General features: G+C 40.0%; 6 protein-coding genes across 17 annotated transcripts; 2 read left to right on the top strand and 4 right to left on the bottom strand.

The window, feature by feature from the left end:
- Positions 1 to 9,141: 9,141 nt before the first annotated feature.
- mrpl46 (mitochondrial ribosomal protein L46) lies at positions 9,142 to 15,516 on the bottom strand. Of its 2 annotated transcripts, none has more exons than XM_042420015.1 (4): positions 15,214 to 15,516; positions 11,583 to 11,784; positions 10,845 to 11,015; positions 9,142 to 9,537 (listed from the first exon to the last, which is right to left on the bottom strand). In XM_042420015.1, exons 1-4 carry the CDS (start codon positions 15,472 to 15,474, stop codon positions 9,290 to 9,292), a joined length of 882 nt encoding a protein of 293 aa, XP_042275949.1. In that variant the 5' UTR covers positions 15,475 to 15,516; the 3' UTR covers positions 9,142 to 9,289. The 2 variants fall into 2 exon arrangements, with proteins under 2 accessions (XP_042275949.1, XP_042275950.1); XM_042420016.1 differs by lacking the exon at positions 15,214 to 15,516 and adding an exon at positions 13,019 to 13,081.
- A 462-nt stretch (positions 15,517 to 15,978) lies between these two features.
- mrps11 (mitochondrial ribosomal protein S11) lies at positions 15,979 to 19,488 on the top strand. Its single transcript, XM_042420017.1, has 6 exons — positions 15,979 to 16,163; positions 16,318 to 16,386; positions 17,213 to 17,311; positions 18,303 to 18,432; positions 18,883 to 18,948; positions 19,305 to 19,488. The coding sequence occupies exons 1-6, from the start codon at positions 16,075 to 16,077 to the stop codon at positions 19,410 to 19,412; spliced, it is 561 nt and encodes a 186-aa protein (XP_042275951.1). The 5' UTR covers positions 15,979 to 16,074; the 3' UTR covers positions 19,413 to 19,488.
- Positions 19,489 to 19,837: 349 nt separating this feature from the next.
- On the bottom strand, positions 19,838 to 34,474 carry pdpr (pyruvate dehydrogenase phosphatase regulatory subunit). Its single transcript, XM_042414827.1, has 18 exons — positions 34,355 to 34,474; positions 33,405 to 33,678; positions 32,916 to 33,049; positions 31,781 to 31,862; positions 31,008 to 31,171; positions 30,672 to 30,793; positions 30,187 to 30,304; positions 29,431 to 29,580; positions 27,572 to 27,764; positions 27,133 to 27,257; positions 26,376 to 26,531; positions 26,063 to 26,196; positions 25,647 to 25,795; positions 25,442 to 25,554; positions 24,701 to 24,795; positions 24,327 to 24,416; positions 24,027 to 24,209; positions 19,838 to 23,470 (listed from the first exon to the last, which is right to left on the bottom strand). The coding sequence occupies exons 2-18, from the start codon at positions 33,665 to 33,667 to the stop codon at positions 23,063 to 23,065; spliced, it is 2,679 nt and encodes an 892-aa protein (XP_042270761.1). The 5' UTR covers positions 33,668 to 33,678; positions 34,355 to 34,474; the 3' UTR covers positions 19,838 to 23,062.
- Positions 34,475 to 36,078: 1,604 nt separating this feature from the next.
- On the bottom strand, positions 36,079 to 47,933 carry pnoca (prepronociceptin a). 6 transcript variants are annotated; one of them, XM_042413636.1, is made up of 4 exons: positions 47,853 to 47,933; positions 47,495 to 47,628; positions 39,577 to 39,710; positions 36,079 to 37,874 (listed from the first exon to the last, which is right to left on the bottom strand). In XM_042413636.1, exons 3-4 carry the CDS (start codon positions 39,694 to 39,696, stop codon positions 37,257 to 37,259), a joined length of 738 nt encoding a protein of 245 aa, XP_042269570.1. In that variant the 5' UTR covers positions 39,697 to 39,710; positions 47,495 to 47,628; positions 47,853 to 47,933; the 3' UTR covers positions 36,079 to 37,256. The 6 variants fall into 6 exon arrangements, with proteins under 6 accessions (XP_042269570.1, XP_042269584.1, XP_042269593.1 ...); XM_042413650.1 differs by having other exon boundaries at positions 47,834 to 47,883; XM_042413659.1 differs by lacking the exon at positions 47,495 to 47,628 and having other exon boundaries at positions 47,853 to 47,916.
- A 31,694-nt stretch (positions 47,934 to 79,627) lies between these two features.
- kif13ba (kinesin family member 13Ba) lies at positions 79,628 to 127,924 on the top strand. 3 transcript variants are annotated; one of them, XM_042422122.1, is made up of 40 exons: positions 79,628 to 79,704; positions 80,412 to 80,582; positions 80,806 to 81,141; positions 87,563 to 87,656; positions 98,469 to 98,481; positions 99,056 to 99,116; positions 99,376 to 99,468; positions 99,643 to 99,823; positions 100,673 to 100,760; positions 101,158 to 101,292; positions 107,371 to 107,483; positions 107,933 to 108,044; positions 108,198 to 108,410; positions 108,494 to 108,604; positions 108,820 to 108,954; positions 109,230 to 109,360; positions 109,487 to 109,573; positions 109,878 to 110,068; positions 110,160 to 110,439; positions 110,568 to 110,730; positions 110,827 to 110,982; positions 111,072 to 111,221; positions 111,659 to 111,781; positions 112,161 to 112,334; positions 112,437 to 112,594; positions 112,752 to 112,884; positions 113,087 to 113,242; positions 113,328 to 113,427; positions 113,638 to 113,764; positions 113,898 to 113,953; positions 114,186 to 114,310; positions 114,414 to 114,689; positions 114,794 to 114,946; positions 115,110 to 115,187; positions 115,295 to 115,345; positions 115,594 to 115,750; positions 116,529 to 116,626; positions 116,830 to 116,889; positions 117,489 to 118,086; positions 119,167 to 127,924. In XM_042422122.1, the coding sequence occupies exons 3-40, from the start codon at positions 81,072 to 81,074 to the stop codon at positions 119,370 to 119,372; spliced, it is 5,406 nt and encodes a 1,801-aa protein (XP_042278056.1). In that variant the 5' UTR covers positions 79,628 to 79,704; positions 80,412 to 80,582; positions 80,806 to 81,071; the 3' UTR covers positions 119,373 to 127,924. The 3 variants fall into 3 exon arrangements, with proteins under 3 accessions (XP_042278056.1, XP_042278041.1, XP_042278050.1); XM_042422107.1 differs by having other exon boundaries at positions 116,496 to 116,626; XM_042422116.1 differs by lacking the exon at positions 79,628 to 79,704 and adding an exon at positions 79,711 to 80,202 and having other exon boundaries at positions 116,496 to 116,626.
- On the bottom strand, positions 126,415 to 143,105 carry LOC121904397 (homeobox-containing protein 1-like). Of its 4 annotated transcripts, XR_006098219.1 has the most exons (11): positions 142,925 to 143,105; positions 136,517 to 137,020; positions 135,796 to 135,881; positions 135,586 to 135,696; positions 134,605 to 134,761; positions 134,407 to 134,489; positions 133,663 to 133,758; positions 132,756 to 132,850; positions 132,333 to 132,416; positions 131,820 to 132,194; positions 126,415 to 127,215 (listed from the first exon to the last, which is right to left on the bottom strand). XR_006098219.1 is itself a non-coding variant. In XM_042422128.1 (10 exons), the coding sequence occupies exons 2-10, from the start codon at positions 137,017 to 137,019 to the stop codon at positions 131,871 to 131,873; spliced, it is 1,539 nt and encodes a 512-aa protein (XP_042278062.1). In that variant the 5' UTR covers position 137,020; positions 142,925 to 143,105; the 3' UTR covers positions 126,415 to 131,870. The 4 variants fall into 4 exon arrangements, 3 of the variants coding, with proteins under 3 accessions (XP_042278062.1, XP_042278074.1, XP_042278084.1); XM_042422128.1 differs by having other exon boundaries at positions 126,415 to 132,194; XM_042422140.1 differs by having other exon boundaries at positions 126,415 to 132,194; positions 132,756 to 132,847.
- Positions 143,106 to 144,179: the final 1,074 nt, after the last annotated feature.

Below are 144,179 nucleotides of genomic sequence, written 5' to 3'. Positions count from 1 at the left end.
ATGCGTGCAGATTCACTAGAGCTGGAGCTACACAAAGAGGGAATGGCCAGAAGTGAAATATGAAACATTTAGTTTGATGATTTAATGTGTTGCCTCAACAAAAAGATAGACATCACAGTACTCTAACTCCGCACCTATAAATTCACATTAATAGACGTTCACATTCTTGTAAATTCACATTTACATGTAAATTCACAAATTTACATTTTTGAAAATTAAGCTTAACCAGTGGAAACAAATGTGCACTCAAGGTTAAGGAATATGGTCCAGAAAGAAAAAAAAACACTTATCACTGATCTCGGCGCTTATATGATTTATACATTTATTCATTTTACAGATGCTTTTGTCCAAAGTGACATATCGCACAGGATCATAACAGTGCTCCTTACATAGCCTACTGTTAAAGAGTCAGTTCACCCAAATTACAAAAAATACAGCATTTTATCACTCAACTAAAATGCTGTCTAGTCTTGTAGATTTCAGTTTTATGAGCTGAGATATATGCCTCTGAAACTTCTACCTTTACCCCAGAACAATGAAGGTAAACTGAATGTCATTTGTGCTGTGCTCAAAACACTGAAAAAACATACATTTTAAAAATGAGGCAAAGTGTGTATCTACAGAAAAAACACCCTGGTTATGCTGGACAATCCACACACCTTGCTGTAAACTGCTTTTTATAGGGACTAAAGAAATTGTTGTTTATTTAGTTTATCCAGAGTAGCTTGAAAATTGTTTCTAGTAGACAGGTTGCTGTTGAATTTTTTATGTAATTTTTACTTTACTACTACTTTCATTTACTTACATTATACTGGGGTGAGGGCAAACATCTCAGAAGCAAATATGTGAAAACTTGGTCAAATAAAACCAAAACAATCTCCATGACTAGATAAGTGGAAATTTAATTTTTTTTATAATTTGGTTGAACTGGTGTAAGAAAAAAAGTGTAAATTAAGATTCAATTAATGATATGCAAAATTTGACCAACATATCGTCCCTTGAATGTGATGATAAGTAGAGTATGTAAAATATACAATATATTATGATTCATTGGAGTTCTGAATGATTGAGGGGAGTAAGAAGAAAATACTCTGCACTTGAATTTAGAGGAACAGCTGCTGGCTGGTAGCACCCAAAAGGATTATAAGAGATTTAATATTAAGGCAACAAGTAAAGCCCAGTTCTTTCCTTTTTTTGGTGTTGTTTTAATAAATATATCTAATAATAATAATAATAACCTTATTGATACAGCACTTTTCAAAAACAAGTTAAAAAGTGCTTCACAAGGACATAAAAACAAAACAAATTACCAGATGAATAATAAATGAAAGTAGAATTGATACAGTAATAATAACAAATTAGGTATGAACTATTAAAACACAGAGTAAAAACAAAAGAATAACTGATTAAAGAGAAAGCAAATTTGTAAAAATGCATTTTTAAGAGAGATTTAACAGAGCTAGTCTGCCTGATCTCCTCCGGCAGGTTGTTTCAGAGTCGTGGAGTCCTGACTCCAAATGCTCGGTCTCTTCTGGTTTTTAGCCTTGACCTAGGAATGACTGACAGACCTCTGCCAGAGGATCTCAGGCTGCATTCAGGCTCATAAGTCAGTGATATAATCAGAGGCCAAGCCCTAAAATGATTTAAAAGTAATAAATAATATATACCTTTTTAATAGCAGGAAAATGTTTTTAAGCACCTGTACAAATACTCTACATTTTCAGTTTTTTATATCATTAACAGTAAGACTTTTCTCAAATGGATATGTAGTATATTTTTATTGTAGAATAGGGATGCTTCATACCAGAGTAGCTTAAAATGAATTAAAATTATACAGGCCTGTTTTGAGAATGAAACCTGTGAGTTGCCTCTCTATACCATTTCTGCCACACTGCCCCCCCCCCCCCCCGAATGACACCACAGCTTGAACATCCTGGAAAACTGCTCCACTTTGACTGTGTGCTTGTGATTGGAGATGAATATGTTCACCCAGCCAGTGGAGAGACAGAAATCACATCTCTGTGAAGGACAGGCCTTAGCAAGAGCAATGGGTTGCCGCAAAATCCCTTTTTTTTTTCATTGTTTTTCTCTGTTTGCATGCCCCTGTTGGTGCCTCTCTGCTGTGATGGGTGGTAGACTATAGGTTCAGATGGCTCACATCACCCCCTGCTCAGTCACAGATCCCAACCATCACAGCGTATGACACCTCATCCCTGCTTCTCCTCCTCCAGTCTGCCACCCTGGCTATTAGAAAGCCCTCAGAAACGCAGCAGGTACTGCATTTGTTGCATTTTCTCTAAACGCAGCCAGAGTAAAAGAGTCTGCTCTTGTGGTAGAAATATTGTGTTCTGAGGGTGTGAAAATGGCTGCTGGGGTAGAAGTAGTGTACTCCAAAAAAGGTAATTCAAGAAAATCAGAATGTCTTCCTGGTGATGCTTCTACCATCAAAGTATTTATGTCTCCTTTAAAGGTTGTTAGAGACTTATTTTCAGGCCTGGTTTAAAATATTAAAGGCCCTGAAAACATACTGCCTTTTTCAGTCACCTTGTTACTATAAGCCGTAGAGATTAATGTATTTGTGTTTATCTCTTTTCTTACAGGTTTGAAGTCGGCAGAGCTGAGTCAGAAAAGGGTGATGTCATGTACATCTGTGGAACAGTCAAGATTTAGCAACACTGCATTTGAATCAAAATGTGATGACAGTTGTGGGCTTTTCTTCTTATGTTGCCAGGCCAGTGTTAATCAAATCTGATCAATTCAGCAGATTAGTTGAATCTTAATAAAATTATATAACTTATTTGTTTTTTCTGACCTTTAACTTTGATTGTTGTTTATTTAGTCATAATGTCAGCTAGAAAAAAACATAAGATTTGAAACCAAGTTTTTAGGAGCTTTAACTACAAAATTGTGCTGAAATAAAATACATAATCTCTTTTCAAGTGTTTTTATCTTGAATTTCATTGCTTATTTTTATCTCTTTTTTTTCACTATTTTTAAGGTAAGAAATTCAGTCATAGATTTGCATGTCATCCAAGCAGTGTGGCTCTAGGGATGACAATGTTGGTCTGCAGGGGTGGACAGTAATGAAGTACATTTACTTGAGTACTCTACTTATGTACATTTTTTTGAGTATCTGTACTTTACTTGAGTATTATTTTTTGGAAACTTATGACTTTTACTCCACTACATTTGACAGACAAATATTGTACTTCTGACTCCACTACATTTCTATGAACGTTCCCGTTACTCTCTACTTTGAAGCAGCTGCAGTAAACTACACCTACACTGTCAGTCAAGTTCAAAGAGCTTTTTGTACAGTTCAGCTTGAACCCGGCGGTAATAATGATGCCTACGGCAGATAAAGATGACGATTCCTCTCCAGAGCACCATGGCCATATCTGAAGTCCATGTTTCAGATTTTTTAAATGAAGAAAGATTCATATAGTTTTTTGGGGTTTTTTTGTCTTGCTTAAAGCAGTGTTGCTATTGGGCAGTTATAAGAGCTAAGAGCTAAAGGTATGTATCTGAGATTTTAATGTATGTTAGTTGTTTTATTTATTTTTTTTTTTTTGAGTGTGCGTACGTGTACACACTCGCACACACACACTGCCAGAGCTGTGTCAGAACGCTGCCATGCTGTTTTAGGGAGGTGGGGTAGGGGGTGTTAAACAAAACTATGAAAATGACAATGGCTGTCCTGTTGTCAATTAAGCTGTTTCTATAGGTTCTATAAGCTTTTCATTCTACAGGTTCTACGAGCAAGTCAGTCCATTCAGTAGGTTGTTTCAGAATCATTAGGTTCTGTAAATGCTTTGTGGCAACAATGCAGCAATGTGTCGACATTAAAAAGAAAATGTACTTTCGAATACTTAAGTATATTTAAGAGCAAGTACTCCAGTACTTTAACGCAAGTAAAAATTTGACTGAACAACTTTCATCTGTATCAGAGTAACATTTGACCAGGAGTATCTATACTTTGACTCAAGTAATGGAGTTGTGTACTTTGTCCACTACTGTTGGTCTGTCAGTCAGATGGTCCCCCACTTTGGTCCAGACTAACATTCCTCAACAACTAAGCAGTAAATTGTCCTGAAATCTTGTTCGGACTTTCATGTTTCCCACAGGCTAAATCCTACTTTGGTGGTTCCCTGACTTTTCCTCTAGCGCCACCAGCAGGTAAAATTATCCATTTATCCAGTGAAATATCTCAACATCTACTTGGTGGACTGGCACAAAAAATTGACAAAACATTCATGGTTCATAGAGGATTAGGTCTTCTGACTTTGGGGAGCCCCCAACTTTCCCTCTATAGCCAACTAGTGTAAGATCACATGATGCCGTGGGTTGGTTTTCCTCCTGTCCTCCCCAATTTTTTGAGTCACAAGGCCACTACTGCATTATACCTGCTAACAATCACAATTTCTGTGGATTAAAAAATGTTGTTTGTAGAAAGGAGTTGTTTGGAGAGTGGTTGCTATAGGCTGGTTGTGCTGGGGTAGTATTGTCAGGGGTTTGGGTAGTAGGAGCAGTGGGAAACGAATGCACAGTGGGCATCTGTTTCACTGTGTAAAGGCGAGCAGGATGGGGCTGAAAGTGTGCGTGCTTAGCTGACTGTCACTGGATGATTAAGGGTAAGAAATATAGTGCATGCTGGGAGTGTGGAAATGGGGTAGGTGGTGGAAAAGGCGCTTAAGGTGGTCCGGCTCTCTCGGGATCCAGGAGCCTTGCACTCCTTTACCTGCATGTTTTTGTGCTTTATTGTTGTTACATAAAGAGTCTTAATAAGCTTCTTTATCAAATGTTTTGGTAAGCTGCTGTGAACGACTGGCCTGCTTACATTCCACTCAGTCATGAGAGATTTGCATAAATAAAAAAAAAGCTGCAGTGTGTAAACACAGTTGAGGGGGGTTTGCTGTATTTTTTATGTGAATGGAGATGTGGAGCAGTCCTTTAGTCTCACTAAGTCAGGTTGACTCCAAACAGAGCTGCCCTGTTTTCTGCAGATGGTTGCTGTCTTCTGGAGCCAGGCTTTGTTTAGATGACACTGACATGTCAGAGTGGAGAAGTTTCACTGTGTGCTCTGAGCTCATTTTCACTGCCCTGCCAGAGGGATTTTATATATTTGTTTTATTTCTGCTGTGTTTTTTCATAGATATTGATTTAATCATTGTTATGTAATGATGCTGCATCCACCAACAGTGTCACTGAAGAGGAGACATACCATTTGGTGGAGGATTTTACCTCTGGTAGTGTCTGACAGTGCAATAAGTCAGCGTAGTATTTTTAGCACTGGTCACCCCAATGGAACTGAGCCCCTCACCCCGGCAGTTCCTTGCTCCATATATTGAACTTCAAAGGATCATGAGAATAAGGTAAAAAAAAAAAAATCAGCTCCTGCCTTAAAATCAGTTTGAAATCCCCGGAGAGGACGAGGCCAGTGTGAATGTGACAGCCTCGCGGCAGTAGTACCATCCTCTGCTCTACGTGCAATTGTTTCTAAAGCTGCAGCCAGGGTTGAAAACTGGCCATCAGCCACCTCCGAGCCGCGTGCCTTGTCCTCGGCATTTACCGTCTCTCTTTTACCCTTTCCAGTGGCGAAAAACTGCAAGACCTTTCCTTTGACATTTGTTATCCTGGTCCTATCATGTGCTGTCTAATTGGATGAAGAAGTAGACTGTTGGCCAGCCTCTGGCAGGAAGAGGAGGTGAGCTTCTTTACTGAAGTGAAGCCATGATCTTCTACCTCTGTCTGCCTCTACCTGTTTAGATGTTTTGGCATTTTCATGTCTGTATGATGATCATGATTGTCAATAATATCACAAATGATGAATGTCTGTAAAATGGACTAATAAAACTGACCAAATTTGTCTGGCTTGTTTCTGCTTGGTGACTGTCGAGATTGAATTAATTGTTCCAGAAAATGAGAAAAACATTCGACTTTATTTCTCTTTAAAAGGGAACTCCCCTGGTTTTAAACATGAATTTCGGTTTACTCATCATGAGGAATACTACTCAGCCTCATTTCTTCTTTGTCTCTGGAGGGAGCTCTCCAAAGTCAGAAATAGAGTTGTGAAGTGGGAGGTGCAGCTGGTTCCGGGACTGTTTTTACCAATTCTGTATTCCCATTTCAAATTTTCTGTAAACAATATCCTCATATTAATAATGTAACAATCCTTAGAGGTTTATGTTTTCGCCACCAGTTTTAATTATTTTAACTTTGACAAAAAGTCGAAAGTACAAGACTTTTTCTCAGAAACAAAGATTCAGATATTTTCTAACACAGTTATTCATCTTCGTCGACTGATGATTTAACTGGGAGTTTCCTGTCAATCCAAACCATAGAAATGTTCAAACTGTGAGTCTCATAACATTGTCTATTGGAAAAATGAATGACATATTACTTTCCAAACCAGGGGCGCCGAAGTAGCTCCTCCCACTTCGCGACTCTAAAATAACCCTAATGATGTCATTAGGGTTGTGTCAGATTGGACTTGGAGACTAAATTTAATACATTTATTTTAAAATAAAGTCTGTACTACAAATTGAGAAAAGATGCAATTGAGTGTTATTATAGGAATGTAGAATCCAGTGTGTTTTGAGCTTGACCCATAGTAGGAACAAAAAATCTCAGCTTCTGATGCTTCATTTTTGACTGTTCTTTTTTTAATGTGTCACTCCCAAGTTTGCAATGCCACATTGTGCCCTTTAACTACTGGTGAAACCGCATCTTAAAAGGTTTGGACAAAGAGACATTTTACTTTTTTTTAAGGACTGTCAAAATCAATACCACAGAAGCAGAGATGTCCTGAGTTTTTGTCCTACTCTTCCCAAAATGCATCTCAAAGGCACTTTTTTTATTTAACCCTCCCTGATTCCATCATTAAACTTTATTTTCATGGCTTTTCTTATCCTGCATTTACAGATTTAATTCACACCCTGAGGTGCCCAACAACTTCTGTTATTCAGTGAGCAGCTCCACAAGAGTAAGGTGTAGTGCCTCACTCAAGAGCACCTTGACCTTGGTTTTCTTGGTCACTTACTACTCCCTGATGGTTTAAGGATTCAGACTGGCAACCTCCTGATCCAAAGCTAAATTATCTAACCTATAAGTCAATTTTACTACAAACTGGGTGAAGATACTTTCATCAGACTCCCCCTGGAGATGAAAGCAGCAAACGTTGCTCTTTTTGTACCTGTCATTACTTTGATTTGACGTCAGGTACCAGAACTGGACTGACGGCTGCAGGAGGCTATTGTCAGCCGGCAGAACAGTGAGCTCTGGTTCTGTGTGCAAAGCAAATTGTCTAACAGTAAGAAATGGCCTTTATCAGCTCGCCCTGACCTTCACATCCACTGACAGAGCAGGGCTCCATTGCACTCAGCCAATCTCACAAACAGGCCACGGGCATTCAGCAAACTCTGAAAATACAGATGGAAAAATCTAATGTCAGTGTCTACAACATTAATAACTCCTTGTCCCAGCAGACACAAATAGAAAGAACAGGCTGATCGCAGGCAGAGAACGGCTCGGGAACATCAGAATGCTCTTACCTAAGAAGAATTATCGTAGCTATTCCAAAGGAACATTAGCCTGGTATGATGGATATTTTCAGTATGAGAAATAGGAAGCCAAGTTGATCAGAAAAGCTCTCTCTGCAGTCCCCCTCTGAGGTCACTATACAGGCGTAATTACAGAGCTTCTCACAGTGCTCCTCTGTGGCTGGTGTGCAAATATTGCCATCTACTGTTAGACAAAGAATATGCCTGCTCCTGAGGCCTGCCAGGCCCACACAGTTCAGGATCAAGTGTGCACTCCAAACTGCAGCAGCAACATTTATTGTTCAGTTCTTGGTGCTAGATATGTACTCGTTAACAGCTAGTTCTAAAAAACAAAACACTTAAAGCAAGACACCTGCTACTCTAAGTTAACATGACAGTCTGAATTGCTCACTGATGGTTGACCAGGGCTGGTAGAAATAAAACTTCTACAAATGGTTGTGAGAGAAGAATGGTCCTCAAATTTAACTTATGAGTCGAGAAACACTTGACACAGGACTGAGGAGTGTTGTAAAAAAAAAAAAAAAAAAAGGCTAAAAGTAACTTTTAGCACTGACAAGCTTTGTTTAATATATTGAAGCATGCAAGAGGAAATCTATATTTCTCCTACAGTTATGCTATTATAATATAATAACAATAGATTCTAGTTAGGATATTACTTATAAAAGTCTCTGAGTTCAAGAAGGATATATGGTTAAAAAGAATAGATGAATATTTAAGTGATATTCATATGTGGAGGTCCTTAATATGATTTAAAATTATTTAAGCAAATACATATATAATTGTTGCTGGGTTTTTTCAGAACTGAAGGCTCACAGGGGTTGACCTAAAAAAAATGAGACATTTTTGTAAAAAGTGTATACTGACAAGTTTATATTTTTAGAACCTGTTTAATTAGTCATTTCTGTTTTGTTGTCTTTCAAACTCAACAGACTTCTTGTATTTCACAGCTCAGCTAATTTAATATTTAATGCAATTGGAATAACAGAGACGTGGTACATGTGAACTTTGAGAAGAATCACATTATTGTATTCATGTTGAATGCATCATGAACTTTGTCATGTTGCTGTGTGTGTGTGTGTGTGTTGGGACAGAACTTGTATCTTTTATCATTCATTTGCCAGCTACAGATGAGGCGTAGCTTCTGCCTCAGCTGGTCACCCTTAAAATGATTCTTAATGTATGAACTTACCAGTAAACTTTTTATATTAAATGTTTTATTTTTAGGTGTACATGAATCTGTGATGATTGATGTGATGGAGCTGTGATACATCACACCTGGAGGCCTGCTATTGGCTGATAGTCAGTGTGAGGGCATTCTGGGTAGACATAACTGTAGCTCTTATTTTACAGCCCTTACTGTAAGAGTCGCTGCAGTCAGCACTGAACAATCACATTTAGACTTTGCTGGAGGCTTCTTCATACAAAGCTTCTCAGTCCTAATTTTTACTAAGAATCTTTTGACTCATGAGTCAAAGTTTAGGACCATTCTTAAGGTCATGTATTAGAAGTTTTATACATATAGATATTACTTGCCATAAGATCTGAGGGTTTTGCCAACTTAACACTCATGACGCACACAATATGTGTGGAAAAACAATTTATTTATACAATGAAACATACATAGCTTGAAGGGAAGATACATTGTTTGATACAAGACAGCAGATAAGTAAACTTTCTGGGCCTCATAAATATTGTTCTGGAAGTCAGTGTCCCTGTTATGAGTTTAGGCATCATAGGCTGAGGATGAAGCGGTCGACCTTCATCATGTAAGCTGGTTTCAGATAGCGCTGCAGTTCGCTTTTCCTCACCCACAGAAAAGGAGCATTCGGGGCTGCGGAGGGACCGCTGTCGGACAGAACGGCTTTGAAGAAGAATACCTTTGTTCCGATCGAGCCCTCCGTCCGAACAGCTTTGGGCAGTTTGTACTTGTACACTCCGCAGGGGGCGTTGCCGAGGAAAGTCGCCTTAAAACTGGCTCCTGCATGAAGACATGTGGCTGTGAGTTAATACAGATGGAGTACTAAGACAAAAAGTGAGTGAAAACGCAGATGTTCATGCGGTCGTCCCGACCATTTGACACTGCAGCTGCATTGTTAACACCGTATTTTTCTGGATTATAATTGTTTCCGCTCTGTTTCTTATTCTCTGCTGTGACAACAACACAGTTTTCTCAGTTACGTTTTTAATCTAATCTCATGTCGTGTAAATCACATTGCCCCAGTGGGCTCAACAACACCATGTCAGGGATTCAATTCCCATTGAGTCCAGCTGTATTAAAAATGGATCAACTCCTGCTACTGCACTGTAAGACGCTTTAAATAAAACCCTCCACCAAATGGCAGACGTTAATGTCAAGTGGAAAGTCTTAATGAGAAGTGATGGATGGAGTTGGCACATTAATAGTTCATGAGTAATGTTGTGAGACCGTTTAACACACTCAGTCACTGGCGTTTTATTTAAGAATCCACCGCTTTTTAGATGTTAAATATCTTTCCCTAATGTTTCTAAGATCCATAATTGTTACTGGATCATTTGTTCCATTTTTTCCTGCTGTGACTGAACCTTAACTTTCCTCCAGTCATTTCCTTGTTGTTGCAGATCTATGAACCGAAGGCTAATCTACTGCTGACATCAATGGAGGTCTAAGGGAATATGACAAGTTGGGACCGAGAGGTTGGAGGTTTAAGGAGAATTTGTTGTGGATAAGTGACACGCAACTATTTTAGATAAGATCACGTCAAACTTTAATGTTCTTTATGTTAAAACTAGGTCAGAACAGCAGAAGAAATTAAGATAAAGATACAGTAAGAACAGAACAAACAGAGCGTGTTGATGATAACACGACCTGTTACAACTTATATTAAGGATGTAGATGGTATCTTGGTGTATATCCTGCCTTCAGTGAGGTTTAAAGGTCATATTAACCACATAGTTCAGAGATATCATGTTTTGTTATATTTTATAGTTAACATGGACAGCTGCAGATTTTGTTAAGGACAGCATGACTGCTGTTTGCAGCATGTTTTAAGAATAATTAATCTTGAATAATTAAATTCATTATGGGGATATCATACAGACTGATTTGATTGGTTACATATATATACACTTTATTTTAAGGGTGACTATAGCATTGTTTTGTCATGATAACAGTCTTGCCTACCTGCCATTTCTATTTTTGTTTTAAAAATTATTCTAGGAGGAAACACTAAATACTCCTTAGGTACAAGATAACAGCAAAAATATCATCTGCGTCATTTTAAAAAAAAACGTTGTGTTTCATGTTACCTGGCAGGGAGGCGAGGGCTCTCTCGGCCGTCTGTCGCAGGGTTTCTCCTTCCTGCCACTGAGTCTGAGGTAGCAGCCACATCTCAGAGCCACCCACCTGCTGCTTGGATAGAAGAACCAGCGAGTCGGCCAGGCAGCGCTCCACTGAGGTCAAGTCCTTATCCACATCACCTAAACGTGAGACAGGACCGTCAGCTGGTTCACAACAGCTATGTTTCTCTGTAACTGTCAAGCTAAATTACCTCAAACTTTTGAAATGTCACAATGTATAAAATGGAAATTAGGAGTGCTGGAGCGAAGAGATTTCCTGAATGTGAAAAAAACCCTAAAATTAAAAACCCATATTGTGTATATTCTGTAGGGCTGCAAGTAACCATTATTTTGATTATTGACTAATCTGTCAATTATTTTCTCGATTAATCGATTAGTTGTTTGGTCAATAAAATGTCAGAAAAAGATGAAACATGTCAATCACTGTTTGTTAATCCTCAAATGTCTTGTTTGTCCATAACACAAAGATATTCAGTTTACTGTCATAGAAGACTAAAGAAATCAGGAAATATTCACATTTAAGAAGCTGGAATCAGAGAATTTGGACATTTTTTTTCTTAAACGATTATCAAAATAGTTGGCGATTCCTTTAATAGCTGACAACTAATCGATTAACCGACTAATTGTTGCAGATCTGCTATTCTGGTTTACTCAGTTACCCCTTTTTCATCTATTTCCTGAACTGACCTCTGACCCTCGGCGCAGGCTGGAAGCTCTTCAACTTCTGCTCCCAGGAGTCTTCCAGGTCCTGAGCCAGCACGGTTTCCTGGTGTCTGTGGTCATCCTCTTCGTCAGAGTCATAGTCAGCTGCCTGCTTGCGACTCATTCTCTCAGCGTCTTCCAGCAGCCGCAGCTCATGGTCCGCCAGCAAGCTTTTCTCCAGCTCCATCTGAAACAAACACTTCTTAAACTCAAACTCCAGGACACTTTTCAGACCTCTGTTTACATACCTGATTTGGAAAATACAGCTGGTTGTCGTGTGGTGAAGGCCATTGAACATTATGTCCCGTACCCCTGTATAGCTGAACACTGTCCTAAACTACAGCTGATGTCACAGTGTATTTTGACAGGATATGACTGATAAAAGGTGATAAAATAATAAGATAACACAATATCAGATTTTCACAAAACGGTTATCGTGGCCAAAAGAATTTACGATATCTATAGAAAATTTGGGGAAAAAAATGCCATCAGTCAAATCATCTTTAACTTTGTTTACTGTGTGTTTTGCCTCTTTTCTGGCAAATGAATTACACTCAAAATAGAGTAAAGGGAGGTGGAGAGAGTCGGTAACCATAACTGTACATAGTTTGAAAGAAGTTTGAACACACTGAAGTAGAAGGTTTTTATTTCCGCCTGAATATTTTTTTGCAAACAGATGCCTGCAGGTGAACTATAGCTGGAAAACACAATAGGACCACAGCATGGAGCCGTAACTAGTCCAAGTTCTAATTTAATAACAATACCACAGAAAATGAATATTTTACACACTTTTCTAAGGGCATTTCTAGGCGTCTTGCAAAAAAAAGCCATTTAGAGACACCAAATAACCTCTGCCTCAGAGTAACTGAAGCATAAAGACATTATAGTGCTTTGTTCCCCTGTTGACACTAAACTTTGTGCATATAAAAGAGTCAAAACAAGTGCTATGGTGGAAAAGCAGTTCATATATGTAAGTAAATCACAGCAAACTATTTATATTTACATAAATGGTTTGCATTGATCAAATCACAAGAATCTTAGCTTTCCAAATATGTGTCAAATGAAAACTCACTTAAAGACAGGAGTTGTGTACATAACATAGTTGTGTACCGTTGGAACGTTAAGGGGTTTTAAGAGGCGCTGGATTATTTCCACAATATTATCATATTTGTATTATCAACATGATATCAATATTTCATTTTTTAAATATCAGTTATCGTCAATACCGGTATAACCGGTATAACGTAACGAGCTACCACTGCGCCTTCGGTTATTGGTAGTATGGGTCCTCCTGTATCTCCTAACCACTGCTGCAACTGTGTTTTGGCTTCTGTTCAGTAGCCTATCAATGATCTTGTACCCTCTCTCATCTATATGAAGTCTCACAATCTGGTTTCTTACTTGTTCAGGCAGTTCCTTACCATGTGGAGCCATGTTGCATTAGACACAACTCAGGCCAAAACTGAGAAAGTTGTGGTGTTCACAGGTTCTTTTATAACCTTGTTCAGGAAATTTTTCTTAATTGGAAGTCACAGGTGTCCTCACTTTTGTTTCAGTGGTCACAGGTGGAGAATCAGCCACTGAATATCATTATTTGTTTCCCTTAACTTTCCCCTTAAAACCGAATTGGAAGCTAACTTCAGCATTGTTATACTGTATGTATATGTTTTTACCACTGACACATTAGTGTATTTTGATAGCTGTGCATCTGTAATCTCACTATAAAGGAAGGAGTCTCTGCCTGTATATGTGTCTGTCTCTTCTTTGGTTATCTCGACAACCGTTCATCCGATCTACATCAGACTTGGTGGCTGTATTGCTGGAGACTGAAAGAACTGCAGTGTCGAGTGTGAAGTTGTTTGTTGTACAAACAAGGATTTGTAACATTAAGATAACTCCTACATGTTAATGACACTCTTATCAGCTGAACTTTTCATGATTGAATTTAGATTGATTCTATTCAACTTCTAAACAATAAGAAATGTGCAAACAGTGAGTATGCTCCAAGAATCACTTTTCTCAACAACAGTCCATCCAATCGACTTTACACTTGGCGGGTGTATTGCTGAGGACCTGAGGAAGTGCAGTGTCCAGTGTAAAGTTGTTTGGATGAAAGGTTCAGTAACAGACTGAATCACTGCGACGTTGCGCTAACATATAACTGGTGGTTGATTTGAATTGCGGATATATGTGAAATCGGCAAAATTGTTTATTTCTGTTGTCATTTTAAGCCGTTACTGTACCGTTGAAAGATATAATGTAGTATATAGTATAGTACACACAGTGGTCCGACCTATCTGACGTTTCCACTGAGCTTATCTTACGTACTATGTAGCTTTGCTAGTGTCTTTCATAAACCAAATCTACAGACAGGTGGGACATTACGTTGGAAGAATTTAATTTGAATGTTCAACAGTGGGTACATACATACATGGATGTATTATAAGAGCAGAATAGGACTCCGCAGCTCAGTCTTGCAGCCAATTTTTCCCAGTGGTCACTTGCAGTATTGCAGCAAAAAATCCTCCTGCAGCCCAAATAGCCTTTTCCCCATAGACCACCATTGTAAAAGATACTGTAAAACTGTTGAAAGGACACCTCAAACTGCAAACAAGGTCAGTTATAACTCTTTCTATTTTGAACTTTTGATCCATGGAGTTTTTATATTTGTAAACTTTCCTTGAGCTGAAAAAAAGTGATTTAAAAATCAGATTCCTTGACACAAACCGGAAGCTAGGAACTTTTTTTGGTGTCTGCGCCAGCCAAGCAGTTCTCATCAGATTGAATGGGTGCCATTTTTGGTCAGGTATCCAGCTCTTATAATACATCCATGGTGCCATAATGAATCTTAGCTCTGTGCTGCTAAAAGTTGAAGATTAATTGATGGGTGGATGTCATGATATTATTGGTTGAAATTGGTTGGTTCAAGCCTATGTAAGCACATATCATATTTTGTTTTACAGGAAGAAAACATGATTGGATTTTGATATAAGAATACAAAGACATGGATTTTTGTAGGCCTATATATTGTGAAGTAGGTGCACAATATGAACAGGGATGTGATCTAAAATGGTTAAAAAGGCATTTTTCATGTAATATCGACTTTAAATACATTTTCTACTTACTGCTTGTACTTACTTATACTTATTTGCATACGCTTCTTGGTGCACAATATGAACAGGGATGTGATCTAAAATGGTTAAAAAGGCATTTTTCATGTAATATCGACTTTAAATACATTTTCTACTTACTGCTTGTACTTACTTATACTTATTTGCATACGCTTCTTTTTTTACTTCTTTACTTGCTTAAACTGAGATTTATTTTTGCTCCGCGCCATTAAATTGTATGTACGTGCCGCAAGGATGTATTATAGGAGCATTTATACTTATTATACATCCATGACGTGCCGCATGGGTTTTCAACCCGGAAGTTATTGTAAACAAACATTGTGATTGGCTCTAAACATGGACGTATATCTTTATACATCCATGGTTCTAAACCGGAGGTCAAGCAAATGGCCCGTTCCAAACAGGCACGTTTTGAACGAGCACTGAACGAGTGTCTAGAAGTGAATGTATATTTGTTATAACTGTGAGTTATAAAACAAACGCACCTGCTGCATCATGGTTGTGACCTGCTGCTCTATCGGGCTGCTGTCCGCTGAGATCACCGGCAACCTCTGCAGACACACCGCGGCCGTCAAACTCCATGGAGAACTTGGTCTTTCTGTTAACATGTTGGTCTGTAAAGTCGCCCGACACACAGGACTGCCGGAAAACTGACGAAACACCGAGTTACCGGCCGCTGTCCTCCCGAAACAAGCCATGAACTGTATGAGAGACCGACTCGCCATCTTTCTACAGGGCGAAGCCATCTTCTTCTGCTACGTTCAATGTATGTGCAAGAAAATATGACGCGGGCTGCTACTCATATAAAAACCGGATGGAAGTAGGATTTTTAACCACGTGTTTCCCCCTCAATGATACCTGAATGTAAAATAAAGATATTAGTGCCTATAATGTAAAGTGTTATCTGTTGACTTATCTGGAGGATGAAGCAGATTTATTGTCAAACTATTTACTTTAGTTAGCGAGTGTTCACCTTGTACGTTTAAAATTTACGAGGGTTTACGAAGTCCATGAAGGCAGCAATTTTACCCACAGTTCTGTGCCGAAAAAGAACAGTCTATTCAGATCAAAGTAGGGGAGCTTGACGTTAATATACTTAAAAAACAAGAATATGTCATTATATGTACTACAGAAATATATTTTTATATTTATATAGGTAATATTTTTATTTTTCGATTAATTTTACAAGTGGTTCTAGTAGTTGTAGTTGCAGTAGTAATGTAATTATGACCTTGCCACCCCTCCAAAAGTAACGATATTACTGCTCTGATCTAGATTAGCTGAACCTTCAATGTCACGTTTGTTGTTTGTAGCGGCTACTAGCTAAGTGTTTAACAACGTGAAACATGTTTAAATTAAATTGTATATTATTCAGTTCTGTGAGTAAGGTTTGCCGTCAGTTTGCTGCCCCCTTAAATGCAAATGGGAGATCTATGTAAGTGTTTTATGGTTTACTAGCATCCGTGTTAGCTTGTTGGCTTGTTGTGATAAAGTCAGTCTGCTGTTTGTAGCCTAAATTACAGAATGTGGTGATATTCACAGAGCCTAGTTTGTATGAAGCTGGTGCTGATGATATGTTATGTGTACAGATGTGGAAGCAGCGCTGTCAGACTGCAGGACGCCGCAGCAGCCACCAAAGTCTCCTCTAAAGACTTCAGGTCAGATGCAGCTAACGTTACACAACTCACATTTCACTGCCTACTGACTGAATTATTCTGCATTAGTTTCTTGTAGTCCACATTTAAAGGATAGGCTCATAATTTTTCCAAGCGTGTCTTAAAACAACAGTCAGGTGTTCATATGAACACTGAAAGAGATTTTCCTCGCTGTAATCATTCCTCCTGTTCACACTGGTCGTTAAAGATCCCCTTCAAATGTGCTTTCAATGTGAGTGATGGGGGCCAAAATCCAGTGTCCACAATTATTTTGTGAAAAAATGCATTTAAAAGTTGATCTGAAGCTTATATGAGGCCTCAGCAGTCTGAGTTAGTCATATCAGGTTGATATCTGACACATTTACAGGCTTTTTAGCATCAAATTCCCTCTTTGCGTTTCCTTAGACAGTATTTCCCTGTTGAACTGTGGTGGAAGTATAGTAACAAAAAGGGGGACTTTGACACTAAAAAGACTGTAACATTGAAAGATATCTACTTGATTGGACTCATTTGGACGGCTGAAGCATCAGATTAGCTTTAAATAAACTTTCAAATACATTTTTGCATAGGAGGAGGACGTGGATTTTGCCCCCCATAAGTTACGTTATGAAGGGATCTTCTAATGGTCAGTATGGACAGGAGGAATGATTACAGCAAGAAAAACATGTTTCACTGTTCATTTGGGCTCCTGACTGTTGTTTTAAGACAGACTTTCAAAATTGTGAAGCCATCCTTTAAACGTGTGTGCAGTTTGCTCAGTAAATAGAGGCACAACTTAATGCAGTAAATTCCTGTTGATGCAATATTAACTTTAGTTTTAACCCTTCAGTCAGACTCCTCCACTGCCTGGTCAGGACAGTCCACTCAGATGGGGTGGAAAGAAGTTTGAGGAATTACCAATTGCTCACATTAAAGCCACATACAACAAGTAAGTGTAAATTGTATATGTGAGTATATAAGATTAGTACATTGTCAGCTAAATAGTAAAGTTACGCAGTAGTTGTATTAAGTGTTTGCCTTTTTTCCTCCTTCAGTATGTCAGCACTATAACCCTTTTTGAATGAGGTGTAAATATTAACATCACTAATGTTTGCTGAAACAGAGCCATCATTAACGTTATTACTTCCACGTGTTTTTCCTGCTATGACAAGGCAAAATGTCTGCTGTGAAAAATGTCTATGAATTTAATTAATCTGAGAACAATACAATGGCTCTGATGTTAGCAAGGCTGTGAAGATTTACTCAGAAAATGTCTTTTGGCTTCCAAAGGGAGGCATGACAGAACAAGTTAGATTAAGTCACCTTGTGAATTTCACTCATCTATCCATCGCTAGTTTTTTCTGAAAGCAGTTTTGGCATTTTGTTTTGCCACTGTCAGATGTTTCTTTGTTGACTGAATGAATACCAGAATGAGATTTGTACCTTTGTGACTCAGAAAAGGGCTTCAGTCCTAATTAGACAATGCATGGAAAACATTTTTACATTAAAGATCCAGTCAGATTCTCTTCATCACTCATGAAAAGTATAATTTATACAGCTTTAGTGTTTTGCTTTTAAAGCAGATCTTGCTGTTAGAAAGCAGACTGGAACTTTCCTTTGTTATTTTAAGTAGAACTAAATGCAAGTTATCACACAGAAAACACACATTGATGTCATTTCTCTCTTGATTTGGATATTAAACAGACCTTTGTAAGATAAAAAAAAAATGACTCATGGTTATTCATGATTTTTTTTCAAATTAGATAGAAAAGGTTTTTGACAGAACTCTTATTAGCAGTTATGTGACACAGAAAAAGCAATCATGGGGAACATGGTATGTGTGACAGTTTACAAAATAACATCTTTTTGACTATCCCAAAAATGAACACACACTTCAGTTGTGAGCCAGTGACCCAGTAAACTGTCCTGTCCTGTACCAGCACACACATCCAGCTGACAGACAGCGCGGGACAGTCGATGGTCAGGACGTCCTGTGGAACAGAGGGCTTCAAGAATATTAAGAAGTCGACACCAATCGCTGCTCAGACTGCAGGCCTTTCTGCTGCTGCGGTAAGTTCTCACATTCATGCACTCTGACAGTCTAAACGTTAAAGTAAATTAATATCAGTTAAGACTGCAGCCTCTGCTGCTTCCTCGCTCTGTGTAGCAACATGTTATTTAAGAACATTAAATGTCTGTTGACAGTAAACTGCCCTCTCATAGGACTGTGTGACAGTGGAGCAGTGTGTGTTAAATGCTCATTTAGACGGTGTGTTAGCCTGATTTATGAAGGCTGCTGGTTAGAAGGGTTTAGGTCACACTGATTTGCAGTGAGGAGAGATGAAGTGTTTAATCACTACCACCGGTCATTTATCACAGAGGCAGATATGTGAGATTATTCTGATCTCTCATCTGTTGTCGTTGGATGAGAGATCAGCTGGGATATCAACACAAGCCCAAAACTCATGCTGTTCAATCCTTGTTCATTGATCTTTTATACTGTATGTCTCCTCTCAACAGAAAGCCACATCGAAGGGAGTGACGTTTGTTCGTGTTGTGGTCAAAGGTCTTGGCCCTGGACGTCTGGTGAGTAGAAAATATATGTCTGCTTTAAAGAAAGAGATGTATTAATAAGACCACTCTTATTTTCAGAGTATTTTATATCAAAATGTTGCCATTTTAATTGTTATTAGCAAACATGACATTTTAGAGATTATAAATGGGCACAAAGGACCATAAGATGAAAGTGAAACATGTTTTGTGAACCTGTTCTGTATTGATCTAAAAGTAGATGTGCAGCACAGATAAACCTGTCACTGCATGAAGAACTAAACCTCTGATCAATTCCAGCCTTTCTTACAATGACGATAATTTACACTGACATCTTGATCTGCTCCCATTAGCTTTGTTAATGAATGAATGCGTTTCTCACTGTTGTGCAGTCTGCGATCAAAGGGTTGACGATGGGAGGCCTGGAGGTGGTATCGATCACTGACAGCACCCCCGTGCCACACAATGGATGCCGCCCACGCAAAGCCAGGAGGATGTGATCTCCAAAATGCATTGAAAACAGGAGGAGGCTGTTGTCTTGTAATATGCTAATAAAGTGTTTTGTTGTATAACTTTCCCGGCTCTGAGCTGACCCTGCATAATTCATTTTGTGGAAATAATTGCAGATCGTGTTACTAATGAGCAGGAAACGAGTGTCTCGGTCCTCTGCTGGGACTGTTGACACATGAATGAACCTGCAGGCACTCCGATGTTCATTAGTAGACTGATGTTTGCAGACAGCTGTGAGGGTCACAGAAACAGACTGATGGTTTTGTATGGGGAAGAGAAAAACAGTGCTTTTCACACATCTGTTTGGACCCAGGTGGTAACCATGGGGACTAAACCCTTGAACCTGGCTGTGTTAGTGCCACGACGGCGCTCACACAACATTCAGCAGATGGTGAGAGAGAAGAGATGAAGCAAATTCAGCCTTCTGGTATGAACCAAGTTCTCTTTATGTTTAAGTACATTAGACAGCCAAACATCTGTTTCACATGATATGCAGTAAATACATCATTTGTAAAGCTCTGAAGGAAAAGTTAGCATGACAGATCAGTGCAGTATGAGAAGCGTTACAGTGGAAACAAACAAGAGACAAACAGGCATCAAACCAAGTCAGTGAGTGTGAATATCACTGTTTGAGCATTTTACTGATTTGTCCTCAACATGGCCAACATCCAGTCTCTCATGTTTACACCTTAAATGTTATGGATGATATGTTACACTTTAAACACGTTGTAAGCTATAGTGTTTTGGGATGCATTTCCAAATCTTTACATAACCTTCAATTTTTTTTGAAATACAAGAAAACCATTTAATACCTCTAATATCAGTCAGACTTCAGTAAACACCCTTTGACCCAGAGAAAAAAAAAAGGCAGGCTGCCCTTGTTTAGTGCAAATGTTCAGGGCTATTTCCCTTTAATTACACAAGTACCCACATAGCGAGACAGCAGAAAAAGACATCACAACAAATGAAATGACTGATGCGTCAGGTGGTCAGTGTCAACATAGGAGTATATTTTTGCATTAATGTGTTTCAGTCTCTTCGCACTTAGGCTCTTGGACATAAAGCCTTCTGTGATGATGAAAAATGATCTATATACTCAAAAAGAGTACCATGTGTTAGTGTATAAATGAGGCTCCATCAAGACTGTACTCTGATATAAAGACATGACATGCAAATGCTTCATTTAATATCAACATCTTTCTGCAGACAAACGTTAAGTACACACAAAGTAAAATTAGCCCTTTATGAGAATCGTCCGACTCCCTGCTGCAGCTGGTGTCTCGACATGGACGATGACAGTCACTGTACAAGCAATTTATCCTGCATCCATTCTGAATTCATATCTTTATAGCAGAAACCTCATTATAGATCAGCTCAGCAGCATAAATCAGCAACATTTTTTTTCTCTCCCAGCAATGAATCTGTATGACAGAACCGCAGAGACACAGTCGTGCAGCAGCACCATGTTGTGAAATGTAAAACAAAACTGCAAGTTTTATTGTGCTGCTTTTAAGAAAGTCTACTGCTGAAGAGCACTGCAAATTTTATTTGTTCATTCATTAAATAGTGTATTTTATGAAGTAGAAAGCCTTGGATGATAGCAAAACGGATTAAAAGAAGTATAAAGATTTGGTGAGGCTTTCAATATTCCTTTGTTGTCTACACAGCAGCTGATTTCTACACTGTAGGTGCTGCAGTTTTCTCCCCAGTCAGAGGTAAAAGTGCTTCAGACAACCCTAAAACAAATTAAATCTGCTATAGAGAAAGAGAGGACTTTCAGAAAAAGTAAAGTGATATTGTGTTTAAACTGAGCCAATGCTTCAGCTTCCAAATATATAAATTACAGGCAGAGCATTAGAGTTTGAGATACACTGTAGATAAAAAAAATAAGAGGCTTTCTTACTGCTGTTTTAACAACATCAGAAGACAATAACTTTCATTTTGTTGTTACCTGGTGTTGAAATAAATGTGTCTTCAAAGACATGTTGAACAGTTTGAGTGATAGCAGGTAACCTTATCCTGGCAGCGCTGGCCTTTTGTTTACATTTTTAATTGTAGGATGTCAGACTGCAATTTAAATTAAACTAAATGATTTGAAAATGACAGCGTCACAAAGCTTACGACTATTTTCCCAGTATGATGTGATTGGCTGGGTGAAATGTCACTCATCTGATCATCGTTCCTCTCAACAGCAATGCTGCTGTAAGTGTCTTTGGGCAACACCGTTAATCCCTAGTAGCATTGTAGCTCTCCCTGACCTTTCACCTCTGAAGAGGACAAGAGATAAAGGAGCAAATTATTTCAAAGATGACTACAAATACCATCAAGCTGTTGCTGACAAATTACATATAAAGAATATTCTGGAAAGCTTTTGCACAATCACAAGGACAACTGCAGGAATTACACAGCTGACCACAGTATGTAAGATGATTCAAGCAGCTGATATAAGTTGAAACTTATATAGAAAAAATGTGCAGTACTCAAAATAGAGATTTTATACACACTAGCTATACAAAAATACATTGCTTTATTTCAAATCGCAATGAAGTCCTTCCTTTGTTACACAAACATCTAAACTCTGGATCAGGCAAAAAATCAAATCACCAATAGAAGATATCTGTGGACTCTATCCAACAAGTTCAGGATCACAGCTTTCCCTTCCAAACTTCCCTCATCACCTGACATCAGCCACACATTCAACTAAACAGAAGTTTAACATCAACAGAGCAATGCTGCTTCAAACGAACAAAACATAAATAACAGGTCGGATTATGTTACTGTAAATACATTACCACAAGCTCATCACACTGCAAAAAAACAGCGGGACAGCGGACTGTTGATGGTGAAGACACCACCAGGGGAGGTGCTACGGAAAGCATGGGAAGCTTTTTCAACAGGACTGCTTGTATAGAACAGGAGGAGTAATGGGCGGCACAAGAGACAATGGTTCACTAATGATTACATCAGGCATCTTAATGCTTTTACACACCGCCTTTTTCCCTCCTAACAGGGAAGGCTATTTTCCTTCATTGTTATAGACAGGTAGCAGTGGACAGTAAATCTGAATTAGGCCACATCTCTTCACATCACATCACTCATATTCTTTACAGCAGCAAATTCACAATTTGTATAATGACAGTAGAGTCTACAACATCAGCACTGACTAACATTTCTTCAGACTTTGTAGTGTTGAAACGTTACTGCGACTGAAACACTACTGGAGAAGATTGTTGGATCAATTCCCTTCTGGGTGGGAAAGAGTGGACAAAGTGAGAGTCCTCAACAGCTGTTGTTGATGTTGCCTTGATAAAGGCACTTCACTGTGGACTTTCGCAGTAAACCAGCCGTTGAGAGTGTGTGGACTGTGTTTGAGTGTGAAGTAGGGCGGGGCTGGATCGATGTCACAGGAGCTCTGTATTTTATACAACTCAAGCATTTGGTGCCTCTTAAATATTGCACTTAAAAAGAGGGAGTGGAAGTTAAATATTAGAGGGACAAGGAGTGATTGTGCAATCAGCCCTCTGTTTAGGACCTTGACAGGGGAAGATAGGTTGGCACTGCGAGGTAAGTGCAGGAGTGGATTTGGTGGACTGAGGGGAGTGTCACAGGAGCCTCTACTGAGGCCTTCTATTACTCCGCATCACTTCCCCTGGAGATTGCTGAGCTCCAGGTCCTCCTTGCGGCGTTTTTGCTGGGTGAAGAGGGAGCTGAAGGGGTAGAGCTTTGCTTTGGCTGGGTAGCGCTGGCCAGCAATATCTACCTCGTAGTCCCCGCGGTTGATGAAGTCTGGAGTGATGGGTGTGGGGAGGCCCTCTGGGCCTGGTGGTGGAGACACAAAGCCCAGGCAGACGTGGCGCTCCAGAGTGTAGCTGTAGGCGCTGCTGGTGGTCGTGCCGGCCAGCTGACCGTTGCAGAAGATGGGCTCGCCCCACCACGGCCACAGGTCCAGCTCAGTGTCGTGGTCCTCTAGAACCAGCATGACGAATCGACGAGATACTCCGTCCTGACGCTGCTGCAGCAAGGCCTCACGACCGAGAAAATCTGTGTCCTGATGGAGGCAGGGAGACAGGAGGGAGGTGTAGAGAGATGACAGGAGAGAAGCAGAGGGCAAAGTAAAGACATGGATTCTGCTGATAACTGCTCGAGAGTTTTACACTGTGGGGTCCATTCATTAACACCATGCTGACATTATGTCTGTATGCAGCAGACAGTACACCTGATGTTCAACTGTTCTCAAGATGAGAGTGATGGCAAACTTTAAGACTGCTGGTGTAGAGAGCCACCTGCTGTGCCTGCAAGGGTCTAAGAAAGCAGATGGCCTACCAATTATTAACTTGCTTGTCTTTTCTCATCTCCCAATCATTTTAAAGTAAAACGATGATGAAGCAGTTGAAGTGAGACCTTCAAAATCATCATTCTTAATAATATAACTGACTGAAATGAAAGGTATCAATACACATTTTATCTTGTTCATCAAAATCACCATGGTAACAGAAAATTTGCTATTGACTGAAACATGGTAATGTAATATAACCATAATTCAGAAAGCAGAATTGAGAATCCACACTGGTTAATATCATGTGACAGCTGGACTGAAAACAGACCTTATCAAACTTGACCCTGAACTCTCGTCCACACTCCAGCGGGGTGGTGAAGGCGTCAAGGTCCTGACCCCAGAAGGCGAAGAATTTCTCTATACGTAGGCTGCGCAGTGCGTAGTATCCAGCGTTTCGAATGCCATACTTCTGACCCACTGACATCACCTCGTTGTACACATGCAGTGCATACTGTGGGGAGCAGAGAAAAACATTCATCTAAGACAGTATTACGCAGTTCTTTAAAGCTGACTTTACCAACCATCTTGTGGAGTGGTGATGAGAAATATGTTTGTGAGCAGGTTGCACCTCTATTGGGATGTAGAGCATGAAGCCTGGTTCCCCTGTGTGAGTCATACTCATCACTCTGATCCCGTTGGCATAGCCCACACTCATCTCCTGTGTACACACATACACACACAGACAGTTAGTGTTCCTGCTAATGTGGGGAAAATAAGACAAAGAACAACTTCCAACAATAAGTCACATCACTCCCTTTTTAATGACTTTCATCTCTACAACCACAGCTGCAACCTAAACTACAGCTGCTGCTGCTGCTACTACCAGTACGGCTACTTCAACAATTATAACAACTCTTATAACTGAGTAGTACTACTGCGATCAGCACTATTGTTATCATTATTTCTAGATTAATATCATTGCAGCTAGCCTTAGTTTCCCACCTTGCAGAACATGGAGGGAAAGTGATCAGGCGTCATGGAAACATAAGACAGCTCAGCCAGGACATCCATTGCACGAGGTCCAATCAGATTTAAAGCTGTAAGTAAATGATCAGAGTTATAAACACTGAAAAAACACCTTCTGATTAACAAAGCTGTCCAGATCCGGTACTTTCACTGTGCAGGCTTTCTGTATCGATTCACAACTAATGTCAATAGAATGACTCATAATAATAATATCTGTTCAAAGCATTGCTTCAGGTCTGTGCACTACTTATCATCCTTTTGTCAATGAAAAAGAGTTGTTAAGGAGGAACAACCACAAAATACAGAGAAGATAGTGTTTCATTACAAAATTTAGCTCTTTCAATTTTTTTTCCATCAGTTGATCTAAAAAAGGGTAAGGACGTATTGTATAATGCCATGTGTATGTTTTGGGATGGAGATCCTCAGTTGGCGTTTCATGTTGCACACAACAACAATGTAGGTTTACTGTTGCTTGCATTTTAGACAGTTAAGGTAATGGCCATTTCAATTTTGGAAACATAATTAACCACCCTCCCTCCATCTATTTGGTCCCTCTAGTGTCTGATTTCTCCAAATGCCAAACCCAGAACCAGTTTATTTGAATAACTAGGTTAAGAGCAGAATTATGTGTGCATGGAGAGTGGACGTGTGATGCTGGTTTATGTAATATTGTTTGGACACTAGATGGTGACAACAACACAGGTGCTATTTACTAACCTGTGTACTTCCAGCTGACATCCTCTAGGTGGAGGTGTGGGTCATTGGGCATGTGTTTCTTTATCCAGGACCAACAGTGGACCTGCTGGTCCGTTGGAGAGACAATGAAGAAGCTGGAGAGGGGACAGAAATGTGAGTTGTTTTAGATATCTTTTAGTCATAATAAGCTGCATGTCTATAGTCTTATTCTCTAGATGGTTCAAACCTGTTCTTGCTGAGGCGGACCACACTGCAGTCATTCTCATAGCCGCCTCTTTCATTCAGCATGCCAGTGTGAACGATATGTCCAACAGGAACATCCAGGTCGTTGGCACACAGATGTTGCAGCAGCTCCAGGGCCTGGTCCCCCGTTGACTGGGACATCAGGACAGACCAGAAGTTTTGACTTAATCACTTTAACACACTGGGCGCATTACTCATGGACTGAAGTTCATTCATTTAAAAAGAAGTAGTACATTACTGCTGCATCAGTGGTGACTAATTGACATTTTGAGTAATCAGCCATTTTAAAAACATTTTGCTGTGTTTTGGCGCAGATGAACACAACACTGATGGAAACCACATGGCATATATCTAATTGGGTGTGAGCTTATAAATTGTGCATAGTACGTTGTGACTTACAGTCAGTTCAAACTTGGTAAAGGAGGACATGTCGATGACACAGACGGCCTCTTTGCAGCATTTCACTTCTGCTCCAACAATGTCAAACCAGTCTGGCTTGTAGAAGGTCTTACTCTGGTCCAGAGATAGCAGATCTACAGAGATAAACAAAAATACACAAAAAATATGTAAAAAAAAAAAAATACGATGCCCAGCATGATTCTGAGTGTTAGAATATAGGTTGGAACAATGCCTCACAATGAAAATTTTTGAGGTTCACTTAAGACTTTCTTGATAAAGACAGTGTGGCGTGTTTCTGGTCAGTAATCTGTACCTTTCCCTGGAGGAACAAAATATTTGGGCCTTTCAAAGCCATGTTTCTCCATCCAGCGTGCTCCCTGGGTGTCCAGACGGTCATACAGAGGGCTGGTCCTCAGCTGACGACCAGTCTGAAAGTCCCAGCGAGGAACCTTCAGTTCATACAGCAAGGCTAGACACACACACACACACACACACACACACACATAGAAATACACAGTGGTCAGACCAAATCATACCAGAGCAAAATTGAGACACTGCACATTACAAATTATGAATTTGTAATTAAACAGATGTTAATTATGTTGGTGCCCATGCCATCAATTCCTACAAGCGTTATCAACAACTGTTCTCTGCTGCTTTATAACATCTGTCAACATCTTTCAGACCACTCTAATGGCATAAACGCTTGTTTGTTGAGACAATTCTGGTTAAAATTGGTACAAATTAGTAAATTCTACATGTGGGGGCTTAAATCATATCATTTTTGTTTAGAGAAGAAAAGTTTCCAAATACTGCTCTTACCTGGGCATGACCTTTAATGTGTGAACGACTATTTAGTTATCTAGATTTGAAATTATTCAGTCTGTCATTTCTTATTACTACACCGCTGTATGCTGTTGTTAACCAGTCTGTTTTAACAAAACATACAATATATGTATATATATACAATATATGATTCAGTATTGTGCTATATAAGCCCCTGATGATTGTACCCCTTTGGTTAAGAACATTAACACCCAACATACAAACGGTGACAAGAGGTGACTTACGCATGACTTCCATTACTCTGTGTCGTAGGAAGGTTCGGCTGCTCTGCAGGTTGCCAAAGCGTTTGACGTCCAGTGGCCAGACATTGGCAGTGGGGTATCCGTAAGTCATCCACTCTGCCAGGTACCTGGACACCAAAATACATAACATGGCATTTGTGCTTCACAATCAACCATCACAATGCTGATCACTGTGATTAAGACACTACAGATCAATTATATTTTGCTGTGAGTTTCTGAATTTAAACCACTGGATAGAGTCCAGTCTGTGAGTATCAACCGATCGTAAAGTCTGCACTTACTAGACTTACAGAGGTGTGGACATATAGACATAGTACTGTTCTAGGATATTCTGTTTACTGTATATACAGTAGGGAATTAAAGACTGAAATAAATAAGACCTCAGCCTAATTTCAGGAAATACACTTATACCCATACTTACTTGCCAGCTCCTCCAGCAAAGGACAGGCCCGAGGAGTTCATCCCTGCCAGCACATAGTAGCCAGAGACACCTGGTGTCTCCCCCATCAGACAGCGCATATCAGGGGTGAAGGATTCTGGACAGTTGACCAGCTGTTGGATCTCAGCTGACTCAAGACCCGGCATTCTCCTCAGCAGGGCACTGAGCATTGGCTCTACAAGTACAAAAAGATAGGGATGATATACATTTTCTATTTAGACATACTCTAAAAGGAGCTGTTTCCACAACAATACGTTGTATTTTCAAATCCTATAATTACCATAAACAAATCACTATGATCAAGATAACTGGTGGCCACATTTCCAAAAAACTCCACTGCCACAAAAATATGGTTGCTACTTGTTTTCCCGCCCCTAGTGTTTGTTTTTCTCATTACTGAAAAACAAAAACAAAATAAAATACTAAAGTAATCTTTTCATTGTCTTTTGCACAACCACCCACCACAAATCATCTAATATTAATTCTACAAGCTTAAAGCTCAGTTTTCACTGCAAGAAAAACACCCTTTTCCCATGTTGTGCTATAAACGGTCAAGCAGGTTTTCCAACATGTAAACTGAGCCAGAGGGTCAATTAGATAATCTCTTACTGATATCAAATGCTACACATAACATCTTTAACCTGTATTCTGAATTTGATCACAGACCTAATATAATAAAAGGATACTCGAGATTTTTTATGATTTTCCAGTCATTATTGAAGTTTCCATTCACACCTTCAAAGTATTATATATTCATAATAATATATTGACTGTTCAATGTAATATATTTCATTCATATACATTCATGAAACACATTCTTACCATGTTTTAAAAAACAACATGCAATATGAAATGATAAATAGGGTTTAAACTGTAGAATGACTTTGATGATATGCTTGACCCTGTACAGAGCTGCAGTTCAAGGTTGGCTGCTGTACTGCTGTCTTTACGACTGCCTGTCAAGCTGCAAGAACATTCTCAGATTACTGGCAGCATGAGGTGAAGGCCAACAAGACAGTATGTGTATGTGTGTGAGTATGTTTGTTTACATGTGTATAGAGTAGTGCACTTTGGACTGAGTCCAATGTATGACACTGATGGGAGTTGAAGTCCAATTAAGAGCAGAAAATAAACATTTCACATAAGGCTACTTGCACCACACACACACACACACACACACACACACACACACACACACACACACACACACACACACACACACACATTTAATATCACATGCTGAGACAAGCCTCCAATACATAAAGAACCTGAATTCAACAAATCCTCAAACTAATTACATGTTGGATAAACTGACACCATGACTGAAGCCTAGTAAAAAAAACAATAAAACGTGTGACCAAAATGATATTGGGCTATGAAAACAATACAGGTTGGACTATGGAGCTATAAACAAAATAGCCTTCGAGCCTAAACCTAACTAAAAATCACATAATATCATGGTAGATGAATAACTGTGGAGCTCTGCTCCTAGGAGGGTCATGTCACATGTTATGACCAGGTCAGGTGATGAAGTGTAGCCTAAAAATAGCTCAGTCCCACTGAAAAACCATGACCTGATCCTTTGCAAAGTTCTGAGAGGTACTCTGCAACTTTTGCAGGAAATGACTAAAACCTGAAATTCAGTGTCTTATAATCACAAAATCTTTGTCCTACAAAATAAAGCATTATGAAATCTCATTTACTGTCCATTTGGCCAATTGCCAAGATGACACAAAAATGATCTATCAAACAACAAAATTTGCTCAGGAGTGCCAATGAATGACAAACAACTAATTTAAATATGCTAATTTCTATTAACCTCATCTCCCTCCCTCCCTTACCAAAGTGGTCCCAGTCCTCCTGCATATTCTGGATCTCCAGCTGGTTGCGGCCCTCAGTGAAGATGGGTTTGGGGTTCTTCTCAAAGCCACCTGACAGAAGGCCTCCTTGCCAAGGCCGTGCATATATCCTGCCATCCATATCGATCACCACTGTGGACAAGACACAGGCTCAGTTACACCACCTCCTCTGGGCTTATTTGTTGGCAACCGTCTGATTTCATGTAACAGGCAAAAACATGTTTAAAACTTACTTTGACAGCAAATAACGATTTTCATCTTCAATGTTCAGTTCAACAAAGTGAACAATAAATTAAGCACACCTTATACCCTCTCTCTCTTTCTAACTGTCACACTAAATGCATTTAAACTTATTTGCACTGATATACCCTCCACCATAATGATGCTGAAACTCCTCATGAAATGCAGCTGTTGCCTATAAAAAAGGCGATTTAAATCTGCAAATGGTGCTATAATGGCATATAGTCACAGAGTAGACTTCACCTTATGTCACTGTGTGTCAACAGGGAACCTAATCTTAGAGGAAAATACTTGGGGGCAGACTAGGAGATGCTTGTTACAGTAACTCTGAGTGAAGTGAGTTTCTCTGTCAGCCAATTTGCCAAGAAACCAATCATAATTTAAACGATTTATTCCATTCCAAATATCATATTAAGCTGCCAATTTTAAAATCCATCAGCAATTGTGCCTGCTGTGAGAAAAAGTACATTTTTATGACGTGTGTTTAATGTCTGATACCTGGCGTGTTGAGTGGAAGCTGCTCCTGGAGAGGTTTGGTGAGGAGGTAGAAGTGTTCACAGCCATGAAGAGGAACTGACACCTTCATCTCACTCGCCTGGCCCAGCTCGTAAGCCCACTGGAACAGAGACAGACAAAGCAAAAAAAGTCTACCTGCTGCTCTAAACACTATTTACAGTTGGGATTAAACTGTAATCAATTATCTAAAAAATAAAATACATTTATGAACTAAAATCTTAAAAAATTCAGGAAAAACCTTGTTTAACTAATTTCCTGCGGGAGACCCCGATATAATCCTAGATGTCCTCAAGTTTTTAGTCATACTGAGTTTATCAGAATGACGTGCTGTAGGAAAAAAATCAGGCCAAGTTCTAGTAGCAATCGATGAAAAATATCAGGGTAATTCCAAAATGCGTATTTAGGTTTTCCTGCACATTTGTTGATGTTTCCCCATATGTATTCCATAATCCCACTCTGAGGTTTACCTGTCCAGCACAGTTGACAAAATATTCACACTCAATGGAGCCGCGATCCGTCTCCACCGCCATCACTTGACCCTTCTCTACCAGAACCTGCTGAACACTGGTTCGCTCCAGGATCTGAACCCCTGGATAGCAACATGGAAGACGAGGAGATGGGAGAGGAGAAAAAGGGAGGAATGGAAGGCGGAGATGACAATAAATAAGAAATGTATGAATGTATTGAACATTTGGTTGGTGTTATGTCACATTTTAAATGTACAATATGTGTAATTCTATGATATCTTGCTACAACAGTGCAGTCGATGGTGTGTCATCAAGTTATGAGTTTGAATCTCGTGCCTTGTCCAGCAGCAGCCACAGCCAGAGCGTGGTTAACATCAGGTGGAGACACCACAGCATCTGCAGGGAGGTGGATCGCTCCCACCAGGTCATGAATGTTAACAAGAGGGTGGAGTTTGGCCACTTCCTTAGGTTTAATGACGTTACAGCTGATCCCCATGATCCTGAGAAGGGAGTGAGGAGATATAGGTGAAGGTATAATATTAATGCAAATGTTATTTTTCCTATTTTAAAGGCTCTGCATATCAAGCTAAGATCTAGTCTTCTGGAAGCTGGGTGTAGATATGATTTTCTACCAGCTATAAACGTGGTCAGTCAAAGCGTGTGATCAATTTGTCTTGTTGATGTGTTTGTGCAAGACAGTCATATATCCGTCATATATGTATATATATATCAGTTGATATTAACTTACATCACAGGTATATTGGTTTTATGTATGTTGGCTGATAAGTAACAAGACACTGCAGTACAGAAATACCAAAGATATGTTTGAGGTCATTTAGAAACTGTGTCACCATGACAGTTTGTCTACCAGAGAGCACGGACAAGTTTATTTTTCAACGCAAAATGTCCTCCTGGGTGTACATTTTGTTCACAACTCTTCAAAGAAAACAAATTCAAAAATGTTTATCTATGTTTTGTGTTTATGTAAGGAAAATTACCCTTGGCTGATATATCATTACCAAATTTTTAAACACATATTGGTATCAGTATCTGTCTCAAAATGTCAGTATTGATCGGGCTATATTGCCTATTACCAAAAAGTAACTTACTTAAGTCTAGATGCCAGACGCTTCAGGGAGATGAAACGATCCTGATTTTGGGCCAGACACAAAGAACCTGTCTTCACATAACCTGAAACAAATAAACACAAGTCTCAAACTACACACGGATCTTCACTGCTCAAATACAGACGACAGCCATAATGAATAAAACTGTGGCAGAATCATCATTCTAGCCTTGTTAAAAGTCAAAATATACAGACTTGTGCCATCAAATAATCACTTGAACTTGGAAGTGGCTACTATTGTATGCCACATGCAAACATCTCAGCTGCATCACTGTAAAAATACTGCACTGAAACACAATGTGATGAATACATTTCTCATTTAATTTTACAAGGCATGATATAATTCTGAAAAGCAGGATGCATTGATTGCACTTCTATAACCCACAGAGAGTACTAAGAATAAATGCATATGTAACAGATTAATGTAGACATATCAAATCATTCCTGTTTATTATTTTTGCCCAATTGGGTCTGTATCTCCTACCTGTGTCACATTTGGGGTTTGTGTGTGTGTATGTGCTCAGCGTAGCAGGTGTGTGCGCTCATGCACGCGGGTCAAAACTTTTTCCACCTAACAGACATGTAGGCTGCGTCAACCAAAACTCCCTGATATTTTTTTTTTTTTTTAAATGCATTAGATGTGACACTAAGGTGATCTAATGCTTGTATCTACGTCATGACAGTATCAATATTGTAATGTCATGTTTCAATTCATAGTCATGGTTACTGGGTTTTGTGATTTACACTGCAATGTCTATCCATGTCTATGAAATTGAACTTCATTGTATCCAATAGTTATTTATTTTGTAACTTTTTCCCACTGACAGAGAGGGGGGCCAAGCAGACACACACACACACAACACCAGCTGATGTTTTTGTTACTTTGTATATATTTTACCAGATCAACACTAAAGACCTGAGACCCAGTGCTGCCTCCTGCCTCTTAATTGAAAATGCCAAGAACACATGGCAGAACATCACAGGCGTAACCCAGCCGGCTACAGATACATAAATAAATAAAAACACAGTTAGCCATATGTATCCGCGGACTGTTTACACAAATCTATTAATAGTCAATAAAACTTTGTCTTCATGAAGAACATGTCAGAGTGGCTCACCTGTTTTAACTCCTGTATCTTCCTCCAGCTGCTGATAAAGAGTGTTGGAATAGCTGGCCATTTGACACTCAATGGTGATAGGCTTGGCCACGCTAACAATGCCAGCACACAGTCTGGTTGTTCCTGCACCCAGTCTGCCAACAGAAAAACAGGACAGCCATTATAGCATTAGCAGAACAATATCCAGTTCACAGCTCTCTTTACTGATCCTCTATTGTCTATTCTACAGTGGGAACTGTCTTTTTTACAACCCCTACACAGGAATTTCAGAGGTAAGATTCTGTTACAGTAAGGTCTCTTGAACTACTGTGACTTGGATTATACATCATTTGTATATCAACTGGGGAGAAGAACTTCTGCCAAATAAATAAATACAAATATATACATGTAACCCTTGAGCTAGGGGTCTTTCTCAAAACCGATTTAGCACGATTTAGACCACCCCCCATACAACTTCATATATTACCAATAGATTAAATATTATCTCACCTGCCCTGCTCCAGCAGCACAATATCAGTCCAGCCCAGTTTGGCCAGGTGGTAGGCTACTGATGTTCCCACAATACCTCCTCCACAGATCACCACACGGGCCTGACTGGGCAGTGGGAGTAGGTGGGAGTCTCCACTGACAGCCATGCAGTGGGGGGAGGTCCAGAGGGCCCTGCCAGCCAATCTGTACCCCGTCTGTGGAAGCAGCAAACGGGGGAGCAGGGCAGGGGACAGAGCCCTGGAGCTCCGCACACAGCTGCACATAGCTGTGCTTTCTGCAACCATATACAAACAAACAAACGTCAGGTGATCGAGTATTCAAGGTTCATATGAAGAAGGTTAAAACGTCAATACAGAAAATGTCACTAATTGTAATTTCTATAAGGTTACATGCAGGTGCAGTGTTGTTCTTCAGTCAGTTGTAGTTTTAAGAGACTACGAATGATATTGATCAAGCTGTTGCTGTTAGCCGAACTAATACAGGTTGACACTAAATAAAGTACTCAATACTTTATGTTACAAACAGTGAAGACGTAGCCTGGGAAGCTATCAATGCTAGCTTGCAATAGTCCTTCAACTGTCACAGTTATATTACAGACTTATGGTAGCTCTAAAGCATCGCTGTAATTCTCCGTTTATCTGTGTAACTCAGCTAGCTTAAGCTTATAGGGCATTGTTACCTTAGTAAATTGTCCTGGACATTTTGCTTGGACGGAAAGAGCCTTAGCTGACCTGTACATTCTTAAAGTTTTGTAAAAGTTTGCTGACATTTTGTAGTTTTTCGAGCTCCCGGGGTTAAAGTTAGCGTTAGTGGTACTAGTAGCTAGCGTACGTAGCTTAGCCTAACGGAAAACCAGCTAATGTTGATTATTTAAGTAGCTAACGTCCAGCGTGTTGACAGACTTTATTCCCTGAGGCTTCCTTCATGGCTTACACTGATATAAAACTCACCTAATCAGTTCAGCCCCGTCGTTGTGATATTTTAAGGACAGAAGTGATATGACAGAAACTCTTGTTTGGGTACAGCAGGCACTATCAAAGTCAAACCTGCTACAATAACAACGAGTACTTCCGGTACTAAAAAAAACCCTTCAAAATGAAGTCCTTCCCTCCAGTACAGAGGTCAGAGTGCTTATGTTCTTTCTACTTCAGCTTCGTTGGCACTTTTAAATTGCTGTTATTGTTATTTGAGTAAAGTTCCTTACAGACCCCATTTCTGCGACATGATTCAAGCCTGGAAAACATCCTCTAATCCAGTGGTTCTCAAAGTGGGGTCCCCAGCAAAAAGGGGAATAATTTATTTTCCCTGGGACAAAGTCTTATCAAATGGGGGTTTATGGTCTAATTTGTGTCAGTTTAGGGGTCTGTGATGTGAACCACTGCTCTAATCAATTGAGCTCAACAGCTCAACAGGTATGGAAGCCAAACCAATATCTGGTACCAATATCACCATCATCTGTGTCTAGATGATGGCAGTGGTGTCTCTCAAAATCCTTGTGACAAGTTAACAAAATTTTTTGTTGTCTGTATCTTGTTATGCGTAACAGTCATAAATGCCTTGCCTTAAACCTGCTTGATTGAAATGGTCTATTTGGATCTATTTTGATCTAGTCTTGGTTCTTATATGGTCTGGTTTGGGAAAACTTTGAACAGACCTTTTCTGTGTTGTAAAAATCTGCCTGATCTGGTACAAATATAGTAAAGATTTCACACACCAGAAACAGATTAGGGTTTTTTTTGCCCCCGTTTATCAAATAATATACAATATGTAAAGAAGAACTGACATGTGGTTGACATAGTTGAAAAATAACCATGTCAGTGTAACATTAGGTTGTGAAGAGCATTCAATATATTTGCAGTGTGCTCAGTCAGGCATTTATACAGAACTAACCACTGAGGGGCGCCAAAAGCCTGCTACCACTAGAGTTTGTGTCTGCACTGTCTTTACCTGACAATTAGTTGCAGTGTTTTAATGAAATGTTGAGGGATAAACCAGTTCCTTTGTTGGAATCTACCTCAAGGCTCAAAAAAATAAGAAACATTACTTCTTATTGAAAGTAATTCTTGATGTCTGTCAAATATAGAAAGATCTCACACAGAGTCTGTAAGCCAGTCAACTTCTGCTGCAGTGTTTTCATGAAGCCTTATCATGCAGAGCTAATAAACACATTACTTTCTCTTTTCTGCTATAAACAGGCAATTCTGACCAGGGCACAAATTTAATTTTCCCATTATTTTCTTATTCAAAAATGAATATTTCTCCACTTTTCAAATGGCACAACCTTCTCTGTCAATTTCTAATTAATGTACTTTACTGTACACACATTCTGCATTGTGTCTTTTCATCAGGTAGACTTCAGAGCCCAATTGACTCTTGACTAACTGGAAAAGAGCTATAGTGTGCATATGTACCAAAATACATTTATTAACTTATTAACATAATTCACAACTGCAGACTTGATGGCTTGTTCGAAATTGAGATACTATGATAATTTATTAACATGTATAACTACTGAATGACTTAATGTAAGGGCAAACACCAGCCAAAAGAATTTTACACAACCTGATCAGAGTGTCTATATAAATGTAAAAGTAACTGGAAACGGTAAAGACATTACTGTAACCCACTGGTCTCTGGCTATAATACTAAGAACAAATCACCTCAAGACACAGAATCAGTTGCTGCATGACAAGCCACAGAGGAAATAGTAAACTATTTTTATTGACATGTTTAAATTCAGCTATTTACACAAAAGACGTTTTACACCATTACAGTTTAAAGAAAAATACCAAACACTGTTTGTGCATATAGCAATCTGGCGTCGGCACACAAGAGCCAGTCAGAGATGATGCTCACTTGTACATAACATCAGTTTGGCAGACAGATCAGTAGCATATACACATGGATATTGAGTGTTGTGTGTAGTGTTTCAGTTTGCCATGACACCAGACTGAAGGAGAGAGCTTTTAATTAAACCTGCTTCAGTAGCCCTGTCTCAGGTGTGTTTTGGCACAGTGATAAATGAATGACTTTTAGCAGTGTTTTTGCATTCATTTACCATAAATCACATAGAGCATACTTCAAATTACTGCTGACATTACCCTAATGCTAAAACACAAAAAAACATTGATATTGTCCTTTAACAGAGACTGAAGTCAGGATTTTCCACAAAATGGTTGTAGAGTAAAGAACGTGGTCCATCTAGATAACAGGTTACCTCTGGACCCTTCCCCTGCCGGAGGCATCCATGTAAAAAGATTTAGCACTTTTTACACATAACCCATCACAGAAATAAAAAATATACTGTATTAAACATGAGGTCAAAAACAACAGTACATAAAACCATAAAATAAAAAATGTATTTTGCTCCAAACCACTCTAAGACTCCAATGGATTTAAAGCTTCAAAGCTCATGAGCTCATGTTTGGGCAGCTATTCATATGAAACATGATCTTTTAACTGGTACATCTCCACAAGGGGCACTGAATGGGAAATTTGAATGATTCAGGGTGCCAAGAGCTGGACAACAGGCATGGAAGATGCCAGGGATTATAGAGTTTCACAGTTCGGACAAAGCTGTTTTCAGGGGGGGACAGAATTTCTAGTAACTTCTTTGGAAGGTTAAGCCCGAGACTAATCACTTATGTCTTGGAACAAAAAGGGCTTCAATGGGGGTCTGAGATAATGGCCTTAATTTTCACTTTTTGGTAAGGACTCTGTAGTTGCTTGGATTTAAAGGGGCATTTTTGGTGACACTGGTTTAAGTTTGACATGTTGGTGATTTAAATACAAAACAAGATCAGTGAAAATACAGGAAATAGTTTTATGGTAGTGGCTCAAAGGTTCACTCTGCTAAACTTCATTCTGTTGAGTGAGGTCCTCTGACACGCTGTTGAACTCAGTGGCCCGAGTGCTCATCCCCAGATACTGCTTCAGAAATTCACTGAAACGTTTTTGGTTGTTCCACTTGCGGGCCGACTTCCGAATGCCGATGAAACCACCATACCTCTTCTGGTACGATCTTCCTGGAGACATCAGCTTCTTGTAGCCGTGCCTCCCTTTGACGAAGCCGCCAAACCTCTTGGAGACACTCAGCCCTACATCATCCTGTCCTCTCACTGCCACATCAGCATCCCCTTCTTCCTGCCCAGCCTCCTCATCATACTCATTCTCAAGGGACAGGGCATTCTGGGAATTGTAGGCAGTGTTCAGCTGGCTGCCCTTGCCACCCAGATCCCTGTCGTCCACCCTGAGTGCCCGGGCCACGTGATCAAACCTCTGCAGTGCAATGGGCTGCAACAGAACTCCCTCCATCTGCTCCTCCTCCTCAGGAAACAGGGCTTCCACCTCCTCCTGGGATCTTTTCCTTATGTTACCACCAAGGGAGGAAATTGGCGACAATAACGCCTTACGGCAGAAGTCCCAGGAGAAAGCTGGGGAAATGTTGCCTTCACACTCAATGAGACACACCTGACAGAGACAAAGACAAGAGATCACCGTCATTTCCTTTCTTAATTCGTCAATGAGTACATTTATATGATTCTAACAGTATCCAAGTTTCTGGTCATCTGTCTCAACAAGTCATTTCTAACAGTGAATAACTACTACTTGATTATTATTATTGGATATGGGAGTAAGAAAGTCTCAGAGGTTGATATTACAAACCAAACCAAATCTGCATGGGTTGATAACATCAGAGTATTATAATGTTTTTTATGATATGGGTTAACAGACTTTTTAAAATAAACCCCTAGAGATTATCATTTAGCATACCTGAAATTTCTTTCCCCATAATTTAATCTGGTTGTATTAATCATTTCACTGATGACATTGATTAATAATTGTTCCATATAGGTTCCAATAACCCATACCAGAGGACCACACACAAACAGACGTTTCTTAATACTATCGGTTACACCTGTGTTTGACAAATTGACAAAATTCCAGATTTTGTGTATACCATATGTATTTTAAACATAGCTATGTTGCAGTGTTATTCAAAGCATCTCATTTGTTTCGAAAGTGTCGTTTAAGTGAAAAGTCCTTAAAAGCCAGAGTCTTAACACGGAAAATACAAAAATCAATATGACAGAATGAGATTGATTAGATTTTTTACATTTCCATCCTTAATCACCTATATCTTCTACTACAATGGTTCAGTGGGCGTGTGTGTGTGTGTGTGTGTGGCGTCTACAGTATGCATAAAATACCACATTGCTTATGAGCACATTATCTAATGTTTCCAAAAATGCTTATTATAATTGAGGCTCTGTTGTGTAAAATGCCTTCCAGCCAGGAAGGAGAACAGAGAATAATAATAAGCCAAGAAGGCAGAGATTATAAAGAAGATTTCTGTATAATGTTAATGTTTGCTACAATTGTAGATTGCATGTATTAAGGTGCCTCCACTAAACAATGACACTTTCCATGAAAGTCTTTCAGCAATCTTACAAGACAAAAAAATCCCAATTTCCCCCACTCATTAGAAGTCAAAATGTGACTATCCTAAGTGTCTAAAACCAACAGTTCAGAGTTTTAAGCCATGTGCACTTAAATGTCTTCCACTGTGCTCCCTGCTGAAATGTCTGAGAAGAAGGCATGTCATTAACCAGAGAACAACAACCAACAGACATAAGCACTGACTGGAAAAACACACATCTATCCCCAGGAATCAATTAGCCACAACAAATTAAAACTCAAATGCCAAAAGGGTAATTTGTTGAGTCAGAGACAGTGAGGGAGATGGAGGGAGGATGGGACAAATGCAGCAAGGTGGGGTGATGCGGGGTTTCCAATCATTTTATCAACAAATTTAAAGAACCCTCGTGGAGAGATTGTGTTTGTGTGAGTTTGTTTATTTGTGTATAAGTGTAGTCCAGTTTTGCCCAGATGGAGAGGCTTGCTAGTTTCAGTGTACTGAGAAAATATCCCACCTGTGTCTATGCCCAAACTACAATAACCACTTGATTGTTAAGGGCCACTACAGCATCAAAATGCCCTTTTTGCCATTGCAATCATCCTGTGTGGCAGTAAATTGATGCGAAATCTGAATTTGTTTAACTGTGACACAGCTGTAACACCAGTGGAGGCCTCTTTTTGGATGGCTGCGGCCCTCTTGCAGTCTCCAGTGTGTGTATGTGTGTGTGTTTGTGTGTCAGTGTGCACTCCTCACCATGGTGTTGAAACTGAGCTGTTTGGGCAGGATGTTGCTGCAGGACAGGCAGTCTGCCTGGCAGTCACTCTGTCCAGGATCACACAGACAGAGCAGCAGCAGAGCCACCACAGTCTTCATGGTCCCACCGTCTGCTGCACAACACAGGACAGAGCAAATGTAGCATTTGAATGCAACAGTTTGCTAACATCATGCAAATTCTCTTTTCTTCCAACAGTGCAGTAATATTTGCCTGTTTATGTCAGTATGTTAGGACAGCACTTTATTTATAGGTTTTCAACTTTAAATTCAGTAATGTGTCAACTTCTATTCAATGCCTTGACTGATTGCTGTATAAACACTTAAAATGTGTACAATTTACAATTTTACAATTATGAAAATGATAGTTCTGTATGAATGTACAGATTTTATGGGAATATGTTGTAAATATGCTGTTGGACCCACCAGCTTCAGTTAGTTTAGCACAAAGACTGGAGACTGGTAATAAAATCCACCTACCAGCACCTCTAAAGCTCACTAATCAACATGTTGTATCTTGGTTGCTTAATCTGTACAAAAACCTTAGCATTGAAACAACAATTTGATATTTTACAGGGGATATGTGCTGGACTATTTCTTCTTTCCTACAATCTCTACAAAATGTTGAACTTCTTTTAAGACTCTTTCTAGACCTGTTAGCTCCCACCGATGAAAAAAACATGGCTGACTCAAAAGTAAAGTACATTGTGGTTTGCATTTTTTCTTGAGTATTACACCTAATTTCGAGTGAGGACTTTTGTCTTTTGACACACAAAAGTAGTAAGAACTGTTAACTTGTTTATCATTAGTCAAGGATACATATGTTTAGAGCTAGCTTAGCACAAAGACTGGAAGCAGGAGGAAAGGGTTAGTCTCGACTGAAAGATGAAAAATATGCATTTCAACAGCTCTGAATTTTATACATGTTGTATTTTCTTAGCTAGCAAGCCACCAATACATCCAAGAATCACCTTGAGAAAGTGTAGGAAGCAGATAACTTCACTATGAGGGCAGGACTTCTGAGATGCTACATGGTTATTGGGCACAGCTGTTGCTGGCCAGTAACAAGCACTCTTAATCTGTTCGTTAAGCCACAGTATCAGGCTGCTCATTGTTAGAGAGCAAACACACCCAAGAGCAACCATAAACTTCTCATCGTACTTCAGGTAAGGAAGCAAACAAGCTCATCTCTCAAAATGTTGGAAAATATCTTAAAAGTCTGTAACAGACACACAACCACTGGTCAACTACTAGTCAGTGAATTATGTAACAACAGACAAAGACCCAAAGAATGATAGTGCATAGCCAATCATGTTTTATATTAGCATTCACCGTAAAAATAGCGTTTAAAGTCCACATTATCTGCTACTGTGAACTGAAGGTCACATTAAATTATCATTATGTTATTACAAGAACTTTGCCCAGTCACTCATTAAAATGCCATGTGCCAGGTGAATGATCTGCATTCACAGGCTTGTAGACTTCTGACACTATAATGAGAACTGGAGGGACATGACAGACGATAGACCTCTTTCACACGAGACATTTTGACTTGTCATAAACTGGAAAAGGACAGATGGAACTGGGAACATTAAAAATGGCTTAATTCAATTCAAGTGTCCGTATAAGCTATACTGGTGAACCATCATGCACTATACCAGGATCCTACATTTGGAAAAACTAAATATGGAGAATGACTTAGAGAATGTAAAAGGAGAGAAAGAAAATTGTTTGACCTTATTCTGGGAGGAACAGCCCAGTCTGAGGAGTCTGACGTCAGAAACACAACCAGTTTTCATCTCATTAAACAAACTCGTTAACTCCTTTAATTGATGCCTCAATTAATGCCTCTGGCAACAAACTGAATCATTGTTTGTGGCTGGCGTATCACACACACACACACACACACACACAAGCAAGCACATTCACTCAAACTCACATGCACAAAACATACACAGCATTCAGACATTCATACACACAGACCTACACAGAACACACACACACACACACACACACATACAAATACACACATTCACACATGCCTAATGTACACATTGTGTATGCCCACATTGGTAGACACACTCACTTTCACACACACAACACTACACTGCTGTTTAAGCTGTAGGTTGTCATTATCTATCAAACTGACAGCAAGTAATACTAATTTATCTTCAATCAAACACTATTTTATAAAGTCTTAGAAAATGTGTAATTTATTCAGAGTAATTAAAAACTGATAAAAGTGTAATTGTACAACAGTTCATTCCAGTCTCTAACTACCCATAAAACAGCAACTCTGCGAAATTAATCACTCTAGTGTGCAAACAATAAAAGTGCATGTCAAGTCTTATCAATTTTTTTGGTATAGTAGGAAAGAATGTTTGTCAGTGAAGGACAAAAGAGCAGAGAAGCCATTTAGGCAGGAATATTGTAGGTCAGTTAAGGGCGGGACGAGATTGGCAGACGGCAGTGGATTTAGACAAACAGCTTGGGTGTGTTCATTTGTCTAAAATGCATCTCATTCTCCAACAATTAGATGCCATCATTAAGGATAACACATGATTTTCTACTGAGGATGCATGCATATGTGGGTGTGTCATGTATCCTTAATTTAGAAACAAGTGAAGGGAATTTAAATTCTTACAAACCCACCTTCATACTATTAAACCATTATGTTATTCTAACAAGACTCATGCTGTGTTCATGTCGTATCGGAGTTGTTGTAATTATGAGATTCGGACTCGAAAACAGGGTTCATATGAACATCCAAGTCATAGTTACAACCAGGAAACTCAGATTTTTCCTGAAAGCTGCTATATATCCGACTTGGTGCTTCATAATACAGAAGTGCCTAAAAGTTAAGCAAATGGGATGCCTCACGTCAGCCAAAGTCTGTCATTCATGGAGATAAACACACATTTACCAGATTTGGTGTTAAATTATCAATACACAGTTTTCAACCCTCACTTCGCCAACACTGTAATCATAACCGTCATCAGTTGTCCTGTGACGTAAATGCTAAAAATAAATATCTTTTTCCGTCTCTACCATCCATCCCATATGATGTTAAAGCTGGAAAAGAGTCCACTATCCGCTAGCCGCTAGCCACTAGCGTGGCTAAAAAATACCAAGTTTAGGTAAGTGTCACATTAAATGTTTATAAGCTCCTCTGAGGATGATGTTTTTTTATCATAATCTTAACTATGAAAAATGAATAAACATGAGCCAAAGAATAAATTTTGACAGCTGTCATCTGAGGTTTAGAGAGGATCCCAGTTCTATGCTTGAAGGTAAGGAGTAGTCAACTTCTTAAAGGACAACTCCACCTGTGTTCCCTTCTGGGTTTTTCAAATTGAAACGCCCACTCAGCCGTTAGCTGAATGTCGCAGAACTGAGTCTGAGTTTGTGAGATGTTTATAAAGTGGACGGACAGACAGTTGCTGAGTGCCAGGAGCTCTGGAGGAGAGAGCTGGGAGCAGAGTAACGAATAACACCCACGAGTCACACCGGACTCTGCTCTGATCCAGAGCTGTTTACTGGTGGGAGGAGTTTATTTTTTAAACTTTGAGCAGTAGCAACAGTGGGTGCTTAGTCTGTCTCTGTGGCTGCTAGCTAGGCGGGTTTATACGTAGCAACATCATCATGCATATGGAACACTAATGTTTAGCTACCGAATGACATGAAAACCTGAAAAACTCAAAAAAATAACGGACCCGCCCTTTAATTCTCTTTTGTATTTTGAAAATAAATTTGTCTCTGACTTCATATTATAGCATCATTGAATGAATGCAGTGACTCAAGTCTCACTCAGGATTGTACAGATTAGATTCTGTATGTGCACATGCAGACATTCACACACAGATACACAGTCCCTTCAATGTCTTTTGTTGTCTGTAAGGCACTTTGTGTTGTTAATAGCACTGTAAAAATTGTGCTTCACTTCACAAATGACTGATCTTTTCTGTGGTCTTATATTAACGTCTGCCAGGTTCTCTTGAGAGCCCTTAAAACCCAATTACTCTGCTTTTAATTAACTGATTAACCACTAAATAAACCAGTTAATTAAGTCATTACTGTCTGGTGCTGTACTGGGGCGCTGCTGATGGAGGTCTTACAGTGCAGTCAATGATGAATCAGACCATCTTTCATATGAAAGGAAAACCCCTGTCCACAGAGATTCTTCTATAATAGCAGAATCTTAATAGTATCTTTCATCCAGACGCAACCTCTTATGAGTTAACATGTGAGTTCACGAGCAGATGTTGTGCCATTTGACTTGTTCTGCCACCTGAAAAACATCTAATTCAAGTTGCAATTCAGGGTTAGCAAAGGAGCAATGAACACTGAAAAGCTTTAGTACGAGGTGACATCCATGTTCTGTAAAAGTGTGGATAACTAAGTCCAGCAAGTTGTTGCCTGGTTAAATGGAAAAAAGCACTAAACATCACGACCATCGTCAAGTTGTTGATTAAAAAGCACATCCAGTCAACCATGAATGAGAAATGTCCAACAGTAAGCTCTGCTCGTCATCCAGTAACACACAACTCAGAAATTGTCAAACTACCTCACACTGTTATCAACTGTTTCAATTATTTTTCTTCATTATTGCCCTTTTCTCATCAAGAATAGGAAGTTTAAAATAAATTACTTCCAGCCCGAAGAGCAACTTAAAGCCGGATTATTCACGCGTGGTTGAGCGGAGCAGCAGTGTGCCTAGGTCTTGGAGTTTGCCTTTATTTTTAAAAGCTGAACTGCAGATGATTCTGTAACTTAAATGTAATAAGCACAATATTGTCATATTCAGCGCAGTACACCATGTACCTCAGCTGTAACTCCTCACTGCGTGGGTGGTTTCTTTATGATACCAGACAATTGAACACGCTGTAGTTCCAAGAACAATGAAAAAAAACAAAAAAAAGGAACTGCATTTTTTTAATGCAAATTATGAAGATCACATCTTGAGGTCTTAGTGTAGTTTACCTTCCTCTAATTTGAATCCAAGTTACGGTGTTTGCATCAAATTATAAGACAGGGTCTCTCACTAAAACTAAACAAGCTAAAAGTGCAATGTAGTTTAAACCCTGTCCATAATGTTTGAATATTAAAATAAACCTTGATGCATCAGATAATCAAGATGATGAAAAAAATAACTTTAGTTTCATACTGAATGTGCATACCTAGAGTTCAAAGTTTTTAATGATTTAGAGATTTTCTGTGCTAAAACAAACCTGCAGCTTTAAATATGATAGGTTCAAATTAAATTTAAGAACAATGGCTTCCAACCCATAAAGGAGAGAGAACCAGGATATTAAAGAAATCAAATCAAACATTGAATAATTAGAGTGTATTCACTGTGTTGGCTTTGTTGGTTGATGAGTCAGTTTGACAGGTAATTAAATGTTATTTAGTCTTCAGCCTGGAGCCAGATTGCAGACTACTTTATCTGTCAGAAAAGTCACTTTGATTGACAACTTGTCTCTGGCCCACTCAGAATACATTGTTCTCTTTGTTTCAATATTGATAGCTAACTGGCAAAATGGCAGAATGGTCATTGACTTGACACATTTCAAGACAGTAAATCTATATTACCGGTTTGATCTATATTATCAGTTTGACTAAAAGTATCAAATCCATAAATGAATCGTCTCTGTCACTACCTACGTAAAATATCTACATGGCTGTCGTTACTGCTCACCTTCTTCTAAGACTAACACTTAGTCTGCATCTTTAAGTCTCATTCTCGCCCACTCATGCTCTTTCTCTCCCCTCTCTCTGTCTACTCTTCATCACGCTCACTCTTTGTCTTTCACTCATATAGAACAAGACAAAAACTACTGCTGCTACTACTACAGTTACTACTACCAGAATTCACAAGGACACAAAGACTACACTAAATCAACTAAATTCTTGAACTAACTTTTTAATGCTTTTATTAGATAAGCAATAGTTCTCCAGTCAGATTCCAACCAGGAACATTGAACTTCATGGTCATAAATGGTGGAAAGTAACTAAGTACATTTACTGAACTTAAAGGTGCAGTGTGTAGAATTTAGTGGCATCTAACTGAACGGACTTGGCAGTAATGGAATATAATATTCTTAAGTATGTTTTCATTAGTGTATAATCACCTGAAAATAAGAATCATTGTGTTTTCGTTAGCTTAGAATGACCCCTGGAGGGATTTTTGTGTTTTTCGTGAGTTTCGCCGCCACCATAGGTTCTCCTGCACACTTGGAAGGGGGGGGGGTATTCAGTTGGTTGCAATCAGCAACCTGACCACTAGACGCCACTAATGATACACATTGGACCTTTACGTTCAATTTTAAGGTACTTCCATTTTATGCTCCTTTATACTCCACTACAATTCAGAGGGAAGTATTGTACTTCTTACTCTACTATATTTACCTGACAGCCAAAATTACAAGTTACCTTTGAGAATGAGATTTTACATTGAAAACACATGATAAGTTTATAAAATACGACAGATTCTTAAATATTAAATCAGTGGTACCAAAAGCAGTATTGGGGTTTCATGACATGTTTCTGATGTCAGATAGCAGTTCCACCAAAAAGAGATTTTTCTCTCTAAACCTCTCAGATGGTTTTGTTAACAAATCCTACTCACACACTGTTACATTTATTAATATATAAATATTAATAATCTAATTATGTAATATACAATAAAATATCAGTCAGATTTTGTCTGTAGACTGAGTCCTTTTACTATTGATACTTAAAGTACAATTTGTATCACATTTGTACCACAATCATCTAAATTCTATTTGGTGAACAAGACAAATAGACTCAGTTTTAACAGTGCTTATTTCACTTGTTATCAGTGTAAATCAACTTGTTTTGGGAATTGCCTCGATACTAGAGCACCATCTGCCTCATTTCTATCCATCATCTAATATCTTTATAATTTTTTCTGTCTGGACTGATTATGAGTGACTGATTGATTTATTGCATGGATTCATTGTAAGAGACGATCAAAAATATTCCCATGCAGTAATAGTACATCTGTAAGAACATGATTTCTTATGATTGTGGTCTTTTTTCCTCCATAGGTGGTCAGAGGTCATGCCAACTCACAGATGCTCACAGATGAGTCCACAGAGTGGGCGTTTTGACATATCTCCAGCCAGGAGAAATCTTCAGCAGAAACCTTTAGTGCTTTTACAGGATGTTGCCTGTCTGACTGTGGTGTGATGTGGCAGTGGATTGCATGCTGAAGCCATTACAGGCAGACACGCTAAGCCAAATCAATTTCCTTTCTCAGTGTATCTAATCACTTAAGGTCGATAAATGATCAGGAGATGTGCTCACTTACGCAGGGGTCATATAAGACTCATTTCATATTAATTTTCATATCAATTTTTTGTTTATGTTTTGAGATGAGGTGTTGCACTCGTCATTTTTTACTTTTCTATCCCATCTGTGCAAATTGGATGTTTATTTGTTTATCTTGTTTTTCCTCTTTGTATTTCTATCTTACTGTGCAGCTAAACCAAATTAAACTCATGGCATTGGGACATTTTTAAAAAGCTTTGATACTAATTTTTTTGAGAAAAAAAGAAAAAATTGTGTGAATGAATAAAAATAAATTACATCGACATATTATAGCGTAATATAGTGTGGGCTATAATTTATGGTAACGCTGTATAATAAGAATTTATGCTAATGCTAACAGTCCAGTAGTACCTTAGGAACTGTGATCATGTTCTGCCATAACACCCTTGCATAAAACAACTTTAAAACAGTTACATTTTTCTAAATTTTACAGATGTTCTGTACAGGCATTTTACAACATAACATCTCAATAAAACCTTTATGTTATAGAGAAATTACCTCTGTTAGGACAAAAATATTGGTCTGAATAAAGAGCGCCAAAGTAACTTACCAGTTCCTGGTTAGCTTTTCTTCTATTAGCTTTGGGTTCTCAAAGTTCTCCATAAATCATTTATATTTGCTGTTTTTTCTGGAAATCTCAAATATGATACTGGGGTCTTCTATCCATATAAGATCAATGGGTATCTATGGTACTCAAAAAAATAGAAAACATCCTTGTCATTTAACCAACATACAATAATGATTGTTAGCATAATTTTGTTAGCATTCATATGCATCTTAGCCACTGAAGCCCTTTAAACCTCATCAAAGATGACATTGTGGAATATAACTGTCAAACTAAGGATATTATAAGAACAGGATGCTGAACTCCAAGATGACACACACTCACTTAATTAAAAGTTTCTCACCAAGTGCATTTACCAAAACGTTCAGTCTCTTCCTGTTTTACCCCTGAGTTGTGCAGTGCACTGCACATCGCTTTACTGAACTCACATAAAAGGAGAAATAGAAAAAGTAGTCACATCATTAAAAAAGCCTAAATTATTTTATTTTACACTGTTATGTATTTGGAGCAATTCATCAACATGTGAGCACAGATATAAACAAACTGTGTATAGCTCCTTTTAAATTAGCTTAATCAGTTGCATTAGGGTTAACATTTGAATTTATTTAGCTGCAGCTGTCAGCAGTGGTGGCTTTGCAGTCATTTGCTGTGCTGACATGAGCAGTTGCTCATAATAGTTAGCTATTTAGCTTGCCGTGTCTGCCTGCCCCATACACTATAATGTCACACATATAAGAATTAGCTTTGCTAGACTCTGGAAAAGTCTTACAAACATTAAATCTTTTAAGTTTAAATTCATAATATAGTGAGCAATAATTAATTCATATTTCTCTTTTTATTATGGTCACTTATGAGGTAAAGTATTATTTTTTTGTTACAGTACGATGGTTGACCACTATTGCCACAACTGGTACTCAATGTGCTGTATCCAGCACTCTTAATACATCCTTGTGTCAAAAACAGGTAGTAGGTATATACATTTTATCTGACACCGACACTTATCACGACTTCCAGTATGGCCTCCAAATATTTCATTTCCTAGATTACTAAGATTACAAGGCACTCAATCAAGGAGGCTGATAAAAGGTTACAGCCTTTCTGCTCTGATACTTTTCCTGAGCCATCAACCAATCGAGTAATCAGCAACAGAAAAACAATCATGTATCGCTGCCCCCAGAATTGAAATGAGCACATTGCATCTGACAGGAGTCAGTTCTCCTTTGAAACAGAGAGAAAAAGAGGAGCACACTGAGGGCAGCAAGAAGACATGAAGAAGTGCCTCCCAGCACAAAGCGATGGATAGGGACCCTGCTGTGTTAGGAACATTGTATCCTTGGATTAACTCCACGCATTCACAGTCAATTCAGCGCAGCCACCAGAGCTGTACACACCAGCACTATGCAGTGTGACCTTTGATCCAACACTCCTAATTCTCTAGCCTTTGAATGATAATAGTTTCCTGGGGTCAGGAAAGTTTATCCATAAAGCTAATGAGGTGTGCTGTGTTGTGGAGGAAAATGATATAAATACCAAGGAGGAGAGGAGATGGATTCAAAAAGGATTGGTAAGCCATGAGACTCATAAGGCATGGACTGTGGAAATAGGGCTACAACTCAATGAAGTGTTCCTAATGTTTTGGTTAAGCTGAATAAATCTTGTCTGGTGAAGCAGTTTGCTTTTTGCGAGTGGAATTTATTTTTTCTTGCTTACTACTCTGTTTATTTTTATGTTTCCCAAACAAACTGCAGTCACTGTTGGATGACATGTAAAACACCTTACTTCCTTTTTGGTGGAGCTACATCATCAAGAAATTATTTTGATTTGCCATTGTGTTCAGGTGTTTTGCGTGCAGGTGGACAGAATTATAGTAATAGAGACAGGAGCAGGAGTGGTACCCTTTCCTCAAAACACAACGTCTTTTCACTCTGATGTTTTGTCAAGACTGCTGATGGTCTTCTTTGAGTCTGATTGTAAGACAGACAGAAGACCTTGCCCTTTATTTTCTCTGGGACCTGTACCAAAGTTGTGTAGATATTTGAAGTAATTTCTGTTTGAAATTCTATTATAGTACATGTCAGAATTTCATCTCTCTCTCCCATATGTCATCATCACTTCCTTTGGCCAGCTATCCACTGGAACACGATCAAATATCCTCACAAGACAATGACGCAGAACATCCATCACCAACAGTGGATGTTTTTCAGGGTGGTTTAAAAACCTAGCTAAGATCTAAAACATTTGTATCTTTTCAACCACTTCTCTAATTGAAATCAGCCACATATCAGAGCTTTAATTTCTGCTAAAAGTCAGACTACACTATATGAAGACATTATTTCTTTTTTTCCATCCAACCAACACAGAAATGCTACAACATAATTCAAAGCCAATCACAAATACATTTCACAGCTAACCCAAATCTAAGAGGCATAGGAATAGGAATGCTTTGACTATTTGGCCTTAGGTATGAGGAAGCTGTTTCTAATTTCTCTCAATCACTTAAAACTCACATTGTTTCAGCCCAAGCTCTCTCTGTAGATCTACACCAGCGTCTTTCTAAAGAAGCCTGAAGCTTCTGTTACTCATTTAATTAACCACATACATGCACTTACAAGTCAGTTATCATCAAAAGTTGTTGAAAGAGCCTTTTTGTAATAGCTTCCTTCAAATAATCCATTTTGAACAGTGCCTGCGCTGTTTATGGAGTTTCTTTCAAGGACAAATGAAAGGCAAGCCCCAGGCTAAATAAAAACACTATGTTAATCATTCAAAGTAAAAAAAAAAAAAATGCAAGACTTCATCTTAAAGTTTTTTATTATCAACAGAAACTTTTGCGGTTGGAAATCATGTACCCCTTAATGATGAGGTTAAAGGTATAAGTAAAATAATATTAGCTGAATTATTATAGTATATGTGCATAAAAGTCTGCAGTAGGGCCAGGTTTAATTTCCCAGCGGAACATAAAGAAAATCAATCTGAAACACTTACAGGTAATAAATAATATTTCATACTCTTTGTCATAGATCAACCTTCAAAAATATAGTTATTTTTCATAATGAATAATTTGTCAGTGGGCTTGCCATTCAAAAAAAAGTAATCAAAATATTGACTCAGTTACCTTCAGGCAAAAAAAAAAAAAACCCAACTAAGAATAATCGTCTGATGAAGTGAGATTGGGAAAAACGACCCTGATTGACCAACGCGCCCTCACTTAAATTACCTGTCATTACTCTGTGTCATGCGCTACAATACAAACACAAATAGGGAACAGCTTTCTCCAAAGGCTCCTTTCATTCATGGAATCCACTAGAGCGCAGCAGTAAATCAGGCCTTAAGGATTAATGACTAATCAGGGCGAACAATTTATGACCTCTTTAGTAAATACCAACAGACTGACTAAACAAACTGCCCATGTAGTCCTCAGATGAAGCTGCCTTACCTCATTCTCCCTGGTGTGTGTGCTGCCTAATGCTTTTAAACACGTAGTATTTAACCTTGAGTAAGTAGTCATAGGACATAATAGTCTGTCGTTGCTCCTTTAGAAGTGATGTATGGATTCCATGAAACACAGAATCAGCGGTCTGATAACTAGAGTGACCTCAGACATTATCTCAACCATTTATCTACTTGTCTATCACTGAGGTCAACAATAAATTAAGCTTAAATTCTTTGATCAGCGTCATTACAAGCACTCAGCCATAAGGAGCTGAAGGGTCAGAAGGCCACAGCACAGGGAAAATAGACCCTACAGCAGTCATGGATGATGGAAGTGAAGAGAAGTGATGGAGACAAAGACTGATTGGGGAGAGAAAAGCGTTACTCTTAATAGGGATGAAAAACACTTGCCAACATGTCTGTAGTTTTCCTCTCCATAGACAGATAAATTGAAAATGACAGTGTTAACAGTGGTTTTCTGTCAAATTGATTCTGCCAAATTTAGATTTAATTGAAAGCGAATTTACATTCTGAATTATATTCATTTATTGGACTCTCTAAACCTGACTGAAGTAATAACTGAATGTCACAAAATTGTAATAATTTTGTGATATTTGATAAACACACTGACAGACAGGAAAGAAGAACAATGATGTATATGTTGTAGCTACATTAAAGACATTGCTACATCACCAACATTAGAAGCAACTAGTAAGGAGGTAAAATGACATAAAAATGTCTTTTATGTACAACATATACAGTATTGTTCTTCTTGTGTTTATCAAATGCCACAAAATTATTACCTTCAGTTATTAGTTCTAAAACCAAACAAAAAAATCTGTATCAAAGGTCAGAGGTCAAGCCATTTCTTCTCCTCCTCCTCCTCCTCCTCAGGATCTTACCTGTGTTTAGGTGAGATTGTGGGTGCCTAGTGGTCCCTCAGGTGCAGGTTGAGGTTGTCAGTGTACGTTTCCTTCCCTCAGTCTCAGCGTGGTTTTCTGGCTACGTGGAGGATGAAGGCAACCACTCTTATAGAGAACCACCCCTCCCCTTCAACCTCCTCCTCTGATTCTCTCTCTCTCTCCCTCCCTCCCTCTCTCTCTCTCTCTCTCTCTCTCTCTCTCTCTCTCTCTCTCTTTCAAAACTCCTTCTTTCATCACACAGAGGGAATGACAGGGAGGGGGAATCAGAGAGAAGGAGGTAGGAGAAAGAGGAGAGCAAGGATAGGGAGGAATGGTGGGAGAAAAGGAGGATAAGATGAGAGAAGAGGGGGACAGAAGGAGTCGGGGGAGGCAAAGTACTTGAGGAAAAGAGGGAGGCACAGGAGAAGAATGAAAGTAGAAGGGGACAAAACAACGGAAAGAGAAGGAGATGGATGAAAGTAGGGGGGTAAGAAATGAGAGATGAACGGATGAAAGGGAAGACGGAGGACAAAAGAGGCATGAAGGAAGATATCTATCTATTGTTAATCTTTAAATGGTGGGGGTTATGTTTTGCTCCAAAATGTTGTTATTTGTCACATTTGCAGGGTGAGTTACATGATGAGAGCAACATGAATAAATTCAATTAAGGAAAAATGCAAAATATGAATAAAATACATAACTTAGAGACATAAAAGACATAATATAATAATGAGATAATAATAAGCAAAACAAACTTTTTAGTGAAGGGGGACTTTAATGTTATGTATGAGTTCTACATTAATGTATTTGTTTCAGTAAATTTTACTGCATTTATACTTTTTTGTCAGATTCCCTATAGAAATCATTACAATATATATTATCTGCATTAACCTTATTATTATTATATACACAATCTACCGTGATACCAGTGTTATTTTAATATTTCTTCCTCATTCTTTAAAACTGTCTGTTTTCAATTCTGAAATCACATGCTCTAAAAATAAAAGGCAAACATTAATAGGTAAAAATTGGCAAACAAGGCCACTAAGTCCTATTTTTCATTTCATTCACTTTTTCATTTCATTTTCCTGGTAATTATACAAGTAGTTATTACTCCCTATGTTAACATAGTGTTACCTCCATATAAAAACATAGAAAATGTTGTATTTAATGTGAAGTATTGTTTTGAGAAAGAGGTTGGAAGACATGTGGCTGTCACTCCTCCACCGTGTTGTGGGAGTGACAGTCAGATGTCCTCCAACCTCTCCTCAGGCAGTGGCAGGACTGTATTACTGTCATTCTGCTCATAAACAAAAATCAGCACGGGAAACAAAGAAATCATGACAGTTTGTCCAGCCTTCTTTATCAAGAGGATATGTCCTGTCTCTGCTCTGATTGCGGTTACTTTACTTTGACCATGCGCATGCCTTGTCTTGTCAGGATTTTCAACTTCCTGTAAATACTGGATCACATAGCCTTTAAAGGTAGAAAGGAATGATACCAATGAAGGCATAAATTCATACTTAATAGTACAATGAACAAAATGTCATGTTACAAGTCTACTAGCCACCCTTTTGATAATGGGATCTGAGCATAATGTCACTCTCAACTATAACAATTTGAATGTCAGAGGTCTTTAAAAAAACATTAAGTGAAATGATATACGTATGCTTAAATATAATATGATGTATCTAAATATATTGTATTGATAGACGTAGTGATTCTGCGTGTGGGGGTTGTATCGTACATGAAAGTTATATGTAATTTCAAAACTACTTTTCCCTATCTCTTCTAATTCTACAGTCTATCTTGTGTTTTTGCACAATAAATCAGAAAGAAATAAAAGTGAATTATTCAGAGGGGGACACGGTCATTTTTACAGCAGCTGAAGCAACTTAAAATAGGTTTTGTCAAGTGGTCAATCCTCATGAGGATTCATCTCAACCTAGTGGGTTAGTTTACTATTTCTGGAGTAATTCCTGCCTCAGGTTGAGTGCATCATGTTTGGTTTCCTTAAGTCAACAGTGGTTTTGTGAGATGGGATCTAAAAACTGCAGGAGGGTCTGCCTCGAGTCTATGTACACATAAATACTCAGCAATAGTGCACACACAAGCTCTGCTTATCTAATAGACCAGCCAAGTGACAAGTTATTTGTATATATTGAGAGGAGCTTATGAACAATGAGATAGGTTCACATCTTCTAGGATCACATGTATGAAGGGTCACGCTGCAGGTAAAACCTCTTGTGAAGTGTAGTAAATTACTGCCACCAAACCAACAAACTGTTAGTCAGACAGCCAGGCACACAGACAGTAAAGACAGGCCTCTAGAGGTCAATAGGCCATTATTGTGTTTGTGTCTTCTAGCCAGTGCTTCATTAATAGATAGCCATCAGACGAGAGACAGCAGCTCAGTCAAGTAATCCAAGAGATTGTCGCATAATGAAGACGTCACAGTTTAGTTTACTGGCTGCATTTACTCTAAGTCAAGTCCAGTAAATTCACAAAGCATGCCATAATATTTCACACATTTCAAGAACTTTACAAACATTAGCAAAATGTCAGAAGCATTGAAACTGTTGAAAGTCAAAATATGAAAAGTACAAATTTAGGGTTCAACTTCTTTTTTGTATCATCACAACTCTGGGGTTACAGGAATATTTTCACCACCTACTGTCTGGATGCTGTGATCCCTGACTCTTGATTTTCTTACTATTCATCACTCCTAGGGTTGAGAACCTTAGAGCTCTTGAATTAGAGCTACATCTAAACGTTCTGAAAGGAAATGAAGTTGTTCATGCAGCGCAGCCATGTGAATTGTTAGTTTAAGGACATGACTTTACTGCAAAGACTATGTTTTTTTAGGGCCTTGTCATTACCTGCTTAATTACATTCTGAAGTAATCGCAGTGAAGTGAATGATAAATTTTCCCCTGTTGGTCTTTTAAAGAAAATGTTGAATGGTGTTATAATTAACACTGATGGACAGTGGCGGTAGCTTAGTTGTCATAAATGAGCTAAAAGGAATTAAACAACTTGACTCAACTCAAGTCAGCCCATCTCAGCTCAGATCAAATAATACGGAATCAACTCACACACAAATCAAATTAAGAGTCCAGATAATACATCATAATGAGAGCAGAGACGGGGTCATCAGATGCATATCTCTTTCAGTCAAAGTTACGTTCTCCTCCATCTCCAGAGACCAAACTAAATAGAGGAAATAAACCTCAGTCACCCTCACAGTAACAATGGTCTACAATGATGACTTATTTGTCTTGCCTCATTGGGTGCCCACCCCTGATTACACATTATGGTGTTTTGGCAATCTGAAAAGAGACACAAAATGCTAAATGAGCAATTAGGTTGTTTTGTGGAGCTGACTGCAGTTAGTTGATCACTAATTAAACCAAACAACACCATGAGACAAGAAATGTTGGCTTTCTACAAAGGTATCACAAAGGAAGGAGATTTAAAGAAATGTAAAACACAATCTGCTTTAGTAACTGAGGTTGAGAAACAATGAGAGACATCACTGTGTCTCATCTCAGTGTCTAATCCATGAAGCAGATTTTCCTCCACCGAATGAATCAATGTCATTAATTAAATACTCGTTAAGACTTTTCCTGTGGGAAATGGCTGATAGCTAAACAGTAAATTAGACAGAACCACAACAGATGCTAATTTTAGCCTTCTTCAGAACAACCAGAAGAAGAAAACAATATAATTCAAAGCACCACTGTGATTTACATTTGAGCAAGTGCAGCCAAAGTTTATACACAGACAGTATGTCTTGCTGTTTAAATTGCTTGCAAAATTATGTCTACAGTCCATCTCCTCTTTTAAGCCAAGTGGCATTTCTCTTACTTTACCAAATTGACTTACCAAATGTCCACTTGCCTAGCATTTAATGGCTGGATATACCTAAAATAGGGACGTCAATGGTTAACCATTACTTTTTAACCGCTGAGAATATTTTTGACCACTTGTGTATTTTTTTAGTAATGTTAGTGTTTAGTTCCTTTAATTTTATTTAATAAACATAATTGTTCTGAAACTCTGAAAACTTGTCTCTGCTGTCTCCTTCATGCTGTATGATGTGACGTAGTTGGCAGGATTGAGGGTTGAAAAGTAGAGACAGTTTCGAAGTTCTATTCATATTATATATATATACATATGGTGGGAGGTTCTAACAGATGGTTAATTTTTTTTACAACTGTTATTTTAGTAGTTTGTGAAGGCAAAACAGCAGTTGGCTGAGGAAGGAGTTTGCTACATGGCTGGGTCCTCTGCCATTGCTCACTCATCACATTCTGGCTTGACTCATCTGTGTCCAGCCTTCCATTGCAGATATGAACTCAGAGTTCCAAGAACTGTGGGACCCAGTGACACAGCTAAGGGCAGAAAATCAGCAACTCCAGGAGCAGCCAACCAGGTCCCTGGCACCTCTAAAGAGAGCGACTCTTTGTCTGGCTCTCTAAGGCTGCCTAAACCTGTAAGACATGAACCTGAAGAAGGTGTCCCTTTTTTCAGGGTTGGTATCAGTGAATGGATTGGTGAAGTTCGTGCCAGTATCCCAGCAAGACATCTCACCCCTATTGACCAAGCATAATTTATTTATGATCACTTGGATGGAGAAGCAAAGAATGAAATTAGGTACAGCCCCAGAGCTGGTAGGGAGAATCCTGAATGCATCCTGAATATCTTCCAAGAACTTTATGCATGTCATCAATCCTATGTTGCTTTGCAGGAAGATTTCTTGTCTAGGAGGCAATTTGAATGAGAGTCACTACAAGAGTATTCCCATGCATTATTTGGTCTTATGGAGAAAATAGTTAAGAACACCCCCAGTGGTGTACCCAATTCTGCTACTTTACTCAGAGACCAATTTGTCTAGAATCTCTCTTTGCTATGCAGCATTACCACATTCCTGAAAACTCTCTGTAACCCCAAAGGACAGTGAGTTAGCACAGTTAAAGGAAATGATGGGCAAAAAACAAGAACAGATTAGTCAGCTTGCAGACTGCATTAAGGGGCCTCAGAATCCTCCTACGAGATTTCTACTAATTCTACTCATCAACCACTGTGCCATCACTGTCATCAGCCAGACCATTTTGCTAACCAGTGTGTCAACAATAGAGTTTCTTCTCAGGCCCAGTCTCCTGCAAAGAGGGAGGCTACCCCGCCGCCAATATTCAGTACCAAAGCCCACTCCTACAGGCAGTGCAACACCACAGAAGGGGAGCCCCATAGTTCAGACACTACAGGTCAGTTAAATCAAGATGTGGTTTCTCAGTTAGTTCGGCCCTGTCCTGAGGTAACTGTTAGAATGGGGAGTGTAGCAGTACCATGCCTCATTGATACAAGGTCAGTGGTTTCTACCATTACAGAGGCCTTTTTCAATCAGAACTTTAGGGAGAAATTCCAACCCTGCCAGTGGCTGCAGCTAACTGCAGCCAACGGGCTAGACTTACCTTACTATGACTATGCTGAGCTTGATGTGGACATTTTGGGGATGGTTGTTCACAAAAGGGGATTCTGATAGTCAAAGATTCTCCCAGTTCCCTCCTTGTTCCCAAAGCCCCAGGTGTACTCGGTATGAATGTCATAGGGAGTTGTCTCTAGAGTTTGGACCTACTCTGTTAGAGATCCCCCAGATCCAACAAGCCCTTGATGTGTAGAAGCAAGCCCTGCAATATTGCCAGCGTGTACAAATTCAGAGCACGATTCCCAGAACCAGTGTAGTTAAGTAAGGGGTAGACATCCTATTTGCATCCCAGAGGTTAAAGTTGTAGCTGCTACCTGTACCCAGCAATTGGTGGGCCACACCAGTTACACCCTCTTTGAACCTTTAACTCGCACAGATTCTTTACTGGTTTCCCCAGCCCTGGTTCAGGTCTGCCGAGGCACTGTATATATCCTTATAGTTAATGTAGGGACAACCAGTGTCACACTCCCTTCTTGCTGTATCCTTGGGCTTCTCAGTCAGGATTAGGTCATGAGTTTATCCCATAGGGTTACAGAAGTAGGCAGTCTTGGGACAGAGGTAACCAGGTTAGCCAAGTTCAGAAACTGATTCAGTCTGTTGATTTGTCCAACAAAGCAGAGTCAAGTCTTTGTTGATCAAACACAAGTCAGTTTTTTCAGCACATGATGGGGATTTGTGGTGCACCAACCTAATTGAACATGAAGTTCCCCTATTAGATGATGTCCTTGTACACCAGTGCTACAGGTGAATCCCACCTTCTGATTATGATGCTGTTAAGTCTCACATTAATCAGCTGCCTCTCCCATAGTCCTATTCAAGAAGGACGGTATCCTCTGCCTTTGTATAGACTACCATCAACTCAATGGAAAGACCATGTGCAATGCCTTTCCTCTGACTCACATTGAAGAGTCACTGGATACACTCTCTGGAGCCAGGTGGTTCTCCATAATGGACTTAGCTAGTGGCTACAACCAGGTACCTGTAGCAGAAAAGGACAAAATGAAAACAGCCTTCTGTGCCCCCTTTGGCCTCTGTGAGTTTAAAAGAATGCCTTCTGGCCTTTGCAATGCCCCTAGTACATTTCAGAGGTTAATGGAACAAATATTCGGGGCCCAGCATTTCCAGACTTTGCTTCTGTATCTTGATGATGTAATTGTCTTCTTCTTCTCTGTAGAGCACCTGTATGCAGTCTTGAGTAGGTTGCTGCTGTACATGTTCCTATGGGCCACCTGATGGCTGATAGACCTAACCAAGCTAGCTATTGACTTCACTTTTCTGGCACAGAATGGACAAGAACAAGTACTAAACATAGCCACAAGCAGCAATTGGCGGGTTCAAACCTTTTGCGCTCAGCAGAAGGAAGCAGCTTAATCAGCAAAATTGAAGCGGCAAGCAGCAACGAGAGGGTTTCCCTCCAATCACACACTTGTTTCATCACAACTATACCACCACTGTAATGACAGCTTTGCTAGAGAGGGCAACCATTAAAGTTCCCCTCCCCTAAAAAATGCGTTTTGCTTATTATTACTTTGGTTGGATTTTTGAGCTTCACTGTGCAGAGTTTGACACTACAAGGCTGTTTTCACATTCATCTACTGAAAGTGCTTTCAAATGCCGTATGTCTGCATCTAGCTTCATTTATTCATGTATTCAGTAGAAAGTCCACGGTACCATCCATAAATACTTAAGTTCCCAACTAACCCCAGCAAGAGAAACATGGCGCCATCTATGCTTACTGCTACATGAGTATGGTTTCTGCTAATTATGTAGGTTATCCCGCTTTCCTCCTTTCTTCTTGCTGTATAGATCGCTGAAGGTATCAGGGTTTGCTAGATTTCTTGGTTTGGTCAAGTAACTAAGTTCTTGATTATTTCAAGGTTAAAATTAGCCATTGTCAATTCAGTATGCCACCTCCAATTCTCTATTCTATTTGTTGCTGCACCCAGCCCATTTCCCTCATTAAATTTCATCTAATCTTCATTCACTGCATACTAGTGAGGATGTCCCCACAGCAGCTGCACTTTGTGAAAGGACAACACAAAACAAATGCTGGAGGAATGGTAAAAACATATTACTTAAAACACAGAGCACAGAATTAAAACAGACCTGAATCACTGGCTAGATTTACCCCTGTCTTAGATGGGCAGACCAAACTTGATAAAGATGAACACACTACCAAGGCTTCTCTATCCAATGCAAATGCCCCCTCTCGGTATTACAAAAAAAACAGTTTATAATACTGAAAAGTCTTTTCCTAGATACTTGTGGCATGGAAGGAAAGCAAGCGTGAAAATGAAAAACACTGCAACTTCCTATAGACAGAGGCCAAGTGACCAAGACAGAGACCAAGTCTTCTCTATTATAATTGGGCTTGCCATGCTCGAACAATTTATAATTGGATACATAATTTCTTAGAAGCCCAAAAAAAAAACCCACATTGACTCCTGGTGCTGTCACCCACACTCCTTACTAAGTTATAGGTAATGTCTAACTCCCTACAGATAAAGAAAAATGTAATTGTTATCAGCACGTTAAAAACATGGTATGATATTTCTGAATTGGCTGACCATGGAAATTTTATGTCTTTTCATCAGCTTCAGGTTAAATATGGAATATCATCCACATACTTTTTTGCATATTTGCAGATTAGACATTTTATATTCTCAACCTGCAAGTTTTCTAATTATAAGCATGTTAGGAGCCCTCCTGACAAGTTTTTTCTTACTTTAAACTTTATTTCCCTTTTTTATCAGAAGCTGTAGTCCCTGGATCAATACAGCATTAATAAAATTACCAGTACATGCAAGAAGGACCTTGGAATCCAACCAAGCCAGGAAGAGTGGTCTAATGTATTCACATTGTCAGCTAAAATCTTTTCATGTAATCAGTTAAATGTAACCTGACACGCCAGATGGTTTGTTACACAGAACCATCTGAGAAGTTGTCCTTGGAAACTGTTTGGACAAGGGCAGGCACTTTCAAAAAATACTTGGCAGGTGATTGGATGAACCATCTGTCTGTCACCGTCTATTACCGTCTTACCTGGCGAGGCAAGGTTAAATGAGAGTCAGTACCAAATACTTCATACTTGGTCACAGCACACACCTCAGTTACTCAACAAATTTTGCCCCAACACCTCACATGTGCAAAAATTCGTGAGACAGAGGTGGGAACTTATTTTCACTTAATATGGCAATGTCCTGTGATTGCTCGTTTTTAAATATTTTGTAAAAAAAAAAAAAAAAAAAAAAAAAACGGACAATTTTGATCTTAACCCCTCACAGTATATTCTCCTTATAAAACTAATGATGTGTATTGTTCGAGTGGATTAAAGACAAACCTCCAACAGTAAAACAGTGATACAGAGAGTTATACAAGGTTTTATCAATGGAAAGGCCTCTCTGCTTTCCTTTAAAACGGAATGAGATATATTCCTTAAAATGTGGCAACCAGTCTTAGTTCATTTAACATATGAAATTTCAGTCCTACTACAGAGGGGTGGATTATCCTTCAAAGTGAATCCCATCTCATAAAAATTGAATTGAATCAAAATTCCCTTTTTTTTCTCTTTTTACAAATTTCAATTCTTTCCTGTCCTCTTTCTCTGGAAACTAGTGGCCTAATACTGGAATGCAGTAGATCTCTTTTTAGTATTATATTAGTCTTGTAATGTACAATATGTTGTTACATGGCTGTGATTCTTGATATGGGTGTTATATACATATATTACACAGAGCACCTGTGTGGTAGAATTTTAAATTCTTTTAATTTCTTGATCTTATTTTTGCAGTTTTTGTATTTCTTTCATGCACTTTGTAACATCATTACCACTATTATTACTTATATCTCTACCAATGTATTGTTGTGTTTTCTCTCTTTCACTCTCTTCATCTGGTCCAGTCATGGAGAGGACAGAGGGAGGTTGCAGGTTTGTCGGACAGAGATAACAGGTCTTATCTTCTCCCTGCCAGACGCTGAGAGGCCTGATCCAATCAAGACCTGGTTAGAAGAATTCATCGACTTTTACACGCAAGCCTCAATAAGAAGTAGGTTTGGGGATAAACAAAGATGTTGATGCAGGGGTGGGGGGGTCTTTTTGTTAAATTCCATGTCATCTTGAAGGAGCATCACACTGATTTAAGTGGGGTTTTGGAAGAAGCGGGGTATTAGCATGCGTGGCGTCTAAACTGAGACAACACTAACTTGTGTTAGTGATTTGTGGAAGCATGTATGTCAAAATGGAAGACAAATTAGTTGAAGTTTTCCCTTAAATAACTGAGCTCACAACATCCATACATTGCATGACACACATTTCTAAACCAAATCAAGCATCAGACAGGCAAAGTACATATGCGCTCAATATATCTAAGTGTTCAAGAAAGTGTCCAACTCTTCCAACTTTCCATCTCCACGCCGTGAGGTTGTTGTTGAGTTGCTGATGCGGGGGTGTTGCTAGCCACCAGACCTCGATGTGTGAAAATCTTTCTATGGACCAAATGTCACAGATGTGATTCATTCAGAAACCGTCAGACCATGTCATTTTCCTACCCACCAAGATGCCAAAAAGGTTACTGTGACTGCCCCTTCCTCTCTGCCGCAGACTGCTGCCATTTTTTCTCATCTAATTGAGCTGCTGTCTATTAAGGTTAATGGTCATCCTCCCGCCACTACCATCGTCATATCTGATGATGATTCACACGCATTTGTTCACCACAGAGACACTGTAGCTACTCTGTACATTATTTATAGTATACTGTTATAGAAACCAACATTCCCAGCAAAATAAATTCACTTTTTAATCTTTTGTGATCAGTAAATTTAGTCATATTTATTTTGGTACATAATATTTATAAAACTACCAGCATGAAAGCTAACTGGTGATTGATTTTTTTTTTTTTTTAAGTATTTTATGTTTTACAGCAAATATGTAAAGATTTAAATGACCAGTGTGTAAGATTTAGGGGGATCTATTGGCAGAAATGGAATATAATATTCATAAGTATGTTTTAATTAGTGTATAATCATCTGAAAATAAGAATCGTTATGTTTTCATTTCCTTAGAATGAGCCCCTCATATCAATGTAGGGAGCGGGTCCTCTTCCACAGAGCCCGCCATGTTGCACCACCATGTTTCTAAAGTAGCTCATAACAGAACAAAACAAACAATGGCTCTAGAGAGGGTCTTTTGCATTTTTCACGAGTTTTGCGGTCACCATAGGTTCTCCTACACACTTGGAAGGTCAGGGGGAGGGGTATTAAGTTGGTTGCAAAATGTAACCTCACCGCTAGATGCCACTAAATCCTACACACTGCACCTTTAAGCCTTGAAATTTGACTAGACTTTTTCACATATAGACACAGGAAAATTGACTTAATAAGAGTGATACTCTGAATTTAAAGGGTTTGGAGGGTTACTTTTTTATGTTAGCATGCTCGACTAACTAGCAGACTTAATACTTTAAAGAGTTTAAGTCTAAAACAGGTTAGGTTTCCTCTATTCTGATGCCTGCTTTAATTAAAGAGCCAAACCTTAAATGTAAAGTAAAGTATGACGGCGAAATATGTTTTTAAAATCTACCTTAACTCATAGATATTCAGCCTACATCTCGAGTTATCTATTGTTTTGTGATTTCCTTTAATACTTTTCACTTTGAGTTTTTATCAATTTTATGTTCATATGACTTTTTGATTTTTTGACTTGATTTTTCTACTTCTTTAGGCCTTTTTTATAATAAATTTTAACGTATATTATTTTTTATATAATATGGTATGTCATTTATATTTTATTCGGTTATACCTCATCCTCAAATCCCTCTCTTGTAAAAGTGAAACATAGTTTAAAGTAAGAGCATTAAAACATGTAAACACTGCTTTGATTATCCAAGTATGTTTTTCTATAGCAAGCATCCAAACCATCCAAGGCTTATGTTAGAACAAAATACTTTTTGATTTGATGTTTATTCGTAATTCTGTACTATAAAGGCTAAGCTACATGAACAATGCTGCTCCTCAATATTCACGTCTTCTACATGAATCAACTGGTTAGGATGTTTGCTTTGTACATGGGGCATCTTTAGCCTCATAGTTTAGTATTATATCATGTAAGTAGACATCCTATTGATATGAAGGATTCCGGAGACATGAAATGGTCAGGTGGAGTTTTTATCAATTTCACAGAGTTGTAGTAGCGTTAGCTTAACCTAGTTAGCTACAGCTAATAGAGTCTACGTAGGTGCCAAACGAGAACAGAGAGCATGAGAAGTGTGGCAACAGTAACTAAGAAGCACAGGGCTTAGTGAGCAGTTAATTATGCAGCACAAATCAAATAGGAGCATGCATAGTTAGACATCTAAAACTGATTGACTTTTTTTTAAAAACATACAGAAATTGACACCTTGTCATGATCACCAGGTGTTACAGCAGCAGCTATCTGTGTTGCTGCTGTAACACCAAGTTTTACAGATTACAGTTATGTTTTAAAAATATTTTTTCCTCTCCCCTCAACAAGTCATCCAAATGAAATGGTCAAATATGTCTGTTTGTAGTTGTGCTCCAGAATGAAGATGGAAGTGTTCCTGGATCTGATACTCCTATCACCTGGACATTATTACTTCTCTTTGCCTTCCAGATCTGTTACAAATCACTGTTGCACAAATAAAAGCATTTTCTGATCTAACACTGATATGGTCAAGGTGTTGTTAGATTTAGGGCACATTAATGACTTGGTCAGGGTTAAGAAAGGATTGTGGTTTTGGTTATAATAACTATGTGGTAAAGGTTAGAGAAATTGTGGTTTGGGTTAAAATTAGGGGATCTTCATTAAGTGACCTTTGTAAAATAATTAATGTTAGGGAAAGATCATGGTAATGGTAACAAAAAACAACATTGACCGTCAGTAGGAAACTGGAGGCAAAAAAACGGTCTTCTGTAAAGGTTTAATTCACTTTTGTTTGCTTCTGTGGGTCTATGTTCTGTCTTATACCAACAGACAAGGAATCTGCTAGAGCTCTTTATCACCGTTTTTGGTATTTGTTGAAATGACTGATGCTGTTGTTTTTCTTTGCAGGACAGTCTCTCTCCTCTCCTCTCTCCATATACAAATCTACATTTTTAAAAGTACAATTCTTCATTATCACTAAGCATTGCTAATCATGATCAATTCCTCTGATCAGTCAATATCATCAGAGCAGGCATCGAATAAGAGAAAGCCTCATCCTCGTGGCCCTGACTGATGCTTATGATGACAACAGTGTAGATCGCAGCTAGTTTTTGTTGCTCTCTTTGCCATCATGTGCTTCATTTAACAGAAGAAGTTGAGGCTGGAGCCAATTAGGCTTTAATCCTGCCTCCACCATGATAGCTGATTTATCAGCCTCTAAAAGTCTCACCATGATGGCCGCATCAGCTAGAAGTCATGAGCAAATGATTGAATAAATATATTCCTCCATCTCTGTCTTGTGGCAGCCCGTTGCATCCAAGAAGTTTAATGGTGACAGAGAGCCGAGATGGGGCTGTAAATTCGATGCAATACTCATAATTCATCAGCAGGGAGTCATCAGCTGGTCAATGTTGAAGGGCGTCAATAATCTAGCCATCAAGAGAGAGAGGGGAAGAAAACAAGATGAATAAAACAAGGAGGAGGATCAGACAGACAAAGGGAAGGAATTTTACTTGCACCTCAATTCCAAGATAAACAGCAGTGACACATCTGGGATTTTCTGCGTCAAATGGACTGATGTGCTCCCTCGCTTATCTGGAAGAAGATAGATCAGTGATGGAGCTGAAGGTCTCTATTAGTAGGCTGAGGTGGAGGTTTGGGGTGGCAGGTTGACCAGCAGCAGCGGTTCTCAGTCTGGGGGGTGACAACCCCAAGAGTCAATGGATGAAACGAACTAAACATTGTGAATATAAACATGATGTATTATATAGATTTAAATTCAAAAAATCTTTGTAAATGTAAGTGGATGCAATGCTGTGTAAGTAAAAGTTAAGTAAAATTAAATAATTCTTCAGTATTTCTTAGAACAGTAAATCTGACAAAAAATGAAACTAATATTAACTGCTCCCATAAAATATGACTTTATTTCATAGCTCCCAGAGATAATAGAGGCACAGTGAATACAATTTGTGCTTTTTATTAATGTGAGCTATGTTTGTTAAATTCAATTCAATAAATCTTTATTGTCCCCGGAGGACAATTCTAGTGCAGCATAAAAAACATTCTGTGCCTACGAAAACAACAAAAACACTATCAGCAACAAGTAACAAGAAACATACTGTCCAGATGGCAAGAACAAAAACACAGTAAACAACAAGTAATAGCAAACATCAAGTTTACAAAGTGCAATACATAAAAAAGTGCAAGTAGTAGAATGTACAATGAACCACAATAAAATGTGGACTATAGTTCCTGGTTAATGGTAGCATTGCCTTAGGGATGAAGGAGCCTTGAGCTCTGGAGCTCCTGGGCTAGGAACCCTATACCTCCACCCAGAACGCAGAAGGTGGAACTCCTGGTGCAAAGTTTGAGATGGGTCAGCCAGGATGTAGGTGGCCTTTCTGACCAGGTGTCTGTTGTACAGAGCAGACAGACTGAGCTGGGACACCCCTGTGATCTTAGAGCACGTGTTCACCACTCTCTATAGTTAAGTCTTACTCCTCACCTTAAGATTCCCAAATCAGCAGATCAGGACAAAAGTTCAAATTGATTCAGAAAAGATCTAAAACAGAGTCATAACTGTTTTGTCCACATTAAAAGAGTTTTACTACCTCAGTAAAAACAGTCTTTGTTGTGCACTGGAGTGGATGGCGTTTCTGTTATCCTCAAATTGCAGTTTTTCGTCAATGATTGTGCCCAGGTATTTGTAGGAACTAATAATCTCATCTGTGTCATCTGCTATGACAGTCTGAGATGGAGTGGGTGGGTTTTTTCTAAAATCAATCAGCATGTCCATCATTTTGCTTGTGGTGATCTTTATGTAAGAGGCTTTACACCAGTCAATAAAACCATCTAAAACCTTCCCTTGTACAGACTCATTGGTGTGAAGAGTGAACAACAGAATTGTCAGCGTATTTTACATACCTGTTCTCATACAGGCTCCTGCAGCTGACAGTGGAGGAAAGCAACTCATCGGACAGAATTCCGTTAACTCTCACTCTCTGGAGTCTGTTTGTCAAGAAGTCCAATATCCCTCCCACAAAGGAGGGGTCTAAGGTGAAATGGGATATGAGCTTCACTGCCATGATATGGGGTGGTAGGCTATTAAAAGCAGAGGAGAAGTCGACAAATAGGAGGCAAGCATGAGTTTCCCCTTGTTTGAGATGGCTGTAAAGGAGGTTAAGGTGAGTATAGCATACTCCATCCCCCCATTGCTCCTATAGGCGAATTGCGTTGGTTCCAATATGGCTTCTGTTTTGTGAATGATAATGGATTTGATGATTCTCTCAAAACGTTTCATCAGCTGGGACGTGAGAGCAACTGGTCTTAAGTTGTTTAGCTCTATGGAAAACTCTTTTTTTGCAATGGGAATGACAGTAGCTTTTTTCCAGGGCATTTACCCTCTGTAAATCCAGAGAGGTCTGAAATAGGTGGTGTGTCTTGTTGCAAAGTTGGATGGCACAGGACTTTAGAATTCTACCACTAACACAATTAGGGCCAGAGCTTTTTCTGATGACCATTATTAGTGTTAAAAAAAGAAAGAAAAGAAATAAACAAACAAACAAATTAAACTGAATTTGTAGTAATTTTAGATTCCATAAGTGTATACCAGCATCAATTCTGTGCTCTGACAGTCCAAAATATGGAAGTATGATCCCTTAAAACAATCCAATCTGTACTTGCTACTGCCTCGTCACCAGTTATATAATGTGTCTGCTGGTTTTGATCAGGTCTACCAAAATGTGTTTTTTATGTGAGTTTCTGGTTTATTTTAGTGTCATTTAGAGACCCAAAAGTTAAAATGATTATTAAGTTACAAGAAAAAGGCAAATAGTAGAAGAAATAATCAATCAAATTATGAACAAATTAATAAAATTTTTATAGCTGAAATCTACTTTTTTTATCTAGTTAATCGCCTTGTGACCCCTTGGAGGGGTCCAGACCTCAGGTTGAAAATCACTGATGTAGAATGAAGCATTATGAAAATTACTTACGTTATTTAAGGATATAACTACGCAGGAGACATGTGACAAGTGTGTTCGCAAAGGTGCATCGTACATCTAAAGGTCACCATAAGACTCAACAATAATTTTCAGATATGTGCATTTACAACTCCAGACAAAGCTCCAGAAAACAGGGACCGAACAGAGGAATAGACACAGCTGAAAAAATTAAAGCATCTCATCTTTATGTCTCCGCCAACGTAAAAATGAAGCTAAAGGCTTCTTTCCACACATCCTCACCATAAAGATATGAGGCAAGACTTGAGGGTATTGTGGTAGAGTTGCAGTGGATAAACTTTCAAGTTATGTTAATCAAATCCCATGTGTCACGATACTGGTTTAACCTCATTGGAGAGTGATAATGTCCTGATCCAGTCCTGATGTTGCCAACATGAGGGTCAGCAGCATCCTTCTTAGAGTTGGGGGAGGAGAGGATAGTTGAAAAGAGAGAGTGCATTTCAGAAAAAGAGTCAGGAGCAGAACAGGAGGGGAACAATATGTGGAGGAGGATGGAAGAGGTGAGTCTCTGACGGAGAGGGGCACTAATGGAGGTCAGAACCATTAGCTAAGAAATCTGGACCTAGACAGCAGGCCAAAGCATCAGGGACTCAGAGAGGCCCGACCCTCTGGTATGTGGGGTTTGTGGGGTTTTTTCTGCCAGAGGGTCAGTCCAAACTAAGATCAGAAAACAGACTCAAGGACAGCTGGATCAGCAAAACCGCAGAAATATTTAATCCAGTACTTTTAAAACAGTAAATGGTTCATTGTCACACACCCATGCATAGACAAAAACACACATACACACACTCACTAGTCTGTTTTCATTCCTCTGGGCTTTATCTGAAAGAGGAAGTGATTGGTGTTCAGCAGAGCGGAGAACAGAAGCACTCTGTTATCTACCAGTGTTCCCCGGATGCTTCACTTCTGCCATCATGTCTCTGTCTCGCACACACACACAGACACACACACGCATACACACACAAAAACATTCACTGAATCAATCGTGCACAGCTCGTACAAGCACACATGCACCCGTGCGCGCACAAACACAGCAGCCTGAATTTGGTCTCAGTTTCAGTGTTTTTTGAGAAGCATTGCAACTAGTTGCAATTTGTTGCCATTTGTTGAGAAACTTAAATATAATCCTCAAATCAAATTTTCAGCCTCACAGCTTCACGTTTTTCACTGAATACTGTATAGTGACACAATCACTATTGCACCAGGAGGGGACGCTTTGTATAACAACTGCTATACAGGAGTTGAAAATGGAGGAAAGAGACAAGAGGGAAGTGTGAAAAGAGAAATTACCAAACAACGAAAGTTTTGGGAGAATTTCAGTTTCAAAGTGTCACTAGGACATTTAGTGTTCCTGCTAGATCAGCTCCTTCCAAGGTACTGTGGTAGTGTAAGTGAAATTACTGTCTAGCAGTGTGCCAGTGGCATGTGATAGTACATCTGTCTTAAGAGACTATTTGCACCAAAGGTCATTAATCACATTACCAAAAAGATGAGATATATATTGTAAAAGACAAAGAATTTAATTTCACAGAAATGAACAGACAAAATTGCACTGCAATGTGCATCCCAGTGTCCCAAAGGAATCATGTTGTATCAGAGACTGGAGTTCATGTTCTGTCATAATTAGTATTGGCTTCTTTATCTTTTGGCTTTTTTTTTTTTTTTTTTTTGCTGCAACATCAATTCACACCCTAACCTTAACCAAGTACACTAGTTTAGTTATAACTAGATTTTTGGCCACTTGGGGGCAGCGTAAACAAGTTGTGAACACAACACTGACATATCACCAGTATAGTGAATTTGCTAGCGAACAGTTGCTTATTTACACATCCAGCAGATATGGAGCAACATAATTATTCATTTGTCATGTATCTGGCCACCTGGGGAACAGCCACCTTGCTAATTGCGTTTGTTTGCCGTTTGGTGCTGAGCAGATAGTGTACAGTGAGTTTTTAAAGCCTTTTCTCTGGAAACAGCTGCCTGCTATGGGAGTAGTGAGAGTGAACCAAAACAGTAAAGCTGTAGGCCAGACAGCAAAACAATGAGCTGAAACTCACTATATAGCTCTGTAAAGCCGAGTGGAGCTGCAGAGTCTGGTGATAATAATCTGTAGGTTCATCACTACGAGCGACACCTCCCACATCACACTTTGTCATTTAACACATTGTTATTATAAAAATATTGGTTATAGCCACTTTTAAAAAGTACTAATGCCAGGTTGAAAAGCAGTGCTTCACTCTGGATGAAAGTTTCAAGTCTGTTGCACCTGTGGTCAGAAATGTTTGCTGTTGCATGTGTAACCAATGTCATAATACTACACTAGCATTGGGAGACATAAAACTACTAGCGGTGAGCAAACACAAGATTTTCAGTTGGTATTAAGTTGCTCTTTATTGGAAAATAGACATTTAAAAAAGTTGGCGGTGAAAGTTCAAAACTGTTGTCATTGAATGTGTAGAGTTGTTCAATATCAATATTCTGTCTGGTAATCGGATTGAACTGAAGATGTATGTGTAAGGGGAAGTTCATTAGTCTTGCAGCCATCACTGCAAGACTGTATTGAATGGAATACGATTAAGCTGGGAGTTACCACCATGCATACTGGTAAACATACAATACATACTGTAAGCAATCAGCAAAAAAGATGAGGCCGGATGGTAAGTGATATGATAAGGTAAGTGCAAATGCTCTAACCATGTGATTAAACACTGGAAGATATACAATTACATTTTGCCCTGGCCAGCACAAGCCACTTCCCTAACTTCTAGACCACTGTGCACCATCAAACTCTGGGTTAAAAATAACCCTGTCAGTGGTTGATGTGTGAGATGAACCAAACAAACTCCTGCGGCTCCCATATTGAACACTGCGGATCCAGGAAGCACCAGGCTGATGAGTCGATGCAGGAACAGTCGATGATGATGCTGCTGTTTTTCATCACTGTCTTCCTGTCTGATGGAGGCTAAAAGATTCTTTATCTACACAAACACGCAGATGTTTGAACAACCTTTATCATTTCCGCAGTGTACATATGTCATAGTCCTACATTAGTGTGACGTCAGTTGGAAATTAAGTCTACCATTGTAATCATCAAAAGTCATGGACAGCCTCTTCTTCAAGTGCACTGTGTGGTCATGAGTAAATGTATATGTATGCTTCTCTTGGCAAGTAGTTTCTGTCTATACAAGACAGAAACCATGAGTATCTCCCAGGCTGCACAGGGAAAACCCTTGGGTCCATTTTTACCCACAAACCAGTTTGCTGTGTCGGTGGTCACCGGTGCAGCTGGTGATTAGATTGGGCTGTCTAAGTAATGAGCTCATGGCCATAAAGCTGCTAAAGTCATTAACCTAATAGAGCCTGCTGTAATGGACGGCCATATTCTGGCATGGACCTCCGCCACCAAGGCCATAAAGAGCAATCTCCACTGTCTTCTGACCAGGGCTCTGCTTTTAGCCTCATACCTCCACCCCCTTGCACACATTCAGCACTAACTGCAGCCCTAATCCCCACCATGCCCTCCATAGAGGCAATAGGCAATAATGACAATTGTATTAAGCAACCATTTGAGATCCCATTAGGGTCTGGCTGGTTTGTTTTGGGAGATGTGGGAGGAATGATGCATTTCTTTGTTTCTTGTAATGGACAGGGTGACATCACATCACTCAGGTCGTGACCATGTCATCAGGTGGACTACTCTCAGATCATGTTCAGGTGTTGAACATGACTGAATTATGTTGTTCTCCAGCTAAAAACACTACAATACAGATCAGCGTGGTCTGCGCCGGAGAACATGAGAGTTCTGCTTTAAATATTTAACTGGCTGGTAAAACACCAAAAGTCTTTTTTAAAGTTTTAAGATCAAGCCTGTCTAGTTGACAATATTTGTTTTCCACAAGTAAGTCCCACACAGCCTTCTTTTTAACCTTCATTGCGTGAGGATAGACAAGGAGAAGGTATGACTGGGGGCTAAAAAGTACAAATAGTTTTCAGTAGCAAGCAATCACTGAAACAGCGTCTGTGTGTGTGTGTGTGTGTGTGTGTGTGTGTGTCTGTGTGTCTGTGTGTCTGTGTACACTGCTGGAGGGTAGCATCACTCAATTATGTCTCCATCCCGCCTGGATTTCCCCAGGCCTTTTGGGAATTCAACCGAGCAGCGCTCCAATCACCAACTGGCTCCTGTAACCTGTTGCGACTGCTGGCTGTCTGCTACAGACAGACAAGGAAACAAGAAAAGCTGGTTAATGTCCACAGTATGGGGACCATTTAATTTATCACATTATCGCTACCTGCACGGGGAGCAAGAAAGTGTAGTGCCCTCAGTAACAACTGTCAGTATGTCCTTAAGCACCAACTGCTGTAGAGTAATGGAAAACACCAAAAACATCTTGTGAAACATTTAAAAGTGACATAAGTAAATTGAAAAGATAACTTCGAGATTATTATTGATTATTATTGACAATTCAGCAAGTGCGATTTTACACACACACAAACACACACACACACACACACACACACACACACACACACACACACACACAGACACACACACATACACACTCGTGCATAAATCATCACCATGGCTGGACTACAGCTGTGACCAATCAAATTTGTCAGATGAACCTACCTGTTGTGTATGCTGGGCTGTTCACCGGCACTAAGCTCATATAATGTTGAGAATCCTCAAGACTGATCCTTCAGCTAATCGTTACACAAAAAGCAGATACACACACACACACACACAAACATATACAATCACACAAACACACACACACACACACACACACACACACACACACAAACACATCATCTCCTGCTTTGGTCTGATTAGTGGCCGGAACAATTACTGTAATCGTGTCATCTTAACAAAGAAGCAGACAAGGATTCAGACCTTCCCCTCTACCCCCCCACCCTTATCACTCATATCACCACACCCACACACACACACAAACACACGCACACACACACACACACACCACATAAGGCAAAAAAAAAACAGGAGAAAGCTCTATTTCCTACAGATGACCACCATTTACATACATTGATAAATAAAGCACGTCGGATCATTTCCTTACAAAATAATTACAGATAAAGATAGAAACATGAATACAAAATATATTAATGTCTATAAAAAAGTCAACCCTCTTTGCTCTTTGTATCCTTTTCATTGCTATTCACTTTATGTACAGTCTCTTATCTGTATCATTAGTTATCATCAGCACTTGAAACGCACTGACAAAATCCAGACGCTCATGTCCCAAACCCTTCAACTGGTTTTGCCATAATATTTTCTGCTTTTCACTCAGGTTCACTTTTTGTAAAACACCTCACACATTTCTGTACAGTTGCCTTGATGCTAATCATTGAAATCTGTATCTGTGTTCGCACGAAGCGAAAACTATCATTCGACTGCTAATTTGAATTTAATAATTTAGCCACACAGGCTGTTCACAGCTATTTCTTACATACTAGCAGCCAAATTGGCCAATTACAAATCAAAGCAGAAAGTGTAAGGTGTCATCTGCTGTTCTGAACATGTTGAATAAGAATGTATGATTCCAGACAACAAGAGGACGTGCAAGCATCCATTCAGCGATAATAGCGTTGGATCCATCATGTCAGCTGAAATTAATGTAGAGCAGTGGTTCACTGTGGACAAGATGCTGTGGCCAAACAGAAACACAAGGCAAAATCTAGCTTCTTCTTTTTTCTTTTTTTTTTTTTTTACATTAGACACATTTTTGTTTAATGACATGTATGTTTTTTTCTCCAGTTTCTGTAAATTTCTATAAAATTGTCCAATTTGGTTAATGATCAAGTACCTGCAAGATAATGACAACACCAGTTCCCCATCAGCCTCAGATGTATTTTGTGTTTAGTGCTCTAAACTCCTATCTTATTTTGATGGTTTGGCCATCATTTATACCTATAATAACACAATTGTACTCACTGGATTCATTTCTAAGATCAAGGACTGCAGCAACATCACTAAAAAGAAGTCAGAGAGGACACAAAATAGTAATCAGGTTTTAAACAAAGCCCCAGGTTAGCCAAGCTTATTTGGAAGAGAAAACAAAGGTGAACAATAAAATTAAATCCCAAACTGTCCGCTGTAAACTTTGACCTGCCATACAAACCATAGTTATGCATGCACACAGTTATATTGTGCAATAGGGTGTGATTATGACTTTTCAGGTGTGCTCTCTTTCAGGCTTTATACCCTCAAACAAAGTGGTTTAGATAATTTGGCTAAACTGTTTCTTGTTTCTAATCTGTTGCCCTCCTTGTTATTTTGCCATGTGTGACTTTGTTGTAATAATGTCACCATGTTCTCAGACCTCAATAATTACGTTGGTGAGCACAATGTTATCATACCTGACAGAAATGTTGGCCAAAATTTCAAAAATAAGACATAAGTTGTAATAAATCAGACTTATCCTCTTAACTGTTTCAAGTCTTCTTTTCCTGTGCTCCTCTCTGTTGACCTCTGACTTCTCCTTTGACATGTATTTATTGCATGTATCTGTCTGAGGGAGATAACAAGAGGCTAATTTCCTCATTACCCTGAGTGGAAGATGCTAATTGAAATGGAATAATGAAAATAGAAGTAGCCATCTTAATATTCTTCAAAGCCCCTGCCCTTTGCATAGGAAAACCCCTCGGGAGTCTTAATCACTCTCAGCCCTCCTGGTTTCCTTCAGCTGTGGGGTGCAAACATTTACTTTAAATTAACCAGCTTGAAGGAAAGTAAACAGACCTGTGATGCATTAAGTTGATTTTTTTTATCCAGTCATTTACAATGTGTCAGCTTTGACATCCTTTTCTCCTGCGTGCTCTGGCCCACACTTATTCTGTTTAAACCTGCTATTTCCAGTTCTCCTACGTATAAGAGGAGTGGTGTGTCTGACATCCTGTGTCTGACATCCCCTCCTTCACTTTCTCTCAGCACTTACGCAGCACCATACGTCATGCAAGTGACCACGTGCAGAGCAAAGGGACAAAGTAGAGGAGCAGAGGATTGAAATGCTCATGGACGTAAGCAGGCCGATTAATTCAATAGTAAATGATGATTCAAACTACTTGAAAAATAGGAATAAAGTATTGCAGATGGGTCAAGGTTGTGTGTAAGATGTGTATATCTCTTGAGTGTACATCGTGGTTGACTCACTCACTACCTTAGCCTTGGTAAGTCAGTTCATTTGACTTTTCAGATGCTTAAATGTCAGATGGCGAGGGGCATTGCTGTCACCTGTCCACTAATCGCCTTCAGCAAGTGGACCCCTCCTCCTGTCCCCTCACCCGTTCACCCTCAGCCATTCTGTGCATCAATTCAGGTGCTGGTGAGCAAAATGCATGTCAAGAACAGATACATCATTTCAAACAGACAAGGCCAGTCCTATTATAAAGGCTCCTCCAAATAGGGTGAGGAAATGCAGCCATTTGCCAGAATTTGGAAGACACAACTTGTAGACCACACTGTCCCAAAATGCAAACCAAGAATTGTTCAATGGAGTATTCAGGCAGTCTTCGTCAACACTTTAAGTTGGGAAATATCATGTGACCATGTCATATTGCAAGGTATTTGTATTTAGGTGATTACAGTATCAGTCACCAGTGAATAGATCACATGAATTACACCAACAAATTATTTACATTGCAGCATGTAAAGAACTGAAACCATAAACTCTACTTTTTGTTCTTATTAGCAGCCTGAACATGTTGTTAATCACAATGTGTGACAGATAAATAGAAGTTATATGAATATGATCAAAGAAACAATTAATTTCCATCACAACATTGACCTGGTACAACAAAGTATATGCCATTTGTCTCCAGGCCTTTTTCATATCAGACATTTTGATGTGTCATACTAGGAAAAGCAAGTGCAAAGTGTTACTAATAACATTACTGATGGCTTTTCTCTATTCAAGTGTCCAGTAAGACATGACAGTGTGACAGTGAGGCGACACCCTGAAACTTAAGCAGCTAAATGGAATTCAGCCATTTTTAATATTTACACCTACTGCTACATTACATGAAAAAGGCTTATTGTGCGAAAGAAGTTGACTTTTCTGGACCAAAGACGTCATACTGTGATGATAGTCTTACATATGTTGACTTTAGGAGGATCACATGCTTTTGGGGACTCATCTTTTTGGCTTTTAAAAGATCCAGCCATTGAATGGGACAGTTTATATATAACGACCGTAATTTGCCACTACCACACTACCTTGTTGATATGTTGGTTTATTAGCCATAGCTCTCTAGCGTTCTTTCTTTCTTGCCTGCTTGAATGACACAGTTTGACTTTGCTTTAGTTAACCCCCTGCTTGCCTGCCAGCTCCTCACTGTAAGGTTGCTATATTCTGAGTGACTGACTGCTTATATTACATATCATATGTTTCATCAGTCTGCTTTTCGGCCCACAACAGCTTGTTACCCATCCTGGAAATAAGACATATTTATAGATTAATCCTTAATCTCAAATGAAAATCGATTACTGTTTCAGTGATGACTTTAACCTGTCCGAATGTTTGTCAGATATATTGTCTAAATTGTGACTGAGTGTGTACATTATGATCCAGATCCCAGTGTTTATCCATCAAGAACTGAATATTATTCAGGAACACTAAAACACTTAAACCCAATTGGCCATCTGACTGTTTAACTTTTTAAGTTTGACAGCTTAAGAGCATCATCTCAGTGAAATTACATTTACATCCTAAAGTACTTTATCTGTTTACACCAGCTCATGTAAACCCTTTAGACACAGAATACACTGACATTTTATACAGTGTTTTAAGATAAGCCTTAATACTGTATGCCTCATTTTCAAATGCGCATTCATTTCTCTATATTTTTTATTCATCATATAAAATCTAAATTATTTGATGGAATGTTATGGCTTTCCATAAAACCAATGCACTTTTCTACCAGCACTCTGTCACATACTGTATATTATCATAGTACATTAACACTGAGAGCCACCCAGTGAAAAAAATGACAGGCAAACAGCCAAACATCATTCAGACATAAGTGATGACTGCAGATGCTGGTGTGTTTGTGGTTCCTGGAAAATGAGGTGGGGTACCATCTCTGCCTGCGTCCATCACCCCTCTGCCTACGCTCTCGACACTGTGACGACAAGAGTTGCATACGCTCTGTCCTTCTGATCGCCATTTCAGATAGCTGCAGTTCACAAAGGGAACAGTGTTTGGTTCAAGCTTAAGTGATGTAAGGGGAAATAAAAAAGAATCTTTGACCTTTACTCACTGAACACCAGGCAAACCACGACTAAAATTAACAAAGATAATCATATTTTCACAACAGTTTATGCTATAAAGAACTGCAGTATAGGTAAAACAGGTGGTAAACTCCAGTCTGTAAGGACTGTCAATCATATTACACTTGAATGCCGCTACATCTTGCAGAAGAGTGTCCTCTAGTGGTCTCAAATGCTCCACTGATTATATTCCAGCAGCAGTCACCACTCACACATCACCACATCCCACATCTGCTGCCCACCTGACCTCTAACCTCTCTGCTAAAATACAAAATACACTACATATTTAACAATTGCTAACAAGTGTAAACAAGTTTTTGGCATGTGTAGTGTTTTTTAATGAATTTTACTGTATGTCCACACATCTACAAATTCTTGTTTCCTGTTTTTAGATGAGCCTTTAACTGCAGTTAATAGCACACAGGGTATCTCTTGTCTTTAGATTTGGCTTCCAATAAGAAAAACTGAAGAGAAAATGAGAAAATGATCCCCCAGAGTGCCTTACTTTACACAATTAATTGTTACATTAAAAAACCTACACAATAAATCTTAATTATCAAGCAAATTATGAGACATTTGGAGGTCTCATTTTCTTTAATAAAAAGATGAGTGAAGAGACCAGTTCCTATTTGCAGTTGGTGAAAGCTGATTGAAATGGTCCTTTTACAGATTTTGGTGAAGTTCTGTTTGGTAAACTCTGATTGTCCATTCTTCCTGAGGACACACTTATACATGTCTTAGCTCAGTCTTCAGTTGCATTATAAATGTATTATGTGGGTTTCTCTAAAAGCTGTAAAAACTTTATTGAAGGTATCCGGTGTTGGCACTCAACTAATTTTTAATCACAGGTAATTCCCTGGTTTATTGGCCTTTGATCTTTATTGGATGCTTCTTACTGTAGAGAGGGACAGGAGACACAGGGGACACAGAGGAACATGGCCTGTGACAAAGGCCCATAGTGATACATGGGTCTATAATCTTTTATTATGAATTATCTTTTTACTACAGTCCAGTGCTTCTTTGGGGGGCCTAAATACAGAAGTGTATTTAACGATCCATTTAAAGTCCAAACTATAACTGGTGGATTCTATCATCATCCTTTTTTTCATTTTTCAAACTTAATATAACCAGCTCCATCCTGCTTCACATCCAGACATTTCTAGGAGCAGCATAAGGTGGAGGTTAAGTAACAGTTAACTGTTTCAACCTTTGATCCCCAACCCCATAAATTTATATGTTTGGGCACACATGCTTTCACTTTCTCAGACACAGCACAAAATTGGCATCACTCCCCCACAAGATATTGCCTTTTGTATAATAATATAACAGTGTAATATTGTAAATAAACACCAGTTGTTACATATATAATGTAATATAAATTTTGAAGTGAGGGCTCACACAAGTTTATTTATTTTTTTAAAGATGCTTCATGGCCTTTTACTACTTTGCCTGCAGTTCCAGAAATGTCCAGGACGTGGCAGAAACCTTCCAGTCTTTAAGTCTCATGGTACAGTCAAATGAAATTGACAGCAATCCTCTGTTTCACTGAACAAAGTGTCTCTATTTTCAAGCACTTGCTTTTTACAATAATAGTAATATAGTCATTTTTGTGTCTGTGTCTCCTTTATCACAGTCATGGCAATAAAGAGCAATAAGATTTACAGAAGTTAAATATGTAAAACATAAAATCTTGTCAACCATGAAACAATAAATACCAATAAAGGCTTATTTGTTTATGTGTAATAAACAACACAGATGATGAACTGCTCATTTTGGTGAATCCTTGGGAGTTTCACTTGTGGTATGTTGTGCAAATTATTATATAATGTCAATATGCATAAATCTATCCGTCACTAAATCACGGATAATAATGAAGTATTCGTTGATTCCTCATAAACTCGTAAGTGATTAATCACAAAGTCATTGTTTACAGATACCAAACACGGAGTAAATATTCAAACTTGTTACTGTATGTTTTACATGGCTGCATGAAATCATCAGATGGAAATATGTGCATGATTCTAAAAGGATTTCTCCAAAATCCACCCTAATCTACTTGGTATCCTTGTAAACTTTGGAACTTAATGGGTTAGAGTAAGTTTGACAGCCAATGGTGCAGTATCATATTTGCTATTACCATACTTTACCATTTCAGTTGAGTCTTCTTCTGGTTGGCTTAAAAGCAGATAAAATGGACTTTTGCCTAATTAGTAGACACCATTCCAGATTGTGTACTGTATGTTCAGTGATAGGCCTATATGTTGCATATTTTTGTCAGTGTAAACGATGCAATATATGGCATAGTTCATATATGACATATTTAATTGATTTGTATGGATGCATTTATGTCTTTAAATTAATATTGCAATCGAGATTTGTACTTGAGTGTACATTTTTTTTGTTTTTTTGTTTTATGTTTTGTTGTACTGTAGTTTCTTGGGTACAGTCCTGGAGTGTTTTTAACTATGCTATGAGGAGGAATATAATAAAATGAAACTGGACTGAGTTGGATTGAATGTAATTGGATTGAATTGATGTGATTTAGCAAATATAGTGTGATGTAATTTGATTGGATTTTCCGGGTTTATTCTGACAACTACAATGGGAAGTGTTAATTTTATTGTGTCTAGATTGATGGTGGACAGCGGAAGTGTCGCTTAGCTGACTGGCCTTTTGTTCCCACCTACATTCCGCGAAGACCCGCCTTACTCTGCCTCTGATTGGCTAGTACTCGTCACCTTCGTTGGTTTGGTTGGATAGGTTTAGGCACGAGGACAGTGATTAGTTAGGGTTAGGGTAAGAATATCGGGATAAACCAATCAGAGGCTGAGTAGGGCGGGTCTTCGCGGAATGCGGGTGGGAAAAAAATATGAGACTGACTGACAGACTGACTGGAGTCTTGAACACATCTGGTAACAAGTGCCTTTTCCCTTTTTTATTTTTATCTAAAAGAAAAGTAGTTCTAGCTGTTATTTGCTGTATTTCTCGGGGATAGCCTTTAAAGTTATAAGTGGACTTCTGACTAAACTGACCGGCACTTTTACTCCTTAACTTGACGTTAACGGTCCGGCTTGTGTAACGTCCCCCTGTGGATACTGGCATAGCAACCGCAAAAATAGCTCAACTTTAAGAATACGAATAACGTTAGACGGATGTTGTAATGTTTAAACAAATTGTTTAAATACAGTAACACTAACAGGTTTAGTGTCTCAGAGTGAACAAGTGCTTTTTCTATAGGTACACCCGTATTTATGGTCTGTAAAATGCAGCAGGAGCAGAAGTGAGACAACCATGCCAGTAACGTTAAATATTAGCTAATTTCGACTATTTCGATTACCCAGCTAATATAACTCTTAAAACTAGATTTAACTCTAGATGTGTGAACACTTGAAATCGGTCCCTGGTTTACGGTGAGTTAGTTTGGCTACAAAAAACACGACAGCGGCGATAAACTAACCTAAACGAAGCCATGTTTTAGCTGTAAGGCTAAAGTTAACAAATAACGGTTACAATAGAGCGTCGCCGCATTTTGACACAGCTATGTGCTTATTTGTCTTGGGTAAAAATGATTGTAATGTGGTTCGCCGGGTGAGTTTGACAGATGAGTTTTAACTTGAAGGCAGGACACGGAGGCGGAAGGGCGGATGCTGCTGCCTGCTTCAGCTGGACACAGGGAGGACATTGTGGACTGCGTTGGGAGGCTGTAGATCATCGCCAGGCGGTTCTCTGGGGATCTCTCTCGGCTGTGCATGTAGGGTAACGGTGTCACCTCTGGGATGAAAGCAACACGGTATGTAGCTCGAAAGCTGGTCAGTTTGTCTGGTGATGTTATGTAGACAAATGGTAAAAACTTGTCTCTTTGCTGGCGCTGCTCCCCTTTCAGTTTGCCTGGCAAATTAGCTGGCTAGCCCCGTTTTTGTTTTTTGCCTTGCAGATAGCATATGTTTGCTCAGTCACATCCACCAGCTGATGTAATATATCACTTCATTTACATTTCCTTTTTCCATTTTCAGCCTCCACACCTCTGTGGATCCAAATTAGCCAGGAATATGAGCAGAAGAAGAGGATAAGCAGCGCGGCGGCTTGCTTCCTGCGGGATTTTTGTCCAGGCTTTTTGTTTTTCCGTGGACATGCCTGGTCTATGGAGCAAAGCTGAGCGAAGCTAGCTGGCCGACTGTCCGGCTAGCGCACCATTTCCAGGCTTTTGGATGATTGTTTAGCTGAAGAGCTGGTTTATTTTGGATCAGCGCTACCTCCACCCCGTGGTAAAGGAGTCAGCATGGGGGAGCCCAGCCTGGACGACTCCAATGTCAAGGTGGCTGTTCGTGTACGGCCCATGAACAGGAGAGGTGAGAGGGCTTCAGTCAGGGCTCAGATTTGGATTGTTGCTGATACACTTACTCTCATCTGTCTCAGGATATAAAAGACTCGTATGAACCTCTTACCAGGCACCCCATTTTTGTGCACAACCCCAAAAACAATGCACTCTAAATAAGAAGGTTACAGTTCCTCAACATTTTTGAATACCCCGGTCTCATTTAAAGAGGCAATCTTTAAATTTTAATATAAATGATCCTGAAAATATTCCCACCAAGGCTTAAGTGGGACAGTGTCGCTTAACAGGTTAAGAGTATTCCCATAATAGACATTCTCTGATAAATAGTATACAAACTGAATATCAGATTATCATTATGAATACACTAAATACAGATTAACATTATTGGTCATGGACCATCACAGACTAACTCAGGTTAGAAACAAACTGCATCTCACAATAATGTTATCCTCAGGACACTGCCTTGGTTTAAGCACTCCTGTTTAATTTCCTGGCAGTGGGATGCCAGTCAGAAAAATCACCACCCATTAGTGGAATGAGCTGCTGCAGAATTTCAAAAAAAAAAAAAAAGCTGTAGCCTGGCTGGTCTGGATGGCACATGTGTGCACAGTGCTGCCACAGGGCTTCCCTCATGGCTGCAGGCCATCCAGCTAGATTTAAAAGCCGATCTGCTGTGTGAGATCTACTGTAAGAATGTCTAGACGCTTTGTCTCTTTCACTGGCCGATACACATGCCAACAGCTTCTTGACTTCATGTGTCACTTGCTGCAGCAGTCGGCCAAGTCAGTAGTTTTACAGGAAGGCTATTGGTTGATAGGATTTAATGAAGATTATAGCAATATGTCACAAAAAGTCTTCTCAGGGACATCAGTGTACTCGGTTACATGATGTCATTTGCTAGACATTAAATGTCACACTGATTTTGTCTGCTCTAAACAGATGCTTTCTCTTCATCGCTGCCTCTAACATTAGGCCAACATGCATGTATTGTCCCCGGGCTGCTAAATGTCCACTCACATCTTCATCTCTAATTTTAGAAAAGCCAACAATGACACACTGTTACACAAATCTACACGCTCAACTGCTCTGGTCAATTATATTGTAAATTTTCAGTGCTGTACACAGGAAGACACGGATGACATTTTCTGGTCAATCACCAAGTTGTGTTTTTGCCGTGGGAGACCATGTGTCCCATGAAAAGAGGAGGAGGAGAGCCGCTGAAGCAGAGTGGTTGACCGACAACCGGTTGTCAGAAAGAGTCACGTGTGATTTCCCCCCCCCCCCCACCCTCACACACACACACACTCTGAGCTCAAGAAGTCAGTCACAAGACCAAGGAAGTGGATTGCCACACTGTTCCCATAGGCAGGGATTTACGATGATGTAGAGAAACTCTGCAGTCAGGAAGGATGATGTTTTTCAGTGACTGCTCTGTGTGAGGTTAGACATTTGTTTTAGACACATGTGTTTCTGTGAACAACAATCATGAGTCAGTTAATGTTGTTGGGTGGCGTCAGGGTTGCTGTTATGTAGATGGTGAGACAGAACGAGAGAGTTCACCAGATTAGCTCTGGTGGAATTCCTGGATTCATAGCAGTAGGGATTTACTGTAAATACATTTCTCCAGCAACATGCCATTCATTTCTGATAGGAAGTTTTTGTTTCTTTGTTCTTCTACTTTAGCTGCAGTGTGCAGCACTCTGAATGATTCATTAGGAGAGTTTCTTCTCAACTAACCTGCTAGGTGCAGGTGATGGCAACAACTACCACTTTTTTTGTGTTTTTGGTTAATACCACTTTTAAAGAAAAAGCTTCAATCTGCTGTTTCAAAAAAGCACAATTCTAGTGTTATTTAAAACCCCTCTACATAGATGAAAAATGGTGGTCTTGAGTCTTGTTTATTAAACTGTCAAACCACCAAAAAGCTGCTTTCAGAAGTATATGTGTACATGTGCATTTATTGCTGGTAACTGTAGGCTTAGCTTTGCTATTGCACAATTTCAAACATGCAAGACCTCTGTCAACATTGTAATCAAATGCCTGCATGGGTATTCCATTGCTTAGCAAGAAAAAGCAATCATGATTTTGGTGAAAAAGAACAAGCAGGCAAATTGATGGCTTGCTGAAGGCAGTGGGAATGGGTTTGGAACCAGCAGTGCCACGTTTCCAGTAGTGCCTTTCTGATGGTTTCACTGTCTGAATAGGGCTTCTGTCCACTTCTAGCAGTGTTAATGGAAGACTTCTACAATTCTTAATAGCCACCCAAAAGCCAAAGCAGCTCTTAGTGGATGAAGAATTCTTCAATCACGTCATTTCAGAAGAATTGACTCTCAAATGCCAAATCTTACCATCCCTAAAAAAATTTCTTTTTGTTGCTGCTTACAACTTTCAGGTTCAACCACAGCTCCTCTTCTGTCTCCTGCTGTCAGACAGTTGCTTCAGGACACAGTAGCAGTAGTGAGTAGTAGAGGAGTACTCATTCAATTTCCTCACTAACATCCCCCCAGCTGGTCCAGTGATTAAGACCTGTGACACTGAAATAATAAGTGGGCTTCTCTAACCTAGCGGCCACTGTCCCTGTGTATCCCAGGTTGAGGAGGAGAGGTAGTGTAGCTGCTTAGCTGGACAAAGGCAGGAAGGGAGTGAGTCTGAATGAATATTTGCTAACGTTGCGTAATGCTCCATGTTCCCATGGCTGTGGCCTTCGAAGAACAGAGCAACCCCAGGCGTAGCAATGGCAACACCACGGCCAATCAGCTTCCTGGCTGATGTGTCAAGGCGGTTGTGCCAAACCTCAGCACCGGTAGCCGAGGGAAGGACCAGAGAGAGGGCCAGTGGAAAGTGGGAGCTGGTTATGGAGCAAGGAGAGGAAGATAACAATGGGTACATTTATCCTCCAAACCACACAAAATCACACTTTCTCCACTGCTAAGCAGGAAGTATATCTGCAGCACAAGGGGCGTGTGGGTAATGTAGGCATCAGCGGAAAAGATGGCAAAACAGAAAGTTTTTTTGTTTTTTTTTTACCCCACGCCACTATGTCTGTGTCAGTCCCTTGTTTAACTTCATCTTGTTCTCTGGCTCTCACTGTCTTTTTGTCACTCAGTCTCCGTTGGCTCACCCTGCTTTTTTTGCTTTGTAGTCTCCTTGACAGCAGAAGAATTGGACAGTGATTCAGGTCCTCTGACCTTTGACACCAAGTTTCCATAGCACTACCCCTGTGTTCCTCCTGGCAGAACAGCAGTGTTGAGGCTCTCTAAACAGACAATTTAGCCTCAAATCCCCAATGTTCCTGGTTTGCACAGACACAGCTAGTTGTTGAAATTCATATTTGTATTTCAGGAAGAGAAATGATAGATTTTGAGTGGGGCTGGTAAGTTAGAGCAGTCTACTTGAGCAGCCACTGTTATAAAAGGTAACAAAGGTGATGTAACTTGTGATATTCTTTGTTCTACCAGCCATCATGGCCAGATAAAACTGTCATTTGCATGTGTGTTTGTAGCATCATCCTCACTTTATCACCAAAGCAATAAGTTGACATCAAGTGGAATTATTTGCATGTTGAGGAAAGGTTTATTTCAAATTGCTCCTTCTCCTCTGTAATCCACTCTGAGAAGTGAGAGCCTCGTATCATTTTTTTATCAAGAAAAAATGGCAATGCTTCACTGTGACAAGTCGATTTGACTATATATGTGCATGCCTTGCCTGCTCCACAGTAGTCATGCTTCCATCATAAAAAGTAGCTGAAGGAATAAAGATCAGTGTTGATGATGTATAATACAGCTTTAGACGGCTGTAAAGGAAGGGAATTTAAACCACAGAATGTTTTTCCTGTCCTAACACATTTGCTGATCTTCAACATCTCTACTTGCTCTTGCATGCCCGCTGTATATGGAAAAAATGATTCTGGACGGTAATCTGGGGCATAATAGTCTATTAAAAATCTTAGCAGTCTACAGGTAAATACTTGGCCAATTGGTGATGCTAAATATAGGGATAAGATACCTATCACACCTCTGAAGTAGAGGTTAGACCTGGAAATCTTGGGAAAAATACTGGTGTGTCTTCTATATGGCCATTGAGCGGGATGGATTCTTGTTTACATGAGTATCTGAACCATGGCCTGCAGTTGAAGGATAGTATTTACTATCAGTAAGCGTCCTCACTGCTATAATGTTCTTGAGCAAACACTGAATTCCAGCTGAAGGAGTACTGTTCTAGTGCTGACCTCTGACCTCCCTGTTGAAGGGGGCAAATTAGAAGAGGATATCCCTACCAGGGGCAACACAGGAGGGCAAAGAACCCTGAGTCCCATCCTTATCTTATCAACTAGGTTAAATAGCAAGAATTTGTCGCTGAGCTTTGTTGCCTGCTTTTACAGACAAATTTCCGGACAGCAGAGAAAATCACATGGGTAACATGACCTGATCCTGTGTTATTGATTAGCCTGATGTTCACACCTAGATAGAGACCATTTTCATTAAAAACAAATAGACATGATCATAATTATGTTTATTCAATATTTTGTGGCCCTTAACAACACAATTTTATTTTAGATTTTACCACCATAATAAAGTGCAATAATATAGTCTATAAATTGCACTAATGGCCATAAGTGGCCATTAAAAAAGATGCAGAATTTCAGTGGCTTTGTTCCCAGCACTGACCAGCAGCCAACAGTAAAATACTAGTAGTCTGCACCTCCCCTGCAAGTAACCAATGGATATATGCAGTACTGTTTGAACACACTAATTAGGTGTACATCACACTTTGGTAGCGTTTAAAGAGCTCATCTTTCAAATGGAGATTATTTGCAATATCCCATCTCTTAAATGCCCCTGACAAACTGGCAGCACCTAGCCGGTATGTAGACAACTATCATTAGGTTTCATTGGCAAGACATATGAATGGAGAGACTTACCAGCCTCATGAATTTCCAGTGTGGTTCATGTTATTTTCCAATGCCTCTGGTGGTTACTTTCACAGCAAAGCCTCTATTAGAAAGTTACAAGACTGACTCAGTTATGAAAACAAATATACGTAGCACTTTATACTTTGGAATATTATGAGACATCTATTTTCAAGTGTTTTCGAGTAAAAAAATTGGCCTTTTTGGTGATGGGACAGTGAAATTATAGTAGGCACAACTACAACCTTGATCTTGTAACCCCAGTGTTCAAAATGATTTGCTGACTTACGCGGCCTAACAACATAAATACGTGAGTGGACAAAGCATAAGGACCACTCCTTGTGCTGAGTTGGAATTGTCCAGTTGGTGTTGTGAAGGCCAAGTGTTGCATCATGAAACAAACAGGCCAGGGTCACTATGGGAGGTCCTTGGTCGTGTGTGTGTGTGTGTTGATGTGTCAGAGAGACTGATTGCCTGGACCAGTCCTGTTTTATTGATTACCTACTGCTCACTCCAAGGTAAAAGGTCATTTTCAGACTCTGTGTTTCCCAGTCTGCCTACACAATTGTTTGAGCTCGATGTTCCACAGGAAATTATTGAGCTATTACACTATTTAACTTCTGCTCTGTCCATAATACAGAGCAGGCAAGGAGGAAGCCTTCAAATGAATGCTTTTAGTGTCAGCAAGTTAACCTGCTCTACAGGAAACTAAACATTTTCTGAACATTAAGTCGGCTGGTAAACAGTATAAGTGTCTTGTAAATTTTGGCAGTGTAAATTCTATGCATCCACACCTGTATCAGTCTGAACACAGTTGCTGTTTCCTGTAGAAATCACCTGAAGGTCGCTATATCTGATGTTTAACTTAAACCGTGCTGCAGACGTGCTTTAACAGAGGTTGAAGGTCATAAAGTTCAGTATAAGGACAGATGATATTCCTAAAATTTCAAATCTTTTTCCATGTGTGTTGTTAGGCAACACTGTCATAAAGTGTCAAACCTGCATAATTGTGTAATTACAATGGGAGGTGGCACATCTTCCTTAATTTGTTTTTGATGCCAGAAACAGGATTACTGATTACCTGACAAACATAACAACCAGTTGTTAATGAATGCACCTCCACGTGTTAAGTGCCTGCAAGGAGGACATGTGGTCAGTTTGCCAGTAATGTCACAGAAAGGAATAATCATATACAGTGGGGTCCAAAAGTCTGAGACCACTGTCCTATTCACTTGATTTGGAAAGTAGTCTCAGACTGTTAAAGCAATCCCAGACTGTTAGAGTAATCCCCAAGCAGTTGTAGGGTAAGTTAATACTGTATATTTGACAGATTATCGATACTGCTGTAGATTGAAAGGAATGATCGATGATCACAAGTGCAAGTAGACTATGAATTATAAAACATGTTCTTTTAAGATACCCATTCTAAACCGCAGCTAAGCTAATCAGATGCTAAGTGACACAGCAACAAATCCAGTGGGTTTTATTGCTTTGTTTGTAACACTTTGTATTATTTGATCCACAGAAAAGGAATTAAACACTAAATGTGTCGTGGAGATGTTAAAGAACCAGACGATCCTCCATCCTGCGGGGACCAACCTGGGCAAGGGAGACTCCAGGTATGTGTGTCAGTAGTGTCCACAACACTCATTTATTCTCTTTAAACACATGTAATTCGGTGCCCATAAATGCATTTACGCTCCCTTGACTTTTTTCTGACGGGTGCAGTGTATTACAGCATGCCTCCTGTGCAGCACCACAGAAGTAAAAAAGGCAATTTCACATGTAGTTTTTTGTTAGTTTGTTTGTTTTTACACTGATAAACAGAACAAATTTTGAAATACTTAAATAAACACAAGATGTTAATCTGAATCAATTACTAATATAATCTACTAATCTACAGGATTCCACTGGTGCAAGTCCTTGATACCAGTGGAATCCTGTAGCTCCTTATCAGCTGCGATGGGCCTCTTATGACCTCCCACGCTATTGCCTTTTTCTCACATGAGCACTCCAGCCGGATTTACAGCTGTGCCATATTCTTTTCATTTTTTAACCCTACTGTGCACTGTGCAAGTATTCAGTGCCTTGGATCCTTCCCCTAATTGCTACTTCTCAATATGTTTCGGATTTGTTTGGAATGTCCCTTTGTCTTCATGATGTAGTTTTGGCAAGAAACTGACTAACCAGCTGTTGGAACGTCCAGAAGCAAGTGTATTTCACCTCAAATCCCTTGTCACTTGTTTCCCCTTCTTGGCTTACATTCAGTCTCCATCCTGTTAACCAGCTGCTGTTTATGGGTCTCACTGACTGGACTGTGCTGTCAGTCTGTGTTGGGAGTCTTGAGTCACCCAATCCCTGCACTGACAGGCATTAGGACGTGTTAGCTTTGGTTGCATTGAGCAGAACAGGAATGTGTGTGTTGTCAGGTCTGTGTCTGAGTGAGTGAGGGCTGCAGAAGCAATCAGACCCAGCAAATTCTGTTGGGAGGACAAACTGTGAAGTTAATCACCTCATCTGTAATGAAAAGGCTGTAATAATTAGTTTTTTGTGTAATTTAACTCTGCAATGGTTCCAAATCAGCCAGTAGGCCTTGCTCAACCTTACTCGCCATCTTGGAGGAAGCCAGCTGTGTCGGAAGAAAGATCTACTTGTGGAGCTGACTGCAGACTGCCAGATCAGAAGAAGTGTATAACGCTGCCGTCAGGCTGAGATTCAGGAGCAGCAGCATACGTTTGTCTGTGTGTGTGTGTCAGAGGTGCCTGCGCCTGGAAGAAACACAGCAGCAGCGAGACAGACGCAGACAGAGACAATCGTACATGAAAAGACAGACTTCACTCCACTCCTCTCTTCCCTCTCTCTGTCGGGTCGTAACTCCCCACCGCCTGGCTTCCTCCTTTTTTCTCGGCTCTTCCGTTTCCGTGGCAACACAGGGGGAGGTTAACTCCAGGTCGCCGTCGGTGACCGTGAAGCCCCTTCCTTGAGTGAGGGGACGATGGAATAGGGGGAAAGACCCTCATTTACTCGAGCATCTGTCGACCATAAACTTCCCTGGTGACTTTTATGGAGGACTGAACAAGAGCAGAGCTGTAGTTTCTCTCTCTGTCTCTCAGTGACAAAGGACTGAGGAAGCAGCAGGAGGATGGGGCTGACTGCTGCCCTCAGCGTGCAGATGCTATTTTCATTTTGCTTGTTTGTGTCCAGTTTACACTCACATGGTGTTTACGTTGATAGAATATGGACATTTTACTTGAGAAAGTTTGGAATGGGGAGCGTAGGAGAAGTATGCAATAAAGTGAGGATGTTGCAGGTGCATGTTGTTTACTTAGCTAACTCAGCCTCTAGGATGCCTTTAGTTTGAATTCGGGAAGACAAATCTGATGAAGATAATCCATAAAAAAGTAAGATAGTGCAGTTATTAGGTCATTAAATTGACAAGACTTTTAACGGAGTGAATGAATGTGAAACAGCTTTCACATTCTGTTATTGGCATTTAAACAGCAGTCTACTTTCCAAAACAACAGTTAACAGGCAACTAGTTTATAGGGTTGCATACTGTGTATAAAACATTAAAGGAACAAAAGGAATATGAAGAAAAAGTTTGTTTTGAATGACCAATTACAAAAACAAAAATGTGGAAATAGGTTATTTGTAGATGGGTTCGCAGTCCATATTATTAGAATATGTGAATATATGTGAATCTTATCTGCTACAATAAACTGATGTCATAAGCCTTTTCTTGGGTTTCTCCACTTTTTCAAATTCATAAAAATTTAGATGTTTATTGGACACTATATCTTCAAATGGTCTTCATCTCCTAGATCACTAAGAACAGACAGCTGATGTCCTGCCCTACTTTCAGGCTTTTGCTCTGATCCTGCAGCTGCCATTCCATGTTTATTTTCACTTTCATTTGCTTTCTCAATTATCTGTATTGATCTACTCTAAATTGGTATCTGCTACTGTCTAAATTGATCTACTCTAAACTCTAATTGCTACTGTCCTTGCCATAACAATCATGTAGTTTTACCAAAGATATATGAGTAATTATTTTGTTTGCATTAAACCATTACTACTACCTATGAGGTTTTGACAGTGTCAAACCTCACAGGAGCTAATATAGAAATTGGGCAGGAAGTTGGCTCTCGATGCAAATAAGCTCTAGCCAGGATGTCCTTGATCGGAGGTCATGTGACCCCAACTAATAGGTGCAGCAAATATTCCAGGTCATGAGAGTTGATACATATTGTACTTCAGGGTAGGAGAACAAAAGATAAATAGCACAAAGTGATTGTGCTGGAGGAAGACTGCTATGTGTTTTCAGTTGTTGAAAAAAGTTCATAGTCACCCTCAGCAGCACTGGACTCCTGATCTCTGTAGCCGGACATACAGATTTTAAAAACGTCTGCATTGGTATTTTTGTTGGATTTGTTGTCAAAGCTAAGGATTAGTTCTGTTTAAATACAAATGGAGGATTTTCTCTTTCACTCGGGCTGTCAGAAACAGCTTTCCATCCAAGTAAATGCCACTGGCTCTGATCTGATATCATCTCACTAAATGGTTCGCGGCAGCTGGGAAGTGTTGACTGTCTCTGCTGTAGACTCCTGGTTAGTAAGTGCATTCAGCCAAACTGAGTTATTGGTAGATTATGACTTTGGCTAAATGCCCAACAAGTACATTAGCACATATTTGCTTTTTCAGTTTTGCACATACAACGCCCATTTATCTAATTTTTTCTCATCAGAGCTATTTTTTTTGCCCCCATCCTTTCTGTTTTAATGCTTACAACAAAATTGGGAAATTATCCTCCGCCTCCAGACAGACGCCAGGACAGTATGTCTGTTGCAGTTTCCACATATTCTTCTGAAACTCTGGAGTTGTCAGGCACATGGTCGTCATGAGAAGTGCGAGACACGTGGACACCAACGTACAGTACATTGTTCTTTCCCTTACTTGTTTCATTACAAGAGCTATAAACTAGTTCCTTTTTAAAGTTGACTTATGTGGTTTTATTAACTAGCTCGACGTTAGAATAGGGCTAAATGATGGTTAGTTACCTTTTCGAAGACAAACTTTCCAGACATAGCTTAATATTTATCAGTTTTGCCCGGTGGATTATGGTTATCAGTGTTTCCCCTACAATTTTTTTTTAGGCCCGGTGGTATGCACCGAAAAAACCCTAAAGAGACGAGGCGCTCACATTGTGTCAAGAGTTTCCCAGGCAACAACACAGAGGTTGACTCACGTTTCAGAACAGAGCCGCACAGAGGCTCCTAAACGCAAATGATTATTGATTTCCGAATTAATGGATATTTGGCGTTATTTTTGGCATTAAAGAAAAGATTTTTTTGGCATTAAAGAAAAGATTTTTTTGGCCCGGTGGGGCCTCTCGTTGGCCTGGTGGCCCACCAGGCGTGTACAATTACAGGAGAAACACTGTTTATTTCCTAAATGGTCTATGCTCTGGTGTAATCTGATATAGGAGTCAGCAAATGTAGGGGTGAAGAACTTTCAGAGTTATGCATTATAAACTTATAACTGTACATTGAGTGTACAGAATGTTTTTCTCTGTAATTTTTGTGACTTGCCTGCCTACTTAGCTGCACATCATTTACTTCATGTAGAAATCTCATCTACTCTGGTATGGGAGCAGTACTATGTCCACCTATCCCTGAAAGCAGACAAGGCCATGTACAGGATTTGTTTAACACTGAGCCTTGAACAACCCAACACACAATAAGAGACCATACATAGAGCTTGTCCACCCAGTGTGTAGGCCGACTTGCTTCCTCTCTCCTTTTACATTTACATTCACATATTGCCTGAGCTGCAGAACTAGAACTTATCAGCAAATTTGAATTAATTATTTGTTAGAATATTTATTTTCTTTTTAAAAACGCAAAGCTCATCCCACAACAGTGATGAACAAGTGTTTCTACAAACTAATTGAATGTTAAAGTGGCATACCTAAGTTACGTTGTATGCTTTACCTGACTATTTTTGCAGTTGATTTCCCCACTATGAGTAATTGGAAAGGACCTCACTTTAAGGTCATTTCCTTGTTGTTGTTTTTTTTTTCACTCCTGTCGGTGGTGTGTTCTGCTTGTGTGTCTGATTCAGTTTTTCCACCAGCAGCACACACTGGGCAGGCCAGACTTTAGTTCCTCACATTTCCACTCTCAGTGACTCACTGTGGTGGTTACATCAATCTTGTTTTATAGATTTTGTGTATTTTGCTTTCTGTAAGCACTGCTTTATAGAGGATCATCAAGGACACATTATTGCTATGATGTAACTCTCTGACAGCCCAGGTTTACTTTTATTTTTCGCTGTCTCATACTGGGAATCTTACATTACATATTGTACAGATTTCATTTGGGTTCCTCTGTGCTTTTGCACCTGCCCTCTCTGAATCACTTTATAACCTCCAGGGATGTGCTAACCTCCATAGTTTGAACTGCTGAGTTAGGGCACTGTGTACTAGTCTGTCTGAACCTCCCTGCAGCCGTGTGTTCAGACACTACAGTTTGCATGATGACCCGAGGCTGTTTGCATTGGACTGGTGAAGCTGGATGTTGGCTCACTCTGACAACGATCTGTCTCCTGTCAGATGTCAGTGAGGCAAACACAAGCAGCTTGGTTTCCAAGACAATTCACAAAAGCGGCTGTGTGGCCCCGTATGTTGGAATGATGTTGGACATTCTCTGTGTGTATCAACATGTATGTGAAGGCAGTTTTTGTGTGTGTGTGTGTGTGTGTGTTTGGTATATGTGGTCTTTTTGCTCTTGCTAATATGATTCAACAATGAATCAACATAACAATGAATCAACTGTATTTTTGTTAATGTAAAACTAAAAACTCAAGTAAAGCAAGCATTTTGCAGCACATGCTTGTAACAGTATGTGGTGCTTTCATGTGGTAGCCCGTATCAATCTATACACATGGAGAATGTGCCAAACTGTGGGTGAGCGTTCCTTTTGAAGCCCAGTATTCGTGTTAAATGTTGTTTTGATGTATCACTCGGCCCCGTGTTGAGTATCAGGCTTTGCTGTTATATATCTACTGAGCTTTCAACCCTACTCTCACCCAAGCAAAGAACAGGTACTTTGGGGCTTAACCAGGCTTTACAGTACATGTGCAACAAGGAAGCAGTCAGACAGTGGCCTGGTCCATCTCACAAACATACGAGGAGGTTACCATAGTCACCACCACCCGTGTAGTGTGCTTTTCCAACCATGGATCCATCATAGTCAGACAGCGACATAACCCTGACTGTGTGGGCTGGTACAAGTGTATGAAATTAGCATCAAGCTCAGGTTTATTAAGGGACCGTCATCCTCATGTGTCTCAGGCCTAAACATCTGGGAAAGAGGGCCTGGCTGCAGCCTGAATTCTAGCCCCGTGCAGAGCAATTTAATGCCCAGTTCACACTCCCATCATGAGGAATTCCTGCAGAATTAACCATCGTTTGGCTGGTGGAACAGCTAGAGAATGTCTTATAATCTTACTTATAGGTTACATATATATTGTTTCGCTGTTCAGTTGATTGATGACGACAACACTGTAAACAGTAATCATGCAAGCTATTAATATTTTCTAGGTCAGTTCTTTTTGTCTCATTTCTGCGAATAGCTTGAAAGAGAGCATGAGAGAGCATAACTATCAAGAGATCCAGTTAATGCACATCACATGGATAAAAAAAAAGTAAATGTATATATTGAGGTTTCAGTTCGAGGCAAGGCCTTAATGTCAAAACACACGCGCTCTTGCACGTTCCACTCGCTATCAACTCGGCACAGTCGAAATCAATTAGAAAAGGAATTACTGATAAATACATGTATGTTGTTTTTGAAGACCTTTGATATACTATTTTCGAATACATGTTAGTATTTCAATTTTGCAGTAGACTATTTTATAAACCTTGTACATACTGTGTAACTGGATTGATTTTCTGCTTAGTTGAAACTATGTTTAACTGCAGTGAGAAAACAGAAGTGAAGGTAGAAGTGAAAGAGCAGACTAGTCTTGAATTGCAGTGTATCAGACATCGGCACTGCACCCTATCTTAATGCATGCAGACAAGCTTCATTTTAATTTTTTTTTTTTTAACTTGAATTGTGGAACAGTGAATCAGTGAATCTCACCAGACAAATCGGCCTCAGACCGGGTGGTGTAACATGGCCCTCTTGACATGACATCTGTGGCATTTGAAGTTTATTTATTTTAACCTCAGTAGGTGTTTTACTTGCTTCTAGACCACATGCAAGTGTAGCATACTGGACTTTGAATATGTGTCCTAAATGCAGAATGATATCTCCAATCCACTTTGTGCAGATTAGAGCAAAGTCACTGTATATCCAGGATAACATGCATGTCTATCATCTTCACTGTATGTGAGGACCAGTTGTCCTGTACCCGTCAGTATGTGCTGAACTCCTGTATGTCCTGTTGTCTGTTGCCATCAGTATGTAGTGTTACTCCGATGGTGATTCTGCTTCAGCTTAACATTCCAGTCTCAGTCCCAGCCTCCTTCTTCCCCCTGGCTACCTTCAGCCTCCTTTCCATCCTCCACTCCTCATTCCACCCTACGCAGCCGTGGATGGTACAGTCCCAGAGAGAGAGAGAGAGAGAGAAAATGAGTGCAAGAACAGTAGAGAAAAAGAGGAGGAGGAGGGGTGGGGAATCAACCATGCATTAAGTTATTTTTTAAATGACGGTGATCAGAGCAGAGGAGCAGGCCGAAGGGAGGAGGGACGAATAGAAGTGTTCGAGGACCGAGGGAGGCGGGTTCACGGCTCTCCTGACTGCCTCATTCTTCCCTCTCATTGGTCAGTCGGGGGCGGGGGGCTTGATTCGTTAATGGGCGTTTGAGCGCAAGATATGGGTGACCCTTCTCGCCCGCAGCCTTTGAAGCAACCATGACAGCTGTCATCACTACGTACGTCAAAACCTGCCACGCTGATTTCCCCCCCTAAAGTGTTTGGAGATATGACTGTGGGAGGTTGTAGGCATGTAGGATGCTCTAAAAGCTCCTGAGATGAGCATTCAGAGAAACCAAAATATCAGGAAATCATGGATTCACAAACAATTTAATATCAGAGCCTTGTTGAATCCAAGCAACCTCATCTGTGAAGTTTTTTGTTGATAAAATTGTTTGTACAGAATTGCAGAATCATCCTGTTATATCCTATTTTTGTATATTTGGAGAGTAAGGTGCCTTCAACTTCATTTTTCATAACTTAAAGACAGTGAAAACCCTTAAAAACACCACTAGGATCTTCTCCTCTGACACTGGAAGCTCTCTGTAAACAGTGCTCTGGATAAACAACAATGCTTCTTAGGGAGGTCCTAATTGTATCCTGGTCTGAATAGCTACTGGAATCAATTAGGCTGCAGATAGGCATTACTCTGCATGTATTTGCCTTCAGAGTGCAGCATGTCAGTAGTGGAACGTCAGTGAAATATGAAGTGTTACAGATCGGACTGGATGCTGGCTGCTTTGTGCAAGAGCTGCAGCTTTAGTGGTTTATGAAGAATGTGCACGGGTAAAAGGAAACAGGTGTGCTGGTGGGTTTGCGTGTGTGTTCCTGTACGTCTATCTTTATGAAGGCCAGTTTGAGTTTTAGACATGGTGAAGGAGGACTTTTTTTTGAGGGCTTTGGGTCAAGGGATATGGTGTTAAGTCAAGCATTTACTATTGATAGTCTGCATTACTGAGAAATAAAATGAATGTAGTGGAGGGTCCTCATAAGGATATAAGTATGTAAGGATATAAGTGTGTGTGTGTGTGTGTGCATGTAAACCACTAGTGGTTTCTAACCTCTGGCCTCATCATCTGACTTGATGCAGCTCTTTGACTGACAGCTGCCCTCTCTTTGTGGGTGGAGCCAGCACTGCACACATGGAGAAGGAGGATGACTAGAGATCGCCTGTAGTGAAGAAGAACAGAAAAAAGAGAGCAGAGAAGCGTGTAACGTTTTAGACATTGCAGAAAATGTTTTATTTGAAATGCCTGACTGGCCATAAGACAAAGAAATAATTTAGAATAATGCAAGCTTTGTATAAGTTAATGCAACACTAAGACTGCCAGTGTTATGGATTCTGTTCCCTCGGGGAATGCCGATCCTAACAGTGTCATATTGCAATAAGCCTATTTGACTCAGCCCACCCACCAAATGGTTGACGTTAATGCCCTGTTCTCATAGAACATGGCTGTGGCTTGAAAATAACAAATTTCAACTCTAGTCAGTGTCACTATTTTTCTATCAACTAAATGCTTGAAGCACTGGCATGCTATCTTTTTGCAGGCCCAGATTTAACTGTAATGTGCAGGTAAGATACGGTTCATGGACCATGCTGTGATGATTATCAGATAAATCATGATGATGTCGACTTAAAAAGTTGACATGTCAAAATAGAGACAACCGACCAGCATTTGTTTTGTGCATCGTGTGAATTTTCCACTGAGGAGCATGGTGTGACAATGTTTCCCCTATAATTGTAGTGGAAACACAAGAACAAGAAGAACCCCGCAGGGCCGGAAAATCATTTTTTTAAATGCCAAAAATATTGCCAAATATCCATTCATTTAGAGATCAATAAACATTTGCGTTTGGGAGCGTCTGTGCAGAGCTGTTTCGAAATGTAAGTTAAAGGTTAGCAGTAAGTTGTTCAGTTCAGACTACAGTCAGTCAGTTAATAAATACTGCAGCTTCTCAAGACCAAGAAAAGTCTCTTCTGTATTTCCCCAACTGCTGGAAAAGTGAAGGGCGTTAGCCCTGAAGACAGCGGGTTAGCCTAACCTGACCAGTCTCACTTAAAGTGGACTGACCTTTAAGGTGGACCAACTATTCTCATTTTACTGTCAAACTCAGCTGCTCCACCACCCCCACCACCCCAAAGCAGTCAACTTAGCAGAAACACTGCATCTTATATGTCCTGCACATTAAAACAGATGCTGTGTTTAAAGGCAGATTAATGCTGAGCTTGGTAGCAGAATAAAAACACTCTGTGTCAGGCTGGTACAATGTTGAAACTAATTAATGGTTAATTAAAGGTGTTGCAGGAGCCTGACCTTTGCTCTTCAAATGCACTACACAGTAACTGAGATGTTTCAGAGCTGATCATTGTGATTTGTAATATCTGTATTATCCCATCTCTTGAATACAGATCAAAAGCAAATATCAAATATTTAAGATGTAAAAAGGCTGAAACACTCAGGCTCGAAAACAGAATATTTTTGCACTTCGTGACAGCAAATTCTTGCACACAAAGACGCATACAACTTCAGCTTATTGTAACAACTTTTATAGGTTATTGAAAAACCAACCTAGTAATTTACTTGTGGCATACTCTATTGTCTCTATTCTGCATATGAGGCCTTATGTTTCTTTAATTTTCTGTTATTGTTTTATAGTTTCAATTGCTTTGTTTTTCATTTTAAAAATAGACTTGACAGAATCAGATTAGGCTGGTCTGGATGCTCTGACATTCCTCATATGCCAGATATAGCCAGATGGAGTGACCGTCTGTGTGCTGAAGAGATGAGTTTTAAAGGGCATGGCTGTTGGCTAAATGTTCATAATACTGACATGTTCATGTGTGTTCTTGTGTGTTGTGTGTTTGCCTGTTTGTACATGTATTTGCTCAGCTTTTCTATAAAGAATCAACACAATATCGGGAGCATTTTCCCTTCTTTTTAAATGTCAGTTTTATTTTTGAACTTACAGAGGCATTTTTCCCTCATGTCCCCGCTCATTTCTGAGCGTGACCTCAACCCAGTAACCTCTCTAGACCACCATCTGATTCCACCACAAACTACCTCCACCCTCTGCCAACTTCAGTACCAACCCACACCACCAACACCACCACCCGGTCCCTCACACACACACACATGCCCACACACAGACATTCCCACAACAATTCACCCAGTCTCAGTGATCTTCTTTTGTCTTTTTTGTCTTTTTTGTGTTTTGTTTTGGTTTGGTTTTTTCTGGTCACAGACACACACCCTTACCAAATCCCTTGCAAAGTTGGTTTTGACACGTGACAAACAAACAAGATGTAAACAAGCTTCACACACACACACACACACACAAGGCTGATATTCAATCGAATGTGTGCTAAAGTGACTGGTAAAAAACATGGAAAGCCTGAGGCCTTTGGCTGTAGCTCTGCCCCTGTCAACTCATGTTTTTATGTCTCTCTCTTACTCTTTCTTTTTTCTAATTTGAGGGACACATGATTATTAGAAAAAGCGTTGATAGACAGATATCTAGAGGAAGATGCCATTCTCAGCCTGGAACAGATGAAACCTGAAGCCTGCTCTGTATCCTGTAACATACTGTATTCTCTCAAACACGCACTAAATCTCATCCCTCTATCTTTCCACATGCTCCTGTTGACCTTCATCGTCACCTGAACTTCATCAGGAGTCAGTCCAAGGTAACAGTCTACACACACACACACACACACACACACACACACACACACACACACACACACACACACACACACACAAACACTTCTGTTCTGGTACAGACAACAGTGTTTGGATTCTCTTAACAGTGGGAGCAAAGTACTACGATATATAAAATGCCAATAATATGTAAAATTATGGCAGTATTAATATACCAGAACAACAAAATCACATCCAAAATGAATTCACCAATCATAAGGTTTAGAAATTACATTTTTTGAGTTAATTCCATGGTTATGAATCCTTGTTAAACAAAGACGCCACTGTCTATCACTTAAAATCCCAGAGATATCTAGATTATGTTTATCAGTTGACCTTTAAAGAATGAGATATTGACCTTTTTAGAAAGAGTCTCTACATTAACACATTAAGCTATCATTTAGTTCAAGCTAAAAATGGATTGCATTCAAAGCTGAAAATAGTCATTAAATATTAACATAGCTGTGCTACAGCTGGCCATACTGGAAAAGTTCTGTCTGCCTGTTTGTTCCTTGTGTTGTGAGGCTAACTGTTTGTGCTGTGTCTCCATATCTTCTCCAGGTCTTTGCCTATGATTACTGTTTCTGGTCCATGGATGAGACAGATAAGGAAAAATTTGCCGGTCAGTTCATATTTCACATTTACAAAACGTTTTGACATTTAATCACCAAAGCATTTCAAAGATATCTTAAGTTATCCACTTTAGTAAAGACTAAATAAAATAATATGTACTGTGTGTGTGTGTCTCTGTCTCTGTGTGTGTGTGTGTGTGTGTGTGTGTGTGTGTGTGTGTGTGTGTCTGTGTGTCTGTGTGTCTGTGTGTCTGTGTGTCTGTGTGTCTGTGTGTCTGTGTGTCTGTTTGTTTGTTTGTTTGTTTCCAGGCCAGGAGGTGGTGTTCCAGTGCCTTGGGGAAAGTCTTCTCCACAATGCCTTCCAGGGCTACAATGCCTGTATCTTTGCCTATGGACAAACTGGTAATTGTATTTTATATTACCGCCACTAGTCTGTGGTCAACATGATACAAATATATTTACACCTGTTAAATTCATTACCTTTCATTGTATTGCTGGAAGTTAGTAATTTGTCTCTGTTCCAGTAGGTCTCCTTCAGAGATTGCCTTATTGTGTCTGTGTGTGTGGTGTGTTCAGGTTCAGGAAAGTCGTACACCATGATGGGTTCAGGGGACCAGCCAGGGCTGATTCCCCGGCTTTGCAGTGCTTTGTTTGAACGAACCCAGAAGGAACAGCGGGAGCAGGAGAGTTTTACCGTTGAGGTGTCCTACATGGAGATCTACAACGAAAAAGTCCGGGATTTGCTGGATCCCAAAGGGTATGACCTCAACCTAATCTTTCAACCCTTTCTCACATGTATGGATGTTTCCCTCTGCAGGACACTGTGAAACTCAGCACACAGCCACACAGATCTGGGTTTTATAAATCCAACATGGGCTGCTTAGATGGGTTTTTGCAATGTTAGTGTGCTGTTAATGTATATTCAGCCACTCTTACAAATGATTTACAGTGAAATGCTTCTACCGAAGCAATAAGATTGTTGCTTTTACTGTGAAGCAGCAGCAGGAAATTTTAGGTCACACTCTCAAAGAGTAGCTTTGTTTAGGTATAATTCATTAATGGTTCATTCTAAAGCGGGCCCTTTGGGCTCTACTACATGGTAAATTAGTTTACTTTTACTTTCCCAGATACTGGTTTCTGTTTTAAGCCTCAACTTAGAGAAAGTTAGTGGTGGATTCTGGGTACCATCAGCTGCTGTCAGTGAATAAAAAGATAATCCTTCTGCCTTGCAGTCACTGATAGAGGGCAGTTCATGTCCAGCAGGTCAGCAGTAAATCAGGACCATAGGCCTGTGTCTGCTGCCCCAGACACCATAACCTTTGACCTTCACTCACTACACGACCTTTAACCTCAGTAAAACGGGCCAAAGAGGAGCAGACCATCTGACAGCCATATGGGCTTTGCTGTGGAACAGAGAATGATGAAGTTCTCAGGCATGAAACAAGCTTGGCAAGTCTGTATGAACTGATATCTTTTAGTTGTGGCCAGAACCACTAGTATCTTTAATCAAACCAGCTGAGCTTATCTCACCACTGATGTACCAGATGATATGATGAGCTTTACAAAGAGTGACATTATTGTTTTGCTGTTTGTATTTTCTTTCCAGGGGCAGACAAACTCTGAGGGTGAGGGAACATAAAGTTTTGGGTCCCTATGTGGACGGCTTGTCTCGGCTAGCTGTGGCTAGCTACAAGGTAAAAATATTTATCTTGAAAAGTGTAATTTTTAGTTTTTGTCCACTGACATGCGCACTCTGACCAACGAAGTCCACTGGACACTGTTATGTCACATTCTGGCTGCCACATCCAATCGCAGTCACTCTGTTAAGTGTGTCAGTGTCCAGTAGACTTGTTAGCAGAGCATCTTACTTGCATTCCTTCTCACTTTGATCATTGAGGATTTGTAGCAGTGCTGCTCACATGACGGCAGCAGTCTGCTTAGTGGTCCTACCAATCACACTGGAAGGAGGCTAGTTACAGTATAAAAATTCCTTTCCAGAAGAATCAAAGCTGCTCTTAATCAGTTGAAGAGGTCACCGTGTGTATAAACAGAATAAAATCCACCAAATCAAACATCTGTTTTCTTTAACAGGACATTGAGTCTCTGATGTCAGAGGGGAATAAGTCTCGGACTGTCGCTGCAACCAACATGAATGAGGAGAGCAGTAGATCGCACGCTGTCTTCAACATCATCCTCACACACACACTAAAAGACTTGCAGTCTGGGGTAAGACACAAGTACACAGATGCACACACATATGCATCTTACCTGGTTAAGACACTTAATCAGAACACATGATTTGTTTTTATCTCTTCAGAAAGTAGATAAAATCAAAAATTCATATCTGAGATGTGGTACATCTCAACACAATGGCTGATGGCTATATGTGTAATTGATGTTGATAGCGAGTATAAATGAAAAGCTTGTTGAACTGGCTTTAGATTTTGGATGTGTTGAGTGCTCTGCTGTCGGTATGTTCTGTGGGGGATCGGGGCCAGCTGTTGTGGGCACTTGTGTCATAGAATGACACATCTGGGTTGGTGAGGATGTAAGCAACTTCCTGGAAAGGCCGTACTTTGCCTAAAAATTTCTAGCAAGGAGTCCTAGCTTAGGAATGACTTAGGAAAATTCTCAGAGCAACTCTGAGACAGGAAGGGACAGAAACGTTTACTGTATTGAGGAGGTGTGATTGACCCCGTTGCTAGGTATGACTCATTCTTTAAAAATGTGTGATTGGTTGATCAAAAAAAACAAAGAAAAATGCACTCTTAGTGATAATGGGCATGGAATGGATTGTGAAATTGTTCGGCCTTATCATAGGATTTAGTTTCTATTAAGACATGGTTTCATTATAAATACTATTTTATGTAATGAACATCTCTGTTGAATAAATTGTGAGTCATACTTTAAAAGTAGCCTATGAAATGTCAGGTCTACTTGTGCAGTATCCTGTTCACATGCTGATAGTTGTTATATTTGTTTTCTTATGTTTATATACCGTGCTGGTTATTTTAGTACTTAATCTATTTGTGATTACCGGGCGGGGAAATGACTCAGCTTTCATCAATTGCTGTGATTGCTAGTCAGTCTATATAAGTAGCAGCGTTGGTTGGCATGTAAATCTTTTTTTCCAGCAGCCAGCAAATTCCAGATGTTTCCAGTTGCCAAATATCTTAGTGTTGTGATCACTTTCATTTCGGGCGTTATTACGTTATTGCGTTGGATGGGAGATGTGGGTGTGTCTCTAATAGGATTGACCACAAACATTATCCTTGCACGATCTAATCTGTTTCATTAACTCATCGTCATTCAGTGTTTTAGAGAATATTCCTCCTGCCTCTTTATCTTTCTACCATTTTCTCCTCTGCTTAAGAAACTCTTAAACCTCTTAAAAGTCCTCCTCCCTACTCTTAATAGTTTTTCACCTTAGGAGCTCTCTTAAGGACTGAGATGCTTTGTGAATAACTTTTATCTTTACAAGGATCTAGTTTCAACTGTCAGGGGAAATTCTTTGAAAACAAATTTTCTTTGAATTTCGTCACTAGAAGCAACTCTTTGTACAAGGAAGCTTTATGAGTACAGCCCCCGGATGTTTCGTGAGCTTCAGGCAAAACCTCACTTCTTCCTTTTGCTGTCTCAGTCGGCTGAAGAACTGCTCCAAGCAATGATTTTATCCCTACTGTATCCAGCTGCTGTTTCATCCACTTGCTTCTAAGCTCAAGGATATACCACAGCCACAGCACACAGTTTCTTCTGAAAATGAATCCAGTGTGAAGTATCTTTAAAAAAAAAAACAAAAGGCCTGAAGACGTGCATTACTTAACATTACTTTCTTCTTGGTCAGTGATCATGGATTTAAATACTAAAAACTTTTTTCTATATGTCGCATATCTTGGCCTCCCTCCCTACTGCACCACAAGTTCAGCCTAGTTTGCACATCATCAGACATTAAACATCATCCCTCCCTACTCTGTTGTCCCAGATCTTACCTGCTACGTATAGTACAAGTGACACCAGTGAAAATTTACCACCGTTTGTCTTGGGATCATTTCTAAACCTTATGATTGGTGAACTCATTTTGGATGTGACTTTGTCTTTCTGTTATACTAATATTGACATAATTTTACAAATTATTGGCATTTTATATATTGTAGTAGTTTTGCTCCCACTATTTATAGAATCCAAACACTGTTGTCTGTACTTCGGAACAGAAGTAAGCGCGTGGGTGTGTGTGTGTGTGTGTCTTGCAAGGTTTTGATCAATCATCCGCTGCAGCAGCTGGCAAGTGAAAAGGTTGTTATCAAAAGGGTTGATCTCATAAAAGATCTAAATGACTAATTCTCCATCTTTAATGACGATGACCCACTTAGTCTTTCCTGCTCCTTTATTTCCAGACGAACTTGCAACCAACGAATGCTGTTAATAATTCACAGGCATGTCAGTTAGTCAGCTGATACAGCCTGCTCTGTTTTCAAGGCACACCCAGAGTCAGTCACTAAGTTGGTCAGTCTGTCAGTAGGTTCATCAGGCAGACGGATAACACACACTGTGTAGTCAGTGAGTGAATCACTTAGCTGACACGTTCTCTATCTGGATGAGTCAGTCATTTATTGTCTCTGTTGCTTTATTTGATTGTTTCCTTTTTCTAAATCAAAAAAAAACCCAAAAGGACAATAGAGTGAAAATCTCAAATTAGTTTCCTTTCTTATAGGAAACTCCCCCTTAACCTCTGCAAGCCCCACTAAACCAGATGTCAGTCCATTTCAGAACAATTTGGGCTTAGTGGTTAGTATGCAGTATGATTACATGTTCATATGTTCCACAGTTGTGTCGCTCCGTGCTGCTCTAAACAACAAAGCAGCAGTCACACAGGATGCTGCATCTGCTCTCACTGTGCAGAAAAGCTGAATGAAAGTGACAAGCAGTGCTGTGCACAGTATGCATAAACAACTTGACTGCTGAAAAGCAGTTGATCAGTAGACTGCTTAATAGTGTTCTCAAGGTGAGAAACGGTAATTACAGTGTAATCTAACCAGTAGGGAAGCCTCGAGTGTTTGCGCTAGAGTTTATATGTAAACAGTCTGTCTTATGTTGATGTTTCCCCATTTTCTTATCTGTAAAAAGATGGAAAGCAAGGTGGTAAATTTATAATAAAGTGATAGCATGTTTAATTTTTTAACTTAAATAACTGGATTTAGTGTTAAGTTACTTTTAAATGATATGCAGACCTTCTTCAATTTTACAGTATTATCCTAGAAAACAGAAGATAGTCATCTTAAGATCTCATTACATTTGCTTCCCTGTGGCTCCATTTGGTTGGTGTTTGTCTGTCGTACATTTCTTGTATCTATTGCCAGTATCTCCTCAATACAGAAAGCCTCATTTTAGAATTAATACATAGTCTTTTACATGCATATATAGGTGAGTTTTACAGTCTCCTTTTTCTGTAAAAATCTTCCCATCAACCAGCTTTAGGAATAAGGAACACTGACTAGAAGTCGTAGCGTTGGAGCTCACAGTGCCCCCTGATGGCTCAGTCTGTGTTGTGAGTAGATGAACTGCGGTAAAGAGTCTGCTTAAATAAAGCCACTTAATGACAGGTGGTAAAATACCCCGTGCTGGATGAGTCATTCTGACTTAACAGCTCACCGGATTTCCTTTGACTAACGTGGCCTGCAACAACTTGTTGTCTGAACACTTCACTTCATTGAACTTTGACCCTATTTGCAGCCGACTCTCATTGGTTTGTTCTTTTGTTCTCTGCCCAGCTTAATCCCGTCAAGCTTTGTTTTTCCCAGTCAAGTTTAGTTTTCTGTAGTGTTCCAAAGTATATTCTATAAATTCTATTGATATTTTTCTTATTCATGTTGACAACTTCTCGATTGCTTGCCATGAGTAGCAGTGTGTTGATGCCCTGACACTTGTTCTGTGCTGGTACCTTAAGGCTGCTGCCAAGTAGGCCGACAAGCTGCATGTCCTGCCTGCTGATCTGGTTACTAGTGGAGGAAAATGACCCTGGTATCGTCTCTCCTGATTACAGAATCCCTCATTAAGCAGGAAAAAGGCCTCAGCGGCTGGTATTTCCTACTTTTCAGTGTTTCACCAACTAGCTAGATGTTGAGAAATGAATAGGAAACACAGTCTGACACCACCAGGGAACAAGACCTGGCATTGTAAGTTACACTATGGTCATTGAAGTGAGGAGCTGTAACAATTGAATTACAGTACACTTGAGTCGTAGGTTCCTGTGTGCTGGTGTTTGCAGTCACCACCTTTGCCTCCTCTCTCTCTGGCTCTCGAATTTACTGCATATTCACCGCATTTAAAGACATTTGGTCTATTTTGTTCCAGATAAACATCTCATTTGTTTTAATAATTTGATTAACTATGGGGGATTTGAAGAAATCCTGGTCTGAGGCTAATCGATCTACATCAGTGCGGTCTGAGGTTGATCTTTATCAGTTGACCAGCTTTTCTTAGGATTCAGGTCTTGGGTTTGCTGCGCCTGAGATTTTAGGATAAAGTGAGATGAAACATTTTTGAGATCAGTTTGAATGTTTGAGATTATATCTGTAAGTCTCTCAAGTCAATTTTTCCCTTGGAAACCCCCGTGTGCAGGTACACACATACTCATCTCAATACATACACATTACTTTCTTTTCCATCACACAAATCTCCCTTTCTAAAATTTGATATTTGAAATCAAGGAATAGGTCTTTGTATGCAAAAGAATAAGGTTTGTGTGTCTGTGTCTTACAGCGACTTTTCCAGTGCTCGTGAGACCTTAAATTTCTAATTTCAGTCCGATTTTTTTTTTTTTTTTTTTCCCTCATCTTTAAATTTCTACAATCTCAACTAGTAGTAGCTAAATGTAAAGATGTGGAGTGTCAGAGGTCACAGGGTTCTTGTTCTTGTGATTAAGGAACTAATAGGAAAGAGCAGAAACGTTAGAGAAATGCAGAATAAGAGCTAAGGAGTTCTTCAGTGGGAAAGATCAAAGGTCAGACCGCTGAACAACAAAGACGGATAAGTGTAGAATTCAGACTGATTCATGGAGGTATGAAGATGTAGGAGTAAACCTGTTTTCTCTCCAAAAAGGGCAATATCATCAGATCTGGGCAATGTCAGGCACCTCATCATTTGTCTCACACTAATGGGAAAACTATTTCCAATTGGAGTCATATCATAAAGACAGCTGGTGGAGGGAGCCTTTACACCAGACATGTTTGAGCCTCAATTTTCAGTCATCAGTCTGATGGAAGTGGTACACGTTGAATTTAATCAGTACAGCTGGCTACACTGGCTACACAACTGGTTGTACCATACATGCATAAATACATGATTGTGTATTGGGCTGTTATCTCTATCAAATCACTTCCAAGGACACTGCGGTACTGTGGCTGAACAGGTCCACTGTAAAGACTGACTGAGAAGTGCATCTGCTGCTGCTGAGCTGCTGATGTTGTTTTCACTGCACGGCTAGTGTAGACGAGGTGTTCCATTCAGCCTCGTCAGCAGACTGACCTGTCACGCTTGACGGGAGTGGATCCGGCCCAGTACAGATACAGATTTGATTATCCACATCTTCAACAGCCCGTAGGGAAGACAAAGAGGGAAGCTGTCAACAAGAAACTGAGAGATGAGAAACTTAACTCTGGTTTCTCAGAGCATTTTGGTATCCTCTGATTTCTGTTTTGTGTCTGTGTTGCTCTGGTACTTACAAATCAGGGTAAGGCTTGGTTGAAAAGCTGCTGAGAACCCAGCAGGAGGTTGCCTTGATGTGGTGCCTCCTTGTTGGTTAATATGCCATCACAGTTTTGTCTGACCTCATAGATTTATAGAAGAGTCTTTCAGGAATGTCAGTAAGTGTTGTTGATTCAGATCCACAAAAATGTTCTTGTGTACAGCTCCAGGACATTTATATGTTCCAGACAAGTTGGACATTGTGATTTTCATTGCCATATGGCTCGCTACCCCGAATGAGATGTGTCAGAAGACATTCAGGAAAACAAAAGCTGATTGCATCTTGTAGAAATAAAAATCTGTGTCAAATGTCAAGTGTGTGCTTGGCTGAAATGTCCAAAAAAAAGGAATAAAAAAAAAATCAAGTGATCCATCAGTAAAATGTAGAAGATGAAATTTTGCACACAAAAACCAGAAACCAGAAGGAGATTCTAAAAAAAAAACACACACACACACAATAATGTTAGGAATGAATATAAGCAAGTTGTTGGTTTTGCGGTTGAATATAGTGGCTGCGATAATAATGTGGTTTTCTTTCTTTCTGTCTTCCTCTCTCTGTAGACGAGTGGTGAGAAGGTGAGTCGGTTGAGTCTGGTAGACTTGGCGGGAAGTGAGCGAGCAGCAAAAACTGGAGCAGCAGGAGAACGACTAAAGGAAGGAAGCAACATCAACAAGTACGCAAAAGCAGTTAAACAAAGATACAAACATACACAAAACCATGATTGGGTGTTTTTCCCTACAAGGCTGTTTAGCTGAGACTGAAACTTACATTGTCTGCAGATGGTGTCACTCTTGCCTTGTTAGTTTCACTGCGTTTGCAGATGATTAATTTTGTTGTTATTTATTCTTGAAACTGTAAACATGAAAGAAAGCAGATACTCTGTATTTCTGGTTTGATTTTTGTGAATTTGGCAGCTTAAAAAAGGAGAAGTTTTGCAATCACACAGGCTGATGTATTTTGTGTTTTGGTCTAATTCATGCATTCACACCACAAAAATTGAGGTCATCACAATGATCCTACATCATTGACTTTAACAGGCACATGAACAGTCATATCAACCCATGAACAGGTATATGAAAAGTGCTTGACCTTGGTTTGTTTCTGTGTATGTGTGTTTGTCAGGTCTCTGACTACGCTGGGTCTGGTGATCTCAGCACTGGCTGAACAGGGAACCGCCAAGAACAAGACCAAGTTTGTTCCTTACAGAGACTCTGTGCTGACATGGCTGCTGAAGGTACACAAGAGACAAATACATTTCCTCTTGCTTAACTATTCACTTCATGTTCTTTATTTTCTTTTAAAAGAATGTTTTTTTAATAGGAAAATATAATTTCTCCCTTCTTTCCTCTCTCCTCCTTCCACTGTTTGCATGCCTGCCTGTCTGCAGGACTGCCTGGGGGGAAACAGTCGCACAGCGATGGTTGCAACCGTGAGTCCTGCTGCAGACAACTACGAGGAGACGCTTTCGACTCTGCGCTACGCCGACCGAGCAAAGAACATCGTCAACCATGCTGTTGTTAACGAAGACCCCAACGCTCGCATCATCAGAGAGCTTCGAGAGGAAGTAGAGAAACTACGAGTACAACTGACCCAGGCAGAGGTGAGACATTCAAAATCTTCAAAATCAACCTGCAGAAATCTTCTCTGCTTTTCCCTCCTCTCATCTGCTGTTTTTTCCTCCAGTCTTTGAAAGCTCCAGAGCTGAAAGAGCGTCTGGAAGAGTCAGAGAAGTTGATTCAAGAGATGACCATCACTTGGGAGGATAAGCTTCGCAAAACTGAGGAGATTGCACAGGTAAGACACATGAGAGGTCTCAAAGTTTTCGTCTAATAATTGAACCAAACATATTTATCTACTGTACAGTGTCATTCCTCGCTGGAATTTCTCCTTCTGATAAAACTGCTAAAAATGAAATTGTAGAATCGGTGAATGGAATTGCTTTTTTCCCAACATCTACCGTAGATATTGGATTTGAAAATATGATGTTTGTCTTTGTGTTGTATTTGTAGGAGCGTCAGAAGCAGTTGGAGAGTCTGGGTATTTCTCTCCAGTCTTCAGGGATTAAAGTTGGAGATGATAAGAGCTTTCTTGTCAACCTTAATGCCGACCCTGCTCTCAATGAACTGCTGGTGTACTACCTGAAGGTAAACACACACACACTTCTCTATATGCGGCCACCTCATTATCCTTTATTTACTAGCTTGTAATCAAATCTCCCTATTTACACAGAATGCCAAACTATATTATCAAAAATGTAATTTGCCTGCTGTGTTTGACATTGCAGCAATCTTCTCTGTCCTCAAAAACATCACACAACAGATACACTTACCCGTGTGCATGCGTGTAGGCTTTACTCCACTACAAATGACTGACTCTCAGCTTTTAACTCCTTGTTAATATCTTGAATATTGTGTTGCAGGAACACACAAAGGTGGGCTCAGCAGACTCTCAGGACATCCAGCTGTGCGGGATGGGTATCCAGGCAGAGCACTGCGTCATCGACATTACAGCAGATGCTGCTGTCATCCTCAGCCCCTACCGCAACGCTCGGTAAGGAACGCCAGCAGTGAACACGCAGCTGCCATCGCTGTATTCATCCTGTATCTGTAAATGTTTTTTCTTTTGTTTTTTTTTTACAGTAAATTAATGTAGCTACTTTGTTTATTGGTGTTACAGGACCTGTGTAAATGGTTCTCCAGTAACCAGCGCTCTGCAACTTCACCACGGTGACCGAATCCTCTGGGGAAACAACCACTTTTTTAGGTAATTTTAGTCAGACCACCATTGTTTTAAAGTTGTTTACAATTTTAATTATTCTAACCTTTTTATATCATAAAGTATTGTTTGTATTGTCTTGTTTATTTGTGTCAGTGTGTTGTACCATATTATTTTACACATACCAGAATTATGCTTTAAATATATGTACTTAGTGTTTATATTTAACAAACCCAGTTGGTCCTTTTTATCTTGAATTTTTCATATCCTTTCAATTGATTCTGTGCTATTTTCTTACATGAATTATTCAAGAAATATGAAATATAACCTCATTACTGACACCTTTCCCCAGGATCAATCTGCCTAAGCGACGCTCTCGTACAGCAGAGGATGACGATGGTGAGGGTGGCGTGATGAAGAACAGCGGAAGCAGTGAGCAGCTGGATGCAGACGGTGACACGGCCAGTGAAGTGTCCAGTGAAGTCAGCTTCTCCTACGAGTTCGCCCAGACGGAGGTCATGATGAAGGCCCTCGGCAACAACGGTAAGTAGGCGTTAGGAAAATGAAATGCCTGCATGTTCTGCATAGACAGAGCATCAGTTAGTTGAGTTTCATCTCCATTGTGTCCCATCAGACCCCATGCAGGCCGTCCTCCAGTCTCTCGAGAGGCAACACGAAGAGGAGAAGCGCTCCGCTCTGGAGCGACAGAGGCAGATGTACGAGCAGGAGCTCCAGCAGCTCCGTCGGAAGTTGAACCCAGACCGTCTGTCCACAGGCCAGTCTGGAGCGCCGGCTTCTGGCCAGCAAGCACCGGGACAGCAGCCTCACTACCGCAGCCTGGAGAGACTCAGTACAGGAAGCATGTGCCATTCGACCAGTGCTCAGAGCAGACTGAGGCAGTGGAATGAGGACAGGTGTGTGTGTTTGTTAAATGCAGTTCCATCTATAAGTCAGTTTTGATTAAAATGCAAACTAAAAACTTCCTCTCTCATCTCTCCTCTCCTCTGTCTGCCCTTCTCTGCCTCCTCCTGTCCTCCTGCAGGGAGGTGGTGTTGGTGAGGAGTTTGCGGAGGTTGCGTGAGCAGATAGTGAGGGCAAACCTCTTGGTGCAAGAAGCCTTTTTCATCTCTGAGGAGCTGGAGCGACACACAGAATACAGAGTCACCCTGCAGATCCCGTCAGACAACCTCAACGCAAACCGCAAGGTCTCACACATAAACATGAACACACTCATTCACCGCTCTCCTGTCTTCTGCTTTTAGCGCAACCCATTCTCTAACCACATCTGTGTATGTGTGCAGAGGGATGCTGTACTCAGTGAACCAGCGATTCAGGTTCGACGTCGGTGTCGAGGGAAGCAGATCTGGAGTTTGGAGAAGATGGAGAACCGTCTGGTGGACATGAGGGAGCTGTACCAGGAGTGGCAGGACTACCAACTCCATGATCATGACGACCCTGTGAGTTAGCTCAACAAATCTGCCATGTGAAGTCTTACAGGGACCCTGCAAGGTAACCATCTATGAATTCTCTTTTCTTCCTTGGTCAGGTGATGCGCTCATATTTCCGTCGAGCAGATCCATTCTTTGACGAGCAGGAAAACCACAGTCTAATTGGGGTTGCCAATGTCTTCCTCTCCTGTCTCTTCTACGACGTAAAGCTGCAGTATGCTGTTCCCATCATCAACCAGAAGGGGGAGGTAGGGAGTCACACACTATTGGGGTATAAATATAGTAAAACATTGAAAAAAACAATTGAATTTCTATGCCGTCATATACTAAATAATCTCAGTCAGCTGAAGTTTTGTGCCTCCTTTTTTTAGTCCAGTTATTTCCTCCTTCATTCCCATCTTCCTGTCATAACTGAAGCAGGTTTAGCAGATAAAGTAAGGAAAAGGCACTTTCATCTGAATTTCTCTCTTCAGGTCTTGTCTCTGACACCTTTTTAGAGTGACTTTTAGTGACTTTAGTAAAATATAACAGAATGATAAAAGAGTTCAGGAACAAAAGGCAGAAAAGACATTTCAGTGTGATGTTTACTCTCCACATGGCGTGATGTTACATTCACATACGGACATCTTCCAGGCATGTTTGGGGTAAATGCTGTTTATGTTATCCCTCTTCTCCTTGCGATCAGGTGGCAGGGCGTCTTCATGTGGAGGTGGTGAGGGTTGGAGGGGGTTTAGAGGACAACATGGCTGGAGGAGATGAACCTGACAATAACCAAGATGAAATCCAGGACCGCAAATTAGTCTGCATGGTAAGATGGATAGATTCCTGGATCTTTTTTTCATGCCACAATGAGTACAAAGTGTGTGGACTTGACTAGACCAGGAAGAATCAGATTTTTTGTTTTACACGTTTTCAGCATAAATTAAAGTAAAGATATCCTGTATTTAAATGCCACTCACCTGCTGCTCCAAGCAGGGTAACATAAGAACCAAAAAAAGGATTTACGAGTACTGACTACACCAGGTCATGTTCTCATCAGCCAAAAAATGCAAGGTAGTCTGGCAACAAAATTCATTTCTATAGCCAGTTTGTGATCATATAGTCATGCACTTTCATATCATTATCACACTTAAACCATGTAGGTCATAGTGTTGACCTATCATCTGTGACCTGTGTACCCTCTGTAGATTAAGATCCTGCAGGCCACTGGTCTGCCCCAGTACCTGTCCAACTTCGTCTTCTGTCAGTACTCATTCTGGGACCAGACTGAGCCCATCATCGTGGCTCCTGAGGTAGACCCATCGTCGTCGTCACCCAGCACCAAGGACCCACACTGCATGGTGGTGTTTGACAGCTGCAAGGTGAACCCTTGGAGGGAAAGAGAGGGAACCTATGAAGCTTGTAAGGGGGGAGGGGTTGTGTACGGGGATGAACTGTCAGTCTGACACTGGTCTCTCTTGTAGGAGCTGGCAGTGTCAGTATCGGAGGATTTCATTGAATACTTGACTGAAGGGGCGGTCGCCATTGAGGTGTATGGACACAGACAGGCTGATGCAGGCAGGAACCCTGCCCTGTGGGACCTCAGCATCATTCAGGCTAAGACGCGTACACTACGAGACAGGTAGACACACAAACAAACATACCAAACTCTTAACTAAACATATTCTTTGAAGTACGCAAACTATTAAACAGATATCTCTCGTGATGTTTAGCTGATGAGCTTAAATGTGGCTTGTGAGACTAACACTTTAGATGTGTTTATAATTTTCCTCCTGCAGGTGGAGCGAGGTTACACGTCGTCTGGAGCTGTGGATTCAAATCTTGGAGATTAACGAGAATGGAGACTTTGTCCCAGTTGAGGTGATTCCTGCTAAAGATGTCCGGACCGGAGGAATCTTCCAACTTCGGCAGGTAGGGATAACCTCATCCTGCTTCTCTTTGATATGTTCCACACATTTCATTTCAACCAAAGTCCACCACTGGCCACTGGCAGTTTTCTAACACAGTCATCCCAGTTACAGCAGGAAGGAATCAGCAGCTTTCAGTTGAAATCCTCAATCTTAAAAATCTTAAATCCTTCTTCTGTGTCCTACCCTGCTTCCTCCACCTCCAGGGTCAGTCAAGGCGAATCCAGGTGGACGTGCGTTCAGTTCAGGACTCGGGCACCATGCCTCTGATATCAGAGATTGTGCTTGCAGTGTCAGTGGGCTGTGTGGAGATCAGGCCCACCATAACCAACCAGGAAGGAGATGAGATGGACAGTTATCAGGTAGATCAGTCTTATTCAACTACAGAAAGTCTTAAGATCAACTTGAAGATGATGATGATGATTAAATGACTGCTTTGTTGTACAGGAAGGAGATCTGGATCGTTTACGACGTCAGTGGTTAGTTGCTCTCACCAAGAGACAGGAATACCTGGACCAACACCTGCAGAGCTTGGTCAGCAAAGCAGGTAACACACACATATTAGTATACAAATGTCCATGCAGACTCTAACCACACCCGAACATTCATAAAAACACGCATACATAATCTGTGACACTGCTCTCTGTTCCCGTAACTCTCAGGGTTGTTGTAGTCTACAGTTTGTAGGCGTCTTCAGTTAAATTCCAGTGGTTTCTAGTGTAGGAGGTGTGCAAATGTCTGAATGTTTTGTGCACAGAAAAAACAGAAGATGACATGGAGAGAGAGTCTCAGCTGCTGGAGTGGCGCTTAACTCTGACAGAGGAGAGAAACGCTGTCATGGTGCCCTCTGCTGGCAGCGGCATTCCTGGAGCACCTGCTGAATGGTAAGGCTTATCACAGGGTGCGTCTTTGTTTGTCTTTTCTTATATTTCACTCTGACTATCTAAACTGAATGACTTAAATGAGGAACAAAGGCTCCAGAAAGTACACATGATCATAAAGTGTGTTTATTCACAGGGTTCCTCTGCCAGGCATGGAGACTCATATTCCTGTCCTCTTCCTGAACCTCAAACGTACGTCAGTTTTTGTTTTGTTTTTTTTACAAAGAACAAAGAACACATTCATTCTGATTCATACATCAATTCTAAAGACTACAATGTTACTTAACTTTTGAATTGTGATCTCTATTGTGAAAACACAGTTGAACTTTCTAAGAATAATATTTTCATTGGTTGAGTAATTCTGCTTTTTTACAGCCAGGCTACTTCACCGTTTACTACTTTTTCATTTCTGTTGTTTCTCCAGCTGATGACCTCAGCTCTCAAGACCAGTTTGAGGTCCCTGAAGCTGGAGGTTGGGATGCCACCTTGAGTGGAGAGGATGAGGATGACTTCTTTGACCTGCAGATCGTCAAACACTATGATGGAGAGGTGAGGACAGACCTTTATGGGGTATTTTTCTAAGGAACCCAAAAAAAGCATTTGAGGAACCATTTCATTAGCCAGTAGTAGTAACTTTTTTGTTGATTCTCAGGTGAAGGCAGAGGCGTCATGGGACTCCACCGTTCATGAGTGTCCGCAGCTCAGTCGCGGGGGAGCTTGGCCAGAGCAGCGGGTGTACCTGACGGTTCGAGTAGTGGTTCAGCTAAGCCACCCCGCCGACATGCAGCTGGTGCTGAGGAAGAGGATCTGCGTCAACGTTAACCCTGGGCGTCAGGGTTTTGCCCAAAACTTACTCAAAAGGATGTCCACCCGCAGCACCATACCGGGCTGTGGGGTCACCTTCGAGGTGGTCTCTAACATACCCGGGGTACGTCCAGGGATAAATGTCAGACATTCACTTTTTGTGCTCAAGAATATTTTGAGCAGGGTAAATTATTGAACACGAATCTCTGTGATGTTTTGACTCATCAGGACGCCCCCGGTTCAGAAGACAGAGAGATGCTGGCTCGGCTCGCTGCCAGCGCTCACAACAGCCAGTCAGGTGATGATGAGGCTGCCATTGAGAAATACCTCCGCAGTGTCCTCAGTCTGGAGAACATCCTCACTCTGGACAGACTCAGACAGGTGAAGTACATGAAATACATTGATTAACAGGCAGGCATGCAGTCACTGCAGCCTAGAAGATGATCGATGAAGGCCTGTAAAAGTCTGAAACCACTATTTATATTTTTTCAATGTTGCATTATCCAAGACCTTGAAAATGTGTGTGTGTGTGTGTGTGTCTTAGGAGGTGGCAGTAAAGGAACAACTGACTTCTAGAGGGAAAAGCAACAGACGGAGTCTAAGTTCTCCATCTGTCCACAGGGTAAAACACAAATGCAATAGCATCATACTGATATAATGTACTATGAGATAATATCATATAATATAATATGATTTCTCTCAATATGCTCTCTGTCTTACCATCCTTAGCTGTCTGGAAGTAGACAGGACCTGTCCACAACCTGCCTGCTGGACGATAAGGTAACACACTCTTTTTTTGCATCTTGTATCTTCATGTTGACTGGAACACATTGAGATAGATTGTGGATCCACTGGCAAACAAAACCTACCTGTCACTGAGTGTTTAGAGCAGCAAATTTGAAATCTTTAATAAACTGTATGTCATTTATCAATCTGTTCATAAAAAGTGACACATCTCTCTTATTATATGTATTTTTAAAAATTTTTCACCTGATGTCCTGTCTTCTCTGTGCCTGTCTGCTTCTCAGGGTCGATGGGAGAGCCAGCAGGATATCTTTATGCCCTCTCAATTTCACCGCACCCTCCCCCGTCCTGCCTCCTCTCCTTCCACCTACTCTACCTCCCCTTCTTCATCCCCTACTCCCTTCGCCTCGAGCCCACCACAGAACCAGGAACCAGAGCAAGGTAAACCTCCCTCTACCCCCCCCTCTACCTCTCCTCTTCTCTCTACCTCCCTATAAATGCCTCTCCTCCATACTCCAACATCTCTCTCCTCTTTTTTCATCTGCCTCTTTTACATCCTGATCTAAAGTCTGATCTCACTGCACTACTTCATTCTGTGTATCCATTTACATTATAAAGTGCTACGTCTTCGCTGTTTCCTTCTTTCCCAGCAAACATTATGTTTAATCTCTCCTCATCCCTCCTCCTTTTAGAGTTCTTTACATCCATTTCTATAACCTGCTTTGTCTAACACAATGTGAGCTTATCTCTCCTCTCCTCTCATCCTCATTACAAAGCTTTTTATTGTCTGGACAATTTTTTTTTTGGTCTGATCAATCTGAATATTTTTCTGTCTCACAGTGATTTCTTTTCCATTTTAGTCAGAATTCATGTTATTATGACATCCTTTAGATTAATTCTGTTCATTAAAGAACAGAATTAATGATTTTTTTATTAATTTGTGTTTCATAATCCATTGATTAGAATGCTTTTTAATCACATAGTAATGATTAAATCAATCATCTGTGTGTTTAATGGCCGGCTGATGTCTTCTTCTGTCAGTCTATCACTGTGTTTGGGTTTTTGCCATTTCCTGGACTCGCTTTCAACTTCCTGTCTTAATCTTTCATGCCTCCTCTGCCTCCCACACCTCCTCTTGTTTTCTTGCTTCCTTCCTCTCTTCTCGCCTCCCCATCCCCTCCCCCAGGTCGTTCAGGACTTGCTGCCTCTTATCTTTCAGTTAAGGCGCTGGTTCCTCAGATGCCCAAACTGCTCAAGTCTCTGTTTCCAGCACGAGATGACAAGAAGGAGCTGAGACCTTCGCCGCACAACCAGCAGGTCAGCAAAGATGCTTTAGTACAGCTCAGAGCAGTACGGAATACTCATTTCTTTATTTAACTCTTATACTGTATGCATTCATTCATATATAGTATTAAATTACTGCATGTGAATTTGAAGCTCTGACAGAGAGGCCGGCGTACGTTCATGCATATATGTGCAAGTGTTTCCTTGTCATGACCCTGTTTGTTGTTATTCAACAGCACATGCCTCGTATCATGCCGTCATCAGGAGGGGACGACAACAGAGTGAAGGCTGAGACGGTGAGAATGTCCCCTTTCCCCTCCTTGGACAGTGTTGGTTGATCTAATGACACTCTTGGCTCAGATTCAGCTTTTATGTAAGAGTTGGATATCATCAATATAGGATTTTGTTTTGACACAAAACAGCCCCCCCCCCAAAAGAATCTATGGTATTTTGTTTATTTATAACCACGGCAGCATTTATAGATCTTACGATAAGTATTCATATTCAAGGTGCACAACATTGACCCCAGTTTCAGTCTGGAGTCTGATATCATAAACTTGTAGTTCTGGATCTGGTCAAAGTTGAAGTTTTGATGTAGTAACATAAATGTATATGCAGTATTTTTTCAAAGACCTTTACTCTTTTGCCCAAAGGGCGATTAAGTTATTTGTACAACCGATGTGGCTGCAAATGTCAAAAGAAAAGATTAGCAGATGGTGCGACTTGTCCTACAAAATTTATTTGCTCTGGACATAACATAGTAGACTTTGTAGCACCTGATTGTATAATTTTTGGAAAGGTGATTATTTTTGCTGTTAATCGTTTTGTTGTTTTGCCTTATCTGCATGCTCTCGTCTGTCCCTCTGTTCCTGCGGCAACCGTTGGTTTCCCATAGGCTGCTATTCTACGGCCCCCAACCAAAGACAGGCGGGCAGAGTTCCCAGAAGTCCCTCCTCTTCCTGTGCATGACCCGCATGACACCACACCCCTCAGCCCCCTCAGCCAGTCGTCAAGCGGCTACTTCTCCAGTAGCGTCTCTACAGTTACCCTGTCTGACGTTCTCCAACCCTCCTCCTCGTCCTCCTCCCTCCTGGCTGCTGAGACTACGTTACCCACAAACCCCCAGCACCAGAGCGCTGACAGGAACGATGCTATGACCGCTCCTTCTCAGTGTGGCACCAACAAGATGGCCACCGTCGCTCCTCCCACCACTTCCCACAGCTCAGCCAATCACAACAATGTGACCGCAGAAAACTCTTTCTCCAAACAGAAGCTGCTCAACTCAGGAGGAGGAGGTGGCGGCGAAGGTTTTGAAAGGCTGGAGATCTTTGTGGACGATGAAGAGCGTAACCATGACGACGTGCTGCCCGAGTGGCTGACGGAAGGCGTGTATGTTACAGTAGGGAGCAATAAGGCGGGGACAGTGCGCTACGTGGGAACGACGCAGTTTGCTGAGGGAGTGTGGGTGGGGGTGGAGCTCGACACTCCTGTAGGTAAGTTGGACTTTACACTCGGCATGTATATGAGTGTGTGTGTGTGTATGTGTGTGCGCCTACGCCATAAACACAGTAATATAAATAAATATAATAAATAAATTGTGCAGACTCATTGTGTTATTCACAATCTTGATGCTGTTTGGACCCTTAAAACGATGAAATCCACAGTCAGGGATTTGAACGCAGCATCAGGATGTTCATTCCATCTTGGTCCCATTCCTGATTCCACACAATCATGCATGTGTCTTTGATTATAATATTGTAATCTACAATAAGATGCAGCATTCCAAACAGCTCCACAGTAAAGCTCTGTTTCTATTTTACTAAATCTAAAGGTTTGTTTACCCAAATTACAAAAAAACCAAACATTCTCCCATAATATCCTTAGTGAAATCTCTCCATGCAGATAGTTTTGTTCCAATCTTGTATTGGTTGTTGAATTTGTCCAGGTGTTGAGATATCCCTCTCTGAGATTTCAGCCACCACCCCAGTACAATAATGGAATTTTGTGAGTGAAAAATAATAATGACCTAATCAATTAATAATTACATTACAACAAAAAAACAGCAATTCTTCTCTCCAGAGAGAGCGTCCCGGTTACCCACAGAACTCAGTTTTTATTGACTATTTCTTATGTATCAGTTGGCTCCGATGAAAGTTGTTCACAGCAACATCTGTGGATTATCCAGAGTAGCTGGGAAACTATTTACAGAGAGATTTTTTTCAGTGTATTTTTCAGTGTTGTGATAAGAACATTCCAAAACCTGAACAAATAAAAACCAAACTATCTGCTAAATACAACTAGAGAGCAAGTGAGAAAGCATCAGAAATAAACAGCAGGTGTTGATGACAGCAGCTTAGTGTGAAACTGAAACTTCCTGTGACATTTAACATCTATATAATGCATGTTTTTTCTAATGGCCACAAATAAATACTATATTCAAATTAGAGTTTTTTAGGGATTGAGCTATGTGAGCTGTTATTGGCTCTCCTGTCACTTCATTGCTTCTTGTTTATCGTACGGTACTAAATGACGTCCTTTCAGTGGTGGTGACCTTCAGTGTTTCCTCCCTACAGGTAAGAATGACGGTTCAGTCGGAGGCCATCGGTATTTCCAGTGTAAACCAGGTTACGGGGTGCTGGTTCGCCCAGACCGGCTGTCTTGCCGTGATCGCACCAGTCGGCGGACGGGAGACTTCGCAGCTCCAGCCCACGTCCCCGTCCTGCGAGGAGAAAGCATTGTTGCCCGCCGGGGGGAGAACCGCAAGTCCTGGAGCAGTTGAAACAGGGAAACAAGGAGCTGGTTGGGAGAGATGAACTCCCCAAAGCCCTCCTCTTCCTCCTCCTCTCTTCTTCCTCCTCCCAGCTATGCAACTGGCTCACACATCAGAACTGATATACTGCCTACCCTCTTATAGTTGGAAACTACACTCACTACATCCGTTCACGGTTAACAGATGGAAATAAAATCTTTATGATAAAGACAGTAAAGAGACTATTCAGAGCAAATGCAAGTAAGTCGATGAAAGACTATGCAGAGTATATAGAAGTCCATGGAAGGACTGTTTATCATAATTACGGTAAGTGGGGAAGATAAATGAACAGCAGTCAGTGGGAAGACTGCTGAGAGTGAATGGAAGTCATATTGGGAGTGTCGGAGCTCTCCTGGGTTGTGGATTGGATGCCTCAGGGCTGCTTCCTATATACAGGGATGCAAACTAGTCACGTTTTAGGCAGAACATTTTTTTTTTTTCCACATCTGTGAATTGTCTAAATTTGAAGATAATTTGAGTGAGAGTCTAATTAAGAGCAGGATAACAAACATGTTTATCAGCATAAAAAAAAATTTCCAGTTAGATGCTGGCAGATAGACTTCTCCACATTTTCTTCATCATTCATGATGGAAATCATTCATTATGAGGGAATCATTACTAGAAAATATCAAGAATATAAAAGAGGAATCAAAAAGAATCAAATAGAAAATACCTGAAAATGGATTAAACCTCAAATCACAGCAGACTGCATTATTCTGACCTGTGATGTGTTTGCATACCTGGATATGGGACACCCATCTGTTCTTCAGATGTCCCAGAATCCCCCTGCTCCTGCTGCCACTCCCCTGAACTCTGCAGGTCCAGTCTGTGGACTGACACTTTGGCTCTTTATGCGAGACTCGTCTCTCCCTCCTGGACTCCCGTTTCTTTTCTTCTGAAGATGGATCCTCCCAGAATGTGCCTTCACCACGGCTTGGTTTGCATTTGTTTTTCTTCATATTTAATTTCTATTAGCTGTGTTTGTGTTTTAAGAGAATGCCTTGTGCTAAGTGTGAGGTGATCTCAGGGACTGCAGAGGGGAAAAGGACGAGAAGGTGTGTGTGTGTGTGTGTGTGTATGTATTTGTATATGTTGTACAGTGTTGCCCTGTGTGCACAAATAAGGTTTAAGTGTCGTGTTATTGTTAAAATGTGTGGAGCAGGAGATGTCGTGTCCTCATTGGACCCAGCCACTGTGGGAGCGAGTCGCTTGTACTGGGAGGCTTTAAAAGTTTATTTTTGCACTGGAGACGTCGGGAGTCTTTCCACAGGGATGTAGGATAAGAAGTGTCTGTATGTGAACAGTTTGGTCCGAAGTCACGATGCAGCCAGACAGAGAGGTGTCGGATGAGTTTACAGATCCCTCGAACCAACCGCGGTAATGTGACGATGGTGGAAATAGAATAGATTCTCCATCTGTGTGTGCCATCTGGATGTTGTTTTTCTGTTCTCGTAAGCACATTTGCTGGTCCTTCATAAGTGGCTGATGACATTCGGACACAGGGAGGCTCTGTGAGAGTAATACTGTTGGTGGTTAAACAGGCAGGTGTACATGATGAGGAAAAGAAAGTGAGAAGGACACGCTGAAGCTCTGCTGGGTGCTTCATGCTGGAGAGTTAATTTGCTTCTATGCATTTGATCAGTTTTTAAAAGAATCTCGGTTTAATCTTTGATTTCTAAACGACTGACACAACTGGGAGAAGGAGATGTACATTTTGGGAAAGTATTGATCATGAAAAGCATTTCTGACTGATTTATTCCTGACACGTCTGTTGAGGAAAATTTAATGTGATGTGATGTGATGTGGTGTACTTTGCTTTGTTTTTTCTTTTAATTAGATTTTTTTTTTTTTTATTGAACATCACATTCCAGAGGGACTTAAACGTTTTATAGTGACCTTATCCCTTATTATTTATACATGGAAAAGCATTGGCAGTTTCTTACTTTATGAATTCCATCAATTCATAAAGAATGTAGACAGAGCGCACATGTGCCTCCAATACTTTTCCAATAGTTAAAGGGGCACTCGATTTACACATAAAGTAGAGGTTACTGTTGTGTGACGTCTTGTGTAGCTCTGGAGGGAGTCTGATAAAATAACCCTGATGATGTCATCAGGGTTACTACAGAGAATTTAAAACAGAGTCAGCGTTAAAAGTGCAGAGTTTGATAAACGTGGGCTTTTATCAGGTGGGGAGGATCTAACTAAAGATGCGATCAAGTTGCATCATGGGAAATGTAGGATCCAGTGTTTCCAGTGAGCTTGACTCATATCTCAGCCTCTGCTACTTTGATTTTTGACTCTTTTGTCTGTCTCTCGTTAAGTGCTATTGCTGGAGTGTCCTCTGAGACTAGACTGAGGTCTGAGTAAAGTGTTTGGTTCGAGTCGATGTCTCACCATGTGAGCAACAGGCGTGTGCTGAAAGGTTGATTTCATGGTGGAAAATGAATATTTCAACATTATTTGGGATACTTAAGTACTGTGTCCTCATATCCTGACAAACCTGAACATTTTAGCTGTTTCCATGGTGACATGTAGTTTATCTGTGTATACTAAAAAAAAAGTGTCTAAAGATTTCTGATGTGATGAGATGACGATGCATATAGATACATTATCTGGAATACATGTGCATGTAAAAGGCACTCAGTATGTCCAAACACTATCATTGGATGTTTTTCCATTCCTTATCATCACACGTCTTCTTAATCTGAGAGGCGTGAATTTACTATTTATATTTAAACGCTTGTACACATGCCTTTATCGCATGAAAATTGATAAAAAAGCCTTTTATATTTTAATAAATGTTGCACAAATGATTCCATGAAAATTGCTGCTATTAGCATTGTAAATTTACCTGTAAATGGATCAGTCGAATCATGGAGTCGTATGTCTTACTGTGTGCTAGATTGGAAGTCAAATAGTTTGTTTTTGTTTTTTTTTTTAATTCCCAGATGGAGAAACTAAACTTTGGTTCGGTGGCCAATGTATTTTTTATGAAGCAGTAAAATTCCTAAAAATGAGGCACTTTGTGGTTTGAGCCTTGAAGAAGAGATGCTGGGTGAAAAATCCCTCCTGCATTGGATTTTAAAGAGGAATGAGAGGAAACTATAATGTTGGATTTGCATTGAAGTCTGAGAGGAGGAGATGATATATCATCATAGTCTAGTTTATTATCTGTGTATTTATTATCCAGTATCTTCATGGCCTTAAAGCCCGGGACCTGGGAGTCCTCTGATTGGTTGGTTACTGTAGGTGGTTGTTGGCAGGTTGTGAAGTGGTTCGTTGGTTCGGGTTTTTTTTTTTTTTTTTATAATATTGTGGTTCATAACAGTTATGTGGTAATAAAGGAAAGGAGTAAAGTTTTCTCGTGTGTTTGGATATGTGTGTGTGTGTGTGTGTGTGAATGTTGGGTGGAGCAGGTTTTGAATCAGTTGTGTCCGCGCGTCTTTGCCAAGATGGGAAATGACCACCAGCTGCCACTTTACATACTTACGACACACAAGCTGGTAGCGACAAACCTCCTACACATCCTGCCAGCTGGTCAAACTGTGGAACTGGCTGCTGGTTTTGAAAACGTACCAGTTCCTGCGGCCGCTGGACTTTCCCATCCTGGTTTTTGTCCCGGGCACAGTTATAGGGGTTTGAGATCACTTCAGGCTTCTGGATGTTCCTTTATGTTATTGTGCCTCAGAAACCATGTGACCATGTATCTCCCACACACTGTTTTCATATCAACGCTTCAGTTCATTTGCACAAAAGCCTCCAGACAGAATTGAAGAGTTCATCTCTGGAAAACTTGTACATGTAAGATGAAAAATCCAACCTGGATTTTATGATTCAGTGTTCTCAAGTTACCTGTTGTTTGAATTTCACTTAAATGGTTTTCATTGTCATCCTTTCAATACAACAGTTTGACTTGTTTGGGTTTTTTTTTTTTTTGGTCACAACAAACACATTTGTTGTACAATCCTGCAGCAAACACTCTCCTCTGTCATTCTCCACAGTTTGCAGCATCATAAATGTATTTCTTTATTAGATGAAGTGTGACATTAGATGGAAAGCTTGTGGGCTGCATGATGCACACATGATCCACAGAGCTGTAAAAAATAAGAAACTATAATTAATAATAATATTTTGCTCAGAACAGACTAGATTTGGTAACTTTGTTTCAGTGGTCTCATCACCAGAGATTAAAGTGATACTTTAGTGAGTGTATCAACCATCAGAACCACATTTAGTGCTATTTTTATTGATGTGATTGTGTCCAAGCATTTCCAGACTGCATATTGATCTGTACGAGTCTTCTGCTCCCAACAATGTTTCTTTTTTTTTTTTCATGGTTTTATTTTTGTCTGTTTCTTTTGTTGTCTTAAGAGTTCCGGTCTTGCTCAGAATCGGTCCCATATCTTTGCGCCTAATGTTGCATTTCCTGCAGCTCTGCCAACCTTGGGATCGCTGGTCTGGAGCTAAATATCCTCCGCCTTAACGTGGCCTTCCACCTGGAGCCAGACTGGTTTTAGCAGGAATAATCCCAGCTCTCTAACTAAACACATTACTGTTAGAGAGCGTCATTCCAAAACAATACGAATCCACTCAGTTTACTGTTTGAAACAACATAAAAATACTCCCATCTTCTAAAATAGCCATTTAGTCGTGAGTCATTTGGTCGCGGGAGCTGTCAGGTTTTATTACTGCCTTTTCAACCGGAGGGAAGGTCATCGTGTCGCTTCCCGGTGACTGCTGTCAAACCTCAGAGTGAGAAAAAGCCCGACTTCCAACGCAGGGAATTTTATATAAAGGCAGAAAATCATCCAAATCTGTGAAATGACACCCCACCACTGCCCTACAGCAGCGTGCCTGTCAGCTTCTGCCTGCCTGGGATCAGCATGCTGCCAGCCACAGATCTGAGGTTAAAATAACATAGTAACAGCAGCAGGATTTTTTTTGATTGGCCACTTGAGAGATAAAACATTTTCCTGCCTTGGTAGTGAGTGTTTCACCTTTTTTACTACCTCTTTCTCGCCTGTTCAGAGCGTTCTGCCAACTTCTTCCCTGCGGAGGCCTTGTTCGGCTGACACCTGCTTGAAGTGGCTGCACCCGCTTCCCTTTCTGTATGTTCTCAAATATTAGAATAAACCACACAAACAAGCAATACGCAGCCTTTCTGCAGCTTCTTTTTAGCACTGGGATCTGCTTTCCAGGAAAACTACGATTCAGCTCCTCCTGTCGGTGCGTTTTAAAGGCAGTCGGTATCAGCAGTCGTATTAACGTGCGCTGCGTCATGGTGGAAGTAGAGAGGGGTTTGGTGCTTGCTTGTCAGGGAGTTTTATTAGAATTATGTTACTCCTCCAGTCCCTGTAACCTTTCAACTGCAGGGAATAAAGAAACCTTTTAATAATGGAGCATGAGGTTAACGTTATTCACTAGGAGTCCCTGCCTCATCCTGGACAACAGTATTATACCATGATCATCCTAACTAATCGTTATCAATCATGTTTGTCGGCTCTGTGGAGCGGGTTTGTCTTGATGTGTCATTTGTATGTGTGAGTGCACCGTTGGAATGGTTCTATGTATGTATGTATGTGTATATATGCGCATATTAAGACTTATAAAAAGAAAATCTGAGCACAAGTGTGGGTTTTGATTAATTTAATTGTTTTATGTAATATGCTGCAATCCAAAGAATAAACATGTATTATATAATACATTTTTTATCATCTGAACAGTAATCTGGTAAGAAAAAAATAAAAAAGAAAGATTAACAGAGTATTTGTTCTTTATTTGTACGGAACTGATTTAGTGTTTAAAGAAATGTGCAGAGTTGTGAGACTGTAGTAAAAACTGACAAACTGACAACTTGTAGCAGCTCTGGAGGTAAGTGGTGCCTCATGTTAACTGTTAGTCTATTTATTGTTTTTTAGCTTGGTGAGATAAATAATAAACGCCTGACAGATTTCTGTTCAACATCGTTCGCCCAACAGTCCAAAACCTAAAAACATTCAACAATGTTGTAAAACAAAAAAAGGCAAATCTTTTTGAGAAGCTTAATTAGTTGATTATCAATTGTTGCAGATTAATTTTCTGTCCATCAACCAATTGATTGACTTATTTCAGCTCTAAAATTCAATAAATAATCAATTAAATAATGTTGACAAAACAATCAACTCAAGGTCCACTTGCCTGTACAGAAGCAAAGAAAGATCATTAACTTTGTTTTTTAAAAATTGTCTGAATTTCAGATTCCAATATGAGCAACTTGGTTTTTTTTGACTTGAATTATTTTCAGATCTGTAAATGATTAGTTGAATTTGAGCAGCTTGATTATAGTTTTTTGAATATAGAAACACTTAAACCTTCCATCACAATTTGTAAACCCTTAAAAAAAGTAATTAAATCAAATTAAACAGAATGATGTCAGTGATTTTACATTTCAACAAATATTCAGTAAAGATTAAACTGGACAGTTTGTATTTCAGTTGCTTCACAGATTCCTTACAGCGTCTTTGTTTTTGTGTACCTTCTTTACCGGAGCTTTCAAAAGTATCACTTGGTCTTTACTGGTGGATGGAGTTTGCTCAGTTTCCATGGAGATGGATTCATTGACGTAAGCTCAGAAGATCATAGTTAGTTTGGTCATTTGCCATGGAGCTAACTTCATCCGCTGATGAGGGCTGTGTGATACGGTTGAAAGACCTAGAAAAATCTAGTAAGTGGACCTTGAGTTGGGATTATTATTCACATAACGATGTTGAAGGTCAAGAACTAAAGTGAGATTAATCAAAGCTCATTCTAGGCTGTACAGCTGACCAGATCATTTTAAAAAGCACAAAAAATATATTTTCAGCTTCTTGCTACAGTAAATGTTCATTATGTTACATGAACACAAAATTATCGGTCAAAGTTGGCACCACTTTTGTTTTTCTCATGACATTTTTTCTCTGCTTTTCTCGCGGCTTCACCAGCAGAGTTTGTGTGTAGACAAATAAATCTGAGACAAAACACCAAGACTCACTGCATGGACTCTGATCAGCTTTTATTCCCTTGTAAATAGAATATCAATAAAAACACACCTTAAAAATAACGAATAAGGTTTATCCAACAGATGAAAAAGTAACAAAAGGCATATGTAGTTTTTCTACATAGCGGTTACAGAACAGTCTACCGTCCAAAAAAGGCACTAAATCTTGAAATAGAAGAGAACAGGAAGGGATTAAAAATCAATTCAAACTGATACAACAAATATCCTGCTGAGGTTTATTTTTCATTTCATAGAGAATTATTGAAGAGTTTATTGCCAAAATGAAATACTAACCACCAAGAAAATCTAAAAGAACATTTTGAACCAAATGTTCCTTCTTTTTTTTTAGCAGTACTTCCAGTCATTGGTTGACTAAAGGAGAACATCAAGACTAGAACGTCTGCATTTTATGTTGAATGCATGAATGATAAAAGTCCTTTTTTTCTCAACTAAATAAAACCAGTATTTTGGAATATAACTCTTCAAATGTCATACTGCATTTCATGTGTTCACAATGACAAAGGTAGGAGACAGACAACTGCAACATTCACATCTGAGGCCTGAACAGACTGAAACCACGATGACACCAGATCCACAGACTTTCTCTTTGTTCAGACAGCAGATCTCAGATCAGATCAAACCATGAGCGACATGCACCCAAGCAGCTAATTCTGTCACATTAACAACCGCAGTGACAGTGGATACATCTCCGATCCAAACAGTGTCGTTAATATTTACTGTTCTGTCTGTGTTGAGGGACAGAAACACTGCCAGAGGAGGAGACAGTACTGGCAGCTGGATTTGGCAGGAAAAAGACAAACATGATTAAGATACAGTCAATGCCAGGAGCTGCATCCACAGGTATTTCAGGTATCAAACCCAGTCTGAACTGAAACATCTGCTGCTTTGTTTCTGTGGAGAACCAACGAACCGTCCTTTCAGACGAGAACAGTACAACAAGGCAACAGAGGACAGAAGGCCGATAGTAAAACTGCATTTTAACTGATAAAAAGCAGACACGCTGCGTCAGGTCAGTGCTGTCAGAAGCAAAGTGCACATGAGTAGCCTGACACAGTGTGAATACAGCTGAAGAACAAAGGCTTCGTCTGATAACAGAAAAAAATGGAAAAAGAGTGAAAAATGGTATAATTGAGTTTCTAATTCATGATAACTTTGAGTTACTATGCATTTTAAGTTGATATAACCAGATTTTCTGGCGCTCTGTTGTTTGTACAAGTATGAGGCCAATTTAGGATTAAAAAGCACTTTTCATATTTTGTCTTTAAAATGACTAAAAATTACACTAAAAAACTACTTTTTCCACTTCACAACAATTTACTGCTTCAGAACTCAGAAGTACAACTTCAGGAGAGGACCATGAAGGCAGCAAGTGAAATGATTTAAAATAATCTCAAAACAGCACGTTGTCTTAAAGGAATCAATCGATTCCCTTCAGAAAGGCTTCTGCCAAGCAGATTAAAAAGAACGAAAGAAAAAAAAAAAACATTTTCTAACCCTTACTGGGATAGTATATTTGGATATTTCGGTGTAAAGAATTTAAACAGATGACAGAAATCTTCACTAACTAGTGATGCTTAAAGCAAAGACACCCAGGACAGCTCAGCTGCCGTACAATTAAAGAGACATTCCACCACAAAACGTTAATTCTCAGATATTTAGTCTGAAACCAACATTGACAAATTTTTTTTAGTATTCCACCGCAATGAGGAGGGAAAAATATTTCATAAAAGGATTTCATGGACTCTGGTGGAAGCAGGAACTTACAGTATGTTAATAATTCTATTTTGAAGTGGAATTTCCCTTTACCTTCTGACTTGATGTTTATTGGGTGAAGTATGAGAAGGAATTTCCCTTTTTAAAAACGGACACTGACATGTCTGAAACCATCTTTACAGCCTCATCACAGTTTGCCGTCAGTGTCCTCTGAACAAATGAGCCCCACAGTTATTTTTACTGTCCACAGTCTAAACTTTGATTCACATTGAAGCAGCTGTGTAGGAACCTGCGGGGTGTAGCTTATAGCTGAGGGGGGTTAACGTGAGGTATTTGTGTCGAGTTTTGAACTCTGAACTAGTAGCTTAACCTGTAAAGCACCTGGTGATGAACAATGACAAACTGGTTTGAATGAAGCCGCTTTAGCGTCGGCCGTTGCAGACCATCATGTGTTTATCTTGCATTAGTACTGATACAGTAGTGTACAGCCACTGTAGAAGTCACTGATCCTGTTAGTTCACTGTAAAAAAAACAAAACATACTAAGGCACTTCAACTTAAAACCATAAGCTACATTTCATGTGCTGAACAAAGAATGAAACATTACTAAAATGGTTCTGGATACTCTAGCTTGTGTGATATTCCAAACTCTAGTAATATTTATTTTTTAACCAGTGAAAAATGTTAGCGTCACTGTTAAAAGTGTCACAAAATGTTCCCTCCATACAGTAAAATGTATTCTGAGTGTGTACATTTATCCACTATATCGTGCCCTCGAAACAAACAAAGGAGTGTCATGTTCACCGCCCACAGAGAATTATCACCAGACTGCGGTTCCTCTGAGCTTTCTTTGCCTCTTCTAGCTCATCGTTTTGTTTTCAGAAAAAAAAAGCTGGTTAGATAATTAAAAGCAGCCAGCAGACAGCGCTAGCTAGCTTGTCAGTACTGTGTTTACAGCGAGTTCTGCTGCCCCCAAGTGGCCAAAAAAATGACAAATAATGCAGCCTTAAGATACACACATCTCTGACTTTACCCAAACAATATAAATTAAATGTATGCTTACTGTGGTGTGATGTATACCAATAAGCTAACAATGTTTCCTGATAAGTGATAAACTAGTGAATTAGCACTTTGTTAAGATGTTTGTGAACTTTCTTTCACATTAAAACAAAATTTGGATATTTTGAGACAACATTCATGTGTCTCTTAACCAACCAGTTATCAGATTGTGGCTAAGTATCCCGAGTCCGAGAGGCTAAAAAAGGGCAAAACCTGACTTTTAATGGTTCCTTGAGGGGATGAAGCAAAAAAAGCAGCATTAGTTGAGCAGAAATGCAGGAATTCTACAATGGCTGTACTGAGACAATATTTCTGATTTGAGTAGTGTGATCAAATTAATGATCACTCGTCGCTACGTTTAAAGAGGATCCAACTCACTCACTAAATGTGAACTATCAGCTGTTGGGGAAAACATCAGTTTCCCAAATATGTTTCTCTTCTTACTGCCTCAGTTTTACTAATTAATGAAATGCTGAAACAGCAGGGACTCAAAGCACCATGATATTGATCCAATAAAGTGTCATTTAAAATGAAAATACTATTGAAACATGACAGTAGGCTATGTGTTTACAACACATGGCATATCAAGCACAAAACAGATATACCTAAAAAGCAAAAAGATGCATTTTGCTTGCAACAATTTGACACATCTGATGTGTCTTTGATTAGCATATCTTTAATATATAGTTCCATCCGTGACTATCATACACTCAGAAAATACACAAAATTTAAACTTAATACTTTGGCTAATGCTTCACTCACCTTTCACCACCAATGAAGACTCGTACTGATATTTGTTTCTTTGTCTCTCATTTGAAGCTAATATGGTCTACAGTCTATATACTGTAAATAGAAATTAATTAGGGTACATATATATACCCTCACAGTCTATATAATATACTGTATGTATATGTGTGTATGCATACATACACGTGTAGTATATGTATGTATTCACTTTACACTTATCTGTAGTATCTTTATTACACCATTGATTTCCTCCAAGCTGACTGATCTGTATTGATAGAGATCACTCACAGTGATCAGTCGGTCTCCCTGATCACCCATTAGGTAAGACCTGGACGTCCAAGTTTCTAATTTCTATACAAAATCTGCCCACAGTTTTGGCTACCTTCAATAGTTATGTATTCAGTAACTTTTTTTATTACTTGTTATTAATATGGAGGCAATGAAAGGCTGAAAGTATTTGGATCTTTTAATCTTCATTGTCAATGAGGGCCAGCCCTCAATGATTAATCAATAATAATCTCTACTGAGTACTTATTGTTGAAACTGAATTACCAACTGAATTTAGAGCATGGATATATTTCACTCTGAAAAACATCTGTTTATGGGTTTAAACTCCTCCCATTGAAATTTCAAGCTGTGCAATACAAAACATTTTTTTAAAAAAAAATCAATTTTAAGTTTTGTTGTTTTTTTTTTAAGGGTTCATAAACAAATTCCGGAGTCCGATATTCAACCAACTACATCAATCTAGCTTTGGATGCAAAACTTGGGAAGTGAAAAAAATCAAGCTCATGTTTGATTGATGACATTCAGACACCAAAATTCAATATGAAAGAATCAAACTTGAATATTCAGGCTGCCTACAATAAACTATTGATCCTCAATGGAATCGATAAGGTGACGTCAGTCACATTAATCAAGAAAGAGTTCAGATGAGTGACTGAAAACCCCAAACAGTTGAGTTTTCTATGCGAATTTGTGACCCCTAAAAACAAAACAAAAAAAGGTTGAAATCATAAAACTTGATATTGTTTTCTGGAAATTTAAAAGACGACTTCAATCACGCAAATTCAGATAGATGGTTTTCAAATATTTCAGTGCAGTAACGTCAGTGGTATTTAAATTTCAACATCAAGTATTCACTGATGATTAAATTTCACAATTAGGTACTCAGCTGCTTTCAATTATTTTGGCCTTTCTTTGCTTCCATATATTGAGCTTATTTTATCAGGGCAGGGAGGGAGGAGTGGATCGGTCTATTTTTCTTTATTGTACATTTTTTTCATCATTATGAGGTCACAGGAATATTACCGACTTGCTGTGAACCTCAATTTTTGTTAAAACAAACAAAAAAAAAATAACCTAAGCTTATTCTGCTGTTCTTCTCACTGGAGGAAATCAACAGCAAAAATAAAATTTGAAATATAAATTGACCATGATGAAATGTGCTACATTTTTTTTTTTTTTTTTTTTAAAACAATCACTTTCTAAATTCATGTATTATATTTGAGGCTGTTCAGTTGTGTTGTGATCACAGTGCAAGACCCTGAAACTATTTGAACCCCGCGTCAAATACAGTGTTGTCCTGCTGTGAAAATGCAGTTTCCAATGAAATCTGCACAATGCATCATGTCCTGTTAGACAGTCTGCTGGGGAGCACTGGAAACAAATTAAACTATCATTATTATTATTAGCATTATTATAATATACTAGTAATGCCTATAAGAGCGTAGCAGAGCAGGTTGGTGGTTGGAGGTAGGGTTGGGAGGTATCTCAGGGTTGGAGTTTACACGACTTTTGGTCTTTTTTTTTTTTTCCACTTGTTACATTGCTATAAAATCTGCTTGCATATTAACACACCTCTGATCCTGTTCATTCATCACTCTGACAACTCCAATATCCACCGCCCCTTCAGTCATCCTCCAGCGTTTCCGTCTTGATGTCATTCCCCAAACTGCACCCTGCCTCGTCCACCTGATTGGCTTGGTTGGTGTGACTGACAGCCGCCTTCTCCAAACCGATTGGGTCCTGGGACTCGGACAGCGCGCTGTGAATGGTGGGTTCGTCCTGGAGGGATGGGGAGGGGGGGGACCAGGACACGCCCGTCAATCTGGAACCTTCTGCCTGAGGACCCGCCACTGACACCAGGGAGCGGCCAATCAAAGAAGTGCCCCGTTGTCCAGACAAGCCTCCTCTGCCCAGGGCAGAAAACCAGCTGGGGAGCAGCGTGGGGACCTGAGCGAGGAAAGGAGAAAAGAGGGGAATGGTTGGTGGATTTTCATGGTTTCTGGTGTAAATTTGCCCTCTTTTCTCCTCAAGTCTTTGGTAAATGCAGTTTGGTGCGGTGGCAGCGTGTGTGTAGTCAGGCTGTACCTGGGTTGGAGAGGACAGGTCAGCTCGACTGAAACCAAACGGCCTGGCTGAAGCTCTTTTGTCAAATAAGGTCACCTCACAACCCTGTAACAAACCAACAGGCAGGTTATACAATAACCAGGATATTCTACTGTCACAGGAACATTCTCCAGCTACTGGTTACGTTACGTTAGTGATGCACAAGTTTATGCTTAATCTACTGCTGACCACAGTGAAAGCCTCTCTGAATAAAAAGGGGTCAAATAAATGTCTACAATGTAAATTTAAACAGGTTACACAAACAGGAAACTAAATTAAATACATTTTGTGAGGTTTTGTGCACTATTTAACTTTACTGACCAAGCCATCTAGTTTTCTCTTTATTATTCTGCAACACATGCTGAACACAGGATAACTTTTTTGTTACAAGACGTCACTGGTCACCTGGTCAGGGAAGTCGTTGCCATCCACTTCATCACTGTTGGACTGACCGCCTGGACTCTGAACCTCGATACCGTGGCTCTCCAAGATGGCTGCTTCTTCAAAAACACAAACCTCATCATAGCATATCGATCTCAAAAACAGCAACTCACAGAGAAGACAGCAAAGTTACACACTGCAAAGATGAATGAGTTTGGAAGCTCCTCTGCTGGAGCAGAACAGCCTCCTACTGCTACTGTTGTAGGAGTCATTATTCCTCTCTGGCGCCCGTGTGCATGTTTGTGTTGGTTAGGTGACATATACCCCTCTTCCACCAAGGCAGTTCAAGGGCCGTTTCGGAACCGGTATCTAATTTTGAACCATTTCATTGCATTTCAACAGCCAGACAGAGAACAGATAAAGAACTGGTTCCAGAGCAGCACCAAGACTTTGGTGGTCTAGAATGAAGAACTGCTTTCGTCAGGGGCTGGGGGCAAAATTATAGTGACCAACCAAAACCAAAATGCATTGCATCTCTTTAGACTGCGCAATGGCTGTTTTATGGTGGGTGGCAACCAGCATTAAGGTGCATTCCCGCTGCCTACTATGTTGGAGTGTGAAATTCTTAAAGTTGACATTAACCACAGTTTCCAGGAAACCAGAGGTTACAGTTACATAATGACTTAGCTCTCTAGCTCGTGGAAAAACAAGCTGGTTCTTAGAGGGTTCGCATGTTGAACCAAACCAGCATCAGCCCAAGACTAGGACTAGGGTCGCGTTGATGGAAAAGGGGGTAGAGAGAGCAAAGAAAACACTGTTGGTCAACAAGGATGTGTGCTGGGGACTAACTGGCTGGAAGAGCTCCAGTAACATCCACTACTGTACACATGTAAGTCTCACTAACACGCACACAAACAGAGGTAGACATTACCGATGTTGGCACGCCTCTTGATATCTTTGCGGCGGTTGGCAAACCAGTTGTAGACCTTCAGAGATGTGACCCTCTCCAAATCAGACAGCTTCTTTCCTAAAATAATAATAATAGTTTATTTATAGAGAATTTTAGACAGCTGCATGAGATAAAAGTAGCAAACAAATATTTAAATAATTAAAATTCACAATAAAATAAATAGAAATGTATAAATAACATATAAACACACATATTTCATTTCGCTGGTCAGTAAGTATCTTGGGCAATGCAAAGTTCCTCTTTTGTCGGATATTTTTTGTTTTTTTTCTGAGAAAGGTTGACATGCTGCTTGCAGATCTTAATACTGATGCTTTGAGCTGCATTGATAATTCCACCATGTTATACTCACCCTTCCTTTCATCAGAGTACTAAGTAGCAATTGTAATAACTGGAAGCATTATTACGCTTTTTGAGGAGCCCAATATAGAAAATACCGGACCTGCCAGGCAGAACACCACAGTTCTATGAAGCATAAGCATATGACATTTCTAGGAATATCCATATACTTACATTTGCACCATGATGGAGACTTTACTTAATATTTTACTTTATTTTACTTTACTTTAATATTAATTATGTGGCCATTTGCCTCAATAGACGATCCCATACATAAGTTTTAGGTTTAATTAAAAAAAACCCACATTTAACAGCCAACAGTATACTGTGCATTATCATTTTATTCAGAGTGCTTCATCCTTTACCTACCTGGTTTCTGAATGACGGCATTGCAGGCAGTGGCAATCTCCTCTCTCTTCGCTTCATCAGGGTATTGGTTATCACTAAAGTAGCTGTGAAAACACATGTGAGACATTTTGTGAAAGCATGTTTTAAAATCTGATTAAGCTTTATACTAAATATCATTATTTCTATATTTTCAACAGCCAATCAACATCTCCTTCTCACCTCTCCATAACAGCCAGACACTCCTTCCTCCAGGTGAATCTGCTCCCTCGTCGCAGGCGGAAGCCCCCGGGAGCGGGGCCAAATTGGGGCGGGGCTTGGTGCCAGTCCATCACGTCCTCCAGAGCCAATGGGGCAGCTCTCATGGCCAGAGTGGCACCTGAAGACAGGAAGACCACATAGTGTGAAAAACGTTTATTTACATTTCATTATGTCACGGTTACTTGGCTGTGTGCACTTTCATTGAGCTGATGCACTTTTCTATTCAATGTTTCTCCACTTGTGAAAAAAAGTCATTGTATATTGTATATTTACTATGAACCTTTACTGTAGCTACACTTGCATTCACATCATCATCATGTTGAAAGGACAAAGAGTAACCAGTTACATCCTGATGTTCATTTACTCAGAAGCATTAAGGCAATGAACCAAATCAGCATCAAGAGATTCCCATTAAAGCATTGAGCATCTTTTTTTTCCAACTAGACTGTACTGATCCTTTCATTCAATACATTCCACTACGTTGGTCTCAACTTAGCACAACGTAGTCATTGTTCAAAGACAGGAAAACTGTTTACTGTCTTTATTTCTGTAACCAGCGATGTCTCAAGACACCCATAAAAATGCAAACACATGCCATGGCTTTCTTTTCTTTCAAAAGTCTCTTTGATTACAACTTACTGTATGTTTTACAACCATGAGTTTAACAGATAACAAACTCTTCCTCTCATTATGTTGCCGTAGTTATTGCCCTCTTTTTAGTGGAGGTCTGAATGGCCTGAGCTTTGCCAAGTCAGTTGAAGAAAAGGACTCCAGGTGTTACTGAAGTCAGTAGTGCCAGTCATGCATTCATGCATTTAGGGCAGTTGAACGGTTATTGCAAAACTTTTTTTTTTTTTTTTACTTTTTTTTTTTTTATAGATGAAAGATTGGGAGGGAGGTTGAGGTAAGAGATGTGAGTGTGGTGGAGGAGGGTGGCGTTACCAGGGTTGGTCTTCTCCAGCTGGTACCAGCGGAAGAAGGCTCGTTTCTTCTGTTCGCTGAGGTCCGACCCCTGCTGTAGGAGCCAGTGGGAGATCCGACTCTGACTGATCCCTGGAGGAAGAAGAAGAGGAGGAGGAATGAGATGTTTTTTTCTCTTTTTGATGATGATTTAGTAACCCAAGTTGGAGCGCTAATGTAGCTGATACTCACCCGTTACCTGAGCAACCACAGCCTGGGAGATCCGCCTGTTGGCCAGGAAGGACTTTATCTCCTCTTTGATCACAGCACTGTCTCTTCTACAGACAAGAGGGGAGAAGCTACAGTAAATGTCTGACAATAAATGTCTGACACTTATAACACATATGGCACAAAACAACAGGCCTTTCACTACACTTAACTCAGCTGTAACTTGCATATCATTGGCAGTAGCTGCTGAAGCTGAACGTGTTCAAGAATCTCAGATCCTGCTGTAATATTCTCGGCTCTCCTGCTACTTTGATTTTACCTTCACACACCCTCAAATCAATACCGCTCTGATTGCTGCTGTCTGGCTGCAGACTACAAATGAGAGGCAACGGAGGGTGTGTGTGTGTGCGTGTACAGTGTGTGTGAGTGTGTGTAAGCACTAATCCTCACATCATATTCAGATTCAGTGTGAGCTGCAGGCAAGAGTGTCGACCATCAAGCCTTCTGTATTGACACTTGTTCTCTAGGGCAGCGTCTACATGTTACTGGCGGGTTTGAAAAGCATATTTATCGTTTTCATGAACAAATTATAATAATTATAATTATTAGTACCGATTAGTTTTCATAATACTCAGTGATTTAGCTAAACTCAGTCTGCTTGGAGCTGGTCTGGCCTGGTTCATTCTGGTCTAGTCAGTTCTCATCTAACTTAGTCTCCCACAAGACATGTCTAGTCTGGCCTTACCTCATCAAGTCCTCCACCTTGTCGTCAACGTCTATGTCTTCTTCGCTGGTCTCAAACCCATATCCTGGTCCCGCCACGCCACCGCTAACCACACCAAGAGGAAACCGCGGCGGTGACAGCTTCCCATTGGTGACGGCAACTAGACCATTCTGGGCTACTGCTGCCATGGCGACAGGTGAGGCTACTGTAACCGGGAGCAGTGGGGAGGTGGTGTCAAAGGTGTTATTAGGTGACAGCGTGAGTCGGTTGTCGGGGAAAGTTGTCTGAGTGGCGGTGGACATCATGGAGGAAGAGGCGGCGGCGGTACTGGAGGAAGACATGGAAGACATGGGAGGCAGGTAGGAAGGTTTATGGGCCAACTTGTGTCCATGTTGGCGATCCAGGTGGTCCAGGGTGTCCAGGGCATGGAGGACCTCCGCCTGGGTGATCCCTGTCCTCCTTAGCCTCTGGAGGAGGTCAATCTGCTCGATGGTGAAACGAGGCTCCTCGCACTGCTGGAACATCCTGGAGGAGATCATAACAAAACCTTTAATGTCAAAGGAAGACGTAAAGAAACTCAAAAGCTACACTTAAGAGAAACTGTAGAGGTTTGTTGACTGGTGGTTGACTTAACCAGTCACTTCACTGGTTTTAGAACATCTTGACAAAGGACTGCAGTTGAAAACGAGCCAAATGGCTGATACTGGCACATCTAAAGAAAGGTTTACTAATGTGGTTTAAATTAAATTGAATTAAATTAAGTTAAATTAGGTATTCCGACATGGTAAGAATTTGCTTCAAATTCATTTTGGTGGGAAATGTTGTTCATCTTAAACCATTACAGTTATTTGACAACTGCAGTTGATAGTTACTTTGCAGAGTAGGATTTGTTGGATAGTTACATGAGCTACACCATTAAAATAATGATTTTCTCTTGCAGGGTGCAGCAATGAGAGTCTCTGGTAACCAATAACACTCAGTGTATTTCAGACAGCTCACTGTAACAGACATGGTTGAGTTTTAATAATACAAGTCTGCACATTCTGTTAGAAATAATACATATATTGACCACTGAGGGCAGGAAACAGCTGAGAGAATTCACCACATAACATGTTTAAACTAAACTCATGATCGAAAATGTTATCTGCTGCATTACATGAAATGTGGGCATCCGTACCATGTCCAGTATGTGCATACGATGCTCGAAAATGTGGACTGATTACAGACAGGAGAGCCAGCTCTATGGGGGGTGCAACTGTTCTTCTATCAGACCACTTCAACACCTTTTTCTCACTATTTGAGATCTACTCTGCCTACAGAAACACTAAGGTGCCAGGACTTCAGGAACCAGCGCCTCTTCTTCCTCAGGAGACTGAAGAGGTTTGGCATGGTATGGGAGCAGCTCCAAGCATGACCGCAAAGCCCTACAGAGAGTCATCAAAGCTGCTCAGCGCATCACCGGGTCTCAATTGCCATCCATGCAGGACCTCTATATCCAGAGGAGCACGAGGAAAGCTGGAGAAATCATAAAGGACCCCGACCACACCAGCTACACACTTTTTTACTGCTTCCATCAGGCAAACTGTATAGAGCCAGATCCAGCAGCCTCAGAGACATCTTCTATCCACAAGCCATCAGGCTGTTGAACTCTGGGACTTTGTGAAAATATTTCCTCTCCTACACACACACTCTTCTCTTCTAGGTACTATTTATATTTTTAACAGAAGTATCTATTACATATTTATCACTTGTGCAACATGCTTATTAATTATGTACATTTCCGCCCTTGGACACCCAATGTGCAATATAATGTTTATTTACTCTACTCTCTCTCTATTTTTTTTGTACAATTGTAAATATTTATTTTGGACTGACTTGGAATTTGAGCTCAAAGAAGCCAAATTTCGCTGCCTTCAATGTTGCCACCCGCTGTGTTGCTGTGACAATAAAAGCTCTTGAATTTTGAATGCCTGGTGTGTGCGCGATTTAAAGCAGCCACCAGTAAGAACGAAAACTATTATAAATGGTAGAGAGGCAATTAGATAATATAAATACATTGAATAGTGAGTGCAGAGAAAAAAAGCCTGCCATAAGTTATGTCAAAAAGGGGTGTGATATGATGAAAATCTGTAACTGTAATGATCATTTCTGATTAATCAATACATTTTAGCTCATTAGTGACCTTGTTCTACCCGCTGAGCTTCACCTCCCCCCCAAAAAAACACCACCAAGGACACAATCACTGAGCAAAATGAAAATGTACAGTCACGTCTGTTAGCTTCCTGCCTGCAGATTTACAGCACACACACACACACACACAAAAGACATCCGAGCTCAGCAGCTGCAGCTGCTATCCAGATATGAAGAGCATTCCTTCAGATTCAATAAGGCTTTTATTAAAGTGGATTTTTTTTTTTACACCCCAATAATAATATAATGTTACCCAAATAACATTATGTACTCAGTTCATCATGTACTATTGTACAATATGCTTTCAAACCAGATACACCCACTTCCTTGTTGCTTTAGTATATCAATTGTTAATTCTTATTTATGTTTCTATTTCAACATGCCATGTAGTTTCAAACTATTTGCGTAAATTCTAAAAAAAAACTGTATGAACTGAGAGAGAAAAAGGGAGAGCAAGACAGGAAGATAAACAGAGAAAAGAGATAACACATCTGTCTTGATGCTTTTCTCTCTGTTGCCGAGAAGAAAAACAGGCCACAGAATCAAAGTCAGCAGACATGTCAACACTTATATAGAGAAGGCGGGTGAGGGTGCATCAGTGTGTGTGTGTGTATGTGTGTGTGTGTGTGTTTTGGGAAAAATGCCAAGAAAAATCTACATCTCAGGCAGCCAAGCTCCATACTTTTCTCCCTCTGCTGCAGAGGATGAGTCATGCTCTATAAAGTTAGACTGATATACAGGATCGATACAGGGCCACAAAACTATGGCAGAAATGATCATATTTGTACATGTGAACAATTAAATATGCTGTGTTTTCACTGTTTCATTTTTTCCGTGTGGTATTATTGTTTTTCATCAGTTGTACATGCTGTGGTCAAAATCATTGTTTGCTAACAGAGTAAATAACTTAATTAAGCGTGCCCACCCTGCCCTCTGCTGCCTCATTAACTACCTCAGTACCTGGCCTCCTCTTGCCCCTACTTGAGTCTAGCCAAACTGACTGCTCTAGAAAGAGAACTGATGGTTCCAAACCTCCTGCTTATAATGATATAATGATTAGGTTCACTGTAGTCCTGGAAACTTTAAATGCTTTGGTCGTTGCTAACGGCTGGGTCACTCAGTCGGTCCACCACTTTGGTCCAGACTGAACTATTGCAACAACTCTTGGATGGATTGCTTTGAAATGTTGTTGGGTCACTTTGTTGATCCCCTGACTTTTCCTCTAGCCTCACCGTGAGGTTGATGTTTGCGGTCTGATCCACGTAAGACCAGGGGCAGCCTTGCAAACCATGCATTCAAACTGTGCCTATTTGAAATTCAGGACAGAGTAAGGAGTGCCGACTAGAGAGGTTTTAACTTCGTGAACACCCGACCTCAACTGCATTGAAAATGTGGCAACATTTGTTAACGGAAAAACATACTTACTACTAAAATGCTGAAGCAGTGGATTAACAAAACACTACAGAAATGTGACTTTCAATAAACTTTTTTTTTTTTTTAATTATAAGCCAATCAGTGAAAATGTAATTTTATTTTAAAAGGGTCATCTGACCAAAAAATCTGGACTACCTTACTAATTTATGAAATTCTAAGACTTTTTTGAGCCTGGGCCTTTATAAGTGTGGTTATTCATAAAAGACAGATTGATTCTTTACAGAGGACTGCTGCAGTCAGATACAAACACCTGTGAACATGTCAGCACAATTACACAGCCTGCCAGGTCTTAAACTAAAGCCCGGTCCACCTCCACTACTTGACAAAACCTGGGCCAGGAACACAGCTTCATTTACAGAGTGAAACTTAAAAAAAGTGCAAACATTGTTACAAAACAGTCAGGGGGAGTTAATGTTGCAAATTGTCTCACTTATTTAATCTTTTTTTCTTGTTTGCTGTATTAAGCGTTATATTATAAACCAAACCTGGTATTACAATCAAACCCAAAATTAGCTGTGAGTTAAGTTAACGAATGTTGGACTGATGTGCCACCATCAGACAGTAGATATGAAATGAATACTAGATACAGATAGATTAGTTATCATCAATCATCAAACTGTAGGAACCAACTGGCTTATCAAATAACTTCAGATTTCAAGAACACAATGACTGTTGAAAAGATATGATGTGGTCTGACTCTCCAGCTTCCTCAATGAGGCCAAGGAGGGAAATTTCATTACAACGAGCCACCAGGCAAAAACAAGAACATTTTAACCTGCCAAGTTAGTCTCAACTAGCCACTTTGGCAGGAAACCAACCTTCCTTTAGAAAAGGTGTTACTATTATAAAAAGACTTTTTTTGCCCGGATGCACAGTGACACTGAGACCAAGACGCAAACTGAACTTTTCCTTCCTGATATGATAAAAGAATCAGACAATTTATTTATAACAGGCTTGCAGACCAGAGTACATCCCACCAAAAATGCATCTCAACAGCAACTTTATCAGGACAGGAAAACAACTCTTATGTGCTGTGCCATAAATTTATTTGGAGGCCATAAAAAATTACATGGTCAAGTTTCTAATGGATGTTGTTGCTACATGGCTCCCCGTGATCAGGCCAGCACCTTGTATGGCAGGTAGCTCGCTGCCATCGCTGTGTGAGTGTGTGTGTGTGTGAATGGGTGAATGAAAGTCAAATTGTAAAGCGCTTTATAAATATTGTCCATTTAACTCTTTGAGAGATCTTTGCCAAGCAGGAACGGTAGGTAGCGTGGACACACATGATAATACACAAACACACACAACAACTAGTGCTTTGACAGTTTCTCTCAAAAAGTAACTTCATGAATCCAGGTCAGCGTGTTAGTTTATAAGTTAAAGATTGCGGCCTTTTCAGTTACACCATCCTTGAGCAAGACAGTGAACCTCTACCAGCTCCAACAGTGAACTTGACCTCTGACCTCCTTAGTGGAGCAGAGAGCTCCCCAAACGGAGGTGTGTTGCAGCAGGGAAACATCTAAAACATGCAGGGCAGGAATGCCCCAGGACCAGGATTGAAGAACACTGTTCTAAAGGATTACATTGTAATATATCAAGAAACTGTCTCAATGTGTCTTGGTTTGTTCCTCAGACTTCCTGGACAAAGCACGCACCATGTCAGACAACACTCTCTCTTTGTCTGTTTGTTGTGAATTATGTTTTTATCCACTAATGTTTTGTTATTTGCTGTACTTGCTTAGTTTTCCAGCCAGTTAGTTTTTATAAAGCTGACTTCTAAGAAAGGTCTGTTAAAGATAAACTGCATTACTATTACTGAACCCTGTGACCAGGAGCCTGACAAGACTCCTTACCAGGCGTGGCATAAAAACTGTATCCTAACTGTAGACATCATTACCAGCTGAGCATAAACAAAAGCCATTTTAATTACAGTAGGTCAGTGGTTCTCAAAGTTTTTCACGTCAAGGACCCCAAAACTGACACAAAGTAAACCACGGACCCCCATCTAATAAGATATTTGCTTTTGGATGTTTTATTACAGAAAGTGTGTGAACCCCATGACCAAAATAGTCATACATTCTGGCATTGTGTTACTTATGGATGAATTATAGTGAAAATAAATTATTACCCTTTTGTCTGGGGCCCCCCTGAAATGCCCTCAAGGACCCCTGGGGGTCCCCGAACCCCACTTTGACAACCACTGCAGCAGGCAACTTTTTAACTGGCCTTGCAGCCCGAAATTAAAGCAGTAAACGAGCAGCTGGCCCATGACCTGAGACTTCAGTGATAGCCCCCCAGTGTCAGGCACTTTGACGCTGAACCACGTTGAAGAAACTGTTAATTTTGACGCGCTTGGATGAAGACAGGCACGTCAGACAGAAGGTGGTTAAACACGTTTTGTGGATTATGAATGCCAACTCTTCAGTTCGTCGTATATCTTATAAACCAACCCAGTGTATACACAACAAAACAGTTCCGTTCACTACAAGTAGTTCGCCTCGTATTTGTCAGCTCACTACTAAAACACAGTGTGCACGGAGGGGAGAGCACTGCAGACCAACTGGAAAAAGTTGACATTGTGTTTGATTAAGTGTGTCCTGGTCAACTACGTACACGCCGAATTAGAGACTGACTCCTAATTATCGCGAAAACACCGTGAATATCAGTTTAGTGAGCATGTATCTTTCCCGCTTAGTAAAACGCCGCAGCACTGCCCAAATTTTTAAGGAGTTTTCAGTTATCAGCACACAGAGAAGGAAATGTGTCGAGCCAGCAGCACCGTTAACACAGCAGGACTTAACTTACCTTAATATCCCAGTCTAAGAGCCTCCACTGGTGTTTATTTTACCATATATCTGTCGCCTTGGGGCGCCGAAACACACGGACGCTGACAGTTTTCCCAAAATGTCTCCTCTGTTCCTAATTGGGTTTCAATCGTTTCAATCCACCGTCAGACAGATTCGCCTTTTGTCCGGCGCCATGTTGACATAATGACGCAAGGAATGATGGGAGTTGAAGTTTACAGGATTGACTGTTTCTGTAAAATTAAAATTGTGCATTTTCTTTTACATTTTTTAACCCTTACTATGTTTAGCCTTTTCTACATGTTGTGTACATGTAAGCTGTTTTTGTCGGAAAAATTGGAAAAAACAGGATTGACTGTACAGTTTAGGTAGTAGTAGCAACAACAACAATAATAATAATAATACATTTAATTTGTACCGCACTTTTCATTCATAGTGAAACTCAAAGTGCTTCAGTATTAATAACATAGAACACACAACACATAATAAGAGTTAAGATGAAAAAGCCCTTCTGAAAAGAAAAGTTTTTAGGCCTTTTTTAAAAGACTCTAGGGTCTGTGCTGCCCTCAGATGGTTAAGAAGGCTGTGGTGCAGCAGACCTCCCAGATCTTAACACATTCAGTATCCCTGAAATATTTATTCATGTTTTTTGTTGACAACATGTACTATACTCTTCTAATATTTTGTCCACCCCAAATTTATGTTCTTTAGTTTGTTTATGTCTCAGGCTGGTTATATTACGCAGCTCCAGAACCAACTTTCCAACTGTTTTATTCCAGCTTTTTCCGCACACGCTCAAAATATTCCTGTTCCTTATTTCACGTGTAACATTTTATTTACAGTGCAAACATTTAGATGATTCTCTTTTATCCACAAAAAAGTTCATTGTCACACTAAACTTCAGAAAGATAGAAAACAAGCGACCCTGCTGAAGTTAACATTACACCTGATCATTCTTCAAAACCCCCCAAAGTGCACCCCCTTGTACCCAACAGAGCTGCAAAACACAAGTCCTGAAAGTGGATAGTGTTGATCTTGTGACTTTTTAGTAAAAGGAACTAACATGTCACAGATTTCCTCATGTGCATCAGTGATATAAAACAGCTGGTGTTAACTAAAAATATGCTGACAATCAGTGTTGTGCACAGGCTGTCTGAAGAGCAGGAACAAACAAGTATCAGGGCACCTGGGGTGAGTTCAAATATGTCTCAATAGGCCCCTTTTAGACACAATGTATACTGGTCAATACAGGTTTG

This window comes from Thunnus maccoyii, chromosome 1 (assembly GCF_910596095.1).
Source record: "Thunnus maccoyii chromosome 1, fThuMac1.1, whole genome shotgun sequence".
NCBI lineage: Eukaryota > Metazoa > Chordata > Actinopteri > Scombriformes > Scombridae > Thunnus > Thunnus maccoyii.
This window is presented reverse-complemented; position numbering and strand designations above follow the sequence as displayed.

What these genes read in the sequence shown, in the direction of transcription:
- mrps11 (XM_042420017.1), top strand. Translation starts at nt 16,075, where the DNA reads ATGTTTAAATTAAATTGTATATTATTCAGTTCTGTGAGTAAGGTTTGC. An exon ending in AATGCAAATGGGAGATCTAT is followed by an intron (nt 16,164 to 16,317) that starts GTAAGTGTTTTA and finishes TTATGTGTACAG; the next exon opens with ATGTGGAAGCAGCGCTGTCA. An exon ending in CAGGCCTTTCTGCTGCTGCG is followed by an intron (nt 18,433 to 18,882) that starts GTAAGTTCTCAC and finishes TCCTCTCAACAG; the next exon opens with AAAGCCACATCGAAGGGAGT.
- LOC121904397 (XM_042422128.1), bottom strand. Translation starts at nt 137,019, where the DNA reads ATGTTCCAGCAGTGCGAGGAGCCTCGTTTCACCATCGAGCAGATTGAC. An exon ending in AAGGTGGAGGACTTGATGAG is followed by an intron (nt 135,882 to 136,516) that starts GTAAGGCCAGAC and finishes TCTTGTCTGTAG; the next exon opens with AAGAGACAGTGCTGTGATCA. An exon ending in CAAGAGGCGTGCCAACATCG is followed by an intron (nt 132,851 to 133,662) that starts GTAATGTCTACC and finishes GTGTTTTTGAAG; the next exon opens with AAGCAGCCATCTTGGAGAGC.
- kif13ba (XM_042422107.1), top strand. Translation starts at nt 81,072, where the DNA reads ATGGGGGAGCCCAGCCTGGACGACTCCAATGTCAAGGTGGCTGTTCGT. An exon ending in ACCTCAACGCAAACCGCAAG is followed by an intron (nt 110,731 to 110,826) that starts GTCTCACACATA and finishes GTATGTGTGCAG; the next exon opens with AGGGATGCTGTACTCAGTGA. An exon ending in TCAAACACTATGATGGAGAG is followed by an intron (nt 114,311 to 114,413) that starts GTGAGGACAGAC and finishes GTTGATTCTCAG; the next exon opens with GTGAAGGCAGAGGCGTCATG.
- pdpr (XM_042414827.1), bottom strand. Translation starts at nt 33,667, where the DNA reads ATGTGCAGCTGTGTGCGGAGCTCCAGGGCTCTGTCCCCTGCCCTGCTC. An exon ending in GTGCTGCTGGAGCAGGGCAG is followed by an intron (nt 33,050 to 33,404) that starts GTGAGATAATAT and finishes TTCTGTTGGCAG; the next exon opens with ACTGGGTGCAGGAACAACCA. An exon ending in CGTCTGGCATCTAGACTTAA is followed by an intron (nt 31,172 to 31,780) that starts GTAAGTTACTTT and finishes CTCCCTTCTCAG; the next exon opens with GATCATGGGGATCAGCTGTA.
- mrpl46 (XM_042420015.1), bottom strand. Translation starts at nt 15,474, where the DNA reads ATGGCTTCGCCCTGTAGAAAGATGGCGAGTCGGTCTCTCATACAGTTC. An exon ending in TCACAACCATGATGCAGCAG is followed by an intron (nt 11,785 to 15,213) that starts GTGCGTTTGTTT and finishes TGTTTGTTTCAG; the next exon opens with ATGGAGCTGGAGAAAAGCTT. An exon ending in AGCCCTCGCCTCCCTGCCAG is followed by an intron (nt 9,538 to 10,844) that starts GTAACATGAAAC and finishes GTCTTCATGCAG; the next exon opens with GAGCCAGTTTTAAGGCGACT.
- pnoca (XM_042413636.1), bottom strand. Translation starts at nt 39,696, where the DNA reads ATGAAGACTGTGGTGGCTCTGCTGCTGCTCTGTCTGTGTGATCCTGGA. An exon ending in AGCTCAGTTTCAACACCATG is followed by an intron (nt 37,875 to 39,576) that starts GTGAGGAGTGCA and finishes TGTCTCTGTCAG; the next exon opens with GTGTGTCTCATTGAGTGTGA.